The sequence below is a fragment of the Salmo salar genome, chromosome ssa16, assembly GCF_905237065.1.
Source record: "Salmo salar chromosome ssa16, Ssal_v3.1, whole genome shotgun sequence".
NCBI classification, from domain to species: domain Eukaryota; kingdom Metazoa; phylum Chordata; class Actinopteri; order Salmoniformes; family Salmonidae; genus Salmo; species Salmo salar.
The window spans coordinates 23,922,150-24,064,078 of NC_059457.1; the positions used below are offsets into that span (position 1 = coordinate 23,922,150).

At 42.5% G+C, this 141,929-nt stretch overlaps 6 protein-coding genes and 2 long non-coding RNA genes across 14 annotated transcripts; 3 read left to right on the plus strand and 5 right to left on the minus strand.

Annotated features, from left to right (window-relative positions):
- Positions 1 to 15,321: 15,321 nt before the first annotated feature.
- On the plus strand, positions 15,322 to 19,958 carry LOC106573520 (zona pellucida sperm-binding protein 4). The gene is made up of 8 exons (XM_014148639.2): positions 15,322 to 16,027; positions 16,292 to 16,479; positions 16,717 to 16,814; positions 17,801 to 17,958; positions 18,035 to 18,227; positions 18,562 to 18,709; positions 19,563 to 19,638; positions 19,766 to 19,958. The coding sequence occupies exons 1-8, from the start codon at positions 15,397 to 15,399 to the stop codon at positions 19,867 to 19,869; spliced, it is 1,596 nt and encodes a 531-aa protein (XP_014004114.2). The 5' UTR covers positions 15,322 to 15,396; the 3' UTR covers positions 19,870 to 19,958.
- A 9,740-nt stretch (positions 19,959 to 29,698) lies between these two features.
- Positions 29,699 to 31,655, minus strand: LOC123727760 (uncharacterized). Its single transcript, XR_006759640.1, has 3 exons — positions 31,518 to 31,655; positions 31,047 to 31,223; positions 29,699 to 29,951 (listed from the first exon to the last, which is right to left on the minus strand). It is a non-coding gene; the product is annotated as an uncharacterized lncRNA (long non-coding RNA).
- Positions 31,656 to 45,323: 13,668 nt separating this feature from the next.
- On the plus strand, positions 45,324 to 47,992 carry LOC106573414 (kelch repeat and BTB domain-containing protein 13). The gene is made up of 8 exons (XM_014148439.2): positions 45,324 to 45,494; positions 45,680 to 45,868; positions 46,023 to 46,207; positions 46,363 to 46,714; positions 46,812 to 46,957; positions 47,243 to 47,397; positions 47,559 to 47,716; positions 47,810 to 47,992. Exons 1-8 carry the CDS (start codon positions 45,324 to 45,326, stop codon positions 47,990 to 47,992), a joined length of 1,539 nt encoding a protein of 512 aa, XP_014003914.2.
- cpt1b (carnitine palmitoyltransferase 1B (muscle)) lies at positions 47,562 to 62,795 on the plus strand. Of its 2 annotated transcripts, XM_045697060.1 has the most exons (20): positions 47,562 to 47,716; positions 47,810 to 47,879; positions 55,588 to 55,747; positions 56,008 to 56,147; positions 56,467 to 56,638; positions 56,785 to 56,886; positions 57,042 to 57,179; positions 57,357 to 57,434; positions 57,547 to 57,654; positions 57,943 to 58,027; positions 58,238 to 58,433; positions 58,554 to 58,739; positions 58,921 to 59,026; positions 59,914 to 60,030; positions 60,226 to 60,390; positions 60,586 to 60,720; positions 61,280 to 61,432; positions 61,547 to 61,660; positions 61,910 to 62,002; positions 62,127 to 62,795. In XM_045697060.1, the coding sequence occupies exons 3-20, from the start codon at positions 55,607 to 55,609 to the stop codon at positions 62,223 to 62,225; spliced, it is 2,328 nt and encodes a 775-aa protein (XP_045553016.1). In that variant the 5' UTR covers positions 47,562 to 47,716; positions 47,810 to 47,879; positions 55,588 to 55,606; the 3' UTR covers positions 62,226 to 62,795. The 2 variants fall into 2 exon arrangements, with proteins under 2 accessions (XP_045553016.1, XP_014003915.2); XM_014148440.2 differs by lacking the exons at positions 47,562 to 47,716; positions 47,810 to 47,879 and adding an exon at positions 49,582 to 49,882.
- A 401-nt stretch (positions 62,796 to 63,196) lies between these two features.
- On the minus strand, positions 63,197 to 75,090 carry LOC106573416 (selenide, water dikinase 1). 2 transcript variants are annotated; one of them, XM_014148441.2, is made up of 10 exons: positions 74,990 to 75,090; positions 72,024 to 72,152; positions 71,614 to 71,710; positions 71,425 to 71,528; positions 69,503 to 69,610; positions 69,247 to 69,401; positions 68,945 to 69,035; positions 65,478 to 65,577; positions 64,993 to 65,205; positions 63,197 to 64,890 (listed from the first exon to the last, which is right to left on the minus strand). In XM_014148441.2, exons 2-10 carry the CDS (start codon positions 72,117 to 72,119, stop codon positions 64,676 to 64,678), a joined length of 1,179 nt encoding a protein of 392 aa, XP_014003916.1. In that variant the 5' UTR covers positions 72,120 to 72,152; positions 74,990 to 75,090; the 3' UTR covers positions 63,197 to 64,675. The 2 variants fall into 2 exon arrangements, with proteins under 2 accessions (XP_014003916.1, XP_014003917.1); XM_014148442.2 differs by having other exon boundaries at positions 74,976 to 75,033.
- Positions 75,091 to 76,856: 1,766 nt separating this feature from the next.
- bend7 (BEN domain containing 7) lies at positions 76,857 to 84,682 on the minus strand. Of its 3 annotated transcripts, none has more exons than XM_014148445.2 (10): positions 84,290 to 84,681; positions 82,987 to 83,064; positions 82,489 to 82,833; positions 81,741 to 82,222; positions 81,513 to 81,620; positions 81,322 to 81,439; positions 81,090 to 81,203; positions 80,959 to 81,000; positions 79,332 to 79,382; positions 76,857 to 79,182 (listed from the first exon to the last, which is right to left on the minus strand). In XM_014148445.2, the coding sequence occupies exons 1-10, from the start codon at positions 84,357 to 84,359 to the stop codon at positions 79,124 to 79,126; spliced, it is 1,467 nt and encodes a 488-aa protein (XP_014003920.1). In that variant the 5' UTR covers positions 84,360 to 84,681; the 3' UTR covers positions 76,857 to 79,123. The 3 variants fall into 3 exon arrangements, with proteins under 3 accessions (XP_014003920.1, XP_014003918.1, XP_014003921.1); XM_014148443.2 differs by having other exon boundaries at positions 80,959 to 81,003; XM_014148446.2 differs by lacking the exons at positions 76,857 to 79,182; positions 79,332 to 79,382 and having other exon boundaries at positions 80,120 to 81,000; positions 84,290 to 84,682.
- A 2,480-nt stretch (positions 84,683 to 87,162) lies between these two features.
- LOC106573419 (uncharacterized) lies at positions 87,163 to 92,850 on the minus strand. 2 transcript variants are annotated; one of them, XR_001321343.2, is made up of 4 exons: positions 92,615 to 92,850; positions 92,284 to 92,319; positions 91,034 to 91,345; positions 87,163 to 87,447 (listed from the first exon to the last, which is right to left on the minus strand). It is a non-coding gene; the product is annotated as an uncharacterized lncRNA (long non-coding RNA). The 2 variants fall into 2 exon arrangements; XR_001321342.2 differs by lacking the exon at positions 92,615 to 92,850 and having other exon boundaries at positions 92,284 to 92,548.
- A 30,656-nt stretch (positions 92,851 to 123,506) lies between these two features.
- On the minus strand, positions 123,507 to 135,079 carry zgc:77752 (protein tyrosine phosphatase domain-containing protein 1). Of its 2 annotated transcripts, XM_014148643.2 has the most exons (13): positions 135,016 to 135,079; positions 133,295 to 133,942; positions 133,076 to 133,156; positions 132,858 to 132,976; positions 132,441 to 132,578; positions 132,019 to 132,290; positions 127,811 to 128,113; positions 125,054 to 125,317; positions 124,840 to 124,956; positions 124,482 to 124,583; positions 124,295 to 124,375; positions 124,068 to 124,178; positions 123,507 to 123,984 (listed from the first exon to the last, which is right to left on the minus strand). In XM_014148643.2, exons 2-13 carry the CDS (start codon positions 133,468 to 133,470, stop codon positions 123,844 to 123,846), a joined length of 1,905 nt encoding a protein of 634 aa, XP_014004118.1. In that variant the 5' UTR covers positions 133,471 to 133,942; positions 135,016 to 135,079; the 3' UTR covers positions 123,507 to 123,843. The 2 variants fall into 2 exon arrangements, with proteins under 2 accessions (XP_014004118.1, XP_045552748.1); XM_045696792.1 differs by having other exon boundaries at positions 133,295 to 135,054.
- Positions 135,080 to 141,929: the final 6,850 nt, after the last annotated feature.

Here is a 141,929-nt window from a genome sequence, read left to right on the forward strand (position 1 = left end):
TAACGCTTTGCATTCTGGACAAAAAGTTACTTTCTTTGCCACATTTTTTGTAGTTTTTCTTTAGTGCCTTATTTTAAACAGGATGCATGTTTTGGAATATGTTTTATTCTGTACAAGCTTCCTTCTTTTCACTCTGTCATTTAGGTTAATATTGTGGCGTAACTACAATGTTGTTGATCCATCCTCAGTTTTATCCTATCACAGCCATTTAACTCTGCAACTGGTTCAAAAGGATTATGATTATTATTTGACCCTGCTGGTCATCTATAAACGTTTGAATACCTTGAAGAACAATCTGGCCTTAATGGCCATGTACTTTTATCATTTCCACACGGCACAGCCATAAGAGAACTGGCCTCTCTAGGTTTCTTCCTAGATTCCTTCCTTTCTAGGGAGTTTTTCCTATCCACCGTGCTTCTACATCTGCATTGCTTGCTGTTTGGGGTATTAGTTTGGGTTTCTGTATAAGCACTTTGTGACATCTGCTGATTTAAAAAGGGCTTTATAAATACATTTGATTGATTCATTTAAAATCACCATTGGCCTCACGCGGCAGGTAGCCTAGTGGTTAGAGCATTGGACTAGTAACCGAAAGGTTGCAAGATCAAATCCCCGAGCTGACAAGGTAATAATCTGTCATTCTGCCACTGAACAAGGCAGTTAACCCACTGTTCCTCATTGAAAACAAGAATTTGTTCTTAACTGACTTGCCTAGTTAAATAAAGTATAAAATGGTGAAATCCCTGAGTGGTTTCCTTCCTCTCTGTCAACCGAGTTAGGAAGGACTCCTGTATCTTTGTAGTGACTGGGTGCATTGATACTCCATCCAAAGTATAATTATTAACTTCACCATGCTCAAAGGGATATTCAATTTCTGCTTTTTTACCCATCTATCAATAGGTGCCCTTCTTCACGAGGCATAAGACAACTTCCCTTGTCGTTGAATCTGTGCTTGAAATCCACTGCTCGACTGCGCAGATTGAATACGCAGATCATTGCATGTGCGGAGTACAGAGATGGGGTAGTCATAAAACAATTATGTTAAACACCATTAAACGCACAAAGAGTTAGTCCAAGACACTTATTATCTGACTTGTTAAGCAAATTTTTACTCGTGAAGTTATTTGGGCTTGCATTACAAAAAGGTTGTATACTTATTGACTCAAGACGTTTCAGCTTTAAATGTTTTGTTAATTTGAAAAAATGTCTAAAAACATACAGCAATTCCCTTTTGACATTCAAATCAAAGTTTATTTGTCACGTGCCGAATACAACAGGTGTGGACCTTACAGTGAAATGCTTACTTACAGGCTTTAACCAATAGTGCAAATAATTTATTAGGTGAACAATAGGTAAGTAAAGAAATAAATCAACAGTAAAAAGACAGGCTATATACAGTAGCAAGGCTATATACAGTAGCGAGGCTACATACAGACACCGGTTAGTCAGGCTGATTGAGGTAGTATGTACATGAATGTATAGTTAAAGTGACTATGCATATATGATAAACAGAGAGTAGCAGCAGCGTAAAAAGAGGGGTTGGGGGGAACACACAATGCAAATATGTCACGTCCTGACCAGAAAAGGGGTCATTTTGTTATTGTAGTTGGTAAGGACGTGGCAGGGGTGTGTTTGTTTTTGTGTGTTTCGTTTTTTGGGGGTTATGATCTATGTTAATATATTTCTATGTTTGTTCTATTTCTTATATTTCTATGTTCCATTTATTGGGCTGACCTTCAATTGGAGGCAGCTGTTACTCGTTGCCTCTAATTGAAGGTCCTATTTAGTAGGGGTATTTTTCCATGGGTTTTGTGGGTAGTTGTTCCGTGTATAGCTGTGAGCCTTACAGGACTGTTTTTCGTCGTTGTTTTTGTAATAGTGTTTTGTTTTGGTTTCCATCTAATAAAAGAAGATGAGTATTCATATCCCCGCTGCGTTTTGGTCCACTTCTTACGACGAACCTAACAGAACTACCCACCAAACCAGGACCAAGCAGCGGAGAAAGGAGCAGCAAAGGAGCTATAGGGAGTCATGGACCTGGGAGGAGATACTAGCTGGAGAAGGACCATGGAGGAAGGCTGGAGAGGACCGGGAGTGTTATGCGGGAACACGGCTGGCAAGGAAGCCCGAGAGGCAGCACCAAAAAAATGTTTGGGGGGGCACACGGGTAGTATGGCTAAGTCAGGTCGTAGACCTGAGCCAACTCCCTGTGCTTATTATGGGGAGCAACGGATCATGAAGTCACCGAGCTATGTGGAAATACGCACAGCAGCCATCATGCTTCAGCACAGCCCAGTTCGCCCTGTGCCAGCACTCCGCCTGTGCCGAGCTATGGTAACAATCCAGCCAGAACGGGTTGTGCAGGTTGTGCGCTCTAGACCTCCAGTGCGTAGTCAAGGCCCCGTGTATCCAGTTCCTGCTCCTCGCACTAGCCTGGAGGTGCGTGTCACCAGTCTGGCGCCTCCAAAGTCAGCCCCACGCACCAGGCCTCCAGTGCGTCAGCCCAGTCCAGTACGTCCTGTTCCTGCTCCTCGCACTAGCCCTGTGGTGTGCGTCCCTAGTCTGGTGTCTCCAAAGCCAGCCCCATGCACCAGGCCTTTAGTTCGCAGTCCCCGTCTAGAGTTTCGGCGACAGTGCCCCGTCTATTGCTTCCGGCGACAGTGCCCCGTCTAGAGTCTCCGGCAACAGTGCCCTGTCTAGAGCTTCCGGCGACACTGCCCCGTCCAGTGCTTCCGGCGACGGCCCACAGTCCGGAACCGACAGAGACGGCCCACAGTCCGGAACCGACAGAGACGGCCCCCAGTCCCGAACCGGCAGCGGCCAAGTCCGCGAGGGCCCACAGTCCGGAACCGACAGAGACGGCCCCCAGTCCTGAACCGGCGCAGCCAGAGTCGCCCTCCAGTCCGGAACCGGCGCAGCCAGGGTCGCCCTCCAGTCCGGAACCGGCGCAGCCAGAGTCGCCCTCCAGTCCGGAACCGGCGCAGCCAGAGTCGCCCTCCAGTCCGGAACCGGCGCAGCCAGAGTCGCCCTCCAGTCCGAGGTCTCCAGAGACGCGGCTCAGCCCGAGGTCTCCAGCGACGTGCCTTAGCCCTGAGCCTTCAGCAGGGGTGGACAGGTTAGGTTGGGGACTAGGGCCAGAACCAGAGCCACCTCCGTAGGGGGGAGTATTGGGGAAGGGGGGGTGTTTGCACAGGAACCGTCGGTGATGGTGGCCACCCTCCCTTCCCTCCCTGTAGTTTTGGGTTTTTGTTGTGGGGTTTTTGTTTGTCTTATGGTTAAGGTGCATTCGGTGTCTGCACCTTTTGGGGGGGGGGTACTGTCACGTCCTGACCAGAAAAGGGGTAATTTTGTTATTGTAGTTGGTCAGGACGTGGCAGGGGTGTGTTTGTTTTGTGTGTTTTTTTTTTGGGGGTTATGATCTATGTTAATATATTCCTATGTTTGTTCTAGTTCTTATATTTCTATGTTTAGTTTATTGGGCTGACCTTCAATTGGAGGCAGCTGTTCCTCGTTGCCTCTAATTGAAGGTCCTATTTAGTAGGGGTATTTTTCCATGGGTTTTGTGGGTAGTTGTTCCGTGTATAGCTGTGAGCCTTACAGGACTGTTTTTCGTCGTTGTTTTTGTAATAGTGTTTTGTTTTGGTTTCCATCTAATAAAAGAAGATGAGTATTCATATCCCCGCTGCGTTTTGGTCCACTTCTTACGACGAACCTGACAAAATAGTCCGGGTAGCCATTTGATTACCTGTTCAGGAGTCTTATGGCTTGGGGTAAAAACTGTTGAGAAGCCTTTTTGTCCTAGACTTGGCACTCCGGTACCACTTGCCATGCGGTAGTAGAGAGAACAGTCTATGACTGGGGTGGCTGGGGTCTTTGACAATTTTTAGGGCCTTCCTCTGACACCACCTGGTGTAGAGGTCCTGGATGGCAGGCAGCTTAGCCCCAGTGATGTACTGGGCCATACACACTACCCTCTGTAATGCCTTGCGGTCAGAGGCCGAGCAATTGCCGTACCAGGCAGTGATGCAACCAGTCAGGATGTTCTTGATGTTGCAGCTGTAGATCCTTTTGAGGATCTCAGGACCCATGCAAAATCGTTTTAGTTTCCTGAGGGGGAATAGGCTTTGTCGTGCCCTCTTCACGACTGTCTTGGTGTGTTTGGACCATTCTAGTTTGTTGTTGATGTGGACACCAAGGAACTTGAAGCTCTCAACCTGCTCCACTATACCCCGTCAATGAGAATGGGGGCATTCTCGGTCCTCCTTTTCCTGTCGTCCACAATCATCTCCTTAGTCTTGGTTACGTTGAGGAATAGGTTGTTATTCTGGCACCACCCGGCCAGGTCTCTGACCTCCTCCCTATAGGCTGTCTCGTCGTTGTCGGTGATCAGGCCTACCACTGTTGTGTCTGGGTATTGTGTGTAGATTAGTGACACAAAATCTACATTTTATCAATTTTAAATTTAGGCTGTAACACAGCACAATGTGGAAAAAGTCAAGGGCTGTGAATACTTTCGGAAGGCACTGTAGTTCTAAAATGACAACAGTGCATGGTGTAGTAGGTAAAATGTAACTTCTTGACAGCATTGCAGGGATTTGGGCACTCGCAGATGCCGAGTAGGGGTGGGGGCCCTCACAGAGGCCAGAAAAGGGATGAGGCCCTCACAGAGGCCGGTGGAAGAGTGGGGACACTCACAAAGGCTGTAGACAACTTGGCCGGGCTACGGACATGTTGTGTCTGTAACAAATATGTAGTTGCATTAAGATTATTTAAAGTTATACTGTTGTGGAAACAGATTATCAATACAAACCAATCTTTTGACAGATTAGCCTGTATTGTATTTGGCTGAGCAAGCTTCCTTGCCAAGTTAAGGTTTGGTCTTGCTGCAGACATATGAGCCCCCAAAACATTTGCTTATTAAACCTGCAAAAGAGAGAGTAAAACCTAAGTCCCGATGAACCGAGGAGGAAACCAATTCACCTGTCAAAAGGATAATCTGAGTCAGTGTTCTATCATGGCAGCAGAGCCATAGTAGTTTAGGAAAAATAATGTGACAACAAATGTAATATTTACCATTGACAAATTCAATGCAGTCCTCAATGAAGGAGCCTGAACAGCAGACACAGGCGCTGGTGGAGCTGTAGGTACTTGTCCAGTAGATCCACTGGTAGAGACCTGCTTAAAATATAGGGGGAAAATACAGCGACAACACTACAACACGGTATCTCATTTCAGTCAATCAGAAAAGAGAATACATGTTGTTTTAGCCTGTTAACTTTATTCATTTTAACTCCTAACTTCTGGGGGTGAAATCCACAAACGCATCATCTCTGAAGCCCCCCGAGGAGAGTTGTCCACAGACCTGCATTTGACAATTCTCTATCTGTAACAATAAATAAGGAAGCCTGTGTTAGGAAGTCCCCTGCTGGTGAGTTCATCATCTCACAGCTCTTTCAACCAGCTAACCCCACTATCCATCCCCCACAGTGTCAAAGGGTGATGAAATCTAGCTCTCTCTGGAACTTCCCTTAACCTGTTGTGATTGGTGGACAAGATCACAGCTTGGGACTTTGACACTGTGAATAGTCTCTTTGTTGCAATGACAATTTGATGGCCAATTATTATAATAAAGTTGCTGTTCATTAGTAGTAAAGGCCTACATTTAATGACAGGTAGTTCTAGTAGTACAGTATGTTTTCTAGAGGAACACAAAGTTCAAATATCATAGGCCTATGCATGTTTTGCCATCATCTCTTGTCATAATAGATACCTATGAAAGGTCATACCACCTGTTGCCCGCATCGGCAGGCCAAACCCCTGTGGTGGCAATTGTACGCACTCCCTTATGGGGCTTATGGGGCTTATGGGGCTTTTTAGACATCTGAAACAAACAGGATGAATGTATCACACTACCACAATAACAATTAGAAATACATAGCAAACCTAATGTAAAATTGGATAATAGAGTCAGCCTACAAGAATACATGATGTTATTGGGAAATTTGTCAGAGTTCAAGCAAGTATGCTAATCAAGCATCATGGCAAATGTGTCAATTTAGGCTCTATCAGCTATATAGGCTATATCATGGACTGACTGATTTTAATTAATAAACAAATAAATAGATATATAGGTAATGTTCGCTATGGCTAGATGTTTATAACACATTTGTAACTCACCACCTGGATTCTGTCTTAAGTAGCAACATTTGAATTTCTGTTTTTTACATTGCATAAATGTAGAGACTGAGAGCTACAAAACAGTATATCATACACTGCATTTGAGGACACAATGGGAAAGTAATTCTGCTTTGAAAGTTGATCAATTTGTAAACTCACTTTTGAGAAAACCGTCTTTCAATGTTTTGGTACTACTATTGGAGATCCCTTCTTTGTCTACACCTATTCAGCATTGTTCACAGAGGTTAAGCCTTATCGCCACCCATCTCTTTAAGGGTTGATCCGAGCGTTCTGTACTAACTTGCCAGCTACTTCCAGACAATTAAGAGAGAGAGAACAGCTCACTAAACATTACTCGCCCTAGCAGAGCTGGTTAGGCTGTTATGTTATCTTGGTGTGCTGTCAGATAGTCCATTCGTAAACGCAGAGCGTTTCGCGTTCAGAGCGCACAATGGACGCTCTGGCCAATAAGTAGGGTTGATCCGAAAGCTCTGACCTCACAACTACAGTCAAGCACCCAAGCTAACTGGCTAACATTGGCTAGCTACTTCCAGACACAATGACAGAACACACCACTCTGACCATTTTACTCACCCTAGCAGAGCTGGTTTGGCCGTTTTCATGTTATCCAGAGCGTTGGTGACTGTAACTGTGCTGCTGGCCACAATTGAATTACACTTTGTTGCCTACGTTTACTGACACTGGACATATTCAACTGGTGTTTAGGATTAAAAATTAATCACTTATTCTGCGCTCTGGCACACTTTTGCTAAGAAATATATCTAGATAGCTAACTAGGTGAACAATTAATCCCAACGCATGAATTAATGTTGGTTAGCGAGCCAGCCAGCTAACGTTACTTAGCTAGCTAACAGTACACTAACTTGAAATGAAAATACCTTGTCAAAATTAGAAACGCGTAATATCTGAAAATGTAGCTAGCTAGACTATCTTACCTGTGGTCTGAAATCGGAGTAGATAGCCAGAGCGAATTTACCAGATTCTGCGTCTATCAACAGTTGCATTGAAATGGATACTTGCTTCAGTGGAGTCTTTTGTTAAGACATGGAGCTAGCTAACTAGCGAAACAATGGACCATAATCCCAACTCATGACGTTACTACCCTGCATGAATCTGCAGGTAGCTAACCATCCAGGTTCTATGGCTACAACTAGTCAAGCAAATGTGTCTGAGATACGAAGAATAAGATCATACACATAACATTAGCTAGCGACCCAGCCAGCTAATGTTAACTAACAGTACACTTGAAATGAAACCACTTTCTGTCAAAATTAGAAACGTTTAATATCTGAAAATGTAGCTAGCTAGACTATCTTACCCATATACATCATGGTTGGACGTGTCTCCTGTCTGATGCCATGCATGGTTGCCCTTAGTTTGAAGATGTAATCCAGACTGATGTCTTCTCCATCTCCTTAAGGTAAACTCACCCCATTCCCTACAAATGTGCGCAACCGCGAAATTCAAACAAGGCGCAAAGAAAACTAATGAGACTGTAGCAACTGTGTTGACTTCAAAATCTGGGGTGTGAGCTATGTTTTTATTGAAGCGTTGATCGACATGGTAATGGATCTATAGTATTGGAGAAAAGTTGAAAAAACTGACCCACCGTTACATCGTGACGTGTCATGCCGTAACTTACAGCACGTGTAAAGCAACTATTTCTGTCTTACAATCTCTCTCCACCAGGTGTAGCACTTCTCTCATCGTTTAAAAACAAGAAATGGACAGTGATGGGGGTAAGGGGGATACCTAGTCATTTTTTGCGTCGTCACTGCAAGCAATCATGACTCTCAAAAGACAATGTTTACTTCTGAAGATCGCTTTAGCACCGTCCTAAAAACCCGATTCAAATTCGACACAAACCTTCGAACAGGTATGTAATGACACATTATATAAACTCTTTATAGTGTTTTATTTACATTTTAGAGGCGATAAGGTGATAAGTTGGACAGATCGAGTGAAAAAAAGCAGTTTTCCCACATGACATCTCTCCTTCTCACTATCACGCATTAGTTTCGCTTCCCCACCCGCCATTTTTAAAAAGACCCGACGGAGCTCATTGCCTTCTTGAATCATGCAGAAATGGGCATCGTGGAGCTCATGTCATTGATTCTGTTGGAAAGGGGAGAAATTGCGCTTTACAATGGTATTGACATTACAGTAGACCTGGAAGTATTACATTTTTGTGGCGCTAAAATAAAGTCAATTGTACGGACCAAGGCGATGTACAAAAGTGAGTGAGTTTACGTTAGCTATCATACTCGAATTCTGCTGATTTCAAAACTCAGTCCTCCAGAAAGTGGAGAACATACACATAACGTTAGCTAGCAAACAGTACACTTTAACTTGACATTAGGTTTATGCAATTTTACGACGCGATACATTTCTATAAATTTTTTACATTCAAACGGCTCTACTGTGAAGTTGTAACTTACGACATACGCCTAGTTTCCTGAATCAGGTCACATTTTATCCCATGGATATCAAGGCATTATCTAAATTAGCTGGCATAATAATATAGCTACCTAGCAAAAAAAAGTCAAAAGAAAATCAGGTTACACAAACTCTGACAGCTCCCCCCATTGAAAGTGAATGCTACATTCACTTTACCAAATGATATGTGTGACCGTACTGTAAGCTGTTTAGATAGCAAATGTTAGCTAGATAACTAACAAACTTAGCTAGCTGAAATAGCTAAACTGTGTTTACTAAAATGGGCAATAACTTAATCTTGGTAACGTTAGCAGATTGCATTCTATTTCAGATCTCATCAACTTTGACAGTTCTCTTACCTATGAAAATGAATGCTAGAGCTACAGTAAGTTTACTGTACCATTACCATGCTAGCTAGATAGCTTGCCAGGCAGATAAGCTAAGCAGCAACTTTTGATAGCCACAAGTTAGCCGTTACTATTTAAATTATACTTTTGGAAAACAACTTGGCTCTGGTTAATATCACCATTGAAGTATAATTCATGTTGTTTTTAATCTTACCTTGTGGTATGAAAGCGGATGATCCTGGAGAAAGTTAAAGGTTGAAGGTTAAAGGTGCAACACTATTGGTTGACTCAGCCAATAGTAAACTGAAAAAAAAACTGAAAAAGGTATACCTTCTGGTATTTGAGCACACTCATAACAACATATCTTTTACTGCAGCCCTTGATAAGCACTTAACATGCAGGTGAATGCAATGACAAACTCTCTGTCACTAATAAACACAGTCATGGGTGGTAATTCCAACATTCACTCAAAAGGCATACTGGGATATAGGCAAATGTAAGCAAATATATGCATATATCTCAGAGTGCCTGTTATAAACGTAGGAATTTACCCTTCATAGCCGTGTTTCCTAGTGGCAGAGACATGGTTGTTGCATTCAATATATATTAATCCTTCACCAAGTGAGTGCATAAGTTACTATATCATCCTTAAAGCTATACCTCAACAGCCTAGTATTACCATAAGACTGTGGTCTGAAACTCCTGGTTTGCAGGCCACATCAGGCAAGTCACATTATGTTGGCTTGAAAAGTGATATTTAATTCCTGTTGGAATCCAGCCAAAGTAAAGATATCCAGCAATTGGAACTTTTAATCACCCGCAAAATGCATTTACAATGACTGCCATAGTAGGAAGAATTGGTCCCAGGAGACAACCTAAACCATTTAAATGGGAACAACCATCTCGTTAATGGGTACAATTAATCCTACTACAAACAGATTTGATGATCTGTCTTTATGATCCACTCATTCCTATACACTTAAGCAACTGACAAAATGATGTGTAACTTAGATAAAGGGCATGTTACATACAAGGTTTTGTTTGAATATTAAAAAAGAGTAGCAAATGTGTTTTAGGTGCTTCCAAATCTCATAAAAAGGTTGTTTTGGTGATTGTTTTTAGAGCATGGAGCTTTGATCCCCACAATGTTCCAAACCAATTGGGGGAAAAACTGTATAACACAATAATGAATGATACAGTAGCCATTACCGAGTGGAATAGAGTATTTCACATTTTCAGCCTTATTTCATGCTGTTCAGATAGACACAATTTTACTTTTCTATGATTTTCACTAATTGAATGCATTATTTTTACGTCTTTATGATGGTATGTTTTAATTTGTAAAGCATCTTCTTGTATTATTTTATATATCTTACATGTTAAAGCTAATTCCCCAAATTCCTGAAAGTTTTCAGAATTCAGTGGACATTAAGATTTACCGCTCTTAGTTTGTTGGGAGGTTTTAAGTTTGTCTTTGGAATCTGCCATGAGTTGAGGTAGTTGGGTTGAGTTTGGCTTGAGTTGAAAGAAGATAAGGAATTTAAATTCAGGGTAATTGGTCTAGAGAGGGATTATAACAACATCCCACCGACAGACACGGTCGCCCTGTAACCAGCTCCTAGACAACTTTGTCAGCAGGACAATAACCTAAAATACAAAGCCAAATCGACACTGGAGTTGCTTACCAAGAAGACGGTGAATGTTCCTGAGTGGCTGAGTTACAGTTTTGACCTGAATCTGCTTGGAAATCTATGGCAAGACCTGAAAATGGTTGTCTAGCAATGATCAACAACCAATTTGATGAAGCTTGAATAATTTTGAAAACAATAATGGGCAAATATTGCACAGTCCAGGTGTGGAAAGCTCTTCGAGACTTACCCAGAAAACAAAATCACAGCTGTAACCGCTGCCAAAGGTGATTCTAACATGTATTGACTCAAGGGGTTGAATACTTATCAAATCAGTTTCTTACACTTTTTTTTTTTCATGTTTTTATTTACAAATTAAACATTTTCTTACACTTTCAGAGGGTAATTTGAGTAGATTGTTAACAAAAAAAAGACAATTAAATACATTTGAATCCCACTTTGTAACATAACAAAATGTGGAAAAAGTCAAGTGGTGTGAATACTGTCCTAATTTATTCTGCAAGTGCTGGATTTGCTACTTAACGTATATAGTTTGATAACTAGTAAACACTGTAAATGTCTATCTTTTACCTCATAATGCATCAATTTGACATCAATTTATGTTGCAGCCAAATAATATATGGATGTGGCTATAAATACTGCATCATCATTCTCCAATTGAAAGAGTCACTCTGTGCTATATTTTGGAAATATAGTTTAGTGTACAATGCACTACTTACCTGGGTTGTATATAACAATATAATCCACTCATTATTTGAATTACAGTAATATATACTGCTCAAAAAAATAAAGGGAACACTTAAACAACACATCCTAGATCTGAATGAAATAAATAATCTTATTAAATACTTTTTTCTGTACATAGTTGAATGTGCTGACAACAAAATCACACAAGAATAATCAATGGAAATCCAATTTATCAACCCATGGAGGTCTGGATTTGGAGTCACACTCAAAATTAAAGTGGAAAACCACACTACAGGCTGATCCAACTTTGATGTAATGTCCTTAAAACAAGTCAAAATGAGGCTCAGTAGTGTGTGTGGCCTCCACGTGCCTGTATGACCTCCCTACAATGCCTGGGCATGCTCCTGATGAGGTGGTGGATGGTCTCCTGAGGGATCTCCTCCCAGACCTGGACTAAAGCATCCGCCAACTCCTGGACAGTCTGTGGTGCAACGTGGCGTTGGTGGATGGAGCGAGACATGATGTCCCAGATGTGCTCAATTGGATTCAGGTCTGGGGAACGGGCGGGCCAGTCCATAGCATCAATGCCTTCCTCTTGCAGGAACTGCTGACACACTCCAGCCACATGAGGTCTAGCATTGGTCTTGCATTAGGAGGAACCCAGGGCCAACCGCACCAGCATATGGTCTCACAAGGGGTCTGAGGATCTCATCTCGGTACCTAATGGCAGTCAGGCTACCTCTGGCGAGCACATGGAGGGCTGTGCGGCCCCCCAAAGAAATGCCACCCCACACCATGACTGACCCACCGCCAAACCGGTCATGCTGGAGGATGTTGCAGGCAGCAGAACGTTCCCCACGGCGTCTCCAGACTGTCACGTCTGTCACGTGCTCAGTGTGAACCTGCTTTCATCTGTGAAGAGCACAGGGCGCCAGTGGCGAATTTGCCAATCTTGGTGTTCTCTGGCAAATGCCAAACGTCCTGCACGGTGTTGGGCTGTAAGCACAACCCCCACCTGTGGACGTCGGGCCCTCATACCACCCTCATGGAGTCTGTTTCTGGCTCTGGCAGGGCTCCTGCTCCTCCTTGCACAAAGGCGGAGGTAGCGGTCCTGCTGCTGGGTTGTTGCCCTCCTACGGCCTCCTCCACGTCTCCTGATGTACTGGCCTGTCTCCTGGTAGCGCCTCCATGCTCTGGACACTACGCTGACAGACACAGCAAACTTTCTTGCCACAGCTCGCATTGATGTGCCATCCTGGATGAGCTGCGCTACCTGAGCCACTTGTGTGGGTTGTAGACTCCGTCTCATGCTACCACTAGAGTGAAAGCACCGCCAGCATTCAAAAGTGACCAAAACATCAGCCAGGAAGCATAGGAACTGAGAAGTGGTCTGTGGTCCCCACCTGCAGAACCACTCCTTTATTGGGGGTGTCTTGCTAATTGCCTATAATTCCACCTGTTGTCTATTCCATTTGCACAACAGCATGTGAAATGTATTGTCAATCAGTGTTGCTTCCTAAGTGGACAGTTTGATTTCACAGAAGTGTGATTGACTTGGAGTTACATTGTGTTGTTTAAGTGTTCCCTTTATTTTTTTGAGCAGTGTATATCATTTCAATTAGAGAGGCAGTTGACAAGTCACATAGAAAAGGTGATCTTGTACAATGTTGCATGGGGCAGAAATGGCAAACAACAACATGCTATGTTTTCACAGTAGTGCTGTGAAACTGCTTTACAATACACCTATTTCTGGTTCTGTCTTATATATGTAGTGTATAAGGCAGGGGTTCCCAAACAGTTTTTTTGGCCCGCAACCCCATTTTGATTTTAAAATGTTTTTGCAACCCCACCATGTGAAAAATGTTATGTTATAAACGGCAAATATTTACTTTTTTATTTGGGCTATGACAGTTTATTACAAATCAGTTTTACAGTACTTTTTAAAGTATTTCAATCTGAAGGAAGTATGGTTTGAAGTGACTGAAATGCATCAGAAAGGTATTGGAATGTTCAGAAGATCATCAGGCAATCATTTTGTGTGCTCTTGATGATGATCTTTTCCCCCAGTCTGATTTAGTACCTGGTCTTGTCCACAAGTCCTGTGCGGCTTGTAGAGGGAAACAGAAGACACATACGTGTTCCTGAGAATATTATCTTTCAGCGATTGGGTCATAATATTTTGTTGCTTAAACAGTTTAAAAGATAGAGCCACATTTGTAGGAAGAAAACAGAAACCGCTCTGTTTATTTCAAACACATCTAGCGGCAACCAGAGGTTACTGACCTAATGCCGGTTCTGTCAGCCAAGCTCAATTTTATACATTTTATTTCAGTTTCGCTCGTGACCCCACATCAGGTCACGACCCCTAGTTTGGGACACGATGGTATAAGGATAATGAAACTGTAAGACTGACATATTTGTCAACATACTCACAACCTGCCATTTGACACAAGTTATTTTAAAAAGTGTGCATGTCAAGTTATAATCAAATAATGTATAAAAATGATATCTACTATTCCTTCTATTCAGCACTTCAAAAATAAGTTTTGAAATGTGTATCCTGTAATTTATTCTATTGGATTAAATGGTAGTTAAAATGACTAAATGGTGAGCCTATCATTATCTGCTGTTTCGGTAACTAATCAAAAGGTGCACATGGTATTTCAAGGAAAACTTTGATTTTGCATAAACGACTAAATGTGAAGGTGTGTGAAACCCCAACGAATGTACAATCGAAGCTTCTGAATATAAGATAGGGGGCATTAGAAGTGTTATCAGTTTAGAGTTTTTTACTTAGAGTTTTGAAAATATACCACTTCTGAAAAATGTGCCAAAATGGTTGAAAAAACAGTATATACAACCCAGGAATTTCAGAAATGCATTGTACACTACACTATACACTGAGTATACAAAACATTAAGAACACCTTGCTACTATTGAGTTGCACCCTCTTTTGCCCTCAGAACAGCCTCAATTCGTTTTGGGATAAATTCTAGAAGCGGTCCACAGGGATGCTGGCCCATATTGACTCCAATGATTCCCACAGTTGTGTCAAATTGGCTGGATGTTCTTCAGGTGGTGGACCATTCTTGAAACATATGTGAAACTGTTGAGTGTGAAAAACCCAGCCTTGCCTTGCTCAAGGGGACATCGACATGTTTTTCACCTGATTAGCTCAGAGATTCGAAACCAGCGACCTTTCGGTTACTGGCCCAATGCTCTTAACCGCTAGGCTACCTGCCGCCCTGTCAATTGTCAATTGATACATTAATGATGTAAGAATTTAGAACTTCACAGTGTTCAGCAGTTATCAAACTATATGTGAACTATGCACTAAATCATTTTGGTTCAGTATTTATCAGTTTTGAGCAGTTTGATTAAGTGTTTAGTTAAATGAATTGTTAACAAATAACAAGAAAAAAACATCAAATGTAATGTGAATATTGCATTTTGAAAAGCAGATTTTAAGAGTGATTTGGTGCAGTGTAAAAGTCATTTTATGAATTAGTTTGTTGTACTGTGCTTAAAGCTTTGACCACAAGCCATTTTGATGATCTGTTTAGATTTTTGTACTTAGAGTTGTGAAAATGCACTATATACTTGTGAAAATGGCACAAAAGTGATTGAAAAAAAACTGTAATATATACAAAATTGTCTAATTATCTATTTATAATGCGTAAATCATTTTGAATTGTTTCTGACTATCAAAATAAATATATATATATATATTGTCACATACAACAACTAGGAGCAAATTAGATACTGACAGAACTGGCAAAGCCTCCAATGTCATGACGTGTCGGTCACAAAGACCTTTCTCAAGGCCATGACCGAAATGTTGGATGTTCGCAAATGTTACACAACTGTTTTGAATAGTGTGCTACTAAAGGAACATTAGCCAGGGAATTTGATTGGCTAAAACCTTGACCCCTCAGAAAAGGAACGGTCAGATAAAGAGGGGGCGGATTTCCAATAAGTAAACAACACTCCATCTATTATAAAGGTGGCCGCAATTCCTTCATCCTCATCACAGCATCCAGTGAACATTGCGGATTAGTTCTTGTAGCGAAGCCATTGCGATGAAGTGGAGTGCAGTTTGTCTAGTGGCAGTGGCCACGCTTGGCTGGCTGTGTGATGCTCAGAATTTCTTGGAAAAACCAGGGTGGCCACCCATCCAGACACCACCGTCATGGCCTCCCCAAACCCCTCAGAGGCCTGCCCAACCCCCTCAGAGGCCTGCCCAACCCCAGCAGTGGCCTGCCCAACCCCCTCAGAGGCCTGCCCAACCCCAGCAGTGGCCTGCCCAACCCCAGCAGTGGCCTGCCCAACCCCCTCAGAGGCCTGCCCAACCCCCTCAGAGGCCTGCCCAACCCCAGCAGTGGCCTGCCCAACCCCAGCAGTGGCCTGCCCAACCCCCTCAGAGGCCTGCCCAACCCCCTCAGAGGCCTGCCCAACCCCAGCAGTGGCCTGCCAACCCCCTTCAGAGGCCTGCCCAACCCCCTCAGTGGCCTGCTCAACCCCCTCAGTGGCCTGCCCAACCCCAAAAGCCGTCTCAGAAGCCTAAATATCCCTCTGACCCAGGCTCAAAGCAGAGCTGTGATGTTGATGGCCAACACAAGGTGCAGTGTGGACTTCCTGACATCAATGCCGCCTATTGTGAGGCCATTAACTGCTGTTTTGATGGACGGATGTGCTTCTACGGAAAAGCAGGTAGGTGTTTGACCATGCTCATTTTACTCTAGAACTCTATGTTGTAACAGTACGGTTTTACTTTATGTATTTCCCCCTCAGAGAAACTTGTTTATCGCACTTCACCAGAAAACAAATCATTGTATTATGAACTCTCACTGATTCCACTTCCACTTATATATGGACAATCTTTATCCAAAGCAGTTTAAAATCAACATGTTCCAACATGCTCCAATTTACTCAAGGACACTAACTTCATGTTTTTGTTATGCTCTTTGTCACCAGTGACTGTTCAGTGTACCAAAGATGGCCAGTTTGTGGTGGTGGTGGCCAGGGATGCCACTCTGCCCAACCTGGAACTGGACTCCATCAGCCTGCTGGGGGCAAACGGACCCCACTGCAACGCTATTGGCACAACTTCTGTCTTCGCCATCTACCAGTTTAAAGTCACTGAATGTGGAACTGTCATGACGGTACGTATCACCTGTGCCTGGCTTCAGTCTCAGTACAGGGAAGTAGCTCCTCTCTCCTTCAAATAATTGGATCACATCTTGTGTATTGGTTGCAACAATGATCATATCATGATCATGTCATTGATTGTTTATTCAGGTTTAAAGATGCTGCCACATTGTGACAAAAGCTCTTTGTCAAAGCTATAGTGATTTTGCCTCTTAAAGATGAGCTGTACAACATAGTTGTGTTTATTGCAGGAGGAAACTGATACTATTATCTATGAGAATAGGATGTCCTCTTCATATCAAGTGGGGGTTGGCCCCTTTGGCTCCATCACCAGGGACAGCCAATATGAGTAGGTGATATAAAAAAACAAAATGATTATAATAACACCACAAAAACAACAACATCCTAAGGAACCATCACTTTAAATTGTTGTGTACTATGTATGGGGCCAGGGGCCTCATTTATCAACCGTGCATACATTTCTTACAAAATTCTGTGGTACGTGGAGATTCTAGGATTAGCTTGAGCAACAAATTATCAGGATCATTCAAACTGTCAAACACAGCACATACTCATGTTTTCATTGATAAATTAGAGCCATACTATATTTTTGCACTTGTGAAAATACGAATTGTTGTTAAATATTTGGCTTATCCTGCTTTGGTATAGGCTCTGAATTTAAATAGGCTTTGATGTTGCATTCGTAACAATACTGTAGCCTACCCAATTTAAATAGGCTACCGGTCTTCACTTCCGAGCATGTTTGGCTATTAAATGAGCGATGGATAAATGGTAGGCTAATATTTGTTGTGTAGTGGGAATAAACCAGACGTGAGAAAAGGAGAGACCTAATTTAGGCCTATATAATAAAAGTTAAAGAAACACATTGGGCAACATACATTACTAATGGAAAATGTATACATGTTATGATTAGGCCTACGTTCTGTTCTTATTAGCCTACCATTATTATAATTCCAGTACACATTCATTTCCTTCAAAATAACAATATTTGCTTGCAATACAATTGATCACCCGCTCTAAGTACTGTGTACGCACAGTCAGAGATTTGCATGGAGATACCCACACTTTCCTGTCAACAAGGATAAATGCCAACCTTTATGGGAAAACTGGCGAACACAAGGTTTAGAGTCTCTTTTGTGTGCATTCACCTTCGATAAGTGAGGCCCCTGGTTGGAAATTTTAACAAAACACTGGAGTTAACACAATTTTTATTGTTAAATAAGCAATGGGATCTTTAGTCATCACCTTATATGTCCGGCTTTAAAGTCTCTCAGACACCTTCAAGATGTCTGACCACACGCCATTTCTTCCCAGTCTAACATTCCAGTGCAGATATAAGGGCAGCACCATTGTGGCTGTGGTTATTGACGTGAAGCCGGTTCCTCCTCCAAATCCTGCGATAGATCCTGGACCCCTCACAGTTGAGCTCAGACTGGGCAGCGGAGGATGCCTTACCAAGGGATGTAATGAAGGTATGTGGCACTATATTCATTGATTGGTTGGATTAATAAATGGGTGAATTAATGAATCTTTCCGCTTTTGAAACAGAGGACGTGGCCTACACCTCTTACTACACAGAGGCAGACTACCCTGTCACCAAGGTCCTCAGGGATCCTGTGTACACTGAGGTTCGCATCCTGGCGAGGACAGATCCCAACATTGTGCTGACCCTGGGTCGCTGCTGGGCTACCACAACCCCAAACCCTCAAAGCCTGCCCCAGTGGGACCTTCTCATTGATGGGTAAATATCTGAATAGGTAGAAGTAGTAAACATTTTAGTAACTGTTTCGTCCAGTTACTGTTCTGCCGTTCCTTGTGAAGATGAGGAAAATGTTCAGCAGCTCTTGGAGTTATTCACTTAAAAAATACCTCTTTATTATCAAAACCAATGTGTCATCTCATTGCCTTGATCAATGTATTTGCTGGTGTAAAGGGGGTAACGGCAAATTGAGAGTCGTAACATGGCATGCGGCATGCCAACCCTGACGCAGACAGAAAGATACTTGACCATGACTCTGTCTGTCTGTCTGTCTACGTCTCACTCTCTCTCTCTCTCTCTCTGTTCATATCATTAGATGTTCTTACCAGGATGACCGTTACCTGACCACTCTCATCCCTGTGGGACCCTCTTCAGGTCTGTCCTTCCCAACCCACTACAGGCGCTTCGTCCTTAAGATGTTCACCTTTGTGGATCCAATGTCTATGACCCCCCTGCGGGAGACGGTATGACCATAGAGATACATTTATGTTACAGATATTGTTCTATTTAATTCTGAGGGTATGACTGTGTTCTAATTCTACTGGAACCATAGAGTTCAAATTAATCATAATAAGAGGGTTGAAACAACTACATTGATGTTGTTGATTATCATGCTAACACTGTTTATTCAATTAATTCATGTGTCACGTCTGTCGAAAGGAGCAGACCAAAGTGCAGCGTGGTTGTAGTTCCACATTTTATTAAATCCGTGAAACTTTTGCAATACATAAATAACTGAAATTGACAAAACAAACCGTGACGCAGAGAGAAACAAACACTACTCAAAATATAATCACCCACAAAACCCAGGAAGAAAAACCCATTCTTAAATATGATCTCCAATCAGAGGTAACGAGGACCAGCTGCCTCCAATTGGCAATCAACCCCCCAAAAACATAGAAATAGAAAAACTAGAACATAAACATAGAAATAGAAAACATAGAAAAACACAAAACACACCCTGACCTACTCTACCATAGAAAATCACATCTTACTATGGTCAGGACGTGACAGCATGAAATAGAAGTGCTGTACTTACATTAGATTTTTGATAACACTTTTCACTGTCCTATTACAATTGGTATTTGTGAAATTATTGCCACTAATTACTGGTAATTAATGATTTAACAAAATTGTATCGGCTTGCTTGGTCACAATTGGTACTTTCTGGTAGGCCTATTTCTTACAATTACATAAGTAATATAAAAGCATATAGTTTACATAAATATTAAACTACTCTAATTTATTCTTGGGTAGTAATTATCTCGCTAGATAATTATTGCATTTAAAAAAAACTATCTGTACTGTCTCTTGCAGGTGTTCATCCATTGTAATACAGATGTGTGCCAGTCATCCCTTGGAGACACCTGTGAACCAAGATGCTTCAGAAAGAGTTAGTTACTTTTCTCTGATAGGCTGCATTCCATTCCAGCAAATAGTTTAAATCCCCTCTACCCTTCCCTACAGTTTGAGTCTTGTCCCTCTTTCTGCAACTGACCTCATAAAATGTTTTTTTCCAGGGAGAGACATTCCTGCTGCAGTTCAGAAGACATCCAGAATCAAGTCTAATTTGGTTTCCAGTGGCGAACTGATCCTGATTGACCCAAAGGAGCTTACCAACTAGAAAATCTTTTGACTTAACACCGTGGTGCTGTCGGCTGTTATGATGACTTCACAGTGAGGCATGTGCAAATAAATCTGACTGTCCTCGAACTTGTTGTTTGTACATTTTTGGGTTATAGTTCCATTCAGTCCATTCGGCCATTACAGTGAGCCTTCCTCTATTTTAAAGTGATACCAGCCTCCACTGGTGTGTGTGTGTGTGTGTGTGTGTGTGTGTGTGTGTGTGTGTGTGTGTGTGTGTGTGTGTGTGTGTGTGTGTGTGTGTGTGTGTGTGTGTGTGTGTGTGTGTGTGTGTGTGTGTGTGTGTGTGTGAGAGGTGAAGCACATAGTTTGAGCCCCAGTCCGTCACATTGGTGTCAGAAGTGACAGGCTTGGTCTAAGTGATGAGTAACCTTGTCATGGAGATGAATTGTGTTAGCCCCTTCCTTGAGCTAGTGTATAGGCTTTAGATCAGTGGGCTAACACATTATTTTGACTCGGGATATATTCAAGCTATTGTTTTTAAATCAGAAGGGAATTACACAGCCCAAGCTTTTCATTCAAAATATTTCGGGAGTATGGCGTTGTATTTTTAAATTTGAAAGCGTATTGTGTCACGACCGTCGTTTAAATAACTGGACCAAGGCGCAGCGTGAGTAGAGTTCCACATTTTTATTGCTCGTGAAACTTCAAATAACAACAAAGATATAACGATCGTGCAAAAATGTAGCGCACAAAGGCACTCACACAAAACAATATCCCACATCCCAGGTGGGAACAAGAACACACTAAGTATGATGCCCAATTAGAGGTAACGATTATCAGCTGCCTCTAATTGGGAACCATACACATACACCAACATAGAAATAAACACACTAGAAATCCCCCTAGTCACGCCCTGACAGTCCCATACACCCCCCCGAAGGTTCGTACTCCGACCGCAAAACCTGGGAGGGTTAGGGTGGGCAAATAGCATTGGTGGCGGCTCCGGTGCGGGACGTAGCACCCGCTCAGACCGCGGATCTGGCCATGGAGCTGGGCTGAATGCCATGCCTGGACTGAGCACCGGTGCAGAGGAAGGCTCCGGCCATGGAGCGGGACTGGACGCCGTGCCTGGACTGAGCACCGGCGCAGAGAAAGGCTCCGGCCATGGAGCGGGACTGGACGCCGTGCCTGGACTGAGCACCGGTGCAGAGGAAGGCTCCGGCCATGGAGCGGGACTGGACACCATGCCTGGACTAGGCACCGGCGCAGAGAAAGGCTCTGGCCATGGAGCGGGACTGAACGCCGTGCCTGGACTGAGCACCGGCGCAGAGGAAGGCTCCGGCCATGGAGCGGTACTGGACACTGTGCCTGGACTGGGCATCGGCGCAGTGGAAGGCTCCGGCCATGGCACCGGCGCAGGAAGCTCCGGGCCGTGGACCGTCACTGGAAGCTCCGGGCCGTGGACCGTCACTGGAGGCTCCGGACCGTGGACCGTCACTGAAGGCTCTGATTTTGTTTTGTCATCAAAACAAAAGGCATACATCACACATCTTAATTTGCTATATCATTGTTGTACAGTTTTCACCAGAAGACGCTGTAGGTCAGCAGAAGGTGTAGGACCAGAACAGCCTGTTTGCATTATGGACCATCCTGCAGAATGCCATGATTATCTACAGCACAGGTGTTAAACTCATTCCAAGGAGGGCCGAGTATCTGCGGGTTTTCACTCCTCCCTTGATCTTGATTGATTAATTAAGGTCACTAATTAGTAAGGAACTCCCCACACCTGGTTGTCTAGGGCTTAATTGAAAGGAAAAATAAAAAACCTGCAGACACTAGGCCTCCATGTATAAAGGGCATACGATAGGCCTCGGCATATCAAAAGACAAACACAGTAAATCAGGGTTTTCCAAACTCGCCCGCCCCCGCCACTCAAATAACTCATCATCAAGCTTTGATTAATTTTAAATCAGCTGTGTAGTGCTAGGGGAAGAAAAAAAAGTGCACCCAGGGAGAGCCCCAGGATCGAGTTTTGGAAACCCTGCAGTAAGTAATACTTGCTATGTTAGGCCTTAGACGCACATAGGCCCATGGTGTAATCTTCAGTTTCATCACAAAGTCTATTTCATAATTTTGCGAAATAGACTGTGATGATACTGGAGATTGATACGGGAGATTATAACTTGTAAAAAAAATTCAAATGAGTAAACACTCTTGAATTACACATTTTGGAATGTTTCAGTTTTTTTTATAAATAAAGAAACCAGACTGCAATGAAGGTTTGTTGTCATTCTTAAATTCTCGTTTCAGTTATTTACATTACATAATAAACAGATCGTAATCAAGGTTATAACGAAGGACAAAATCATGGCATCTAAGTACCTTTTCAAGTTAAAATAACACCTGTTTTAGTGACTGATGGTACTTTTCTCAAATTCAATGGAATTATCCATGATCAGACATTTTATCTGGATGGTAAATTAAACACAAATTACAGAAAGCCTTGAGTGTTATAAGGAAAGACATGCACAAGTAATATACTATTAAAAAAAAATAACTTTATTGAAATGAAAAGGTTAGGGGAATATATCATTGAAACTTGAAAACAAAGTGCAAGTTACATCACTATCATAACCATAAAATCATACACAACCGCTTGCCCTCGCATTTACTTCATAAACTTCCATTTTATCTAACTTTGCTTTGGTCCAGACGGATTTGGCGTGTTGGGACAACAACCTTTCCTTGGACGCTTTCATAGCACTGGCCATCCGTCTGGATAACCTTCTTTGAGAGCGCCAGCACCCTCCTCGTCTCTCGCCTTCCTCCTTTGGCCGTCCTGAAACAGAGCCTGAACCCATGGAGGTAGGGGCAACACACCTCCCTGCGGCAGAGCGGCATAGCCGGAAACAGCTAGGGCTCTGTTCCTATTGTGGACAGGAACTTCAGCGGTGTACGGTGCGTTCCAACCGGGAGTCCATGAGGGCAGAGGGGCGGCCACGTGATCAACCGTCTCCCGGGGTAGGCGTGAGTATTACATCATCACTTTCCACTAAAACCCTTTCTGGTTTCCATTTCACTGGCTGGCTATCCCTCATGTGTTGTCTCTACAGCTCTAGTAGATTCCAGGGTCGGTGGAAATTTCATCGACCAGGCCCTCGCCTCCTCCCTAAACATCACCTTATACCTGCTCTCTTCTCCTTTTCCGGTCCAAGCACTGGATAGTCAACCATTGGGATCCAGCACCATAACCCAAATCACAGCACCACTCACCCTCACATTGGAACCCATGCATCAAGAAAGCCTTCCTCATCATGAATGCACCAGTACACAAAATCATCCTCGGCTTCCCCTGGCTCCAACATCATGACCCCACAATCTCATGGTCGAGCATAAGAATCACCGACTGGGCACCTGAATGCCGGAGGACATGCTTTCCCTTCCCCTGTGGTTCCACGTCGGTTGAGAGTCTTGTGGTGCCCTCCAGCCTAACATCTCGGAGGTATACCAGGATCTCAGGGAGGTTTTCTCCAAGACCCACGCCACCTGTCTCCCTCTTCATCGCCCTTGGGACTGTGCCATGGACCTGCATGCAGGCTCTGCGCCTCTGCATCTACCCTCTTTCTGAGGCTGAAACCAAGGCTATGGAGGAGTACATCCATCCTCTCCAACAGGGTTTCATCCGCACATCAATCTCCCCGGCGTCAGCAGGCTTCTTCTTCATAGCCTAGAAGGACGGAGGTCTACGCCCGTGCATCGATTACAGAGGCCTCAATTTCATCATCACCAACTGCCACTACCCTCTCCCGTTGGTGCTGGCCGCAATCGAACAGCTCCGCGGGGCCTGGTCTTTTACCAAATTAGAGCTGCGGAGTGCCTACAATCTCATCTGCATCCGGGGGGGTGTATGGAAAGCGGCATTCAGCACGATGTCTGGCCACTACGAGTACTAGGTGATGCCTTATGGATTAGCCAATGCTCTGTCTGTGTTCCAGGCATTCGTTAACGAGCTGTTCCGGGGCATGGTTTGCCACCAGGTGGTCGTGTATATCGACAACATCCTGGTCTACTCGGTCACCTTGGAGGATTACGTTGCCCACGTCAGAGTAGTCCTGGAATGCCTCCTGGAGAATCAACTGGATGTGAAAGTGGAGTAGTGCCAGTTCCATCAGGTCGCTGTCTCCTTAGTATACCAGATCAGTCCACAGGGATTGAATATGGAGGAGAGGTAGGTTGATGCACTCAGGTCATGGCCAGTCTAAACTACCGTAAAGGGGCTATAACGTTTTTTGGGGTTTGCCAACTTCTACCGCCGCTTCATTAGGAACTTCAGCTCCATCGCCTCTCCTCAAGGGCGGTCCCCATAAGTTGCTGTGGAGTCCTGCAGCCGAGGAGGCCTTCCATATATTGGAGTGGAGTTTCACCTACGCCCCGTTGCTGAAACACCCAGCCCTTCGTGGTGGAGGTGGAGACTTAAGAAGTGGGCATGGAGGCCATCCTGTCCCAACATCAAGGTAACCCACAGAAATTGTATCCATGTGCATACTACACAAAAAAACGACAGAGAGGAACTATGACGTTGGCGACTGGGAGATCTAGGCAGTGAAGTTGGCATTAACTTTTCTAGAGTATGTGGGATGGTAGCGTCCCACCTCGCCAACAGCTAGTGAAATAGCAGAGCACCAAATTCAAAACAACAAAAATCTCATAATTCAAATTTCTCACACATACAAGTATTATACACCATGTTAAAGATAATCTTCTCGTTAATCCAACCACACTGTCCGATTTCAAAAAGGCTTTACGGCGAAAGCATAGCATTAGATTATGTTAGGACAGCACCTAGACAAGAAAAACCACACACCCATTTTCCAAGCAAGGAGAGGTGTAACAGTGTAGGTTCCGTCCCTCTCTTCGCCCCAACCTGGGCTCGAACCAGGGACCCTTGCACACATCAACAACTGACACCCCACGAAGCATCGTTACCCATCGCGCCACAAAAGCCGCGGCCCTTGCAACGCAAGGGGCAACCCTACTTCAAGTCTCAGAGCGAGTGACGTCACCGATTGAAACGCTATTAGCGCGCACCACCGCTAACTAACTAGCCATTTCACATCGGTTACAGAGGCGTCACATAAACCAGAAATACTGCTAAAATGAATCACTAACCTTTGATGAACTTCATCAGATGGCACTCATAGGACTTCATGTTACACAATACATGTATGTTTTGCTTGATAAAGTTCATATTTATATAAAAAAAAAAAACATTTTACATTGGCGTGTAATGTTCAAAAATGTTTTGCCTCCCAAAACTTCCGGTGAATGAGCACATCAATTTACAGAAATACTCATCATAAACGTTGATAAAATATACAACTGTTATTCAAAGAATTATAGATACACTTCTCCTTAATGCAACCGCTGTGTCATGTTTCAAAAAAGCTTTACAGCGAAAGCACACTTTGCAATAATCTGAGTACAGCGCTCAGTCACAAAACCAAACCCGCCATTTTGTGGAGTCAACAAAACTCAGAAATAGCATTATAAATATTCACTTACCTTTGATCTTCATCGGAATGCACGCCCAGGGATCCCAGTTCCACAATAAATGTTAATTTGTTTCGATAAAGCCCATCCTTTATGTCCAAATACCTCCTTTTTGTTTGCGCGTTCAGTCGAGTAACCCAAATGCACTGTGCTCGCGCAGTAAGTTCAGACGAAAAGTCAAAAAAGTTATATTACAGTTCGTAGAAACATGTCAAACGATGTATAGAATAAATCTTAAGGATGTGGAGACACTGGCTGGAGGCGGCCAAGGACCCATTTCTCATCCTCACCGACCATCAGAACCTGGAGTACATACGGACAGCGAGGCGGCTGAAACCGAGCCAAGCAAGGTGGGCACTTTTCGTCACTAGATTCAACTTAACCTGCATGGAGAAGCTGGGGGTCACGGTCAGCCTCACTTCCGGGTACCAGCCTCAGTCCAACGGGCAGCTGGAGAGTATGAACCAGGATCTGGGGAGGTTCCTTAGGAGTCACTGCCAGGACCGACAGGGGGAGTGGGCCTGGTTCCTTCCCTGGGCGGAGTACACCCAGAATTGTGTCCCTGTGTCACTCCTCCACCGGGCTGAACACCTTCCAGTGTATCCTGGGATATCAGCCAGCCCTTGCTCCGTGAACCCCAAGCCAGACCGAAGCTCCTGCGGTGGACGAGTGGTTCAGGTGTGCAGAGGAGGTTAAGGAACAATGCCCACGTGAGCCTCCAACCCGCTGTTTACTGCCAGAAGGAGCAGGCGGACCGCCACTGCAGTGAGGCTCCCGTGTTCCATCCTGGTACTCGTGTCTGGCTCTCCCCCAGGAACCTCCCACTCCACCTGCAGGAAGCTGAGCCCCCAGTTTGTGGGGCCCTTTAAGGACCTCTGGAGGGTTAACGAGGTAACGTATATATTACAACTCGCCACTAACTACCGAATCTCACCCTATTTTCATGTTTCCCTCCTCAGGCCGGTGGTTCCTGGTCCTCTGGCTGGTGCTGTTCCCCGTTACAACCCTCCACCTCCCCTGGACATTGATGGGAGCCCCGCCTATGCCGTCAGGTCTCTCCTGTACTCCCAACATTGTGGGGGTCGGCTCCAGTACCTGGAGGACTAGGAGGGGTGCAGTCCAGAGGAGCGCTTTTGGGTCCTGGTGGAAGACATCCTGGATCCTGACATCGTCCGGGATTTCCACCTCCACGGTCCGGCCCGGCCCGCTCCTCGCAATCTGGGTCATCCCCTTGGCCGGCGTCGTCCTGCGGCTGGAGCCGCACAACAGGAGGCGGGGGGTACTCTCATGCCTACTACTGCTCTACTAACCACCGGTCCAGGCAACCCAGATTAAGCACACCTGGCAACCATCATTGCACACACCTGAGCTTCATCACCCTGAATACTCTCCCTTTATTTAGCCCTCATTAGCCTCCCTCTTCAGGCAGTATTGGTTTTGTTTATGTTCAGTATGTTACTCCTATTTTGTTTATCTTCATGTTTCTTATTAGTAAACTAACCTTCTGCACCTGCTTCCTGACTCCCTGCCTTTACATTACACCACCGAGCTAGGTAAATGTGCTTTTAGTTTTAATGCACCGTGTTGCTGGAACAACATTTTAAAAATACATTTAATCTTGATGTTCTGGTGCTGTTCGAGCAACTTAAATTATTGATTTATTGATTTATTGATTTATTTGTGGAGGAAAGTAACTGTTTTTCTGGGTGATTTGGGATGTTTTATTTGTTCTCAGAATGATTTTTTAAATATTTTTTTCATTTAACCTTTGTGTAACTAGGCAAGTCAGTAAAGAACAAATTATTATTTACAATGTCGACCTACATCAGCCAAACCTGGACGGCGCTGGGCCAATCGCCCTAGGGGACTCGGTTGTCATACAGCCTGTATTTTAATGTGTGCATACAGTGCATTTGGAAAGTATTCAGGCCTCTTGACTTTTTCCACATGTTACATTACAGCCTTATTCTAAAATGGATTAAATAAAACATTTTCCTTATCAATCTACACACAATACCCCATAATGACAAAGTGAAAATAGGTTTTTAGACATTTGTGCAAATTTATAAAAAACAGAAATACCTTATATACATAAGTATTCAGACCCTTTGCTTATGAGACTCGAAATTGAGTTCAGGAGCATCCTGTTTCCATGTATCATCCTTGAGCTGTTTCTACAACTTGGAGTCCACCTATGGTAAATTCAATTGATTGGACATGATTTGGAAAGGCCCACATCTGTCTATATAAAGGTCCCACAGTTGACAGTGCATGTCAGAGCAAAAACCAAGCCATGAGGTTGAAGGAATTGTCCGTAGAGTTCAGAGACAAGATTGTGTCGAGGCACAGATCTGGGGAAGTTAACAAAGCATTTCTGCAGCATTGAAGATCCCCAAGAACACAGTGGCCTCCATCATTCTTAAATGGACAACATTTGCTTAGTAGACCTGGCTGCCAAGCCAAACTGAGCAATTGGGGGAGAAGGGCCTTGGTCAGGGAGATGACCAAGAACCTGATGGTCACTCTGACAGAGTTCCAGAGTTCTTCTGTGGAGATGGGAGAACCTTCCAGATGAACAACCATCTCTGCAGCACTCCACCAATCAGGCCTTTATTTTAGAGTGGCAAGATGGAAGCCACTCCTCCTCATTAAAAGGCACATGACAGCCCACTTGGAGTTTGCCACCTAAATGACTATCATACCATGAGAAACAAGATTATCTGGTCTGATGAAACTAAGATTTAACTCCTGAATTCCAATCGTCACGTATGGAGGAAACCTGGCACCAACCCTATGGTGAAGCGTGGTGGCAGTATCATCCGGTGGGGATGTTTTTCAGCGGCAGGGACTGGGAGACTAATCAGGATCGAGGGAAAGATGAACGGAGCAAAGTACAGAAAGATCCTTCATGAAAACCTGCTCCATAGCGCTCAGGACCTCATACTGGGACAAAGATTCACCTCCCAACAGGAGAACGACCCTAAGCACACAGCCAAGACGACGCAGGAGTGGCTTCAGGACAAGTCTCTGAATGTCCTTGAGTGACGCAGCCAGAGCCCGGACTATAACCCGATCGAACATCTCTGGAGAGACCTGAAAATAGCTTTGCAGTGATGCTCCCCATCCAACCTGACAGAGCTTGAGAGGATCTGCAGAGAAGAATCTGAGAAACTCCCCATGAACAGGTGTGCTAAGCTTGTAGCATCATACCCAAGACGACACAAGGCTGTAACTACTGCCAAAGGTGCTTCAACAAAGTACTGACTAAAGGGTCTGAATACTTATGTACATTGTTTATACATTTGCAAAAAATTCTAAAAACCTGTTTTTGCTTTGTCATTATGTGGTATTATGTGTAGATTTATGAGGGGGAAAAAACTATTGAATACATTTTAGAATAAGCCTGTAATGTAACAAAATATTTTTTTAAATCAAGGGGTCTGAAGAATGCACTGTATGTATATACGTTTTTTTTTGGTTTGTTTACTGTGTATTTTAAATTGTATTATACAGGGCGCATTTGGAAAAGATACCTAGGTCTCAATTTGTCTTCCCTGTCAAAATAAAGGTTATATAAAAAGTTGCCACACAACCAAACCACATCATATTCTCCTTTCTATCTTTCCTGTAATAAAGCCAAGAATTTCTAGAGCAGTCACCAAGTAAATTGAAGTTTCACTCTTTCTGTTCTGAAAATCAGGCAAACGTTAGCTTAGTCTTCGATCTGTTTGTGCTGTATAGCCAACTGCTATGGTAACATGGCATGAGAACTATCATACATTAGGAGTTAGCAAGACAGCATGAACAGATCTGGGACCAGGCTAGACCATTTCTATGACCTGCACCACCAGCTTGGTATGTACAGCAGCCACCTTCACCAGCATCGACTTAGGAGGGTTAGGGGGGAACCAGTTCAGCTACTTCTCTACCAGTCAATATCACCTGTCAATACCCCGCTCCTCCGCACACTCCACTGGCTTCCAGTTGAAGCTCGCATCTGCTACAAGACGATGGTGCTTGCCTACGGAGTTGTGAGGGGAACGGCACCTCCGTACCTTCAGGCTCTGATCAGGCCCTACACCCAAACAAGGGCACTGCGTTCATCCACCTCTGGCCTGCTGGCCCCCGTACCTCTGCGGAAGCACAGTTCCCGCTCAGCCCAGTCAAAACTGTTCGCTGCTCTGGCACCCCAATGGTGGGACAAGCTCCCTCACGACGCCAGGACAGCGGAGTCAATCACCACCTTCCGTAGACACCTGAAACCCCACCTCTTTAAGGAATACCTGGGAAAGTATAAAGTAATCCTTCTAACCCCCCCCCCAAAAAAATATATAGATGTACTATTATAAAGTGGTTGTTCCACTGGATATCATAAGGTGAATGCACCAATTTGTAAGTCGCTCTGGATAAGAGCGTCTGCTAAATGACGTTAATGTAAACGTAAATGTGTGTGTCTCAAAATCTTCATCCTCTTTTTCATCAAGTAGCTCCTCATCAAAAGTATCTTCCTCCAAGAAGTCCATGACCTCATGGTCCTCCTCATCCTGCAGGCCTTCCTCAGCAATGACCCTTTAGCACATAAGAAAGGGGGTCATGAATGGAAGGGAATTGTGTAGCTAAAAGTTATCAACCTGTTTGCAAAGTTATATTGTATAATCCTAACATTTGAGAAAACATGTAACATAATGTAATATCTGTTTTATCTCAGCACGTTTCATCAATGACTTACAATGACAGAACACACAACAATGACCAAAACATGATAAAAAGAAGGGAAAAAACACATTAAGACAAAGGCACATGCACCAACCATAGTATCCCTAAAATAATAGTCTGATTAAAGTGTTGTTTTTTATCCTACTCTGGGGAAAACAGGCAACAACATTTTCCAATAGAAAGACCCCATAAAACAGTTAATCAATTACACCCATTAAAAAGCCTCATGGCTGTGGGTAAAAATGACTGTATAAACCTCTCTGTAGAACATCTGGGCAGGATTAACCTGCTACTAAAGCTGCTCCTGTGTTGCATTAGAGTGCTGTGGAGTGGGTGTGTGACATTGTACATGACCATATGTGTTTTTACTTGCAGCCTTTTTTATGAACATGTCATGCATTGATTCCAGGCTGCTGCCAATTGTAGCACTGGCTTTGATAATGATATTGTCAAGCTTGTTAGAGTCTTCCTTAGCTAAATTCCCTTTCCAGCACACAATGGCATAGGTCATTACACTCGCCACGACACTGCTATAGAACATACGAAGAATTTTGTCACATACATTAAAAGATCTAAGCTTCCTTAAAAAGTACAGTGTGGATTGGGATTTTTTGTAGACACTGAGAATTCTCCTTCCAGTTCAGTTTGTTGTCCATTATTACACCCAAGTACTTATAAGAGTCAACAGTGCCAATTTCTTAATAGAAATGGGATTTAAAGCATCTTTCTTTTTCCTAAAATGTACCACTAGCTCCTTGATACTTCAGTACATTCAGGTCCAATTAATTGGCCTCACACCATTCCACAAAGGACTTATATCCCTGTGATGAGCATTGTCTCCTCTCCTGACACAGCTTACTATAGCAATCAGAGAATCTCTCTAAGTAGCTCAGTTCATTAGTGTGTGAAGTAATTTGTGTAAAGGGTAAACAGAATAGGTGACAGTACCGTCCCCTGTGGTGCCCCCATGTTTGTACATATCCGATCTGATAGTGCCTGGTTCAGTCTTACGAACTGTAGTCTATTGGGCCAGCAGTTGGGGTTGTGTGGTATTGAAAACACTGGAGAAGTCAAAAGAAAATTGTTCTCACCACACAGCCGGGTTTCTCCAGGTGCTCATATACTCTGTAGAAGAGATCGAGCAGAGCATCTTCAACACCAGTTTTTGGGTGGTAGGCAAATTGCAAAGGATACAGATAGGCTGCCACCTCAACTCTTAAATAAGTGTATTAAAACCCACTCATAGGTTTTCATTACTTGTAATGTCAAAGCCACTGGTCTAAAGTCTTTCAGTGCTGTACATCCTGCTTTATTTCAGATGGGCACTATATAGGATGTTTTCCATTTAGTAGGAATATCTCATAGTATTAGGGTTGAAATATACTGTATACTGCAGTATGAAAGTTGATTAGCACATACCTTGAGTACTCTGGCATTAACCACATCAGGCCCTGCTGACTTACTGGGATTGATCCTCTTCAGCTGCTTCACCGCTTGTTTCTCCGAGATTCTCATGGGCTCAGTGCTTCCCAGATCAGAGTCCAGCACCTCCCCTATCTGCGGTTGCTCTGTTGAGAAATCGTACTTTTGAATCTGGTAAAAAAAAACTGGTTATGGCCTCCTGAGTGGCGCAATGATCTAAGGCACTGCCTCGTAGTGCTAGCTGTGCCACTAGAGATCCTGGTTTGAGTCCAGGCTGGGATGTGTTTCAGAGGACGCATGGCTCTCGACCTTCTACTCTCCCAAGTCCGTACGGAAGTTGCAGCGATGGGACAAGACTGTAACTACCAATTGGATACCACGAAATTGGGGAGAAAAAAGGCTCTGTCGCATCACTCTGTAGTCAGTTATCTTCTTCATACCATCCCAGACATCCTTCATGTTATTTGCTTGCAGCTTACGTTCTAGCTTTAGTTCGTATTCGTGTTTGCCTTTCCTGATCAGCTCTTTAATTTCCATCTGTACTACTTTCAACTCATTCCTATTTCCAGTTTCAAAAGCCTTATTTTTCCTGTTCAGTGCCTCATTGATTTCTTTTGTGACCCATGGTTTATTATTTGCATAGCATTTCACTGTTTTGCTTGGCACCACATTGTCAGTACAGAAGTTAACATAGTCTCAAATCAAATCACATTTTATTTGTTACATGTGCCGAATACAACGTGTAGACCTTACAGTGAAATGCTTACCTACAAGCCCTTAACCAACAATGCAGTTAAGAAATAATAAGTGTTCAGTAAAAAATAGATAAGTAAAAAAAAAAAATTATGATAATAATTAACTAAGTCATCGGCATGCCCCCAGAGACACAGACAGGACCTGGCATCATGTGACAGCCTTTTCAACGTTCAGTATATAAACCCCCACCCAGGGTTTCTTTTTCCAGACCAGGCCTCCACTCCATTACGAGTTGGCTAATAGGTTTGACCATGCATCCCTCTACTGAACTTTAACCATACCACGTGGTTAAACTATTAGACTATCGATACAGAATAAGAACAAGTCTTTGATATTAATAATTACTAGTCTGCAGCTAGGAATTAGGTATCATTGAACGTGTAGACCGACGAAACATCCATTCTATAACGACATTAACCTCTATGGGCTAGGTGGGACGCTAGCGTGCCACCCGTGGTGCACTCCATCAACAGCAGGTGCATTTCAAGAGCGGCAAATTTGAATCCAAATAAATGTCAAAATTCAAATTTTTCAAACATACAACTATTTTACACCCTTTGAAAGATAAACATCTCCTTAATCTAACCACGTTTTACGATTTCAAAAAGGTTTTACGGCGAAAGCATAAATTTAGAGTATGTTAGGACAGTACATTTACAAGAGTTGTGTGTAATGTTTTGTCAAGTCAAAGACAGGGTCACCAAAACCATAAAACCAGCTAAAATGATGCACTAACCTTTTACAATCTCCATCAGATGACACTCCTAGGACATTATGTTAGACAATGCATGCATTTTTAGTTCTATCAAGTTCATATTTATATCCAAAAACAGCGTTTTACTATGGCATTGATGTTGAGGAAATCGTTTCCCTCCAATAACCGGCAGTCAAGTCAGCGTCACAAATTAAATAATTAAAATTAGAAAACATTGGTAAAATATTATATTGTCATTTAAAGAATTATAGATTTACATCTCTTGAACGCAATCAACTTGCCAGATTTAAAAATAACCTTACTGGGAAATCACACTTTGCAATAATCTGAGCACTGCGCCCAGAAAAATACGCGTTGCGATACAGACTAGACGTCATGTTGGGGAGATCTAAAATCGAAAATACTATGTAAATAATCCATTACCTTTGATTCTCTTCATCAGATGTCACTTCCAGGTATCACAGGTCCATAACGAATGTAGTTTTGTTCAAAAAAGCTCATCATTTATGTCCAAAAATCTCCGTCTTGTTAGCACATGATCTAAGCCAGCCGGACTTCTCGTCATGAACGAGGGGAAAAAATATATTTACGTTCGTTCAAACATGTCAAACGTTGTATAGCATAAATCATTAGGGCCTTTTTTAACCAGAACATGAATAATATTCAAGGTGGACGAATGCATACTCTTTTATAACGTATTGGAACGAGGGTACCCAACATGAACTCGCGTGCCAGGTGTCTAATGGGACATCATCGTTCCATGGCTCTTGTTCGGTCAGATCTCCCTCCAGAAGACTCAAAACACTTTGTAAAGGCTGGTGACATCTAGTGGAAGCAATAGGAAGTGCCAAAATATTCCTCAGCCCCTGTGTTTTTCAATGGGATAGGTTTAAAGGTAATACAACACATCAGGTATCCACTTCCTGTCAGAAAATGTCTCAGGGTTTTGCCTGCCAAATGAGTTCTGTTATACTCACAGACACCATTCAAACAGTTTTAGAAACTTTAGAGTGTTTTCTATCCATATATAATAAGTATATGCATATTCTAGTTACTGGGTAGGATTAGTAACCAGATTAAATCGGGTACATTTTTTTTATCCAGACGTGCAAATGCTGCCCCCTAGCCCTAACAGGTTAATGAATGTTGCTTTGAAAGATCCATTCTAACCGAGGGAGTGAGAGTGAATGCGAGGACAAAACTCTCCAACAGAACAGAACTTTTCAACAGAGATCCCGACGCCACACTGAGCGTGAATATATATATTGATTGCAATTGTTCCTGAATGAGTGAACAATTGTGCAAAGGATTAGCATTTCAATTGTTAATATTTATCAACTCTGTAGTGTCTTCTCCGCTGCCCCCACCCCCCTTTTGTCTAACAAGCCGCCATGCCGGTTTAGCCCACTATGGCACATTCCTTTATCATTTCTTTGTAACCATATCTGTTTGATTATGCATTTCTGTGAATTATATAGTTTAGTAAATAAATGATTTTAAGACAATTGATGTATGGATGACTCCATAGTGAAGACTGGGTTCGTGCAGATAACCAACAATTTACGACGTTTCGAATGAGACTGACCAAGGTAAAGAATACGTCATTAAATCCGAAGACTCAGAGATCAGATATTATGATATCTGAAAGCTATATTACGAAAATTATAACTTTGTAATCTGAATATTTTCCTTGGTGCCCCGACCTCCTAGTTAATTACAGTTACACGATTAATCATTTTAATCGCGTAATAATAATTACAGAGAGTTATTTGATAAACATGTCTTCAGTTTAACGATGCCAAAGACACAACAGTGTTGTGGACACCAAGGAACTTGATGCTCTCACCCTGCTCCACTACAGCCCCGTCGATGAGAATGGGGGCGTGCTCCGCCCTCCTTTTCCTGTAGTCCATGATCACCTCCTTTGTCTTGATCATATTGAGGGAAAGGTTGTTGTCCTGGCACCACCCTGCCAGGTCTTTGACCTCGTACCTCTAGGCTGTCTCATCATTGTCGGTGTTCAGGCCTACCACCGTTGTGTCGTTGGCAAACTTAATGATGGTGTTGGAGTTGTGTTTGGCCACGCAGGGACTACAACAGGGAGTACAGGAGGGGACTAAGCACACACCCCTGAGGGGCCCCCGTATTGAGGATCAGCGTGTCAGATGTGTTGTTGCCTACCCTTACCCCAGTTGCAGACGGAGGTGTTTAGTCCCAGGGTTTTTAGCTTAAAATCTGTTAGGGACAGACGTTCCGCTAGCGGAACGCCTCACCAATATCCAATGGTATAGAGTGGCGCGAATTACAAATACCTAAAAAATGCAAAAACTTCAATTTTTCAAACATATGACTATTTTACACCATTTTAAAGACAAGACTCTCCTTTATCTAACCACATTGTCCGATTTCAAAAAGGCTTTACAATGAAAGCAAAACATTAGATTATGTCAGGAGAGTACCCAGCCAGAAATAATCACACACCCATTTTTCAAGCTAGCATATGTGTCACAAAAACCAAAACCACAGCTAAATGCAGCACTAACCTTTGATGATCTTCATCAGATGACACTCCTAGGACATTATGTTATACAATACATGCATGTTTTGTTCAATCAAGTTCATATTTATATCAAAAACTAGCTTTTTACATTAGCATGTTTTGTTCAGAACTAGCATACCCACCGAAAACTTCCGGTGAATTTACTAAATTACTCACGATAAACGTTGACAAAAAACAATTATTTTAAGAATTATAGATACAGAACTCCTTTAGGCAATCGCGGTGTCAGATTCTCTGGGCTAGGCGGGACGTAATCGTCCCACCTATGCAACAGCCAGTGTAATCCAGTGGCGCGATTTTCAAATACCTTAAAAATCCTATTACTTCAATTTCTCAAACATATGACTATTTTACAGCTATTTAAAGACAAGACTCTCGTTAATCTAACCACACTGTCCGATTTCAAAAAGGCTTTACAACGAAAGCAAAACATTAGATTATGTCAGCAGAGTACCCAGCCAGAAATAATCAGACACCCATTTTTCAAGCTAGCATATAATGTCACAAAAACCCAGAACACAGCTAAATGCAGCACTAACCTTTGATGATCTTCATCAGATGACAACCCTAGGACATTATGTTATACAATACATGCATGTTTTGTTCAATCAAGTTCATATTTATATCAAAAAACAGCTTTTTACATTAGCATGTGACGTTCAGAACTAGCATACCCCCCACAAACTTCCGGGGAATTTACTAACAATTTACTAAATTACTCACGATAAACGTTCACAAAAAGCATAACAATTATTTTAAGAATTATAGATACAGAACTCCTCTATGCACTCGATATGTCCGATTTTAAAATAGCTTTTTCGTGAAAGCACATTTTGCAATATTCTAAGTACATAGCCCAGCCATCACGGGCTAGCTATTTAGACACCCGGCAAGTTTAGCCTTCACCAAAATCAGATTTACTATTACAAATGTTTGATTACCTTTTGTTGTCTTCGTCAGAATGCACTCCCAGGACTGCTACTTCAATAATAAATGTTGGTTTGGTCCAAAATAATCCATCGTTATATCCGAATAGCGGCGTTTTGTTCGTGCGTTCCAGAAACTATGCGAAATGGTAAATCAGGGTCGTGCGCATGGCGCATTTCGTGACCAAAAAATTCTAAATATTCCATTACTGTACTTCGAAGCATGTCAACCGCTGTTTAAAATCAATTTTTATGCAATTTATCTCGTAAAAAAGCGATAATATTCTGACCGGGAATCTCCTTTTCGGTAAACAGAGGAAAAAACACAAAGACGGGGGCGGCCAGTGCACGCGCCTAAGCCCACTGTCCCTTGATCGGCCACTTGAGAAAGGCGATAATGTGTTTCAGCCTGGGGCTGGAATGACGACATTCAGGTGTTTCCCGGGCTCTGAGAGCCTATTGGAGCCGTGGGAAGTGTCACGTTACCGCAGAGATCCTAAGTTTTGGAAAGAGATGTCAAAAAAAGACAATAAATGGTCAGACAGGCCACTTCCTGTAAAGGAATCTCTCAGGTTTTGACCTGCCATTTCAGTTCTGTTATACTCACAGACACCATTCAAACAGTTTTAGAAACTTTGGAGTGTTTTCTATCCAAAGCCAATAATTATATGCATATTCTAGTTACTGGGCAGGAGTAGTAACCAGATTAAATCGGGTACGTTTTTTATCCAGCCGTGTCAATACTGCCCCCTAGCCCTAACAGGTTATAGCTTTTCGGTGAAAGCACATTTTGCAATATTCTGAGTAGATAGCCCGGCCATCATGGCTAGCTATTTTGACACCCACCAAGTTTGGCACTCACCAAACTCAGATTTACTAAAAGAAAAATTGGATTACCTTTGCTGTTCTTCGTCAGAATGCACTCCCAGGACTTCTACTTCAACAACAAATGTTGTTTTGGTTCCAAATAATCCATAGTTATATCCAAATAGCTCCGTTTTGTTCGTGCGTTCAAGACACTATCCGAAGGGTGACGCGCCGGCGCGTTTCGTGACAAAAAAGTCAAAATATTCCATTACCGTACTTCGAAGCATGTCAAACGCTGTTTAAAATCAATTTTTATGCGATTTTTCTCGTAAAATAGCGATAATATTCCAACCGGGAGACGTTGTATCCGTTCAAACACTGAAAGAAGAAAATGGAGTCATCACATGCACGCGTGCACCAGTGCCATTGTTCTCAGAAGTACCACTCACCAAAACCCCTACTGTTTTTCGCCCAGAGACTGCAGAGTTATCATTCCATGTTCTGGCGCCTTCCTAGAGCCAATGAAAGCCTTAGAAAATGTCACGTTACAGCAGAGATCCTGTATTTTCGATGAAGAGGCTACAGAAGGCCAAGAAATGGTCAGACAGGGCACTTCCCATATAGAATCTTCTCAGGTTTTGGCCTGCCATATGAGTTCTGTTATACTCACAGACAGTTTTAGAAATGTTGGGGTGTTTTCTATCCAAATCTACTAATTATATGCATATTCTAGTTTCTGGGCAGGAGTAATAACCAGATTATATCGGGTACGTTTTTTATCCGGCTGTGAAAATACTGCCCCCTATCCCAAACAGGTTAATTATGAGCTCTGAGGGTACTATGGTGTTGAACGCTGAGTTGTAGTCAATGAACAACATTCTCATATTGGTGTTCCTTTTGTCCAGGTGGATAAGGTCAGTGTGAAGTACAATAGAGAGTGCGTCATCTGTGGATCTGTTGGGGCGGTATGCAAATTGGAGTGGGTCTAGGGTTTCTGGGATGATGCAGTTGATGTGAGCCATGACCAGCCTTTCAAAGCACTTCATGGCTACAGACGTGAGTGCTACAGATTGGTTGTCATTTAGGCAGGTTACCTTGGTGTTCATGGCCCAGGGACTATGGTGGTCTGCTTGAACCATGTAGGTATTAGAGACTCGGCCAGGCACAGATTGAAAATGTCAGTGAAGACAATAATTTGTCTGGCCCTGCGGCCTTGTGAATGTTGACCTGTTTAAAGGTCTTATTCACATCGGCTAAGCTGAGCGTGATCACACAGTCATCAGAAACAGCTGGTGCTGTCATGCATGCGTCAGTGTTGCTTGTAACACATCAGTCACTGGCTTCATCAACAAGTGCATCTATGACGTCGTCCCCACAGTGACTGTACGTACATACCCCAACCAGAAGCTATGGATTAAAGGCAACAACCACACTGAGCTAAAGGGTAGAGCTGCCGCTTTCAAGGAGCTGGACTCTAACCCGGACGCTTATAAGAAATCCTGCTATGCCCTCTGACGAACCATCAGTTCACTAATAATAGGAACTTCACCAACTAAACTATTTACAACAGGAGTTACATTTTGGTCACTGTGTCAATTCAGCCTTTTCTCAATACTGCACCTTTCAGTTGGAGAATGAGCTTGTGGCGGCTGGCATAGCAGCAGTTTTGCTTTGTGGAGGAACTATCTGCAAATCCGATCGAGAAGGGCCGATGGACCGATATTGGTCTTTTCTGGTCTGATATATTGGCTCAGGTTCTCTACTCACAATGGGTTTTTCTCAGTACAGTGTCTGACTTTCAGCTGACGCAGATGCACCTCCCAACTTCACTTGGCAACTTTTGTCTACAGTCGGATACTACTGCCTGAGGGAGTCAACCTGGTAACAGAGTGTTGCATTATGGGGATCAAAATTGTCAGACTTGCGCCTACATGTAGACTGCGTACACTTTACATAAATCATGTGATTAAGGGTCATTAAGTTTTGACTGCAGTCCACTGCAAGTTTCTGCAGTTGCTCTTCACCAACTTCACCCTGCAGCCATTGTCTGCATTGAGGGAGGCTTTATTATCAACCAATCCCTAGGGTGTTTATGTTTGACCCACGCGAATGTGACCAAAGACTGACTGAAAAAAGGAAAAAAACTTTGCCGCGATTCATGTATACGGTGGATTATACAAATGAATGTGATATGAGTCTCTCTCTCTCACTTTCTCAATTGATTTACAAAGTACACACACATGATTCCAGTATGTGAGTGTGTGATATGTGGGTTGGAGACATGTTTATTTCGACATTATAAAGAAAAACTTTCGTAAATCTTCTTAGGGCTAGGAGTCCCGCTAGCGGGACAACTTCCGGTGAAACTGGAGGGCGCGCAATTCAAATAAATAATCATAAAAATTATGGACATTAAACATGTAGGTACATACAAGTGTCTTACATCGGTTGAAAGCTTAAATTCTTGTTAATCTAACTGAACTGTCCACTTTACAGTAGCCATTACAGTGAAAGCATGCCATGCGATTGTTTGAGGACGGCGCCCCACATCAAAATATTTTTCCACCGGCACAGGTTTCATAAATTCACAAATAGCGATTAAATATTCACTTACTTTTTCAAAATCTTCCTCTGATTTGTCATACAAAGGGTCCCAGCTATAATATGTAGTGTCGTTTTGTTAGATAAAATGCTTATTTATATCCCAAAAAGTAAGTTTAGTTGGCGCCATCGATTTGAGTAATCCACTCGTTCAACATGCAGAGAAAGGAATCCAAAAATCTACCGCTAAACTTTTTTAAAACAAGTCAAAATACATTTCTATTGACTCCTCAAATACCCTAAAATGTAATCAAACTATAATATTTCATAAAAAGAAGTATGTTCAATACGAAACCGATATTAGCAGGTGCACCTTGTCTTCCTCGTGCACCCAAACACGAATTTCCAATAGTGTGTCCCAATACTAAAACTCAAATTTCTTACTCGTTTTGGAAGAAACAAGCCTGAAACCTTGAACGTAGAGTGCTGACACCCTGTGGACGCCATAGGAATTGCATACTGGGAGCTAGATTTAATTATTTCCCTATACTTTCCATCGTAAGAGCATGGGCTCTCAAATTTGTTTTATTCTGGTTGGTTTTTCTTTGAGTTTTCTCCTACCATATGTATTATGTTATAGTCTCCTACGTTATTTTAACATTTCTACAAACTACAAACTGTTTTCTTTCCAATGGTACCAATTATATGCATATCCTGGCTTCAGGGCCTGAGCAACGGGCAGTTTACTTTGGGCATGTCAGTCAGGCAGAAATTGAGAGAGAAAAGACCCTAGCCCTAAATGGCAACACTCCCATGTTGATCTGAGCCTTGCTGTTGGAAAACCCCTTTAGTGTCTGACTTTCGGCTGTTGCAGATGTATCTCCCCCTACTTCACTCCTCGACTTCTGTCTTCGGTCAGTTTCTTTAGCCTTACCACACAAACGAGCCCAATGACTTCTCAAACCCCAGCCGGGTCTGCTTGGTCTGTTTTACAAACGTTCCCGGAAGTCTCGCAATGTTGCGCCTATGGGTTTAGAAACTCTGTGGGTTCACTGCCAGTGTATATCTTTTATTTCCTAATTGTGTGATGTACATTATGTCTGTCCAGTCTGTCCAGTTGTATGGAACTGTTTTTCTGACCACATCACCATCTAGTGGAAACAAACTATGTATGCACATTTCCAGAACTCATGAAGTCAAACGTCTAATACAATGACACAATTGCAAATGCATTATTTTCAGGTTATTGATACAAGCCAGGGAAATCCATGTATAGATTAAATCTATTTGGTGTCCCTCATCTCTGAGCGAGTGTGTTTTTCTCTTCAGCTGCATTTCATTCTTAACTACCTGATGGAGATGGGAGGTTATTCGGAGAGCACTATGCACGAGGATCAAGCTCGTAAAGAGCTGGAGATGTTCGTCGAAGCAAATCGGTAAGACAAAAATATCTACCACAAATTAGCCCAAAAGAGATAGTTAACTCCTAAATCGAAGATTGATTTTCTAAATTCAAAAGTAATCTACACTACTTTTCATTATATGATTGTCATAATAATTATAATGATAATTGATTGGATTTATACTGCGCTTTTCAACCTAGGTGCTCAAAGCGCTTTACATAATAAGGTGGAAAACTCACCTTTACCACCACCAATGTGGTGCTTACTTTTGAAAGTAGTGCTTCAGTGTATTGTAACATCAATTAATGTAATTCGCATGACATTGCAGGTTTAGGTGTTTTATGGTCTCTCCACTTCTCTTTCTGTTGCTAAGTGAGTTGTTCTATGACCTGGATAAACAGTGGCATGTGCTTCCAAAACACATCAATATTTACATTGTCATTTCAGGACTATGCCCAGTCTCGATTTGATGCTTACTTCGGCAGAAAAAGCTACTTTTTAGTTTGGTTCATTTATTATTCAAAGTATGTATAAAGGGAGTTGGGTGAAATGATAACATAGCAGAAACATGGTCAGCTAGGCAGATTTATTAAGTGGTGAAACCAAGCCAAATAAGGGGAAAAATACCCACTAAAGAGTCTGAGGTGGATTTTTACAAGATAATCCATCCTTTGAACTTTTATATTTATAATATACCACTATACCATCCATATAGTATCTTTGCTTAGTAGCATCCAATACTTTGCACTGCCTGTGACAAGTAACGGTGAAGCAGGGACTTATCTGCAATCCAACAAAATGCACTCATCAACCCCTGCTATGAAATATGAAATTCAGTGAAAAAGCACAGCAAAAATGTATGCTGTTTGTTTACATTAGTTATCTACTGGTTCCATACATTTATTTTCAAAACCTGTAGTTAGATTGTTCTCTATTCATGTGCTTTCTTTTACAGTCATTCAATTTACCTTCTTTTGTTTACCCCACCTCGTAATTTAAATGGTACATTTTGTACTTCAGTACACATTTTACTTCAGGGTCAAAATATGCACATTTTGTGTTGTCTGTTTTGTTCTTGACTTGTTTGTTAAATGTGTGTTCTTGTTTGTTATATGTGTGTTCTGTGCATGGTTTTGGGTGCTGGCATGGACATAATACAGAATGACAGAGAATCAAGCTGCAGCTCAGAACTCCATTCATACTGTAGTTATCCGTTGCTTTGTAGTACAGTATGGAACACAGACTGATGGTCCTATTCATTTAGAAATAGTAACTAAGTGGCCGGAGGAACACAACAACTTTGTTGCCGGGCAAGATTGTATGTTAACATTTATGATCATCTTCATCTATCAGTGAGTCTTAACGCTGTGGAAAAAAGCAGACGCTCAATTGCATGGTAAGTCAAATATGTTCTTTAACAGGATGTTGTTTTTGACCTTTCTCTATGATGGGTTCTGATTGAATGGGGCCTAAACTCAATGTTTGGCCTACCTGTTTCAGCATTCTCTCTAGTCAAACTATATAGCCAATCTGTTTTAAGAGTCTCTTGAGTCATTCTACTTCTTCACAACAATCAGGATGATTTTACACATTTTATGTTTGAATGACAAATGAGCAAATGTATAAAAGAGTGAAACTAAGGGTGTCACGTCCTGACCAGTATAAGGGTTATTTGTTATTGTAGTTGGGGTCAGGACGTGGCAGAGGGTATTTTGTTTATGTGGTTCGGGGTGGTGATTTATGTAGTAGGGTGTTTGATTTATTATTTCCGGGTTTTGGTCTATGTTCTATGTTTTGTATTTCTATGTTCTTTCTGGTTTGTTGTATTTCTATGTTTAGTATGATGGGGGGTTGGACTCCCAATTGGAGGCAGGTGCTTTCTCGTTGCCTCTGATTGAGAGTCCTATATGTGGGTAATTGTTTGGTTTGGTGTTGTGGGAGATTGTTTCTTGTTTTGCCTGTGTGAGCATGACAAGACTGTTTTGTTGTTTGTGAGTTCTTTGTTTTGTTATTTTGGTGATCTCTTTATTTAAAATAAATTACAAGATGAGCATCCACATTCCTGCTGCGTTTTGGTCCTCTATTCCCGACGACAACCGTTACAAAGGGATTCAAAAAGTAACATGTTTTTGGTTATAGACAATGAAAGCTAATTGCACAACATATCTCAGAGAGCAGCTTTTGAAAATAATAATCTCAGTTATATACTGTACAGCTTTCAGTATCAGAATGTGCTAAATATCGTCATCCTTTTTGTTGTTGTTGCTGAAAGCCGTCTGGCTTTTATGAAGTCATTGAAATCTGACTAGGTTTACCTTGCATTCTAATGCTGTTCCATTACTAGTAAAATGGTATAGAACTGTCTGTCACGATTTGACTATGCCCAAGGTTTCGATGTTTGTCCTTTTCCATTTCAGACCAAGAACCACAATAGCTAAACAAAACTGTCCATGACTTTGAACAACAGATTTTGTGTCTGATTTAAATGTGTATTTGGCTACTGTTTGCGTATGCCTAAAATATTATTTAAACCAAGTGTAATATCATCTGCATGATTTTTTAATTCAGGTCCAAAGATGATGGAAATGGGATCAGGTTGAAAGAAAAGTAATTTTTTTCCTTGGAATGGCAATCATTTGAACACGTCAAAATGTTGTTCAATATAATTTCTAATGTTATAAATGATTTAGTATATTTGTTTGCTAAGTGCAGTACCCTCAGTTTTGGTATGTCAGTTATAATAAAGGTTTCCCTATCAATTGACCCTATAATATCAGAATTAGAATGTATGTTGTGGATGTAGGCCAATGTTAGATTTTAGAGAATATGAAACTGCCTACTTTAGAAGCCAGTGCGTCATCATCTAGCAAAATGTTTTTGTATTTTTCTTTCATTACATCTCAATCCTGTCCAAAATCCTCCTTGCACTGCAACTGCGGTGTAAATATGATAATTTAACAGCTAATAAACATGCTTGATACCTGATTGATTACGAATATTCATTTATTGATATGGCAACAGTTCTTTTCACCTTGTACGTGTACTGTAGTAAAACAATACATGTTCAGGAACCAGAGCTCCCCCTAATGGTACAATTCTTAGCAGATTTAGGGGAGTCGTATTTCACACTAGCATACTTAATGCTAATCTGTAAGGATTGGGTAGATAGTCAATATGGAAATAGCTGCGCCTCTTAACTAGGTGGGAGTTTCACTATATCACTAACATCTATATTTTTTCCTTTCAGTGCGTAGAAGTAAGGGGAATGGGGAGTACCTAGGGGTAGGGGCTAGGGGTTGATTTGGAATTAGGCACAAGTCCCCCATGATGCCTAAAATAGATCAGTCCTGTAGAGCTGTTTTTCTGCACCCAGTTCCATGTAAGCCCTGCTTGGACTGTCGATGTAGGAGAGGCTTTATAACTGACCTTGTCTACTCGCACACGGGGATCAAAGCTGGATTTTGGATTTATGCACATTTGGGATGTCATTGTTAGGGGTCCAAGCAACATAGTTGCTGTTGGCCTATTGCATTTCTTTCTTCTTTTGTGTGGCCACTGGTGTGTGGCATTCAGCTAGTATTATAGCTGCTTCTGCTGCTGGACTGTTATCTTATCAGACATGTGACTCTGAGCTGCGATGGATCAGGGAGATAAATGTGTGTTAGGACCCTCGAGTGTCTGTTCAGTGTTCAGTGTGTTTCCTTCATGCTCAGTATTGTTTTTGTGTAATGCAAGCCCTTCTCCTTGAGTTCTCTATAGCAGGAGGTTGTTCAATGTTTCTAGGATCTAAGTTTAAATCTGGGTTTCTCACAGTTAGTGCCTACCATAGGCCTGTTTTTCTTCCAATGACAAATAATTGGTCAAATGTATTACATAAATCTTTAAAAAATGACACAGATATATTTTGGCTAGTCCCAACACAGTTTTGAGAGACAGAAAATAAGATTGATTTGTGAGATAGATGAGGTAACTCCCTTTAATATTAGTAAATCATCTTTTCTCCTCAGTATGATAAGTCTTCTCAGACCGTATGTGAAAGTTGTGGTGCTGTGGATCAGCGGGTGGTTGAAGTATGCTTTACAGAGGGTGTGGAGAATGCCGTTCTCAGTGCCACACACCTGGGTGACATCACCAGGCAACTCAGGTGAAGGACTGTATGACAGGGTGTCAAAGGAGTGGCTAACCAATGAGATGTATCGTACCTATCACCATGGAGATGGAAGTGGAACAATGGTTACAGTCCAGACCAGCACACATGCCTTCCACGTAAGTTAACAGCTGCTGTATGTCATCACATCATCCCTGCATTGCCTTTAGAAATGGTACACCGCTCTTCTCCATTATGGAGATTGTCTCATCAGACATACTGCAGAATTTTTCCATAACTTGACATAATGACAAAGATAAACCTTCCATCTATGTTTTTTTGTTCTTTCATCTGGGTGTATAAGGTGAACCTTGGTCGTCTGACTGACTGTAGTGAGTACTTCAGAGCCCTGTCCCAGTCCAGTATGAGAGAGACCACAGAGAGCCTGATTGTCCTGGACCACATTCCCTCCTCAGTCTTCCATTCCCTCCTAGAATTCTGCTTCCGGAATGACTTCAGCGTTCCCCAGGAGGAGTTGGGAGAACACATCCAAGTGGGTGGACGTCTTATTCCCCATATATCATACTTATTTTCCACTCATATGGAAATGAATCTGTCCCAGGCTGGCACATCACACAGAGAACCAGCAATTTATTGTTTTAAATCTCATATGTATGATAACTCTCTTTCTCTGTCTGACTCTGGAGGTGGGCAGCTACCTGCTGGCTGAGGCCTTTGTGTCGCAGTGCCTGTTGGCCCTGTCTGGTGTTCTAACCCCAGACTCCTGTCTGTCCTACCTGGCTCTGGCCCGGGACATCTGCTGTACTGAGCTGGAGACGACTGTGTTCTCCTACCTCAGCAGACACCTGCTGGAGCTGCCTCACCTCACCAGGTACAGCATGACATTCCCCAATACCTGACCTCATTTAATCGGCCTACTTCATGGGTTTCAATTTCCACACCAAGCAAATAATCTTCAGTTGCAAGGGGTGAACTCTCCTTTCAATTGAAAACAGATTATTCTTCATATTGTGAATGCATGGCCAGGTGTTTGCCGGCTGAAGACAGGGCTGAACTGGCCCGTCTGAGGTGGCAGGGTGATCTCCGGCTCTGCTGCGTGAGGAAGGAGAACCTGACCTCCTGGAATGACCTAGAAACAGAAGCCTCCCGCCACCTCTTCACCCTGGATGGATCAGAGGTCACTGGTGACTGGCGTCCAATAACAGAGCTCCCTTTCATGGCTGATAAGTGGTGCTTCACCACGGTGGTTCTACTCAACTACCTCTACCTCATCGGTGGCTACAGGCAGCGGGCCAAAAGGGGCTGGGAGTTCAAAATGGCCTCCTTTAGGTACAACCCCTTCACCAACACCTGGGTCTCCACTGCACCTCTCATCAAGGTACAGGAAAGACATCCACCTTATGAAAATCAATCATTGTTAATCATTGTTATATAAAACGTATATTAAGTGTCTGTATCTGTTGTCTTCCCGACAGCACAGGAGGCATTTCAGTGCGGTGTCATGTGATGGCTGTATCTATGCTGTGGGAGGCTGGTACTTGGACTCTCTGGTGACTCCTGACTCCAGCACAGCCCTGTACACTGCTGTGGAGCGATACCACCCCTGGGACAACACATGGACGTAGGATACGGCTCCTACCTGGATGTGTATTATTATGTTGCTACTATGGCTGTCAAACGATAAAAACATTTAATCGACTTAATCACAGTATTTGCTGTTATTATTCGCGATTAATCACAAATTCAGAATTTGAAGATTTTTTTATATATACAAAAAGCATTACAAGAATATTGATGTCTTGATTTTGTCCAAAGTAACTCGAGTTGACTGATTAACTCTGACAGCCCTAGCTGCTACTGTACCTCTTAGTCTAACCTATAGGTTTGTGTGTGTTCTCTGCTGCAGGTTTGTCTCCTCTCTGCCTCTGACTGACTTACAGTTCACCATGTCCCTGTCCCATGACCTCCCTCTGGCCACCAGCCTGGGCTCCTGTCTCTATGTCCTGGGGAACATCCAGAGGACTGGAGAAAAGCTGCTTCTACAGTATGACACCAGGCAAGGTAAAGCAGTATCAATCTTGAGTGGAGTTGTTCCTTGCAACCTTACATGTTGGTCAATTGCAGGCTGTAGTCTAATCAATAACAGCCTTTGAGCCCGAAAAACACACATACAAACACATACAGACAAACATGCACACTCCTGTTATCTCTGTCTTTCCCAGACTTATGGTCTGAGCTGCTCCCTACCCTAACCAAAGCCAACGCTGACCTCCCCAGCCTCTACTTCCTGGGTGCCACGGACCGGCTGTTTGTGATTGGAGGAAACAACTCAGAGAATGTGGTGACATCATTCTGTGTGGAGTCTGGGAAGTGGGGGCAGGTGAGACCACCACCTAAGCGTTCTCTTCAATGAGATTAAGTTGCTTTTAATGCCATAGGCCTATCTATCTAATCCTCTCATTTCTGGTCCTAGGTGAAAGGGGCTGAGAAGGTAGCGTTAGCTGGACAGGGAACAGTGCTGGGTGACCAGGTGTACATGCCAGGTATAGAACACAACGCTGCTGTAAGGCTGGATCTCCACTCCTTGTCTCTCACTGTCCTCCCTCCTCTACCCATCTGCATTCGCTATGAAGCCCTCCTTCACCTTTCCTTCTAAAACAACTTTCATCAATTAGTCTGATTTGCCTTGCCTTGCTGTTTCTGGGGTTCAGGTCAGGGTTTTTGCTACATGTGAACTTCACCATTCTGTGTCAGCAACAATATGCCTTGTCCTGCTTTCACTCTGCCTTACATGACAACTTTTTTAACTTAAGTAGGCCTACTCTAAAGGAGATAACTCACCGGACCGATTGTCGGTCTGTACAGTAGGGGGCCGTGCACGGTGTCCTCCGGTTTGTGTTCAGTTTGCAATTTACAGCCAACACTCTGTTCAGAGGTACTAAGCACTCTCGCCAGCAGATGCTAGACAATCCTACTGGTCTGGCCGTCTCTTAAATCTTTACCCGGAGGAGGATTGGCTCCTAATCTCGTTTTCTTCTTAGTCAGATTCGTTTTAAAGGTTTCCTAGGGAGTTTTTCCCAGTAACCACGTTTCCTTCCAGTTTTTATGTGAGTGAAGTTATACCATACAAAAAATAAATCACTGTGGTTGAAACAGGAAGTTCTGGTACAATTGTATAAATGCCGACAGATAATTTGTGCATTCGACATGGTGGGATCTTTTTGTGTTTGTAAAATTCATTATGCGAGAAATGGTGGTGCAGTGGAAACAACTTAATGCGCAAATATTGATATATTATAACAATATCGAAGGTAACTTGGAGTCACGTGTGATGATATGGTGTGACTAAGACTCGGGAAATCATGCAGTTTATTAGGATACAGATGAAATAAGTTATGATGAATTTTACATAAGTGCACGGTGATGAGTTTGATGCTCCTTTCCAGTAAATGTTGAGTGTGACATGATGATTGATGCTTGACTGCCATTTGACAAATAAAAATATTCTGTCTCTTATCCATAATAATCTCATCATGTAGACTCACTAGCCTACACATACATTGTGCACAGCCTACCCGCACTGTACAGTATCTGCCAGCTCTTGGCTAGAGCCCACATGCTAAGTACAGAGTAGGCACATTTGCTATTTAATGCAACAGTTTTTATGACAAAATTATTGGTAGAGTCTGATAGGCATAGAAACACAATGAACTCTAGATATTTATTCAGTACATGAAAGCTTGTGTGCACTACATCATTAGTATGCACTACATCATCACATACTGATTTTTAACAGAAAAATGTCAGTTTGGTGGAAACACTGGTGGGAAAATGCACACATTTTCTATATGCAGAATTTTTAGTATTCGTGTTTGAAAATCAGTTGCCAATTGGATTGAAATATAGCTACTATTACCCTTGTTTACTCTTTTGGGAGGTTTACTTACTTATAAGCACTTTGTGACAAATGTATTTGTGATATAGAGGTTAAAGGAGAGTTAACTGCTTGGTTGACTGCCTAAAGCTTAAAGCCTGTCAAACCATTAAAAAAAACAGTGTGTCCACAGATGTAGTGATAGAAAAATGGAACATGGTGGGTTATTACGTAACACAGCCACGATAGACACACTGTTCACAGAGAGATGAAACTCGCCTCAAAAGTTGCCTCATAACTATGAATTATTAACCATTTGTCACAGGATACCATGGTAAAAACGTAGTATATACGTAAATAGATGGATGAATAAACATTAGGTATTTCTAGTGGTACTCTGTAGGTGTTTGAATGCTATGTGGTCAGCAGGCACATGAGGATACAGTCTAGCTCTAGATGGTGTCCAGCTACAGAAAGAAAAGGGGGTAGCGTTTTGCTCCCAGTACCTGAGGAAAGCTGCTTCAAGGGCATAGGAGTCACACACAGAGCACAGAGGCAGCACACACACAGAGAGAGCTCAGCTCTGGTCCAGAGGAATTCCACTGGGAGAAACCAAAGTCACTGTCTTCTTCTGTTTCACTTCAGCAAGCTTGAATTGAATCGATTTTCAAGGTATTGAATTACTGAATGTTTGGTTTTTGGATTGCTATTATGTATCAATTCTTTGGCTACTGTAGCTGTCTATATCTCTGAGAAACACTTAAGTATGTAATACTGTACTAGTGTAGTTAGTTACCATATGGATTTGTTGCTGGTGTTGGGTTGGGTGTCACCGTCTATGCACCTGATAGCTATGGGAAACATTTCAGAAGTTTGACTAACAAAAGCAAGCCAAAAGTGATTTATTCTCTACCCCCCTTGTGCCACACAATAAGTGTGTGTAATAGGCTAACGGAAAGTTAATTCATAGGAAGTCTGCATCCTCACAATTGATTTGAAAAAGTAAATGTTAACTGAAGGAAATTAATTGTCTCATTCTTCAGTTGATATTGTTAAAATCTAAACTTTTAGCTGACCGGACACATATTATAAAGCTATACTGGAGAAATATCCATTTGGCACTGATGGAACTGTATTATGTATTTGGCACTGTATTATGGCCCTGATGATCAAACCTAATTATTAGAATATTCTTTATGAATACACCATGCAATATGTTTCGTTATGTTGTCAGTGGTGTAGTAGACTGCTCTTCCTAGTCTGCAGTGTTTATATTTATAAACCGGTCCTCCTACTGAGCGCATTCCAGTAACCCAGGCTACACCGGCCTCTATATCTGCCATTTCAACTTTGCCCTACTTGGCTGCCGGCCCGGCATATGACATGGAAAAAGGAATTCAAGCCCAACTTGTCAGTCAACCGGGCCACAACATAAACAGATTTATGACCTCCACATACAAATATTTAACTAATCCTTGAAATTACAAAAGGGCTGCTTAGGGCTATTTCTTAGTAATTGTTTCCATGAGTCTAGGAAAATGAACGTTTCTCTCACCTGAAATTGATGAAGGTTCGACTTCATTCCTGCATGCATCCATTCCCACTCGTTAGCCTAAAGTTGGTTTGGTTTTAACCGTTAGGCTAAAGCAATAGTAATGGCGTCTTTTAGTAGGCACTAACTCCGCCATGGCTCGTTGGCCAATGCCTATGGAAAAATTATACATTTTTTGGTGTGTTTTTGGACAAACGCCGAAAATGAGGTATGTGGTAAACACAGACTGATCTTATACGTTTTGTTAACAAGAAGATAAGAAGATAATCTTCATCGGCTAACGTAACTTTTTGTGAATTTTGAAGCATATATGTAATCAAAACAAGCACATAAAGGCTTCATATTCATACAGCTCATGTTAACTGACTGATATTATCTCATAGAACAAAGTATAAGATCTCCTAAAGGCGCATACATAGGTTCTGTTTGGTCCTATCAGAACTCGGCTAGGAGAAGTGAACGTCTGTGCTCGCATACTCCTTAAAGACCTTCGTTTGAAAAACTAGAAAAAGAGGCAATATAACTGTTGTTTGTCCCTAGAGCCACCATGGCAACAACATTTCCATGCACTTCCTCAAAATAGTCAGAATGAATCATAGAAAAATCAAGAAATCTGTAATACGTTTTTACGTTTTACATCTACCTAAGATGTTTGGTGCAGTACTTCTCAAGTGAAAAAATGTGCATGAAAACTAGTAGTGCACATACAGTAGGGCCTAGCTGCTGCTGCGCTCTCTTGTCTCTCGTTGGATGACAGCAAACACTTCATTGAACAATCCCGTCCATAGGTCCTACCCCTACTGTTGACTGATCACCAATGAAGGGGCATAGATATCGGCTACCAGACTTCAACTTGCCTCAAGAAACATGTGTGTGGCGAAGAGCTGGAAAAAAACCTGCCGAACACCGAAATTAACAAAAACGGCACAAAATGGCGTCATAATATATTTGTGCGACAGGCGTAAGCTTGTGTTAACGTTAGACCTTATTCTCGGCATGTATCCCAAAACCCCATTCTTTCCCCATTCATTCCCCCCATAGGAATGGCTGAACAAACCAGAAATAACTAATTTCCTGGTTTTTAGGAATATAAGCTGACATGCTCTATTTGATAATTGGGCGAAGAAAATAAGGATTTCATATTTTAAATATATTTCCACACTATGAAGTTGGAATAATACTGTGAAATTGTGAAAATGATGATAATGTCCTTTTAGTGTATGAGCTGTTTGAAAAGCCCGCCTGACATTTTTGCTTGTTTTGCATGGGTGGGGTTTTGAACCACCGGCAACAACACTAATATTGAATCCTACTACACCGGCTTTGATGCTCGTCAGATGTGGCAGGGCTTGAAAAATATTATGGACTACAAAGGGAAACCAGCTGCCCAGGGACATGATTGTACCAGACGAGCTAAATGCTTTTTATGCTCGCTTCGAGGCATGAGAGCACCAGCTGTTCCGGACGACTGTGTGTTCACGCTCTCCATAGCCGATCTGAGCAAGACCTTTAAACAGGTCAACATTCGCTGACCAACTGGCAAGTGTCTTCACTGACATTTTCTACCTCTTCCTGGCCAAGACTGTAATACCTACATGTTTCAAACAGACCCCCACAGTCCATGTGGCAAAGAAAGTGAAGGTAACCTGCCTAAATGATTACTGCCCCATAGCACTCGCGTCGGTAGCCATAAAGTGCTTTGAAAGCCTGGTAATGGCACATGTCAACACAATCATAACAGAAACCCTAGACCCACTCCAATTCACATACCGCCCCAACAGATCCACAGATGACGCAATCTCAATCGCACTCCACACTGCCTTTTCCCACCTGGACAAAAGCAACACCAATGTGAGAATGCTGTTCATTGACGACAGCTCAACGTTCAACACCATAGTGCCCTCAAAGCTCATCACTAAGCAAAGGACCCTGGGACTATACACCTTCCTCTGCAACTAGATCCTGGACTTCCTGATGGGTCACCACCAGGTGGTAAGGGTAGGCAACAACACATCTGCCACGCTGATCCTCAACACTGGGGCCCCTCAGGGGTGCGTGCTTAGTCCCCTCCTGTACTCCCTGTTCACTCGTGGCCAAGCACGACTCCAACACCATCATTAAGTTTGCTGACGACACAACAGTGGTAGGCCTGATCACTGACAACGATGAGACAGCCTATAGGGAGAAAGTCAGAGACCTGGCAGTGTGTTGCCAGGACAACAACCTCTCTCTCAATGTGAGCAAGACAAAGGAGCTGATCGTGGACTATAGGAAAAGGAGGGCCGAACAGGCCGCTATTAACATTGACAGGACTGAAGTGGAGCGAGTCGAGAGTTTCAAGTTCCTTGGTGTCCACATCACGGACAAACTATCATGGTCCAAACACACCAAGACAGCTGTGAAGAGGACACGAAAAAAACATTTTCCTCCTCAGGAGACTTAAAAGATTTGGCATGGGTCCTCATATCCTCAAAAACTTCTACAGCTGCACCATCGAGAGCATCCTGACCAGTTGCATCACCGCCTGGTATGGCAACTGCTCGGCATCTCACCATAAGGCGCTACAGACGGTAGTGCGTACGGCCCAGTACATCACTGGGGCCAAGCTTCCTGACATCCCGGACCTACACTAACGTTAACAAGTTTGGGGGTCACTTAGAAATGTCCTTGTTTTTGAAAGAAAAGCACATTTTTTGTCCATTAAAATAACATCAATTTGATCAGAAATACAGTGTAGACATTGAAAATATTGTAAATGACTATTGTAGCTGGAAATGTCAGATTTTTTTATGGAATATCTACATAGGCGTATAGAGGCCCATTATCAGCAACCATCGCTCCTGTGTTCCAATGGCACGTTGTGTTAGCTAATCCAAGTTTATCCTTTGAAAAGGCTAATTGATCATTAGAAAATCCCTTTTGCAATTATGTTTGCTCAGCTGAAAACTGTTGTTCTGATTAAAGAAGCAATAAAACTGGCCTTCTTTAGACTAGTTGAGTGTCTGGAGCATCAGCATTTGTGGGTTCGATTACAGGCTCAAAATGGCCAGAAACAAAGAACTTTCTTCTGAAACTCATCAGTCTACTATTGTTCTGAGAAATGAAGGCTATTCCATGCGAGAAATTGCCAAACTCCTGAAGATCTCGTACAACGCTGTGTGCTACTCCATTCACAGAATCAATCAATCAATCAAATGTATTTATAAAGCCCTTCTTACATCAGCTGATGTCACAAAGTGCTGTACAGAAACCCAGCCTAAAACCCCAAGCAGCAAGCAATGCAGGTGTAGAAGCACAGTGGCTAGGAAAAACTCCCTAGAAAGGCCAAAACCTAGGAAGAAACCTAGAGAGGAACCAGGCTATGAGGGATGGCTAGTCCTCTTCTGGCTGTGCCGGGTGGAGATTATAACAGAACCAGCAGGGTCAAATAATAATAAGCACAGTGGTTGCCGAGGGTGTAATAGGTCAGCACCTCAGGAGTAAATGTCAGTTGGCTTTTCATAGCCGATCATTCAGAGTATCTCTACCACTCCTGCTGTCTCTAGAGAGTTGAAAACAGCAGGTCTGGGACAGGTAGCACGTCCAGTGAACAGGTCAGGGTTCCATATCCGCAGGCAGAACAGTTGAAACTGGAACAGCAGCACGGCCAGGTGGACTGGAGACAGCAAGGAGTCATCAGGCCAGGTAGCCCTGAGGCATGGTCCTAGGGCTCAGGTCCTCCGAGAGAGAGAAAGAAAGAAAGAAATAAAGAAAGACAGAATTAGAGAGAGCATACTTAAATTCCCACAGGACACCGGATAAGACAGGAGAAGTACTCCAATATAACAGACTGACCCTAGCCCTGTCCGACGATACCCCCGGACAGGGCCAAACAGGCAGGATATAACCCCACCCACTTTGCCAAAGCACAGCCCCCACACCACTAGAGAGATATCTTCAACCACCAACTTACCAGTCTTACTTACTTGTCTTCAGGAAGGCAGTGAGCTGCTACGCAACAGCTTTTTCTAACATTTTTGAGAGGAATGGGAGATTCGATATAGGCCGATTAGTTTTTTATATTTCGTGGGTCAAGATTTGGCTTTTTCAAGAGAGGCTTTATTACTGCCACTATTAGTGAGTTTGGTACACATCCGGTGGATAAAGAGCCGTTTATTATGTTCAACAAAGGAGGGCCAAGCACAGGAAGCAGCTCTTTCAGTAGTTTAGTTTGAATAGGGTCCAGTATGCAGCTTGAAGGTTTAGAGGCCATGATTATTTTCATCAATGTGTCAAGAGATATAGTACTAAAAAAACTTGAGTGTCTCCCTTGATCCTAGGTCCTGGCAGAGTTGTGCAGACTGAGGACAACTGAGCTTTGGAGGAATACGCAGATTTAAAGAGGAATCTGTAATTTGCTTTCTAATGATCATGATCTTTTCCTCAAAGAAGTTCATGAATTTATCACTGCTGAAGTGAAAGCCATCCTCTCTTGGGGAATGCTGCTTTTTACTTAACTTTGCGACCGTATCAAAACATTTTTTGGGATTGTTCTTATTTTCCTCAATTAAGTTGGAAAAATAGGATGATCGAGCAGCAGTGAGGGCTCTTCGATACTGCACGGTACTGTCTTTCCAAGCTTTTTGGGAATTAAAACCAATAACGTGTTACAAAAAGTTAATGAAAGAAAGTGTTACTACTTCACAGACAGTATCTTTTCACAGTCATTACCAATTTGGGGTAAAAATGTACCCCTGTTCGCACTTTTAAGATAAAAATGTGTTGGCTCAATTAGGGTTAAAAAAGTTGAACGCCTCTCTGTCTATATCTCTCTTTTTTTTAACAGGGTCTTCGACGTCACCGGGATGGCAGAGGCACATCAGGCAGTTGGCTTCCAGTTCACCGTCACCCCAGACGGCATCGACCTCCACCTGAGCCGCGAGGTACTCAAACACATCTATCTGTCGGGAGTGACGTCATGGAGAAAGCGTGCCATAAGATTTAAGGTTTGTTTTCCAATTATTAAGTAGCCCTACAGTTATTACCAATCCTGGACCTGATAGCTAGCTTGGTGTTTGTTGCAGTCCAGCAATAAAACAAATTATTAAAGTTATTATTAAAGTTATTATTATTGCCTTGATTGATTCAGGTGTGTGTAGCCTACTGCTGAGCTGGGACAAATGCTTGCACATCTAGGAATAGCCTAGTTGGTCTGTTTGTAGGCTAACTACCTAAATGAACATTGAATTATATTATTTTATTTCAGAATGGGATATTGACAGGGGTCTACCCTGCCAGCCCATCCAGTTTGCTGATCGTGGTGATAGCCACCATGAGCACCATATATGCCAGGATAGACCCATCACTGGGAATGATAGACACCATCAAGAGGACCATGTCTGTCAGGTCAGTGAGCAAATAACACAATGATGAACAGGAATTGTGGAACAGCGATACGTCTTCTTTTCAGCCTGTGGTTATCTGTCAAAATAATTTCCTCGTGAAGGACAATAAACATAATTTTGATTGTTTGATGGTTCGATTTTTTTGCCTAATGCTATTTTGTTGTGATAAAATGAGGTAAAGTTGTGTTCTCTCCTGTGTCCAGTGGCTACATGACAGTGATGAGTGCCATTCCGTTTGAAAAACAATTTTAAATAGTTTGCTTGCTGCAGTACCTGACTGGATTTTCTCCTTTCCACTCTTTCGTCTCCCCTCACTCCAGTGGCTACATGACAGTGCAGACCCAGACAGTGTTTAGTGCCATCCTGTTTTCCACAGGGCTGTGGCTCTCTCTCATCCTCACGCTGAGGTACACTCTCAAGGCCCTTCTCTCCTACCACGCCTGGATCTTTGAGTCCCACGGCAAAATTAGCTTCTGCACCAAACTCTGGCTGGTATGTCTGTTAAATGTCTCTATTTCAAAATCAACATGACCAAAAGAGCAGCTCACTCATAGCTCAGAATCAAGACAACATATTGTCTGAGCTCAGTATTTGATCATTCTGGCAATTAACCCAGTCATTGTGTTGTTTCTCCTCAGAGTCTGGTGAAGATGTTCTCTGGGCGCAGACCTCTCCTCTATAGCTTCCAGACCTCCCTACCCAGACTACCTGTGCCTCGCGTTGATGACACCATAACCAGAGTGAGAGAAAGAGAGATGATTATGTGTCTCATATGCTTGGTTGAATTACAATATCAAACTGATAATTTGTTCAGGAGAGACCATGACCAGTATATAACCATATATGTACACTACATATCGGTATTATATCATATAATCTCTCTATGACCTTGCAGTACCTGGAGTCAGTTCGCCCCCTGCTGGATGATGAGCAGTACAACCAGATGGAGGTGGTGGCCAATAACTTCAAGAAGGACCAGGCACCCAAACTCCAGAAATACCTCATCCTCAAATCCTGGTGGGCTACTAACTATGTACGTATTCCGATTGTTTCAAAGTGGCATGTTAGGATACATTAAACAATAATGTTGGTAGCTTTATTTATCAAAAATAAATGACTGTATTACTGTTTTGGTGAGTGTTGAAATTGCTCTTTAAAACAAAATAGGTGTCAAACAAATGATTGTAATAGATTGCTTTACCTGTTGCAGGTGAGTGATTGGTGGGAGGAGTACATCTACCTTAGAGGCAGGAGTCCCATCATGGTCAACAGTAACTTCTACGCCATGGTAAGACATGTCTGTACTGTACGTGTACTGTAGACATTATACAGGGAACATGGCATTAATTAAGATGCATCCAGTAACGCTTCCCTAATGCTGTACTGATGATCTGATTTAGGATCTGCTGTACGTGACTCCCACACACAGACAGGCAGCTCGGGCAGGGAATGTTGTTCACGCTATGCTGCAGTACCGCCGCAAACTAGAGAGAGGAGAACATGCACCGGTAACGAAAACCCCTCTCTCTGTCTCTCTTACCCCTCTTCTCTCCCTATCTCCCTTCCCCTGAGAGTATTTAGGTCCCTCCCCCATTTCCCCTTGGACCCTTGGCCCACTCTCTACCCCTTAAATAACCCAGGTCATCTCCCTCCTCCTTCTCTGTTAACCTAAATCATCCTCCCACTGCCTTTGACTTATTTCTGCTCTACTAAAGTAACCCCACTCTCTCTCTTTTCTCTCTCTCTCTCTTTTCTCTCTCTCCTCTCTCTCTCTCCCTCTGTCGTTCTCTCACTAGTTGAGGGCTCTGGGGGTGGTGCCCATGTGTTCTTATCAGATGGAGAGGATGTTCAACACCACACGTATCCCTGGTATAGAGACAGGTGAGCACACTGCTGCCTGCTGGGGGCATAACACTATCAGACTATCGCTGGGTAGTTGCATGACTAAATATGAACATGCATTTGTGTTAGACACATCTTCCGAAATCGTAGACAAAAGCTATAATTCAAGAGAAGCGTTATGTGCCTCCCCCCACCCCCAAATAATGTTCTATGTTCTCTCCTCTCCCCCTCTCCTTCTCCGTGATCCAGACTTTGTTCAGCACCTGAGTGACCGGAAGCACCTGGTGGTGTACCATAAGGGCCGCTTCTTTAAGGTGTGGCTGTACTACGGGGGACGTCACCTCTGGCCCTCCGAGCTGGAGATTCAGTTCCAGAGGATCCTCGACGACACCACCGAGCCACAGCCTGGGGAACTCAAACTGGCTGCCCTCACAGCCGGCAACAGGTATATACACATATAGGCATGAAAGTGCAGACACACCTGCACACACACACACAGAGGGGTACATATACACCCCCCTTCCTTACACACACATCAGAAATAAAACAGCCACCTCTCCTCCAGAGTTCCGTGGGCGCGAGCTCGTCTGAAGCACTTCAGCCAGGGTGTTAACAAAGCCTCTCTGGAAGCCATCGAGACGTCAGCTTTCTTCCTCACCCTTGATGACGAGGTGCATGGTTATGACCCTGAAAAGCTGAGGTCATTGGACCTGTATGCCAAGTCCCTGCTGCACGGGAAGTGCTATGACAGGTGAGACAAGCAGGAAGTGCTATGACAGGTAGGACAGGACAGGAAATAAGGAAGAAAACATCCATTGTAAAGCAGGCCTATTTTTCAGTAAACTGTAGTTTAGTGGTAAATTGTTGTTCTGTGCACTGCCTTGTGATGAGTGTGTTACAGTGTTTAACCCGATATGCATTCTTTCTCTCAGGTGGTTTGACAAATCTTTCACTCTGATCGCTTATAAGAACGGTAAACTGGGGGTTAATGCAGAACACTCATGGGCAGACGCTCCCATTATAGGACACATGTGGGAGGTAATAACCATATTATTGGTGGTGTATTAATGATGCATTGCATTAATGAACAAACAAGTTTTTCTAAAACACATTATAAACTGGGTGGTTCAAGCCCTGAATGCTGATTGGTTGAAAGCCATGGTATATCAAACCATATACCACCTGTATGACGTTGGTAACCAGTTTATAATAGCAATAATGCACCTCGGGGGTTTGTGATATATGGCCAATATACCACTGCTTAGGGCTGTATCCAGGCACTCCACGTTGCATCGTGCTAAGAACAGCCCTTAGCCGTTGTAAATTGGTCATATACCACACCCCGTGCCTTATTGCCTAAATATAGACTGAGTGTACAAAACATTAAGTACACCTGCTCTTTCCATGACATAGACTCACTTGTTAAATCCACTTCAATCAGTGTAGATGAAGGGGAGGAGACAGGTTAAAGAATGATTTTTAAGCCTTGAGACAATTGAGACTTGAATTGTGTATGTCTGCCATTCAGAGTGTAAATGGGCAAGACAAAAGATTTAAGTGCCTTTGAACAGGGTATGGTAGTAGGTGCCAGGCGTACCGGTTTGTGTCAAGAACTACAACACTGCTGGGTTTTTCACTCAACAGTTTCCCGTGTGTATCAAGAATGGTCCACCACCTAAAGGACATCCAGTCAACTTGACACAACTGTGGGAAGCATTGGAGTCAACTTGGGCCAGTGGAATGCTTTCGACACCTTTGTAGAGTCCATGCCCTGACGAATTGAGGCTGTTCTGAGGGCAAAGGGGGGGGTGCAACTCAATATTAGGCAGGTGTCCTTAATATTTTGTACACTCAGTGTATGACATTGTGATTAATTGGGATGTGTGTTGTGTGAGTCTAATGATTGTTGTGCTGTCTCTGTGTAGTATGTCCTAGCAACGGACTGCTTCCATCTGGGCTACACAGAGGAGGGGCACTGCAAAGGAGACATCAGCAACGGCCTGCCTCCCCCCATCAAACTACAATGGGACATTCCACTGGAAGTATGACTTCTAATGTGTTAGGGATAAAAGTTGTAGCTTTAGTAAAGAGGAAAGGGGATGAATGCAAATTCTCTCTGTAGAGTCAGTAACACTAGTTTAGACTGTGTTGTGTTCAGTAGACCATTCAGTAGCTTCTACAGGCTGCCCTGTGTCTTGCTGACCCTGTATGTCCTCTGGTCTCTCCTCGTCCCTCAGTGCCAGGAGGTCATTGAGGATTCCTACATGGTTGCCAAGGTGATAGCTGATGACGTGGACTTTCATGGCTGTCTGTTTGATGAGTTTGGGAAAGGCCTGATCAAGAAGAGTAGGACCAGTCCTGATGCCTTCATACAGCTAGCACTGCAGCTGGCCCAATTCAGGGTATGACTGCGTGAGCGTGCGTGCGTGCGTGCGTGTGTGTGCTTTCGTCATGAATAGTCATGACACCTGACCTGATGTCAACGGATGATACCAGACAAACAATACAACACAATGATTAGGTTAACATTAACAACACAAGACACTATCAAGTCCATAGCAATGCATCTGAATGTATTTGTTGTCTATGTGTTGTAGGATAAGGGGGAGTTCTGTCTGACGTATGAGGCCTCGATGACCCGGATGTTCCGTGAGGGTAGGACAGAGACGGTTCGCTCCTGCACCTCAGAGTCCACAGCCTTTGTCAGAGCCATGGAGGACAAGAGCACTACGGTGAGGACACGCCTCAGTTAATCATGTCAGAGAAAATATAGAATTAACTAATGACAACACAAGAGCAGTAACACTCACCTTCCACTTACATGCTAGAACCTTCTAGACCATCAGACGGTTGACAGTATCTGATGTTAAACACAGTGTGGGTTCAGCACTGCAGATCAGTAGTTCCACAGTCAGTAGCCTTGTCTGTGGGAGTTACTGATAGAGAGTGACATGATGTAACTTCCAGTAAGGCTCAGGTCACTCTGACTGAAAACTAGGTCACCAGGACCCAAATGTCTGTTTCTGGACTCTGATCTCTGAACTTGGCCAGCTACTGGCTATGTACTTTTTATTTTTGCTCCAGCCCTGTGCTAACATACCTGATTTACCTAATCAAAGTGCTGATAAACAGCTGATAGGTAGAATCAGGTGTGTCTGAGTAGGGCTGCACCAAATACCTGCACACTCAGTAGCTTTCCAGGTGGAGGGTTGGCCACCACTGCTCTATCTGCTGTGTTTTTGAGCTGGATCGAGGTTTTGATTGAATATCCTCCGTTTTCTCTGTGGAAAGAGTGCCCAAAGGTTGGACCTCTTCCGGAAGGCCGCAGACAAGCACCAGAACATGTACCGTTTGGCCATGACAGGCTCTGGCATCGACAGACACCTCTTCTGTCTCTACATCATGTCTAAGTACCTCAGCATCGACTCACCATTCCTCAAACAGGTGTGTGGGTGTGATGTTAACACCATTATACATGTTAAATGATACTTTGGTGGCCAAGTGAAATGATATCAGAGATTTACGCTTACTCCCTCACCCTTCTCCCTCTCGGTTTAGGTGTTGTCAGAACCCTGGAGGTTGTCCACTAGTCAGACTCCTCAACAGCAACTCAACATGGTCGACATAAAGAGGTTCCCCAGATACGTGAGCGCAGGAGGGGGGTTCGGCCCTGTGAGTCAAACACACACACACACACACACACACACACACACACACACACACACACACACACACACACACACACACACACACACACACACACACACACACACACACGGTAAGAAATTAGCTGGTACCAGAATCTCAAGTCCTACTGCCATTGTGTCCTTCTCTGTTACTTCTTCTATGTCTGCTTTTACTTCTATGTAGTGGTCAGAGTTAGGGGTGAGTAGTAGTGATGTGTCTCTCCTGCGCCCCCAGGTGGCTGATGACGGCTATGGCGTCTCTTACATCATTATAGGAGAGAACCTCATCACATTCCACATCTCCAGCAAGTTTTCCAGCCCTGAGACAGTGAGACCACTGTCTAACACTACACAAACCTACTGAACCATACAGTATATAGCCCTCACATATTACCTTAATGGCAATCTAGGTGAATATTTATCAGGTTAAACAACTGTCTTGTTCTCTGTAGGACTCGTACCGCTTTGGACAGAACATTCGACAGGCCATGTTGGACATTCGTGCGCTATTCGACCAAAAAGACAAGAAGGAGAAGGAGAAAGAGATGTGATGTGATGAGTAGACAGACTGGAAGGTCTTTATAGCCTTCATACCACATTTTTGTGCTCTGTGACTTTACAACATTGTTTCCCAAACGGCTGGTCACGACTAGTCTCTTCTGGGTAACGACTTTAGACTGGGTCAAGTTATAAAACTTCTGGATATCTACTCAGATAGCAGGAGGAATAGCTTTGCAGAAAGAATACATATTTAATATAGCATTTTTACTTTTCAGACACTATCCTTTCTATAAAAGAGCAGTGAATTTTGAGTATAGTTTTGAACCGATTCTGGCAAGAGCAATGGAGCACATAATGCCTTGGTGGCCATATAGAACAATTGTTAATCTGATTTTGATTGTAGTAGAATGATATATGAATGTAGCCTTGTAAGGATAGGCCACTCATCTGTTTAGACAGAGGTCATAGTATTTGCTTCTGATTGTAATATGTGTACACTTGTAAATACCACTGTTTTGAGTATTTTAAGTGTTGTAATATATAAGGTTGTATATCTGAATCTGTTATGCTTATGTATTTGTGTTTATTAGTATATTATAATAAAGGATATGTTGATTGTTTGACTTCTTCTTTGGACTCCAGGACAGTTAGAAATGAATACTCTCATACCTCAACTGTGTGGCCAACTGCTGCCGTTGCCATGTATAATAGAGGAATTATATTCTGGTGTACAAAGTGGTTAGTTACTATATGGCATAATGACAATTTAGGGCTCTATTCAATCTGGATCGCTGAAGAGTTAGATTGCGCACTGGAAATGTTAAGGTCGTTTCCAATTGAGCCGACATATGCAGCGTTTACCGTGAATGTAGTCTCCGCTAATGCTGGAACGTTGCCTTTAAATTTCATTCACGCTGTAATGCTGAACTTCCATGGGACAGATTGAATAGAGCCCTTGATGTTGCTGTGTGTAGATGGCTACTTCCTGCTTTAAGAAAGAAGATGAGAGAACACACAGTCCTTCAGTGTAAGAGGATCCAGTTTTATTTCAGTTTGGAAGCAGTGCCATACAACCCTTTATGGTACCCGATATTAGAAAAGTCCTTATATCAGATGACTGGAGAGTATTAAGACTACACTGATCCCAACCAGGATGATTAGAAACAGATTGTAGATTTGAGATACTGTGAACAAAGTATACTACCGGTATACAAATGATGGAACCTCTAGGTACTGGAAGATTATATGGAACATCAGAGTAAGCTCTGCTACAGATGGATGCACTGGTATTATTTTCATGGAGAAAAGTGTCAACCAAGACTTGAGTGCTTTCAATTTCACCTGCCTCATATCATGACCCCTGCTTCCTGAAAAGGTAGTCGTACAATGCAACAGAGTTGAGACAGAATGCACCGACTTCTTCAAAATCCTATTGTGTGACCACATCTCTATAGGTGAGTATATCAAATTATCCCAGGCCGTTGTGTTCATTTCCTGTAAAATGATTTAATGTCCTTGTTATGAATGATCATATCACTGACTTAAAGTTCAGGGCAGCAATGTGAACAGACGGAGTCCACCTGAGATTCCATCAGTTTGATAGTGCTCTCGTAAAACAACGCAAGAAAATAAAACATCTATTTTATTTATTTTGGGGAAAAAATACAAAAAGTGAAAGTAAAAAAGCAACCCTTACGTTCACACTCTTTAAAGGCATTTTTCAATCTTTCAAGGCATCGCTTATAGCTTTCAACTTGAACTAGGCTTTTGAACTGTACACATAGTGAACGGACAAACAAAAACGCTATCTCGCTACCCATCACTTACACACGCTTAGCACCCTTTAAAAAGAGCCCAAAAGGCAACGGACACCCAGAGTCTCCAAAAGATTCAAAATGAATCAACAGTATCGGATAATCTTCATCATCATCAATTCTCAAACCCAGAAGCTGCCTGCCTCTACATTTAAACGTAACAGATTACAACAGACACAAAAGGCAAATGGATTTTTACTTTCGTTCTATTCTTTTGAGAGAATTTTTAGTTGTGTGATGACCTGCCCCTAAGGCTTCTGTCTGAGGCAGGTGTGCATACACAGCAACCCAGTTAATTGTGTGTATGTGTATGTATGTATGTATGTATGTATGTATGTATGTATGTATGTATGTATGTATACATACATACACACACGCTCTAGTTTAAGAATATGCGAAAAAGAAAAAAACTTGTCCGAGCTTGTGGTTCTGGTCTGCGTTGCAGGGGGTGGGGGGGTTATTATGAGGTTGTCCGAGCTTGTGGTTCTGGTCTGCGTTGCAGGGGGTGGGGGGTTATTATGAGGTTGTCCGAGCTTGTGGTTCTGGTCTGCGTTGCAGGGGGTGGGGGGTTATTATGAGGTTGTCCGAGCTTGTGGTTCTGGTCTGCGTTGCAGGGGGTGGGGGGTTATTATGAGGTTGTCCAAGCTTGTGGTTCTGGTCTGCGTTGCAGGGGGTTGGGGGGGTTATTATGAGGTTGCGCCGGGGGTGGGGTTGACATTCTGTGTGGAGAGCTGAGGAGCGACCTCGATGATTCGTGGTTTGTCGATGATGCGGGCGGTGCGGTTGCCCTTCTCCACGATGCCGATGATCCAGGCCTGGTGGCCCTCGCCGTATTTAGGAGATTTGATCTCAGCGCAGAAACGAGCTGCCTGCTCCCTGGGAAGACAGATCAACAGACCCCCTACAGGTAGAGAGAGGTGGGTGATGATTATGTGTGTGAAAGACAAGCAAGACAGACAACAGACCGACAAAAACGCCCAGACACACACACACACACACACACCTGATGTCTCAGGGCAGGTTCCGTGCATGAGTCCAAACATATTCCCGCAGGCCTTGGACACAGCTGCCATCTTGGCGAGCACGGGGAGGTTGTGGATGACGAACGACACCTCGCTACGCTGTTGCCGTGCCAATGTCTGGGCGTGGCCCAGGATCCCGAAGCCAGTGATGTCAGTGGCAGCGTGAGCATTGAAGGTGTGCATCAGACCAGCGGCTGTAGAGAGAAAAACAACGACATCAATATTTAAAATCACATTGGTCCAAACAATGGTAGAAGACAAGAGAGGAGCAGTAAGAGAAAGAAGGGAGGGAGAACAACTTGAGGACATGTACTTGGTCTGTCGAGTCAGGCTGTGTGTGTGTGTGTTTAAGACAAATTAAAGCTAACTAATCGTATCAAATCGACAGCTTCATATAAATCACGCTTCATTGTCCTTCATGAGGAAAAGTCCAGCCTCAGTATTTTACACACGTGTGCATGTGTACCTGTCCTGTTGAGCCGGGCCATGTTCATCATGGCTTCCTGATAGGCCAGCTCTACATCCTCCTGAGTCACCACTAGCTTGATCTTATTCCACTTGTCAGGCTGAAGGACAGACAGACAGACAGACACACACACACACACAATATATACAGTACCAGTCAAAAGTTGACACACCTACTCAATCAAGGGTTTTCCTTTATTTTTACTATTTTCTACATTATAGAATAATAGTGAAGACATCAACACTATAAAATAACACATATTGAATCATGTAGTAACCAAAAGTGTTAATCAAAATATATTTGAGATTCTTCAAAGTAGCCACCCTTTGCCTTGATGACAGCTTTGCACACTCTTGGCATTCTCTAAACCAGCTTCATGAGGAATGTTTTTCCAACAATCTTGAAGGAGTTCCCACATATGCTGAGCACTTGTAGGCTGCATTTCCTTCACTCTGCAGTCCAACTCATCCAAACCCATCTCAATTGGGTTGAGGTCGGGTGATTGTGGAGGCCAGGTCATCTGATGCAGCACTCCATCACTCTCCTTCTTGGTCAAATAGCCCTTACACATCCTGGAGGTGTGCTGGGGTCATTGTCCTGTTGAAAAACAAATGAGAGTGGGACTAAGCACAAACCAGATGGGATGGCGTATTGCTGCCGAATGCTGTGGTAGCCATGCTGGTTAAGTGTGCCTTGAAATCTAAATAAATCACTGACAGTGTCACCAGCAAAGCACCCCCTCACCATCACACCTCCTCCTCCATGCTTCACGGTGGGAACCACATGCAGAGATCATCCGTTCACCTACTGTGCGTTTCACAAAGACACAGCGGTTGGAACAAAAAATCTCAATTTTGGACTGATCAGACCAAAGGACAGATTTCCACTGGTCTAATGTCCATTGCTTGTGTTTCTTGGCCCAAGCAAGTCTCTTCTTCTATTTGGTGTCCTTTAGTAGTGGTTTCTTTACAGAAATTCGACCATGAAGGCCTGATTCACGCAGTCTCCTCTGAACAGTTGATGTTGAGATGTGTCTGTTACTTGAACTCGGAAAATAATTTATTTGGGCTGCAATCTGAGGTGCAGTTAAGTCTAATGAACTTATCATCTGCAGCAGAGGTAACTCTTGGTCTTCCTTTCCTGTGGCGGTCCTCGTGAGAGCCAGTTTCGTCATAATCGACAGCTTCATGGGTTTTGCAACTGCACCTGAAGAAACTTTCAAGTTCTTGAAATATTCCGGATTCACTGACCTTCATGTCTTAAAGTAATGATGGAATGTCGTTTCTCTTCATTATTTTAGCTGTTCTTGTCATAATATGGACTTGGTCTTTTACCAAATAGGGCTATCTTCGGTATACCACCCCTACCTTGTCACAACACAACTGATTGAAGGAAAGAAGTTCCACAAATTAACAAGGCACACTTGTTAACTGAAATTGATTCCAGGTGACTTCCTCATGAAGCTTGTTGAGAGAATGCCAAGAGTGTGTAAATCTGTCATCTAGGCAAAGTGTGGATACTTTGAAGAAACTATTTTTATTTGTTTAAGAGTTTTTTGGTTACTACATGATTCCATATGTGTTATTTCATCATTTTGATGTCTTCACTATTATTCTACAATGTAGAAAATTGTACAAATAAATAAAATGGAATGAAAATGGAATGAGTAAGTGTCCAAACTTATGACTGGTACTGTACATACATACACAGTTCATTCGGAAAGTATTCAGACCCCTTGACTTTATCCACATTTTGTTACGTTACAGCTTTTTCTAAAATGTATTTTTTTTATATATAAAAAATAAATCCTCATCAATCTACACACAATACCCATTAATCACAAAGCAAAAATAGGTTTGTATCATTTTTAAATGTATTAAAATAAAAAAACTGAAATAATACATTTACATAAGTATTCAGACCATTTACTCTGTACTTTGTTGAAGCACCTTTGGCAGCAATTACAGCCTTGACTCTTCTTGCGTAGAATGCTACAAAGTTGGCACACCTGTTCATGGGGAGTTTCTCCCATTCCTCTCTGCAGACACTCTCAAGCTGTCAGGTTGGATGGGGAGCGTTACTGCACATCTATTTTCAGGTCTCTCCAGAGATGTTCGATTGGGTTCAAGTCCGGGCTCTGGCTGGATCACTCAAGGACATTCAGAAACATGTCCCGAAGCCACTCTTGCATTGTCTTGGCTGTGTGCTTAGGGTCGTTGTCCTGTTGGAAGGTGAACCTCCGCCCCAGTCTGAGGTCCTGAGCACTCTGGAGCAGGTTTTCATCAAGTATCTCTCTGTACTTTGCTCCATTCATCTTTGCCTCGATCCTGACTAGTCTCCCAGTCCCGACAGCTGAAAACATCCACACAGGATGAGGCTTCCACAACCATGCTTCACCGTAGGGATGGTGGAAGGTTTTCTCCAGACGGAACGTTTGGCATTCAGGCCAAAGAGTTCAATCTTGGTTTCATCAGACCAGAGAATCTTGTTTCTCATGGTCTGAGAGTCTTTCGGTGCCTTTTGGCAAACTCCAAGCAGGCTGTCATGTGCCTTTTACTGAGGAGTGACTTCTGTCTGGCCATTCTACCTTAAAAGGCCTGATTGGTGGAGTGCTGCAGAGATGGTTGTCCTTCTGGAAGGTTCTCCCATCTCCACAGAGGAACTCTGGAGCTCTGTCAGAGTGACCATTGGGTTCTTGGTCACCTCCCTGACCAAGGCCCTTCTGCCCCGATTGCTCAGTTTGACCAGGCGGCCAGCTCTAGGTTCCAATCTTCTTCCATTTAAGAATGGAGGCCACTGTGTACTTGGGGACCTTCAATGCTGCAGAAATATTTTGGTACACTTCCCCAGATCTGTGCCTCGACACAATTCTGTCTCTGAGCTCTACGGACAATTTCTTTCGACCTCATTCCTTGGTTTTTGCTCTGACATGCACTGTCAACTGTGGGACCTTATATAGACAGATGTGTGCCTTTACAAATCATGTCCAATCAATTGAATTTACCACAGGTGGACTCTAATCATGTTGTAGAAACATCTCAAGGATGATAAATGGAAACAGGATCCATCTGAGCTCAATTCCGAGTCTCATAGTAAAGGGTCTGAATACTCATGTAAATAAGGCATAATAATACATTTGCAAATTATTATTTTTTTAAATACAGTTTTAGCTTTGTTGTTATGGGGTATTGTGGGTAGATTTTTCAATTCAATTTTAGAATATGGCTGTAACGTAACAAAATGTGGAAAAAGTAAAGGGGTCTGAATACTTTCCGAAGGCACTGTATACATACACATGACATTAGACCACTTTGAATGAATGAAAACCACCGATAAAGCTTTAACTGTACTGTAGAGGTTGATATTTTGGGACAAATACAGACACCTTGTTTGTTGACATTTTAGTGTTGAAGTTACAATATAGGCTATTAAATCAAATGAAAGGTGGTTTGTGTGTTGACACTTACGATGTCCAGCCACTGGTGTACAGCCACAGCCACCTGAGTCCCCAGAGGTTTGGTGAGCACCAACACATCTCCTGGCACTGCGTTATCTGGCCTGAGGGACAGCAGAGAACACATCAACATGATCAATTCTGATATCATGATCAATTCTGATATCATGACTATCACAACACAAAATACAGCTCACATGAACAAACTAGCAATAGTTCAGAGGCTTAAACAGAGAACAAGAACGAGACAGAGAGAGCGACCGAGAGGGGGCAAGAGATGGACAAGAGGGTAGCTGTCTATGAGAGCGTTCTTACATGATGAACTCATTAGGTTGACAGACGGTGGTGGCCACACCCCCCATGACCACCCAGGGGTTAAGCACCGTCTGTCCCCCCGTCACAGACGTGCCTGCTTCCTCTGACGCGTCTTTGAAACCCTGGATGATCAGAGGCATCACCTTGTCCCGCTCCTGACAGGGGCATAGAGAAAAGAGAGGGACCATTTAGTGGCTGGGTGCTACCCATTGGTGGTGGTGGTGTGTGTGAGTGTGTGTGTGTCAATGCAATTTACCTTTTCTGACAGTTTGTTACTGATCCCCAGTAGCATCAGCATGTTGTCACATTCCGTCACTCCCATGGCATACAGGTCACTTAGAACGTTGGCACACGCAATTCGCCCCTGCAGACAGTAAGGCATTATTGACATGATTTAGAAACACTACATGACCAAATGTAGGTGGAGACCTGCTCGTCGAACGTCTCATTCCAAAATCATGGGCATTTATATGGAGTTGGTTCCCCCCTTTGCTGCTATAACAGCATCTACTCTTCTGGGAAGGCTTTCCACTAGATGTTGGAACATTGCTGCGAGGACTTGCTTCCCATTCAGCCACAAGAGCATTAGTGAGGTCGGGCGATATGGCGTGGCTCACAGTCTGCGTTCCAATTCATCCCAAAGGTGTTCAATGGGGTTTAGGTCTGAGGTCAGGGCTCTGTGCAAGCCATTCAAGTTCTTCCACACTGATCTCGACAAACCATTTCTGTATGGACCTCGCTTTGTGCATCGGGGCATTGTCATGCTGAAACAGGAAAGGGCCTTCCCCAAACTGTTGCCACAAAGTTGGAAGCACAGAATCATCTAGAATGTCATTGTATGCTGTAGCGTTAAGATTTCCCTTTACTGAAACAAAGGGGCCTAGCCCGAACCAGGAAAAACAGCCCCAGACCATTATTCCTCCTCCACCAAACTTTACAGTTGGCACTATGCATTGGAGCGGGTAGCGTTCTCCTGGCATCCACCAAACCCAGATTTGTCTGTCAGACTGCCAGATGGTGATACATCACTCCAGAGAACATGTTTCCACTGCTCCAGAGTCCAATATCGGCGAGCTTTACACCACTCCAGCCGACGGTCTTGGAAACCCGATCTCATGAAGCTCCATAGGGAGGTGACCAAGAACCCAATGATCACTGACAGAGCTCCAGAGTTCCTCTGTGTAGATGGAAGAACCTTCCAGAAGGACAACCATCTCTACAGCACTCCACCAATCAGGCCTTTACGGTAGAGTTGCCAGACAGAAGCCACTCCTCAGTAAAAGGCACATGACAGCCCGCTTGGAGTTTGCCAAAAGGCACCTAAAGGACTCTCAGACCATGAGTAACAAGATTCTCTGGTCTGATGAAACCAAGATTGAACTCTTTGGCCTGAATGCCAAGCGTCACCTCTGGATGAAACCTGGCACCATCGCTACGGTGAAGCATCGTGGTGGCAGCATCATGCTGTGGGAATGTTTTCAGCGGCAGGGAACTGGGAGACTAGTCAGGATCGAGGGCAAGATGAATGAAGCAAAGTACAGAGAGATCCTTGATGAAAACCTGCTCCAGAGTGCTCAGGACCTCAGACTGGGGTGACGGTTCATCTACCAACAGGACAACAACCTTAAGCACACAGCCACGACAACGCAGAAGTGACTGAATGTCTGAGTGGCCCAGCCAGAGCCCGGACTTGAACCGGATCGAACCTCTCGGAGAGACCTGAAAATAGCTGTGCAGCGACGCTCCCCATCCAACCTGACAGAGCTTGAGAGGCTCTGCAGAGAAGAATGGGAGAAACTCCCCAAATACAGGTGTGCCAACCTTGTAGCGTCGTACCCAAGAAGACCCGAGGCTGTAATCACTGCCAAAGGTGCTTCAACAAAGTACTGAGTAAAGGCTCTGCATACTTATATAAATGTGATATTTCCCGTTTTTCATTTTTAATACATTTGTCTAAAAACCTGTTTTTGCTTCGTCATTATGGGGTATTTTATGTAGATTGAGGGGGGAAAACGATTTAATCCATTTTAGAAAAAGGCTATAACGTAACACAATGTGAAAAAAGTCAAGAGGTCTGAATAACTTTCAGAATTCACTGTATATGATATTCACAGGACCTAAAGCATGTGGTATAGCTGAAAACATTAACACAAAGAGTGGTACAGAATGAAAACATACCATCATATAGGGGTCGTCCACTATGGGGTAGATGTAGTCTGTTGTCTGGACGAGAGAAAGGCCTCCGTGTCGGAGGGGGATGACACAGGTGTCCATACCAATGCCTGCATAGAACAGAGTTATTATTAAACTGTAAAAGTTATCTTAAGAATGGATGTGATTAAAGTGCATATGTGTATGTGTTCATACCAAGTCTGGGCATGACAGCCCCAAGGAACTGTTCATCCTCCTGATAGTGGTTCTCCTGCAGGGCTTCTAGAAGCTTCTGTAGCACATCCTGGGGCACCTAGGGAATAACAAGCAGATTACCTTAGAAGTACAAGTCAAGCATAATCGTAATCATCCTAATGTTAACATTTGTAGTGCTTCTCACACTCATCACAGTTTACATTTTATAGTTATGAACATAAAGTAAATGTCTGCTCATTGCTCCCAAACATTATTTAATATTGAAGCTAGGGATTCAGCAAGTAATATTCGTAAGCAGCAAAGACTGAGTGGACATTATCATTCTATTTAATGCCATTATACCAGTAGGCAGTCTTAGATGTTGCCTAATAACTCTCTCTTTACAGCGCCAGGGGCGTAGAAAAACCCACCTTGCAGCCCGTTCCTTTGAGCTCAGTGAAGCGTGTGAGTCTGAAGCTCTTGTCTAGCTCGTAGCTCTCTGGGTTAAACGACTCTCTGACAGACATGGCTGGAAACACTTTGGGATCTCAGTCAATAACCTGAGGTGGACAGAAGAGCGGGAAAAGAGGAGAGAGGGTTGAGAAACATGTCTCAAGTAACACTGGACATTCACCACTGACTACACCTCTACTCTGTTCAACCAATCAGCATCTAGGATCATGAAACAGTGACTAAGGATAACGGAACAGAGAAGGACTGAGGAATGAGTGAAGGAGAGGGTGTAAAACATGAAATATCCAGTTGTTGTGTAACTACGACTAAACTGAAAAGGTACAGGTATAGTGGATGTTGACATTTGGTTAAAATGTATCCTCGGGTATCAATAGTGTTGAAGAATGTTGAAGAATGATTGACAACGTTATAGTGCTATTAATTGAGATTAGGTTATAACTCCAACATGTCCAAAGTGAGAACTTGCAAATACCTAATACAACTAAAACTGCCTTTTAATTTATGTATCTTTTAGTGGCTGAATCAGTTGATTCATGTTTTTAATTTGTTGAAAAATCCGATCTAAAATCAATCATAAATGAATTAATCGAAATACATTTGAGGGAAAAAAATTAACTTCTTAGAACTGTCAGAGATCTTTAAAGTAGGATAAATCCATCTAGACAGATTGTTTCAAAGCCAGCATTGCTAAATCTTTTTTGATTGTTCTAGTGAGCTGCCTACCAGGGATGTAGTGCACAGGCAGAGCCGCAATTTGAGAATACAAAGCTGGTGAAAATATTTCAGGAAATGTATTCTGATAAATGTTACTTAATTACGACTCAAATTCCATGAAAATTATAGTAAATGAATATGTAGGCTATATTAGCCTATAGGTAGGTAAATGGTGGTTTCTTCCCTTCCTTCCCTCTCTCTGGCGTGTGTGCAGAAGCCAGTCGGTCAGAGGCTTGACCATTTTGTGCGGGCCAAATCCAACGTAACAAGAACAGCCAGACAGAAAACTCCACCAGGGGTTGCTAAAACAGCTGTCCTCAAAACAGGTCGTTATGGACTTCGGGATCACGTACGATGCACTTGAACTCGCCCTACTGTCCGAGCGCTTAGCTTACAGCAACGAACCACCCCTATTCCATATGCAAACAAACAGATCCACCCCATGAATCATCAAACTAACAAGATCTAGGAACCAAATTCACTGTGCCTGCCTTGATGTTCATAAAACTCCACGGACCCCTCTTGCGTAGTGGAACCCAGAACAATGTGTGACCACTTGGTTAAGGTGCAGTCCTTTCACCACAATTCAAAGGGCCCTCAAATCGCTTACAATAACCCTGAACAAGATATGTTGCCCATGCTAATAGTCCTAGTCATCACTTATTATTATTATTACAAATAGAAGATCATCAGTTCTCACAATGGTGATTGTTTAGTAATCAAAGCTGAATCAATGCCTTGCAAGCTCACAATTATTAATTAGTATGTTACATAACAGAACTGAAAACAATAGTAGGGCCTATATACTGTAGCTTACTAGGCCTATTATATGTTACACCAAAAACACCTCCTCAGTTATTTCTTAGCTGAAGCTGAATAGTCTTTTTTTCCCCCTCGTGGCCAAAACTAGGCAGGATATAAGCCTATGTTTTGATTTAAACAATATAGGCCTACAATAAAGGCTAATAGTTTGTTAACACCATCTGCTTTAATTTGCGTAAGAAACAGTAATTCAAGAAGATCAAAAAACATATTCCCATGAAACTTATTGAGATCAAATGATTGGCATGCAGTTTGGAGTGTCCACTGGTAAAACGTGAAGATTTAACATTCACAATTGACAGTGATGGCCTATATTGAAATGAGGTATGCCAAACTTGGTGTTTATGGGTATTAAAAATATTAAATGTTCTGACAATATGTGTGGGCATAGGAAGACGTTATATTTGGAGGATGCATTTTATGCATAGGCCTGTTCTACAATGATATTAAATAGGCTACATCTGTTGGTACAAACTTTAATTGAGAAATGATGACATCTTTTTTTTTTCGCTCCCTCCCCTAAAGAAAATAGCACTACATCACTGTTTACAAACACCTTTATAGACATAGAATCAGACCTAACTCATGTAATTTCTTTAATAAATAAAACAGAAATAGAATACATTCTATAAAACAAAATCCCAGCAGCAGGCTAGGACTAGGAGCAAACTTTCCCTGTGTGATCGAGCCTGTGTTTCATCATGGGTCTGGCTAAATTGTTGCGCTCAGGGCCTAGTTTGAAACGGTTTAACAGGGGCGTTTTGGAGGCTCCTGAAACAGTGCGAGGAGGATGTGAAGTTGGGCTAGTGTGCGCCAGCTCCAGTTAAATCATGCACCAGTCATTTGCAGCCAACTTTCAACTTCAGCAGTCAAAAGTTAGAAATATGAACTATCTACAGACAGCAAAACATTATGTTAACAATAATTCGGTGGGCTAGCTGCAAGACTGGAAAAGCCCACCGATTTGAACAAACCTGCCTGAGAGCTAACGTTTGCTAATCAAAGAGTTAGCTATCAATCAAGTGTGACTGACTGGGCCTCATACAGGATTTAAAAAGCGTATAAAATAGTACTGTATTCATCATTTCAGTTATCGAAACCAGAACAATAAGGAGCATTTTATGGTTCGAAGTAAGCGGGAGGCGCAGTGTATAAAAATGTCGGCGGTGGAAAAAATTAACCCCTTCGTGTCCAGCGCCATGCGAGACGTGCAACAACAGACTTTGTAACAATAAAATAGCGCCATTACATGCAACTTGCACACAGTTTCTCATCATATGCTGCCTACGATATATTTAAAGTACCCCCCCTTGCATTTACAGGGCTGAAGCGGAGGTATATTCCTATAACATTTCCCCTTTAATTGCTCTCACCAGTTTATCCTTACCGGTTTTGCTTTAGCTTCGGGTCTCCCGATACAAGAGAAGGGACAGTACCAGAATGCATTTGGAGTAAATCGGGTGCCTCTGAAGATAGCCTGACGAAAAATACATTCCTTTTTATTTCTTGTTTTTTAACAGAATATTACATTTATTCGGCGTTGGGAGGTGCATAAAATAAATAGATGTACATGCGTCAGATTATATCGCAACGTGAGGAAAGTAATCACAACTGGGGCATTTTTTTGATTAAGCACGAGCAAATATACTATTTTGTCTGTGGCACGAGATCACAAAGGGTCCTTCACAAGGAGACTGGCGTTTTTACCTCCCCTTTAAAGAACCGCAGAGTCTGGCAATAAAAAGTCAACAATGGATTGTACCTTTAATTTAGTATTTTCCCTCCAATGTGATCCCTCACATCAGTAGTATTACATATGTTGTAATCTAGTTCATAGTATTCACAGTAGAAACAGTGCATGCATAATGTTATATGATTGCACATTCAATGTTAAATTACCTCTGAATTCCAGTATATGTTCAGTAGGCTATCGGTTTTTATAAAACGTGTCATTTGTGTGTGGTTTTAACCATGTGGGAAAAGACACTGATAACTTTGCAAATGATTGACTGAATGAATGATTTGCATTAATCGACTTGCTAAATGTAATTTTAATTAGGTCTTACAATTATACTCCTAATATGTACACACAAAGGCATTGATGCATCTGGAACTACTGAATGGTGCTGATATGAGGGTTAAGCAATGGGAACATAAACTATCATTTATAGTAGACAATTCATAATGTTTAGGGGCACGTTCGAGTGGATCATTTTTGTAAAGTCGGTGACCATCTTTCAAAGTGTATTGCATTATGGGTTAAAAATGTCCGACTAGCGCCTACATGTCGACTGTATGAACTTTACAAAAATCATGTGATCAAAGGTCATTTAAGGTTTTGGTCGTGTTCCCCGGCTCAGACGTTGCATACCACGTCAACCGACTGTGCAGTTGGGCACAATATTGCTATAACATATGATGTGGTTAGCTAATACGTAACATATTGAGGTGTTTTAAGATCTGGCAGGTATCAGCAATGTCTGAGCAGCGTCTGATCCGAGGAACGGAACTTTGTGACCAAAGACATGACTGAAACAGGAAACAACTTTGCCGTGATTCCTGTATACAGTGGATACGTACAAATGAATGTGATATTTGATGCTCTCTCACTGATTGATTGTACAATGTAAACACATATGATTTCAGTTTGTGATGTAAGGGTTGGAGCCATGTTTATTTCAACATTATAAAGAAAAATGTTTATAAACAAATGCAACACTGCAATGTGAGCCTTGCTGTTGGAAAACTACATTAGTGTCCGACTTTCGGATGTCGCATACACCTTCCCCGACTTCATTCCGCAACTTTTGTCTACAGTCAGTTGCTTTCGCCTTACCACTCAAACGCACCCAAGATGTTTCCACCTGTCTGTGGTAAGGAGAGGAGGCTTTTGATATGTTCCAACAGAACCAGAATGGTGTTGGGCTCCTGGCAAACACTAGATGTAGAAAATCACTGTTTTAAAAATGTTTAAACTTTTGATGTCATTGGGTAGAACTTTTTAACTTTGTATTTTCACATATACACTGGTATTGTGCTGGAGATAATGAAAATTAGGTTGGAAAGTGGTGGAATTGCCCTTTAACTCGAACCCTAATTTCACCCCAACACTGTGTACTTGCTCATTATCAGTTCTGACAATCTCACTTGAACTCTTGTTCATAATTCTAGCACAACACTGATAATCAAAGGAGCTATCAATTACAGTGTTTGCTCTCAATGCAGCACTCATCATCAACTAAAACACTGTACCATCAGATCATATTTAGTTTAATATGTATTATACACAGTCAACTGTACATGTACACAAAGGAGCCTTACATGAAGGTGTTGGCAGGTGGCACAGTGAACACAAATAAAAACTGTACTGTCCTATTGGTCACATTAATAACATAAATGGCACTGAGGTGCATAGTGAGTGGCAGGTTAGAATGCCATTAAGACAACACATTACAGTCTACATGGTATACAAAACCAGAACTATTTTAAAAGGCGCAATCCGTACATTTGAGGTTCATAAGTTCAAAGATGTCACCTGGAAGAGATGTTGTTTTTATTTTGTAGGACTGAGGGACTTTACAAGTGCAAAACAAAGAGTTACTAGGAAGTTTTCCACCTTTGTTTTCAGATAAACAGTCATAAAGAGACAACAACCCTGCTGAAAAAAACCCAGCATAGACCAGCACAGACTGGTGACCAGCCTTCATTGTGTTTTCGCTGGTGACCAGCAGGGTTGGGGTCAATTCCAATTCTATTTCAAATTCAATTCTCGAATTCAAGCAGGAAGTGGAGAATGTACTTGGAATTTGCAACCTGCATTTAGAATGACTGCCAAGGTAGGGAGAATTGGACAAAGGAGACTACCGAAACCAGGGATGGGCAACTTTGATTGGGTTGGGGGCCACAAAAAAATCTGAACTCATCATGAGGGGCCCACAGTGGCTCAAGGGTCTGCGTAACCACATCCATACCCACATATGCAGTCAGAGCCGGCCCTAACATTTTAGTGTCCCTGCTGGACAGAAGAAAAAAAACGGAAGTTAATTTCCTGAAATAATTTTTTGCCACTCTACATATTTTTCCATTGGGAGTATAGAAGATTTCACAATTTTACAGCTAATTTCCTGCAAATCTTCACATTTTTCCATAGGGTGGAGAGAAATGTTTGCAGTTTTGAATATGATATCTGAGGGAGAGTGCGGGCTTACAAAAAGGGAGCCACCTAAACCATTTAAACTGGAACAACCATCTCAGTAAAGGGTGCAATAAGTCCAACTGCTAATGGATTGGATTAGTTTAGGAAAAGGTATGTTATTTAGCTTTGTACAGCATAAGATTACTCAATCAATCCATTTATCAGTCAACGTGCATGCAAAAACACAGATATTGAAACCAACAATTCAAAAAAATATACCTGCAATAAAGCATGCTGGGAAATATGATAGTCGTGATTTTGAGTGTCAATGTTTTACTACAGAGTAGAAAGGATACAATCACGCTCAACTCTGGTTATTAACACCAAGGGGTTATTTTACAACACTGTGTTAATTTAAGTCCTGCACTAAAAAACCTCTCATTAATTTTATGGAGAGTGGAATTCCACTCTACATTTAGTATTTTTTGTATTACTTAGACAGACACATAGCATTAAGGGTGGAGTCGGATTTTAACCCTGGTCTATGGTGGGGAAGCACACATTTGCTTGTTGCTGGGAGTGTTTCCCACATGACCTCGACTCTGGACGATCCTCTCATTTCTAACATGAATCTTGTTTCGAACAATTCAGTTAAAGAGATACGTGAGAATTTTGGCAATGAGGCCCTTCATCTACTTCCCCAGAGTCAGATGAACTTGTGGATACCATTTCTATGTCTCTGGGTATCTGCTAGCATGTTTTTCAATGATCACCAGTGTCCAAAACCCAGCAAAGGCTGGTCACCAGCGAAAAACACAACGAAGGCTTGTCACCAGCGAAAACACAACGAAGGCTGGTCACCAGCATAAACACAACAGAGGCCGGTCTGCCAGCGAAAACACAGCGAAGGCTGATCACCAGCAAAAACACAATGAAGGTAGGTCATCAGTGAAAACACAACGAAGGCTGGTCTGCCAGCATAACCAGCTAGACCATGCTGGTCAGACCAGCTAGACCATGCTGGTCTTCCAGCATAACTAGCTAGACTTTGCTGGTCAGCCAGCAGAACTAGCTAGACTATACTGGTCAGACTGGTGTGTGTGTGTGTATTTCTGTGTGTGTCTGTGTGTGTGCATGTGCTGTGCATATGTAAAACAAAGCAGTCCATGGAAACTAACTACATTTCACTAACCAACTTATTTTGGTCACTGTCATGTTTTTTTCTCTACAACCACAATACAATTTTGACATAGCTGTAAAAGACCAATACATCTTCCAAAATTGACTTTCTAAAGTGGCACAACGCATCAAGTTAGTGGAGCAACAAAGACATAAAGTACAGTGCGTTGTATCTTCATTGCAAGTTGTTGGTTCACAGCACCGGCATCAATCAGTCACATTCTTCCCCACCTTAACCAAACATGCTGGCTTGTTGTAGTCACAGCCTACAGGACACATTTTCAATTAAAACATTGTTATATCAAATGTAATTAAATCATCAAATTATAACCTGAGTGTGTGTGTGTGTGTGTGTGTGTGTGTGTGTGTGTGTGTGTGTGTGTGTGTGTGTGTGTGTGTGTGTGTGTGGTGTTACCTGTTGTTAGAAACTCCCTCTCCTCCCTCTCTCCAGACAGCTGAAGAGATTCTATTGCAAGAATATGATATCACCATAGTTATCAATCCACATTAAAACATGTATTTATTTATTTATTTAACCTTTATTTAACTAGGCTCCCTAGTGGCTCAGCGGTCTAAGGAACTGCATCTCAGTCCTAGAGGCATCACTACAGACCCTGGTTTGATTCCAGGCTGTATCACAACCGGCCATGATTGGGAGTCCCGTAGGGCGGCGCACAATTGGCCCAGCGTCGTCCGGGTTAGGGTTTGGCCGGGGTAGGCCGTCATTATAAATAAGGATTTGTTCTTAACTGACTTGCCTAATTAAATTAAAATTAAAACACACCCAAGGACGAGAAAGAAAATAAAAGGTGTGTGGCCATTACAAAATGGGGAAAATAAAATGATAATGTGGAAAGTGTCACCTCACAATATGTTCACAGTTTACTGTGAAGCAAACATACAGATGTTCAGCATTTACTACGATACTACTGTCAGTGGTGGAAAAAGTACCCTATTGTCATACTTGAGTAAAAGTAAAGATACCTTAATAGAAAATGACTCAAGTAAAAGTGAAAGTCACCCAGTCAAATTCTACTTCAGTAAAAGTCTAAAAGTATTAGTTTTAAAATATACTTAAGTATCAAAAGGATAGCCAAAGGCCCACTCCAACACTCAGACATAATTTACAAATGCAGCATTTGTGTTCAGTGAGTCCGCCAAATCAGAGGCAGTAGGGATGAGCAAGGATGTTTTCTTGATAAGTGTGTGAACTGGACCATTTTCCTGTGCTGTTAAGCATTCAAAATGTAAAGAGTACTTTTGGGTGTCAGGGAAAATGTCTGCAGTAAAAACTACATTATTTTCTTTAGGAATGTAGTGAAGGAAAAGTAAAGTACAGATACCCCCAAAAAACTACTTAAGTAGTACTTTCAAGTATTTTTACTTAAGTACTTTACACCACTGACTACTGTTAATGTAGAGAGTTTGCTAGTCTCCAGTGTACTGATGTTCTCATATGAGAGCTGCTGTTAAAGGGGGTGAGCTCAGTCCAGTCTAACACAGTTCAGTACATCCTCTGGACAGTGTCCACATCCCCCACCCTAATGTTACAGAACTTCTGGACTGATACATGATGAGGTAATAGAGAACTACAGACAGACAGAGGGAGAAAGGAGCAGGGTAGACAGAGAGGGAGAGAAGTCAGAAACAGATGTGGAGGGCAAAAGAGAGGGAACGAGGGAAATAATAAGAAAGAAAGAGTGCGAGAGATAAAGATGGGAGACATGAGAAAGAGAGTAGAGGGATTGGTGAAAGAGCGTGAGAGACAGAGGAGAGAGAAGGGGAGTGTCTGTGAAAGAGTAAGTTGAAATAGAGAGGAGCAGGAGAGAGAGTAGCACCGTGTGAAACTAATTAGCTGACATTTTGGGAGTCTGAGAAGAGAATGTCAGATGTCAGGGGGATCGCCTCACTTAAACATACCGGACAAAGACAGAGCCATTACACCCAAGGTGCATAAACCAGGGACGGATGGGTGAGCGAGGGAGGGGCAGGGGGAATGTCAGGTGCAGCGACTGTTGTCATGCGTGTGCATATGTGTGTACCTGTGCAAGGTCTGTTGAAGATATCCTGAGGGTCTGTAGCCTCTGCTGAGTCCACAAAACAACAGAGTTTCAGTAAGATACATTCTGAACCAACACACACACACACACACACACACACACCACACCCCTACCTCTCTTTAGTCGTCTGCGGGCAAGTTTGATCTGGTCCTGTAGTATCTGGACCCAATCTCGAGGGCCTGGCAGCTTCTCTATTCTGTGAGCTGTGCAGTACTTCTCTGTAAACACTAGACACAGCATGGGAGATTTACAGAAGACCCAACAAAACAAATAGATATTACATCTCTCTCTCGCTCCACGCCCGATCTCTCTCCACTCCACTCTCACGGTGTGTTTTTTTCCTACCTTTAATGGCTCCCACAATGTTCTGGTCCAGTCCTTTCCTTTGGTCGTTCAGACCTCTCTTCCTCTTGCCGTTGGGCAGTGAGTTAGCTAGCGTGGTGTCGTCAAAGAAGGCGCACACCTGTGACCAAGATGGTGTGTCAATCAACATAAATAAAGTGAATAAAGCCAGTGATAAGGTTAATAAGACCCACCAACTTCCTGAAGAGCAGGCTTCCAGAGCGTGTGTAGTTGACCAGGATTGAGTCCAGCTGGGCCTTGGGAATAAACACCTCATAGTCCTCCGCTAGACGCACCTCACTCTGGGGGAGAGAGAGAGAGAGAGAGAGAGAGAGGCATATTCGTCCCACAACAGAGACAGACAGACTGATAGTACCCCCCCCCTCCCACACACACACACACACACCCACAGTGCACCATACCTCTGAGGTTTGAAGACCTTTGGGTTGTCTATAGTTAGGATTGTGTGTGTCGTCACCAGGGATGGGCTTGTTCTGCATGGACAGGGTTTGTACTGAGAGCTCGGGTGAGGTGGAGATAGAGGGTGAGGCAGGGGTGTGCACAGGTCTCTCCAGCTCTCTGCTCCCCCTCTCCCTCCTTCCCCCGGACTCCAGGGGTACACAGGTGGGGGATGAGGGGGGGAGAGGGGGAACAGCTGCCCTCATGCTGGGTGCGCTCAGTGGAGCAACCTTGTGGACAGGACGTCTCTTGCGGGGTCTGCGACGCGAAGCTGTAGGAACAGGGCAAGGGGGGCAGGGAGGGGCCCTGTGCTCCTGCTTCTCCTGGGAACCTTTCTGTGTCTGCATTAGCCTCCTCATGGTGCGTAGCTCCTGTAGAATGGCCTGTAAGGTGCTCTTACAGTTACACATACAGCAGGGAGCCTCGACCACTGCAGGAGCCTCATCTGCACGGGAACACACAGACACACATTCACATACACACGTGTCATTACATGGGACAAACGTTTTGCCCAGGCAGCTCTGACACCCCATGCCTCTGTCTGACTGTTTAAATGACACAAGCTTCTCCACTGTCTGTCTGCCTTACCAGACAGGGACTGATAGAGGCCTCTTTATGATGTCACTGCTCTGTATAATGATGTGGTTGTCTGGTTCTGCAGACATTGTCTGGATGGATGATAGGCCTTCCCCCCCCCCCCCCCCCCATTACCATTAGTTTTGACTGTGCCTTTGGTGGTTGTGTTGAGCATCCTCTGGGTCTTGGAGCGTGTGCCGTATTGGCCAGACCCCTGGCCGTTGGGGACTGGATTGGGTATAGACATGGGACTGGGCTCTGTTTCCCCTGCTGAGCTCCAGACACTGATCTGGGGGTCCTCCAGGTCTGGGGGCAAAGCAGCAGGCTGCGCCCAGCTCAGGTGCTCCTCCTGGGGCTCCTGTTTGAGGCTGTTTCCCTCTGCTCCCACACGCTGGTACATCCGGCCGGCCTTGTCACTCAGCAAACGCATCATGCCTGTGATCTGTCTCTTAATCTCCACACCCTCATCACCCAACCAGGCTGGTGAGGAAAGAGAGGAGTTAGAAAGAGAGGATGTGTGTGTGTGTGTGTGTGTGTGTGTGTGTGTGTGTGTGTGTGTGTGTGTGTGTGTGTGTGTGTGTGTGTGTGTGTGTGTATTTTTCCTGACTAAAATAAAGAGCATGAATATCATACCTTCTGGCATTGCAGTATCTTTTGATGCTCCATTGACATGTATATTGATGGCATTGTCAAAACTCCTTGCGTCAAAATCTGTGAAAATAAAAATACCAGAGATCTGTAATATGTAGGGTACAATCAGGGTAGTTTGGTGTATATCCAAAATAATGACATTAAAATAAATACAATTATGTTTGTTTGACTGATGATAATATACATATGAGGGTTGACATACAATGAATGTACAAACATTTAGGAACACCTTTCTAATACTGAGTTGCACCACCTTTTTCCTTCAGAACAGCCTTAATTCGTTGGGGCATGGACTACAAGGTGTCGAAAGTGTTCCACAGGGATGCTGGCCCATGTTGACTCCAATGCTTCCCACAGTTGTCTCAAGTTGGCTGGCTGTCCTTTGGGTGGTGGACCATTCTTGATACACACAGGAAACTGTTGAGCGTGAAACACCCAGCTGCATTGCAATTCTTGACACACTCAAACCGGTGTCCCTGGCACCTATACCCTTTTCAAAGACACTTCAATCTTTTGTCTTGCCCATTCACCCTCTGAATGGCACACACACAAAATCCATGTCTTAAATGTCTCAAGGATTAAACATCATTCTTTAACCTGTCTCCTCCCCTTCATCTACACTGATTGAAGTGGATTTAACAAGTAACATCAATAAGGGATCATAGATTTCACCTGGATTCACCTGGTCAGTCTGTCATGGAAAGAGCAGGTGTTCCTAATGTTTTGTACACTCAGTGTATGTATGAAAACATTGCATTCCTCTGTCTAGGCCCACATCATGCACTATGCTATGGTAATTCTGTGGGCTGTGATGTAAACCAATGATTCTCCACCCTCCTCCCATTCAGCCCAGATTCCACCACCTGTGGATGGTATTGTATGATGAAATCTTTCTCACTAAAAACACTCTCTCAGTTGCAGCTCTCAGAAAGATTATTCTCACTAGTTCACAAAAAAAGTGCCCTAAAGGCTAGCCAAATACAAGAGTAAAACACATAAAATAATATTCTAATCATATTCTGTACAAAATCACTGATCCACTGCCTAAATGCTCTCTCGATTTGCTTAGTTCGTTGCGTTGGTTGAATTTCCTTTTTCTAATGCTCACTCACCTAGCTATTTTTTTGGAAACCATGACGAGTGAGTTATACATGCATAACAGGTACATACCTATGTACTGACGTAGCCATCTCTAGCCTATTGTTTACAGTGTAGCACTGACTTGCTCACAACGCCAGACGTTCACAGACACAGAGACAGACACGCAGTCTCCCGTATCCCCTACCTTGCTCTTGCTCATGGACCAGTTTGAAGCTCTGAGATTTCCTTCTTCTTTTCCTCTCGCTAAACTCCATCTTTACAGGATCTGTGTGTTGTAGAGCCGAGGATGCCTCATCAGAAAGCGAAGCGCGCAGTGCATCCGCACACAGAAGATCACTGACCGTCTGCCCTAATAATGCTCCGTTAAAATTCGCCTTCAAGATCTTTTATAGTTCCATCAAACCTTCCCTCTGTAAAAGCTCTTCAAATAATAACTGAGGAACTAATTGTTTTTCATCACAGTCATCTTTTAAATGGGTTGTCCTCAGAGGGCTGTCCGTTTTTTGGCTATGTAAATAAATAAATGACTTAATACTTACAAATTCGTCACATCTATGCCTTTGCGCCACCTGATGGTCGCAACAATCCAGTTCTCTGCTATATTATGGACTGGAGGGTCAACACTTAAGTGATAATGCCCGAGAAGCCGGCTTCGTCTCTGCCTAACACCTGTGCCAATATATTCTCCAAACACCGGCTTCTCGGGCATTATCACTTAAATAACAATTGAAAAGATTAATAGGATTTAGAAATTAGAATAGCTACATGAATATATTATATTCTATATTCTGTTGGCGATAGAGTGTTGTTCTGTCTTGTGATGTAAATTATTTTATAAGACTTGATTATTCAGTCTTAATAACACATTCTTAATTTCATATTATATTTTTTACATTTTAGTCATTTAGCAGACGCTCTTATCCAGAGCGACTTACAGTAGTGAATTCATACATTTCATACATTTTTTTTATTTGTGCTGGCCCCCCGTGGGAATCGAACCCACAACCCTGGCGTTGCAAACACCATGCTCTACCAACTGAGCTACTCTATTTTTCAACACAGAGTTTTGGTGAACGGTGTGTCTGCGGTTCCGGATTTTCTGGAACCCGATTTACAGTGGCTAATTATACATAGATTTCTGCACGTGTGTGATTCTTATGTAGCTGCTGCCCAGCTAGAAACAAGGACTTGGCCCAATCCTGGCGAGCCAGAACTGATTTAATCAGTAGAATCCGGGTGCCATATTTAATGACTGCCCAGAATCGGGTTGATTCTGTCTACCAGAACTTTTTGGTATTTTTTATTTAACTAGGCAAGTCAGTTAAGAACAAATTCGTATTTACAATGACGGCCAAACCCTAACCCTGAAGACGCTGGGCCAATTGTGCGCTGCAGTATGGGACTCCCAATCAAGGCCGTTATGATACAGCCTGGAACCAGGGTCTGTAGTGACGCCTCTAGCAATGAGATGCAGTGCCTTAGACCACTGCGCCACTCTGGAGTCGGTATCTTGCCAGAATCCCACCAGAAGTGTACCGATGCAAAGTCATATTAATAAATTCCTATTAATATTACCCATCCACCCCCCTCAAAGTCGGCATGGTGTTGGTCCAGTTGACGACACCCAACGCTAACTCTCAGCCGATCATGCCTTCACTCAACCGAGTGTGGCATGAGTCCTGGTGCTAGCTGGGTGCCCAAGTAGCTTCTGCTCAGTGCTCCGCTGCCTCTTCCCCCTTATTGACACGGAGGGGAAACTTCATGTTGTACACTAAAGATATGGTCAACATGTTCGATATATGCATTCCATGGCTCAAGTGTGATTTTTTTTTCATGTTGTAGCCTACACAAAAATACATGATAGACATGTTCGTACAAACTTTGTTGTAACAGTATATTTAGGCAAGAATATCAAACACAAGCAAGACGCATACAGGCAGTCAAAATAGATGTGATTTTCTATCCGATTTTATTTCGGTATTACTGGGCTATATTTAAGCAATAAGGCATACTTACCACAGCTAAGGGTTGTTCCTACTACGACGCAACGCGGAGTGCCTTGATACAGCCTTAGCCGTGGTATATAGGCCATATACCACTAACCCCCGAGGTGCCTTATTGCTTTTAGAAACCGGTTGCCAACACAGTAAGGCAAGGAACTACACATATAAATTGAAAATGTTGCTTTAATAAATCAATTCCGCCAGAAAATGTAGTCCAGACAAAAGTGTCATTACTATGCAACAACCACAGGCTAGCTAGCAAGCTTACATTAAATGTAGGCAAAAACCGAGCATTAGCGCCACTTCTAAAGTGACCAACACATTCAAATGATTTATTTATCAATGTTGATCTGAATGTTGCTATTTATTGTGTACAAATGAAAATAAATGTCCCATGTTATCGTTGGTTGTTGGCTCCACGCTGCTGGAAATAGAAGCCGTTATTTTAGCTGGGGGAGCTGCTGCTGTGCTGTCTGAGAATAATGCTTCCAGATTTGGCCTCCTGTAACTTTGAAGAGAGGTTGCGAATCTGTGTCCTCTTGACAGAGTATTCCTCGCGCCTCTAGTCAAGCAACCGCACCGGCGATTTTAGCATGTATATCTTGATGGGGCAAAAAAATATGTGGGATGCATGGCAGCAAAGCCACTACACAATACTAAACAATACATGATTTGCATTATAACGGTGACAAACTGGTAGGGCCTACATAAAGCTGTCCCAACAGCAGAGTCCCAACACCTTCCTACTGCTAAACCTGGCTTTCAGCTGAGCCTTGTCTGGCAGCGAAACAGTTCATTCAGCCTCATTTACTTCCTTTAAAAAAAAACACATAGCTGATATGGCAGACTTGCTGAAACAAATGTGGTTTCTACTAACAGTAGAGATGTACAAATGATGGTATAAGAGGACGACAAACCGATGAGAGGCAACCCGTAATTTCGATTAAGACATTCATGTATTTTCTACTGGCTAGTCCCACCACCACAGAAAGCACTGAGCTGGGCTGAAACGCCTGCATTTTGGAGCTGCATAACTCAAGAAAGCAAAAGTGACCATGTTTGTATGCGGCTTTATTTTTATTTATTTTTTTACATTGTTTGCAAACTGATATGACATGTATTAATGCCAAATTAACATGCAGAACAGGCAAGCCCTCCCCAAAATAAAACTTGAATTTGTTATTTAGTACCTAAAAGTGTGGCGCTCAAAACAGCTGGGGCTGCCCGACAGTTTCTGGATCAAGGTGGTTCGGAGGCAGTGGCTTGTTTAAATCTGCGACGGGACAGCTATTTTGCAGGGGTGAGGGTGGTCACTCCCATCGGCTCGTCTTTTGTGTACCTGAAAAATATAAGACAAAATAACGTGAACTAATAGTTAACTTAGGCCTACAAAACTACCGGTTACATTGTCAGGGTACGTTAGAATGATTTAACTAGCTAGCTAACGTTAACAGTTAACTTACATATGTATCAGTTCACTGGTGGGCAGCTTTGTCGCGCCCCTCTTTCCTCAACTTTTTAATTACGCCGATAGACACATTGTTGCTCGTTGTGAATTGGGTGTCCTTCTGTATACTCCATGCCAGACTAAAAGGGGTCGTTGATATGTCGGTTCAAACCAGCTCCGAGTCCAGCGTAACGTTAGCTGCTAATCCTATATTCTTCGTCATACATGTTTCTCATTGAACCATGAAAGTATCATAGAATGACGTTCGGTTCCGTTTTTGTTGTATTCCCAAACTCACAATGTACCCCATGTTCTGCACACCAGTCAGTGAAGCAGGCAAGTGCCCATTTAGTATGTTTCGGTTTCTATCAAGTTGATCTAATGGCTTATTTTCTACATCGGCATGTCGAACTATTGATGATGTTGCCATTTTATCGAGGTGAAAAGGCACACGAATATCAAGGTGACAAGCCTAAACAGTCAGTCATGGTATACCGTCTCACACACAGCTAAATGCTGTTTTAGCCAATCAGTATCCAAATATGGGTGATCAATATTTATTTCTAGGCAATGTAGTAAACTATAGCCTAATCATATTTAGGAAGTAAATGTCCTAGGAAAGCTAACTGCCCCGTGCTTCTCCGCCCATGCTTAGGCTGCCTACTCTATTTCATTGAGACCACACATATACTAGGACACTTGATCTCGCACGCCCAACGAGGAGAGGTAGGCTACTTACAGTAACTTGAAGCAGCGAATTCTGATTGTGTGAATAATTTGACAACGATGTGCTTTTAATAATACAACAGGTAGGCTAACGCATACAAAGCAGAAAGACGAACATTTTCAAATAATCTATGAGACAACAATATATTTTAATCGCAAAATTGCCCGCTCCCAACTGCAGCATGAAAAATGCCAACCATGCCGCAATGATCTCTGTCGGGAACAGCAGGTACTACAGCCCTCTACTACCGTAGAGATCATTTTTTTGACGATTTTCTCACGGGCATTCTGCACTGTCTTTTGTCTTTTATCAGGCAAATATACTTGTGTATGAGAGTCCAGACGGCAGCATTAACATTTGCCTTGCATTTGTATCTATTCTATATAGTCATTAAAAGAGAGACAACCGGCAGAATTGTGTCCAGAGCTTTCCCTTCTCTTCCACCTACACCTCACCAGAACACAACGCAGAAAGGTACCGGTACAGGTTACAGCAGCACCCAACAGAGCTTGAACTACCTAGCTCTCCCTGCAGATTCCACAGAAATCAAACATGAGCTAGGCTGAAACACTTGCATTTTGGAGCTACCTTACTCAAGAAAGCAAGAGCTCATGTTTGTATGCAGCTTTATTCACTCAATACATTTGTTTTTACATTGTTTGCAAACTGATATGTGACACGAATTAATGCCAAAATAACATGCAAAACAGGCAACTAACTCCCCACCTGTTTTTGCTCTGCCCCAACTGCCCTGTATGACGGGTCGCCACTGCTATTTATCAATGTCTTGTCAACAGAAAGCAGCGACAGCATCATTTTGAATTTAGAAATATAAACTTTCAAAATTAATTTCCAATGGGATTGTAGTTAATCAGGTAAAAACTGCAGAATGAGTCTAAACGTGCTGTGATTTATTTATTTTGATGATATTCCAGAAATCCACAGATTGGTGGCACCTGAATTGGGGAGGACGGGCTCGTGGTAATGGCTGGAGCGGAATCACTGGAATGGTATCAAATACATCAAACAAATAGTTTCCATGTGTTTGATACCATTCCATTCGCGCCGTTCCAGCCATTATTATGAGCCGTCCTCCCCTCTGTAGCCGCCTCTGCCGAAATCACCAAAACGGGTTTGCCCTGCACACTATGTGTCTGAGGTTAGCGGCAAGCTCATGCCAGCTAGCTACTTTAGTTTACAGTAGTTTCAGAGCTCAGCTGGTTTAGCTAGCTATAATTTGTCAGATTAAAATGTTGTAATCATTGCATCTTCTTGTTGAGATGTGGTGTTAGTTTATGTTTCTATTTACAGGATTCAAAGAAATACTTGAAACAAGCCGAGCTTGTACGAAAAGAAGAGGAGTATTTCAAAAGTTGTAGCTACAAGGTAACAATTGTGTCTAGCTAGCCAGTTAAATGTGAAGTCATTAATCATAGTGATGCACAGTGAATTCGGAAAGTATTCAGACCCCTTGACTTTTTCCACATTTTCTTATGTTACAGCTGTATTCTAAAATGTATTAAATTGTTTTTTCCCCGTCGTCAATCGACACACAATACCCCATAATGACAAAAATAAAAAATAAACGTTTATTTTTTATTTTCGGAAAAAATAAAATAATAGAGAACTGAAATATTACATTTACATAAGCATTCAGACCCTTTACTCGGTACTTTGTGGTGTATGTGTGGGGGGTATTCAGTCAATTCACTGGTCAGTTACCTGGAAGGAGAGGGGGCAAGGAATGGAGAGTTGGGATATGGCCATGTTGTGGAGTTGAGAATGATTTTAGGCTCTGTTATCAGTTTATCCCTTCACACATTTAAAGTTTTGCACCCAGGTAGTCTAGTGGTTAGAGCATTGGGCCAGTAACTGAAAGGATGCTGGATCAAATCCCCGAGCTGACAAGGTAAAAATCTGTTGTTCTGCCCCTGAGCAAGGCAGTTAACCCACTGTTCCCTGGGTGCCGTAGATGTCGATTAAGGCCATTTCTCTTATGTGTAGGCTGGTGATTTACTCAAACTCTGAGGTTAAAATGGAATGTTTTGTGAGAAAGAAATTGCCTTCGAAATGGCCTCTCTGCACCGGTCTTCACTCAGGGTAGCCAAAGTGGATGGACTGGACTCCCTCTCAGCAGTTGGCCCTCCAGAGTATAGTTGAGTGGGCCGTTTCTCAGATGAAGCCAAATTCCTCTGAACGGTTTTCATTCCATACGAGAGGTACCCTTCTCCACTATTAGGGTCATAATAATGTTCCTTAAGAAAATGACTAATCTTACTAATCTTGAAAGAAAAAACAAATAACCAAGTCCCATTTACTCAGATACCATACCAGACGAATTAAACGCAGATGCCCTTTATCAGTTGAAATGTATTGTTATATATCCATTTGCGGTGTAGGGATCCTTCGGGTATGGGAACAAGGATATGATGCCTTGTGCAAACGTTTTTCCTCACACTGCGAGGTGGTGATGTCCTGACAATATAATGTTGTGTTTAGCCAGCAATCAGAGTCTCCACAAGCAGAATTGGTCCCCAGTAAGCTAAATATCAGGAGTGATTTTTGAATCAGTATCATGCCCATTGAGTTTGATACAAGAGAAATCTTCTACCAATAGCAGTGGATGGTCAGCAGTAGCCTAACCAATTATGTGACTGAGATACTGATACAGAAGTCATTTTTAACATTCAGCAGATATGGGAGCAAGTAATGCTCAACAATTTTCATTATGAATCTTTCCTTTAAACTTACCCATGAGAGTCTGTCATCGCTGAAACAAGAATGTTGATCATCTTTCATCTGGTGCAGTCAGTCAGGCTTTTAGTTTTGAAGTATTCCTTGATGACAACCTCTCCACCAGGCTTTTTCTTCAGTATGCTCTCTATTAGCTTTGATGGCAAGTGAATTGAAGAATGAATTACAAACGTACATTTTTTGCTTCGTCATCAGATCTTTGATGCTGTCGTGAGGAGCTTCCATCACTCAAAATTATTGTATCATCCGACTCATGGTCTGAACCACCGATCACAGAACTGGCAGAGACAGGACTCATCAGGGAAGATTCTGAAATACACGATGACAATACAGGCATGTCAAATGTATGGTTATATTGAAAGTGATGCCACAAGTAGTCAAGACTTGAAAACCAGCACATACCTTTAGCATCATTGTTCAGTGTGAGCTTGAAAACACAAAGATCTAGCCGTTTCACCACCTCCTAAAACACCCCCCCCCTTCAACTTTAGTTCCAGACCCATCATACAGCTTTGCCTCTGATAAACTAGTGGGATCTCACATTTCAGGAAAGCTGTGACAAACATTAAAACAACAACCTCCAATTAGAATTGCAATCGTAATGGTAAGAGTACTCAGACTGACTTGTAAATGTATGAACACAAAACATTTATTTCCATTCACAAATTAAAAGTTTACCTCCAATCAAAAGGTTTTCAAGTGTCAGGTCAAAATGATCTTGACATATTTTTGTTCACCATTGAATTTCACCCTGATCAGCATGATTAGGTCTGAAAGCAGTTAATGGTACTAGATAAGGCCAAAATGGATGAAAAGCATTACATTTGTATTTTAATCATGACACATTATATCAGGCTGACTGCAAACGTTTTCACCAATACTCCTTTACTTAGCAATGCTAATTTAAAAGTATATTCTGAAAATATTGGATCATGACCAGAACTTGTCTGATATTACTTGAAGCAGGTCCCAACTACAGCAAAAAGACTATTCAACTCACATTCACTGTCCCGGAATGTGGACACGGCCTAATTAGTCCAGTAAAATACACTTTTATCTCCAGCTAGTCACTATATTATGTTGTCATGTTCTAGGAGCAGTCTTACAAGACCGCCAAAATGAACTGGTGATTAAGTGAGTCAAAAACGCAGTTAGCTAGCTGCCGATGCAATGGCCGCAATATTTATCTATAAGCATCACCCACAAGTCGAAAATGCAGTTATAATTTGGCTAAATAAACAACTCACCTTAAATCAGATTAGTCTTCAATATATAGTAAGCAGCTGAAATAAAGAGAACAAACTAGCATGAGGCTAATAAAGCTTGGTGCTGAAATGAGACACGTGCCCATGGAACCGCCACGTGGAGCAGACTAACTGCACAGGACAGGGGCGAGCTAGTTAGCTAGCATGCTAGCTAGCTATCTAGCAAAGACGTGCAAAAAGTGAAACGCAAGTAACTCTAACATTAGCTGCACACACACAATCAAAACTGCTACTTTTTATGTTACACGGCAGTATCAAGTATTTAAATTAAAATAGCTAAATAATATCAGTGAAATAATTGTTTAAAACTCACTTGTCGTGGAACAAATTAGGATTTTGTTGATCCAACAATGGTGTCGCGAAAAGGAAATTTGAACGCAGAAACTGAACTTATGTGCGGGGTTGTGATGCTGTTTACACTTACTGAGTAAATGTCTATACTAATAGAGTGAAATTGTATACCTTAGTAATTAACACCAGTTATCAGCACTGACGCTAGGGGTCATTTGGCACTGCCAGTTGCGAAAACAACTCTATGGGAGTCGATCACTTTTGTCACAGTGAATATAACACTGGTGATTTTACTGTGTATAGTAAGAACTCTACTGTACTTTTCTTTACTTTAGTGTTCTGTACTGTACTATACTTTTCTTTACTCTACTGTTCTGTACTGTACAGTATAGCGCTGGGAATTGCCAGGGACCTCACGATACGATATTATCATGATACTTACAATGCCTTCAGAAAATATTCATACCCCTTGACTTATTCCATATTTTGTTGTGTTACAGCCTAAATTCAAAATGGATTAAACTGATGTTTTTCTCACCCATCTACACACAATAACCCCATAATAACAATGTGAAACTATGTTTTTAGAAATTGTAGCAAATTTATTGAAAATGAAATACAGAAATATCTCATTTACATCATTATTAACACCCCTGAGTGAATACATGTTAGAATCACATTTGGCAGCGATTACAGCTGTGAGTCTTTCTGGGTAAGCCTCTAAGGGCTTTACACACCTGGATTGTACAATATTAGCACATTATTCTTGTAAAAATTATTCAAGATCTGTCACTGAAGCAGGTTTTCCTCTAGGATTTTGCCTGTGCTTAGCCCTATTCTGTTTCTTTTTACTCCCTAGATTGTTTTCTGATGATAAGCATATCCATAACATGATGCAGCCACCACCATGATTGTGATGTGTTGGATTTGCCCCAAACATAACTCTTTGTATACATTTTTTTGCCACATTTATTTCCAGTTTTATTTTAGTGCCTTATTGCAAACAGGATGCATGTTTTGGAATATTTGTATTCTCTACAGGCTTCCTTAGGTGCCTTTTGGCAAACTCCAAGTGGGCTGACATGTGCCTTTTACTGAGGAGAGGCTTCTGTCTGGCCACTCTACCATAAAGGCCTGATTGGTGGAGTGCTGCAGAGATGGTTGTCCTTCTGGAAGTTTATTCCATCTCCACAGAGGAACTCTGGAGCTCTGTCAGAGTGACCATTGGGTTCTTGGTCACCTCCCTGACCAAGGCCCTTCTCCCCCATTTGCTCAGTTTCCCCGTGCGGCCAGCTCTAGGAAGAGTCTTGGTGGTTCCAAACTTCTTCCATTTACAATGATGGAGGCCACTGTGGTCTTGGGGACCTTCAATGCTGCAGAAAGTTTTTGGTAGCCTTCCCGAGATCTGTACCTCGACACAATCCTGTCTCGGAGCTCTACGGACAATTCCTTCATCCTCATTGCTTGGTTTTTGCTCTGACATGCACTGTCAACTGTGGGACCATATATAGACAGGTGGGTGCCTTTCCAAATCATGTACAATCAATTGAATTTACCACAGGTGGACTCCAATCAAGTTGTAGAAACATCTCTAGGATGATCAATGGAAACAGGATGCACCTGAGCTCAATTTTGAGTCTCATAGCAAAGGGTCTGAATACTTATGTAAATAAGGTATTTCTGTTTTTCACATTTTTAATACATTTGCTAACTGATGAGGAAGAAATGTATTTAGTCAATTTTAGAATAAGGCTTTAACGTAACAAAATGTGGAAAAAGTCAAGGGGGCTGAATAATTTCCGAAAGCGCTGTATATGCAGATGATATGGTTTTATACTCTGCTGCCCCTCCCCGTATTTTGTGTTAAGCAACAAAGCTCTACAACAAAGCTTTCTTGGTGTCCAGTAAGCTTTCTCTGCCCTTAACCTTGTTCTGAACACCTAAAAACAAAGGTCATGTGGTTCAGTAAGTTGAATGGCCCCCTCCCCCACCAGTGTGATTACTACCACTGAGGGTTTAGAGAGGGATGGGCAACTGTGATGGGGGTGGGGACCACAAAAAAGTGAACTCATCATGAGGGGCTGCAGTGGCTCGTGGGTCTGTGTACCCACATCCACCCCCATCTCAGTTCATTTCCTGCAATTGTACACATTTTTCCATGAGGTGGAGAGAAGATTTAGCAATTTTATAACAAATTTCATGCAATTCTACTCATTTTGCTATGGGGTGGAGAGAAACATTAGCAGTTTTGCAGCTAATTTCCTGCCATTCTACATATTTTGCTATAGGAGGCAAATGTTTGCAGTTTTAATATGATAACTCATGATCAATGAGCCCCACCCCAGTCATTAATTTGACCATGCTTAATACAAGTTTAAGCAAGCTTCCCCCAAAAACGGACCAAGTAAAAATGAAAAAAAACATACAAAATATATTTTGTCTCTCTGTGTTTCCAAAATGTATTTAAATTCGCAAAAGGCTGAATTTATCTCACCGAAGAAACCATCCGAGCACACGAAACAGCGTATCTATCTGATGCTGTCTGTTCAGAAAGATTATGACATTGTAGCATTGAATGCAAGGGAAGCCAGCGAGCATTTGGCCTTCCTTGGTAAAATAAAACAATTATTAAAATTATAGTCAATCACTGTTGAGCTAAACTGAGCGAGTTCAGATGTGAATGGTTCTGGCGTGCCAGTTTGGATTTGGCTTCAGACCAGTCACATCACAGGCCAAACATCATTATTGACACAAACAAACTTGAATTGTTGCATCTTGTTGTGTTGCTGTCCTCTGTTGACTAGCTAGTTAAAATCGTCCCTTTCCTAAATTACCAATGTATGGACATAGATATTTGGACTTGTTGTTTTACTTCATTCGTCGTACAGGCCAATTATTATAATGGCGATTCTGATCGAACCATAAATTCATACATTGTGCTCCAGCTGGCCTGAGAGGATGGAAGTTCAACATGTAACTACAGTTGAAGTCGGAAGTTTACATACACCTTAGCGAAATACATTTAGACTCAGTTTTTCACAATTCCTGACATTTAATCCTAGGAAAAAATTCCCTGGTTTAGGTCAGTTAGGATCACCACTTTATTTTAAGAATGTGAAATGTCAGAATAATAGTAGAGAGAATGATTTATTTCAGCTTTTATTTATTTCATCACATTCCCAGTGGGTCAGAAGTTTACATACAGTCAATTAGTATTTGGTAGCATTGCCTTTAAATTGTTTAACTTGGGTCAAACGTTTCAGGTAGCATTCCACAAGCTTCCCACAATAAGTTGGGTGAATTTTGGCCCATTCCTCCTGACAGAGCTGGTGTAACTGAGTCAGGTTTGTAGGCATCCTTGCTTGCACACACTTTTTCAGTTCCGTCCACAAATTATCTACAGGATTGAGGTCAGGGCTTTGTGATGGCCACTCCAATACCTTGACATTGTTGTCCTTTGGAAGTATAAATTGATTTGCATTTTAATGAGAGAAATAAGTATTTGACCCCCTCTCAATCAGAAAGATTTCTGGTTCCCAGGTGTCTTTTATACAGGTAACGAGCTGAGATTAGGAGCACACTCTTAAAGGGAGTGCGCCTAATCTCAGTTTGTTACCTGTATAAAAGACACCTGTCACGATCCTCGTCTTCTGACGATATCGCGAAATCACTGTCGGAGAAAGTGGACCAATACGCAGCAGGTTGTGTGCTCAACATCATGTTTATTAAACACGTTGATCACGAAAAACAATAAATGCAGACAACACGACAGGACACAGTTTCGCAGGCTATAACTAGCAGTGCAAAAAACAACTACCCACAAAACACAAAGACAAACACACCCCACTATATAGGACTCCCAATCAAAGGCAACTCAACACACCTGCCTTCAATTGAGAGTCCAACCCCAATTAACTAGACATAGAAACACAGACATAGACCAGTGACAAACCCCATAAACATACATCAACTCCCCTCTGCCACGTCCTGACCAAACTACAATAACCAAATATACTCTATACTGTTCAGGACGTGACAACACCTGTCCACAGAAGCAATCAATCAATCAGATTCCAAACTCTCCACCATGGCCAAGACCAAAGAGCTCTCCAAGGATGTCAGGGACAAGATTGTAGACCTACACAAGGCTGGAATGGGCTACAAGACCATCGCCAAGCAGCTTGGTGAGAAGGTGACAACAGTTGGTGTGATTATTCGCAAATGGAAGAAACACAAAAGAACTGTCAATCTCCCTCGGCCTGGGCTCCATGCAAGATCTCACCTCGTGGAGTTGCAATGATCATGACAACTGTGAGGAATCAGCCCAGAACTACACGGGAGGATCTTGTCAATGATCTCAAGGCAGCTGGGACCATAGTCACCAAGAAAACAATTGGTAACACACTACGCCGTGAAGGACTGAAATCCTGCAGCGCCCGCAAGGTCCCCCTGCTCAAGAAAGCACATATACATGCCCGTCTGAAGTTTGCCAATAACCATCTGAATGATTCAGAGGACAACTGGGTGAAAGTGTTGTGGTCAGATGAGACCAAAATGGAGCTTTTTGGCATCAACTCAACTCGCCGTGTTTGGAGGAGGCGGCATGCTGCCTATGTACCGTCAAATCTTGGGTGAGAACCTCCTTCCCTCAGCCAGGGCATTGAAAATGGGTCGTAGATGGGTATTCCAGCATGACTTTGACCCAAAACACATGGCCAAGGCAACAAAGGAGTGGCTCCATAAGAAGCACATTAAGGTCCTGGAGTGGCCTAGCCAGTCTCCAGACCTTAATCCCATAGAAAATCTGTGGAGGGAGCTGAAGGTTCGAGTTGCCAAACGTCAGCCTCGAAACCTTAATGACTTGGAGAAGATCTGCAAAGAGGAGTGGGACAAAATCCCTCCTGAGATGTGTGCAAACCAGGTGGCCAACTACAAGAAACGTCTGACCTCTGTGATTGCCAACAAGGGTTTTGCCACCAAGTACTAAGTCATGTTTTGCAGAGGGGTCAAATACTTATTTCCCTCATTAAAATCCAAATCATTTTCTAACATTTTTGACATGCGTTTTTCTGGATTTCTTTGTTGTTATTCTGTCTCTCACTGTTCAAATAAACCTACCATTAAATTTATAGACTGATCATTTCTTTGTCAGTGGGCAAACGTACAAAATCAGCAGGGGATCAAATACTTTTTTCCCTCACTGTAGCTTAGTTTATTGCCATAAATCATTTTTAATTATGGTCTGTTTGTCAAGAGCTAGTCAATGCAGCTCAAGCCTGAAAGATAACCTGAATTAAAATAATGATTGTGCCGTTGTAGAATACATAGCCTACGCATATTAAATTAAGCACAGCAGAAAAACATTTAAAAAACAGATGTAATATTTTTGGTACATAATTGGTAGCCTAAATTAAACTTAAATTCAGAGTTAGCCTACAATTATAGTGAATTTGTATTTGATTTTGAATAGTCTAGTAATAGAGCATTTTATATATTTTCATAATTAATAGGCTATCTTTAGCTTCAGAATATATCACCACTGTGCGTTTCCATCTCCTGCCCTCTCTCCTTCATTCCTTTCTCAAGGGCACAGAGGAAGGGGCTGTCAACAGTTTAATTAAATATGTTTCCTTGTGAAAACATGTTACTATCGATGAACAGATTTCACTTGGTTTCCCAAATTAAGCACTGGGTAGCTACAGGAACTGGGTTGGAGAGCCCATGCCATACAGAGTTTGGGCGGAATATCACTTATCACGGAAAGAGGCCGCATGCTCCTCAAACAGTAGTTGATGCATAGAGTGAAATAACCGGAAAAGAACCGGTGGGAAAGAGGCTTCCATTCACTATTGGAACAAATTTTACAAATTACTAAAGACAAAATTAAATTGAGAATAGTCTGATGGGTGAAAATATGATCACTTGAAGAGAGAACAGCGTGTACAGCCCGAGGCAAGGAACAGAGCGCAAGCTTATTTGCAACTTTCTCAAATCATCAATAGCCTATAGTTGCATCATACAGCCCATATATCTTTTGATTTCTAAGGTATTCTAAGGTTTGTATCATTCACAACTAAAGTTGCCAAATAATTCTAAAGGTAGCTTATATGACCTGTTTCAAATGATCACTTTTATGCTCAACATAGCCATTTCATATGCGCACTCCTGAATGGGAAAAATATCCTTTCTAAGTTCAATTATACTTCATCTTACTATACAGTCATATAATGTAAAATAATGGCACGGGACTTACTGTAAAAGCATACTGCATTGTATGCTATTGTAAGCTAAATGCACAAGTCTACAGCCTATGGCATGGTACATATGCCAGATTAGATGCCGTAGGCCAACTCATATTCTGTTTTCTGAAATGCATTTTCTTCATATCATAATGTTTGTTTAGACCTGCCTAAAATAAATAATGGATTTCTTGTGATGGTGTATATTCACTTGATTTATTACACTTTTTAAAATGTAGATGTTCCAAAGCAGCGCATCATCAGCTTGTATGCATGGAGGCCTAGAGACACTAAACATGTTAATTAATGGACAATTACCGTGAGACAAGCAGGCTTTTGCATAACAATAACGGGCTGACACAAATATTATTTTTTCCCCCATCTGTCTGTTGACTGAGACTGTTTACAGGCAAACTGTGTAGTCTGCTAGTTCACTGACATTTACATTTCTGACTGGCCTTAATCCAGGTACCCTTCCCTTGCACAATAATATTCCAGGAGTTAGATAATAACTGACGATCAGCCTGCTGACTGTCGCAGACACCGACGTCTTGCCGGAAAAGCTAAACACCATCTTCACCCACTTTGAGGATAACACAGTGCCACCTCCGTGGCCTGCTACCAAGGACTGTGGGCTCTCCTTCTCTGTGGCCGAAGTGAGTAAGACATTTAAGCATATTAACACTTGCAAGGCTGCCAGCCCAGATGGCATCCCTAGCCCCGTCCTCAAAGCATGCGCGGACCAGCTGGCTGGAGTGATTACAGACATATTCAATCTCTCCCTATCCCAGTGTGCTGTCCCCACATGCTTCAAGCTGTCCACCATTGTTCCTGTACCCAAGAAAGCAAAGTTAACTGAACTAAATGACTATTGTCCCGTAGCACACTCACTTCTGTCATCATGAAGTGCAATGAGAGACTAGTCAAGGATCATATCACCTCTACGTTACCTGACACTCTAGACCCACTTCAATTTGCTTACCGCCCCAATAGATCCACAGACGATGCACTCACCATCGCACTGCACACTGCCCTATCCCGTCTGGACAAGAGGAATACCTATGTAAGAATGCGTGCCCAGCCCCCTCCTGTACTCCCTGTTCACCCATTACTGTGTGGCCACGCATGCCTGCAACTCAATCATCAAGTTTGCAGATGACACAACAGTAGTAGGCCTGATTAACAACAATGACGAGACAGCCTACAGGGAGGAGGTGAGGACCCTGGGAGAGTGGTGCCAGGAAAATACCCTCTCACCCAACGTCAACAAAACCAAGGCGCTGATCGTGGACTTCAGGAAACATCAGAGGGAGCACCCCCCTATCCACTTCGACGGGACCGCAGTGGAGAATGTGTAAAGCTTCAAGTTCCTCGGCATACACATCACTGACAAACTAAGATGGTTCACCCACACAGACAGTGCGGTGAAGAAGGCGCATGGCACCTAAACTTGTAGAGATGCACAATTGAGAGCATCCTGTCGGGATGTATCACCGCCCGGGACGGCAACTGCACCACCTGCAACCGCAGGGCACTCCAAAGGGTGGTGCGGTCTGCCCAACGCATCACTGGGGGCAAACTACCTGCCCTCCAGGACACCTACAGCACCCGATGTCACAGGAAGGCCAAAAAGATAATCAAGGACAACAACCACACAGGCCACTGCCTGTTCACCCCTCTATCATCCAGATGGTGAGGTCAGGACAGGTGCATCAAAGCTGGGACCGAGAGACTGAAAAACAGCTTCTATCTCAAGGCCATCAGACTGTTAAATAGCCATCACTAGCACATTAGAGGCTGCTGCCCGATATAGACTTGAAATCATCTCTGGCCACTTTAATAATGGAACACTAGTCACTTTAATAATGTTTACATATTATCAATTACGCATCTCCTATGTATATACTGTATTGTATCCTATTCTACTGTATCTTAGTCTATGCTGCTCTGACATTGCTTGCCCAAATATTTATGTATTCTTTATTATTCATTTTCTTTACTTTAGATCTGTGTGTATTGTGTGTATTGTTGTGAAATTGTTAGATATTACTTGTTAGATATTACTGCACGTTGGAGAAACACAAGCATTTCGCTACACCTGCAATGACATCTGCTAAACACGTGTATGTGACAAATACAATTTGATTTGATTTGATGTATGAGGAACTAGGTTTGTTATGGTACTTGACATCTGTGAATAGACCAGAAGAGGGCAGCAGTTACTCGCATTTTCAGGTGAGGTTATCTATGATATTATCTGTTTACTGTTGTGCGCATTCAGTTTGCCTACAAAATAGCTTTACACACATACCTCAATGGAATATTAAACTTTGCTGATCTTCATCAGAATGCACTCCCAGGACTGCTACTTCCACAAGAAAATTTTGTTTTTGTTCAAAATAATCCATATTTATGTCCAAACACCTCCGTTTTGTTTGTGCGTACAGAGCACTATCCAAAGGCATAACGCGCGAGCGCAGTACCAGAGACGAAAAGTCTAAATGTTCCATTACCGTTCTTAGAAGCATTTTCAGGTGAGGTTATCTATGATATTATCTGTTTACTGTTGTGCGCATTCAGTTTGCCTACAAAATAGCTTTACACACATACCTCAATGGAATATTAAACTTTGTGTAACACTGACTGTACAAAACCTTTCAGTAGAGAATCGATTAATCTGGTTTAGTTGTCTCTATGGGCCAAGCCTGTTGAAGGAAATAAAATGCCACAAACCCAATATTTGTTGTTCAAAGTCACTCACACACAGATACCATATACTGTATGATCCTGTGTCTGGTTCAGTTCATTCCAGTAGATCTGGGGTGTATTCAGAGTTTCTAACGTTCTACAACCGTTCCAAAGATTTGCCGGCCCTGGACTTAATTGACAAGCGGTCACTTCTGGCCCCCAACCTCTAGGGTGCCCTAAAGCAAAAGAAAGTATAAAAAAATACATTCCTACATTTGGTAGTGCAGCAGTTTTTCTCTTGTAATGTTAGTTACTGACCGTCACTCAATGTGCCTATGTCAGCTAATGTTTAATCTAGCCAGTTACAGTATCTACACCTTGTAGTAATCATAGCCCAATTACTGACCAGACATACAGGGCATGTGCCCAGGTGTCCTGACCTCCAGAGGGCCCCCAATGATTTTGTTAGTCACTCTCACTCAGATATCATATGACCATAAGAAAATGTGTAAAATTGTAGGAAATGTGATTTAAAACTGCAAATTGTTCTGTCCGCCTCATAGCACAATGAGTAGAATTACATGAAATTAGCTTTAAAACCACAACATTTTCTTTACACCCCATGGCACAATGCGTAGAATTGCAGGTTACCAACTTTAATTTGTATACTTTAAACCTTAATATTTTCTCACCGCCGTCAAGAGGAGACTACTAAAATGTTATACCCATGAGGTGTGGGGCCCCAAAACCAAATCTCGCTTAGGGCCCCCAAAAAGCTAGGGCCGGCCCTGAGTAGGCCAGTGATGGTGTCTCACATTCAATAGTATCTAAAATAGGAGTGAGGTAGTCCAGTTGACCTTTTCAGTTGTATTTAAAATACACCAGTGATATGCCTGATTTGTGTTACTCTATAAATAATCCTCACTGGTTATTAATCCTTCAAATTATATGACAAGCCTGTCTTGATGTGGTCTGAGCAGGAAGATGTGTAATATGGAACAGAAGCTGAACAGCAGAAAGTGTCTATTATTAGCTCCTCAGTTCATTTTACATTTACATTTTAGTCATTTAGCAGACGCTCTTATCCAGAGCGACTTACAAATTGGTGCATTCACCTATAATATCCAGTGGAACAACCACTTTACAATAGTGCATCTAAATCTTTTAAGGGGGGGGTTAGAAGGATTACTTTATCCACCGTACTCAGTTCTCAGATCTCCTTTAGATCTGGTTGATAGTGTTTTCCTACAGTATGCTAAAAGAGTTTAGCAGACTATAGCACCGTCTAATCATAATTTGATACAAGTAGCTTTTTGTTTCAGGTAGTTGAGTCAACCAGTTGTTGGATTTGTTTTATTTAACAACATAAAGTAGTCCTGTTGTAACACAGTGTCGTAAGTATCATACATTCTGATATGTGTCTATATTAAGTGTGGAATTGGTTTCTGTTACTACACAATTGCAGGACAATAGGCCAACAATACTTTGCAATGATTTGTGAAAAATGTACACTTGCTATATACTGTATGTGTAACCATACAGCATTCATATGATACAACAATCTAATTACATGTATATGGAATTACCATGGTGTCTTCCTCTGTTCTTTACTTTCTTAGTCTGTTCTCCGGCTGTCAGATTATACATCACTGTTATATTGTATGCAGGGACACAACTTTGGTTTTAGAAGTGGGGGGGACATAACTTGGTGGGGGGTCTGGGGACCTCCCATTTTTGGCGGCATCTAAAGCAAATTTCCTGCATTTCTAAACAATCTAATATGACTCATGGTCCTTCTAGCCGTCTCTTTTCAGAACAACATAAAGTAACAAAAAATGCCCAGTCATGAAGCTAGATAAGAGATCATTATTAAATATGTTTAACCTCTCTGGGCAAGGTGGGACGTGACTGTCCCACACTATTCAACAGCCAGTGAAATAACATGGAGCGAAATACAAAACAGCAAAAATATCATAATTAAAATTTCTCAAACATACAACTATTTTACACCGTTTTAAAGATACACTTCTCCTTAATGTAACCACATTGTCCGATTTCAAAAACGCTTTACGGCAAAAGCAAAACATTAGATTATGTTAGGAGAGTACATAGACAAAAATAACCACACAGGCATTTTCCAAGCAAGAACATGTGTCACAAAAACCCAAAACACAGCTAAATGAAGCACTAACCTTTGACGATCTTCATCAGATGACACTCCTAGGACATTATGTTACACAATACATGTATGTTTTGTTCGATAAAGTTCATATTTATATCCAAAAACAGCATTTTACATTGGCGCGTGATGTTCAGAAAATGTATTCCCACCAAAACATCCGGTGAATGTGCACATCAATTTACAAAAATACTCATCATAAACGTTGACAAAATATATAACAATTATTTAAAGAATTATAGATAGACTACTCCTGGATGCAACCGCTGTGTCAGATTTTAAAATAGCTTTACGGAGAAAGCACATTTTTCAATATTCTGAGTACATAGCTCGCCATCACAGCAAGCTATACAGACACCCACCAAGTTTGGGGTCACCTAAACTCAGAATTAGTATTATAAATATTCTCTTACCTTTGCTGATCTTCATCAGAATGCACTCCCAGGACTGCTACTTCCACAATAAATGTTGTTTTTGTTCAAAATAATCCATATTTATGTCCAAACACCTCCGTTTTGTTCGTGCCTACAGAGCACTATCCAAAGGCATAACGCGCGAGCGCAGTACCAGAGACGAAAAGTCTAAATGTTCCATTACCGCTCTTAGAAGCATGTCAAACGTTGTTTAAAATCAATCTTCATGGTATTTTTAACGTAAAAATACGATAATATTCCAACCGGACAATAGCATATTCATTCAAGAAGAAAAAGAAGGTACGGCGCGCTCGCGGGATTGCGCATATCCAATCCCTTTGTCCCCAGGCAGTCCACTGATTGACTGAGCTACTAATCTCTGCTCAGTAACAGGAGAATGCTGAAAGAACTTACTGAAGGCTGTTGACAGCCAATGGAAGCCTTAGGAAGTGCAACGTGACCCCACAGACACTGTAGTTTCGATAGAGGTTCAAAAGAAGAACTACAATTCTCAGACTTTCCACTTCCTGGTTGGATTTTTCTCAGGTCTTTGCCTGCCATATGAGTTCTGTTATACTCACAGACACCATTCAAACAGTTTTCGAAACTTCAGAGTGTTTTCTATCCAAATCTACTACTAATATGCATATTCTAGTTTCTGGGCCAGAGTAGTAACCCCCCCCCAGCAAATCCTGACTGTACCAATAACATGGTTCCCCGTCCCCACAGACAATCATGTATGTCTTCATTCCCCTCTCAGTGGGAGTGACGGCCACATTCAGTTTAGTCATTACATCTCGACCTAACAAGTTGACAGGGCATAGTTTGGATATTAGAACTGGGACAGTGGCTTCTACCCCAGATGACTCATGTTTCAGTGTTACAGGAGCGAATAGCCGTTCCATGAATTGATGTTGTGATGCTGACTGTACTATTATCTGTTCCCCATTACACTTTACCCCATTGGGAGCATCGTCTGCACAGATTGCTGTACGACAAGCCCCAGTATCACACAGAAATTTAATTTTCTTTCCCATTACTGTTGGTGTCAAATAGGGTTTCTGTTCCTGTTGTAATGCCAAATCAATCGTAGCCATTTCAAAAACTTCACAATCACCGTTTATAACCAAATCCTGAAAATCCTCCCTCATCTCACTGGAGTCTACTCCCCTGCTCCCCCTACTTAGTCATGCCTCATTTTCCTCATCCTCCACTGAGTCTGGCTGTGGGCACCTGACCTTCTTCTCTCTGCTTTTGGCACCTGACACCCACTCTCTTGCCTCTCCTGTCTTTGTTATTTTTACAGTCTCGGTGATTATGGCCTACTTTATTGCAGTGTTTACATGGCTCCTCACATTCTCTAGCAAAATGTCCTGTCTCGCCACAATTGTAACATCTATTTCCCCCTTTCTCTCCTGCCTTGCTATTCTTTCCTCCCCTGTCACCTCTACCCTTCCCTGCAATCTCTCTTAGAGTGGCCATCAAATACTCCGCTCCCTTCCGTTCCTTCTTTTCTCTCTCACTTTTCCCGTGCTGCTCATAGTGGACTGCATATCACTTTACTTCCCTCAGATCTGCTAGCCCCCACCCTACGAGGTTCTGTTTGATGGCACGGCTTATCTCGGGACGCATTCCACTGAGGAAAACAATTTTTAATTGCTAATAATACGGAGCATCAAATCCATCCACTACCGGGGGTTCTATTAACCCACTATTTGCGTTGAACATGTCTTTTAATCTCTCTAAGTATTGATTTATAGTCTCACTGTCTTCTTGTTTACACTTGTGGACCTTGGAGAAATTTGCATGTCGGTGATAGTGTTCCCTCAGATTATTACACAGCTGTGTGATTTTCTCAACATACTGTCCATCTATCGCCCAGGGCACTACTACCAAATCACCATGTCCTGGTACCCAATTGCCCCGAACTGCTGCCCAATCTTTTCCCACCAGCTGTCAAACTGCTCTCTCTACTTCACCCGTGTTAAGTTTAAAAATGGCTGCCAGAGCCTCCAAATCTCTCTTGAACTCATCCATTCCTGTCTTGGGATGTCCTACCCCTTCTACTGCCCTGGCTACATCCCTCTGAGTCCATGCTCTATATACCTCCAGTGTTGGCCCCTGTCCGTCGTCCCCAGCTCAGGGGTTAGGTAAGGCTATCAGAGGGTACTGACTGACTGTCCTATCCTTCTCCTCTATCCATTCAGAATCATCCCCACTTTCCTCTTGTCTATACCTATCCGGACTATGGTTATGGGAAACGAGTCTACTGAGGGCTCTGGGTCGTGCAGCACCACGAACACGCTCTCTTCCCTTAGTTCCCATCTTTCTCCCTTCCTCTGTGTCTATCCACTTTCTCAATAAAGTTGCTAAATCCTGTCCTCTTTTCTGTGTCTCTTCCTCTCTACCTCCCTCGGCTCCCTGAGGACCAGCATATGGGGGAGGGGATAACGGGACGGGCAGCACCTGGTGTGATTGCCTCTGTCTCACTACCACCACCTTGTTATCTGGGTTTTCCCGCCACCCCTGGTCTGCCAGGGAGGGGTACAATTTGGGCTTAGGTGGTGTCTCTGTGGGAGCCGTGGGAGTCCTCTCTGTCTGCTCCTGGCTACCTAATTCTTCCTCCTTAGTAGCTCCCTTTCTCTTGGCCCCCTCCGCTCTTTTTCTAGCTTCAGCCAGCCACACACGAGCGGTATCGAGGCCTTCTGTTCGTTGCTTCTCACAGATCCTCTTTATTTGTTTAATCATTGATTCCAGTTTTTCTATATTTAAACATCCATCAAATTTGTACTTCTTCCTCCATTTCGGGCCAAAATGGATGTTTCTTTTATCTTTTCCCAGCATAAAACGCTCATCTCCGGTTAATACCGGGATTCCCTTAGAGGATTTACTACCCATGTTCGTTTAATTACTATCGCAGTTATTATGCTTCTCACAAAATATATATACTTGCTATTAACCTCAATGTGTAAATGTACTTGCTATTAACTTCAATGTGTGTGCTTTCTACCGTTATTATCCTTAACCTCTTTTGAAAAATACCTACAGTTAATCTTTCCTAGAATTTCAGAATAATTATTTGTATGAATCCTGATACATTATTTAGATCTCACACGTATACGACCATAAATAATTTTCCTTTTTATGACGTTCCTTGCGACTCTTGACTGGTCAATATATCTATTTCACACACAAATAATTATCTTCTTATTCTATGTACTTTTTAAAACTCTGATTCAATTACTTCTATGTGTATCTCTTACCTACTGGTAATTTCCACTAGGACCTCAGAATAATTACTTTTATGACTTTTGATAGATTATTGGGTCTCACATGTATCCAACAATAAGATATTACCCAGAGGTTTTAAGGCCCTGGTCAACAGCCCATTTTTGCATTGTTACTTATGGCTTTTGACTGGTCAATATATCTATCTCACACGCAATTATCCTCCTACCCCTGTGGAAATTTCCCAATGTGTCTATGTGTCTTCTTCTACCTACTGTTAATTTCCTCTAGGATCTTAGAATAATTACTTTTATGACTTTTGATAGATTTATTAGGCCTCACATGTATGGCTTTTGACCACTATATCTGTCTCACACGCAATCATCCTCTTACCCCTGTGGAAATTTCCCAATGTGTCTATGTGTCGCTATGTGTATCTCTTTCTTGAAACATTATCTATAGAGGTGACTTTTGATCGGACATTAGGTCGCATACGTCTACGACTATAAGCTATTTTCCAGGGGTCGTAAAGCCCTAGTTAACAGCCTATTTTTCTGTCGTTCCTTGCGATTATTGACTCATTAAAATCACGTATCTTACTCCGCTATATTAGGTTTCCCTCCTTCAATGGATAATCAGACCGTGATTTGCACCTCCGGAAGATCTGACCATCCCCTCCTAGGCGTATTTAGACAGGCGACCTATATTAATGTAATCATGTCTCTAACCTCCTCCCTCATAATTATATTACTATATTTCGCCTTCCAATTTACGTTTGTGCCAATGTCTTTCAACCAATTTTACGTTTAAGGTCTCAACATTTAGCTAGTTTATATTGGTAGTGGCCACAGATACCGTGGAGTCATTCCGGACCCCTCCTCCTCCTATTTGGATTGATACCCGATTCCTATCTTCCATTTGCACAGAATACTTGTTTCCCTTTAAAACATTTTTCTCCACACAAAATCCTAAAGACAGGTCACCAGATATAAACTCCTTCGGATATACCAGCGTCTAACACCCAGAGTACATTAAAATCCTTTATAAACACTCCCGCCTTTCACTCTCACATCACTAATTCAACATTTAATGCAATCATACAGGTCCTATCCCCCAAATCTGTGAATAAAGAGCACTGACATTATTTTTTTGCAGCTGAGGTTTCAATGTTGGTAGGATCTCGTCACCGCTTCTGTCGTATACCAATTCGCCACCGGCCTGTAAAGAACCCTCAGCAAGGGGCCAGGTCTTTAATCTACGAATATTTCATCCGCCCGTGCACGGTTTCGTTGTCTCCATGGAACGACAGGAGCAGGTATTGAGATCCGGCTCGAAGGACCAAGCTGTCATGGGTATTTTCGAATCCCAATGATAATAATTAACAATCAATAAGCCTTGACTAATCCCCAAGGTTTGTAAGACACTGGGTTAATAATAATTAGGCAAGGACTCAGCTTTCTGCAAAAGGTCTGTACAGTTTATTCAGAGAACGTTCTGAGGTACATTACACAAAGATGTTCATTTTATGCTCACTCCCCGCTTATGCACATACCTACACACAAACAGTAGATATCCTACGCACATACATACACACGAACAGTAGGTGAGTTGTATCCCTCCCTGGAGTTCCCATCACTGTTAATCCCTATCCAGTGCTGTCTGTTCCTTTCCCCCTAGATTAGGGGGACCTTGAAGGTTACTCCCTGTTTTCTCCTAAGTCTCTCCAGGTCAGGTCAAACACATGTCTACAGTTCCTTTAGTCTAACTAACACACACACACACACATTTCCCTTCCTCCCGGGTCTTCTACTAGACCTTATGGGACTTATGTTCAGTACTTTAATTATTCATTACACATGCTACATAACTATTAATTACTAATCAGTATGGATTCTTTATTCAATTACCTTTATTATATAATTCCCTTATCACATCTCTCATGACCAAAAAGAGCTTCTGGACATCAGAACAGCAATTACTCACCTAGAAATGGACAAAGATTTTTTTATTTAATTAGTCCGAAGTGAAGGATATACTGCTTTGTCAAGACAAGGCCCAAATCCCTGTCATCAGTGTGAAGAAAAGATGGAGGAAAAGGGGAGGAGTGCGGGCTGCCTTGTAAGAATTTGACGACGAGTAGGTAAAACACCACTTCCCTCCATATTATTGGCCAATGTGCTATCTTTGGAAAACAAACTGGACAATCTATGATTATGACTATCCTACCAACGGGACATTCAAAACTGTCATTTCTTATGTTTCACCGAGATGTGGCTGAACGACGATACAGATAATATAGAGCTGGCTGGCTTCTCCGTGCATCAGCAGGACAGAGCAGCTACGTCTGGTAAGATGAGGGGCGGGGGCGTGTGTCTATTTGTCAATAGCTGCTGGTGTGCAATGTGAAATATAAAAGAAGTCTCGGCCTATTGCTTGCCTGAGGTAGAATACCTCATAATAAGCTGCAGACCGCACTATCTACCAAGAGAGTTCTCATCTATATTATTCGTAGCCATCTATTTACCACCACAGACCAATGCTAGCACTAAGACCACACTCAATGAGCTGTATAAGGCCATAAGCAAAGAAGAAAATGCTTATCCAGAAGCGGCACGCCTAGTGGCCGGGAACTTTAATGCAGAGAAAGTTAAATCCGTTTTAACCTGTTAGGGCTAGGGGGCAGTATTGACACGGCCGGATAAAAAACGTACCCGATTTAATCTGGTTACTACTCCTGTCCAGTAACTAGAATATGCATATAATTATTGGCTTTGGATAGAAAACACTGTAAAGTTTCTAAAACTGTTTGAATGTTGTCTGTGAGTATAACAGAACTCATATGGCAGGCCAAAACCTGAGAAGATTCCATGCAGGAAGTGGCCTGTCTGACAAGTTGTGTTTCATCTTGGCTCTTTTTATTGAAGACTGAGGATCTTTGCTATAACGTGACACTTCCTACGGCTCCCATAGGCTCTCAGAGCCCGGGAAAAAGCTGAACGATATCGAGGCAGCCTCTGGCTGAAACACTTTATCGCGTTTGGCAAGTGGCCGATCAGAGTACTATGGGCTTAGGCGCGTGCCCGAGTCGACCCCATGCTTTATTTTCTTTCGTCTGTTTACCTAAACGCAGATTCCCGGTCGGAATATTATCGCTTTTTTATGAGAAAAATTGCATAAAAATTGATTTTAGACAGCGGTTGACATGCTTCGAAGTACGGTAATGGAATTTTTAGAATTTTTTTGGCACGAAATGCGCCATGCTCGTCACCCTTATTTACCCTTTCGGATAGTGTCTTGAACGCACGAACAAAATGCCGCTATTTGGATATAACAATGGATTATTTTGAACCAAACCAACATTTGTTATTGAAGTAGAAGTCCTGGGAGTGCATTCTGACGAAGACAGCAAAGGTAATAACATTTTTCTTATAGTAAATCTGACTTTGGTGAGTGCTAAACTTGCTGGGTGTCTAAATAGCTAGCCCTGTGATGCCGGGCTATCTACTGAGAATATTGCAAAATGTGCTTTCACCGAAAAGCTATTTTAAAATCGGACATATCGAGTGCATAGAGGAGTTCTGTATCTATAATTCTTAAAATAATTGTTATGCTTTTTGTGAACGTTTATCGTGAGTAATTTAGTAAATTCACCGGCAGTGTTCGGTGGGAATGCTGGTCACATGCTAATGTAAAAAGCTGGTTTTTGATATAAATATGAAGTTGATTGAACAAAACATGCATGTATTGTATAACATAATGTCCTAGGGCTGTCATCTGATGAAGATCATCAAAGGTTAGTGCTACATTTAGCTGTGGTTTGGGTTTATGTGACATTATATGCTAGCTTGAAAAATGGGTGTCTGATTATTTCTGGCTGGGTACTCTGCTGACATAATCTAATGTTTTGCTTTCATGTGGAAAGCCTTTTTGAAATTGGACAGTGTGGTTAGATTAACGAGAGTCTTGTCTTTAAAATGGTGTAAAATAGTCATATGTTTGAAAAATTGAAGTTTTTGCATTTTTGAGGAATTTGAATAACGCGCCACGGGATTACACTGGCAAGCGTCCCACCTAGCCCATAAAGGTTAACTGATTTCAACCAGCATATCACATGTGCAACCAGAGGGGAAAAAAACTCTACACCACTTTATCTCCGCACACAGAGACGCATACAAAGCACTCCCTTGCCCTCCATTTGGCAAAAATGACTGTAATTTTATCCTCCTGATTCCTGCTTATAAGCAAAAATTAAAGCAGGAAGTACCAGTGACTTGCTCAACACGGAAGTGGTCAGATGATGTGGATGCTACACACCAGGACTGTTTTGCTAGCACAGACTGGAATATGTTCCGGGATTCATAAAAATATATATATATTTAACCTTTATTTAACTAGGCAAGTCAGGGATTCATCCAATGGTATTGAGGAGTATACCACCTCAGTCACCGGCTTCATCAATAAGTGCATCGATGGCGACGTCCCCACAGTGACTGTACGTACATTTCCCAACCAGAAGCCATGGATAACAGGCAACATCCGCACCGAGGTAAAGGCTAGAGCTGCCTCATTCAAGGAGCGGGACACTAAGCTGGACGCTTATAAGAAATCCCGCTATGCCCTCAGACAAACCATGAAACAGGCAAAAAGTAAATACAGGACAAAGATTGAATCCTACAACTGCTCTGACGCTCGTCGGATGTGGCAGGGCTTGAAAAATATTATGGACTACAAAGGGAAACCCTGCCACGAGCTGCACAGTGACGCGAGCCTACCAGATGAGCTGAATGCCTTTTATGCTCACTTCGAGGTAAGCAACACTGAAGCATGCATGAGAGCACCGGCTGTTCAGGACGACTGTGTGATCACGCTCTCCGTAGCCGATGTGAGCAAGACCTTTAAACAGGTCAACAATCACAAGGCCGCGGGATCAGACGGATTGCCAGGATGTGTACTCAAAGCATGCGCTGACCAACTGGAAAGTGTCTTCACTGACATTTTCAACCTCTCCCAGACAGAGTCTGTAATACCTACATGTTTCAAGCAGACCACCATAGTCCCTGTGCCCAGGAAAGCGAAGGTAACCTGCCTAAATGATTACTGTCCCGTAGCACTCACGTCGGTATTCATGAAGCGCTTCGAAAGGCTGGTCATGGCTCACATCAACACCATCATGCCGGAAACCATAGACCCACTCCAATGCGCATACCGCCCCAACAGATCCATAGATGAGGCAATCTCATCCGCACTCCACACTTCCCTTTCCCACCTGGACAAAAGGAACACATATGTGAGAATGTTATTCATTGACTACAGCTTAGCGTTCAACACCATATTGCCCACAAAGCTCATCACTAAGCTAAGGACCCTGGGACTAAACACCTACCTCTGCAACTGGATAGGCAACAACATGTCTGCCACTCTGATCCTCAACACTGGGACTCCTCGGGGTGCCCATTTAGATCCCTCCTGTTCTCCCTGTTCACCCACGACTGAGTGGCCAAGAATGACTACACCATCATTAAGTTTGCTGACGACACAACAGTGGTAGGCCTGATCACCGACAACGATGAGACAGCCTATAGGGACGTCAGAGACCTGGCATTGTGGTGCCAGGACAACAACCTCTCCCTCAATGTGAGCAAGATAACGGAGCTGATCATGGACTATAGGAAAAGGAAGGCTGCACAGGCCCTCCATTACCATAGACGGGGCTGAAGTGTAGTGGGTCAAGAGTTTTAAGTTCCTTGGTGTCCACATCACCAACGAACTACCATGGTCCAAACACACCAAGACAGTTGTGAAGAGGGCACGACAACACCTTTTCCCCCTCAGGAGAATGAAACGATTTGGCATGGGTCCCCAGATCTTCAAAAAGTTCTACAGCTCCACCATCGAGAGCATCCTGACCGGTTGCATCACCGCCTGGTACGGCAACTGCTCGGCATCTGACCATAAGGCGCTACAGAGGGTACTGCATACGGCCCAGTACATCACTGGGCCAAGCTTCCTGAAATCCAGGACATATATACTAAATTGTCAAAGACTCCAGTCACCCTAGTCATAGACTTTTCTCTCTGCTACTCCACGGCAAGCGGTACCGGAGCACCAAGTCTAAGACGAAAAGGCTCCTTAACAGCTTCTACCCCAAAAGCCATAAGACTGCTGAATAATTAATCAAATGGCCACCCGGACTATTTACATTGATCCCCACCCCCTTTTGTTTTTACACTGCCGCTTCTCGCTGTTTATTATCGATGCATAGTCACTTTACAAATTACCTCGACCAACCTGTACCCCTGCACATTGACTTTGTAACGGTACCCCCTGTATATAGCCTCGTTATTGTTATATAATTGTCTTGTGTTACTTGTTTTATAATTTTAGTTAGTTAATTTAGTAAATATATTCTATTTATTCTATTTAATATATATATTCTACTCTATTTCTTGAACTGCATTGCTGGTTAAGAGCTTGTAAGTACGCATTTCACGGTAAGGTCTACACCTGTTGTGTTTGGCGCACGTGACAAATAACATTTGATTTGATAAGAGTACAATATAACGTACTGTATCTCTCCCAAGACCTAATTATTTCAGATTCTTCTTCTTACTATGTACACTACCGGTCAAAAGTTTTAGAACACCTACTCATTAAAGGGTTTTTCTTTATTTTAACTTTTTTTCTACGTTGTAGAATAATAGTGAAGACATCAAAATTAGGAAATAACACAAATGGAATCATCAATAGTAGTAGGTGGTTAATAGTAGGTGGCTATTTGAAGAATCTCAAATATAAAATATATTTGGATTTGTTTAACACTTTTTTTGTTTACTACATGATTCCATATGTGTTATTTCATGGTTTTGATGTAATCACTATTATTCTACAATGTAGAAAATAGTAAAAAATTAAGAAAAACCCTTGAATGAGTAGGTGTTTTAAACTTTTGACCGGTAGTGTGTGTTTGATAGATACTGAACTCATAGCAAGGATAAAACATGTCTCTGTCTCTTTCCCTTATCCCCCCCACTCTCTCCTCCCTTCCTCTCCTTTTCCATCCCCCCTACTCCATCCAGGTTGTGGGGTGAACCTAGGGATGAGGGGTCTTGAATCCTTGGAGACTTTTGTATACCGCACGGCCACGGCTGTGGACCAGAACGGCGTGTTGGAGGCCCTGTCCGCCAAGATCCAGCACTCCAGACCGGTGGCTGAGACCTTCAGGCAGACTGGTCTGCCACACACAATGTTCGAGTGACAGCAGAGAGAACACACAGGGATGCATGGGGAAGCTGAAGGAGAGAAGTGTCTTTCACACTAAACGTAAAAAAGTTGCTTTGCAATTGTTGTCCCATGGATCAGGAGCACGAAGAGGGTTCTGTGCGAGTGAAGGGAGTACCTGACCAGGAAACTCTATGGATTTATGGGGGCTCATGTTTGAGTGACAGCTGGAGATGTGTGTGAAACTGTGCTGATGGAGACTTTGCCAATGCTAATGGCTATGGATTGGACTGACTCCCATCATAGGGCTTTCACCTGCCCTGCCGGGTCAAATCAGTGGGGAAGAAGACAAGGAAATGAGATGAGGAAAGGAAGGAGACTATGAAGATATCTGTAATGGGACCACTTGGGCTTAGCCCTGACCGGGAACAAGCTCTATAGCCTTTGTGTACGTTGTGCGGTGAGGACCAAAGTGCATGTGTCAGTGTATTATTTCAGGGACATCTTAGGGTAGGGGTTCTAGATTCAGACACAGGCAGATTTTTGTCAGCAATTTGTAGTGTACAAATAACAATTGTACACTACAAATTAACCATAACTAAGCCCCAAAAATAGGTTGTATTTGATTACATTGAGACACAATCACGTCTCTTTTTTTATTTGTGGGAATACTTGGGGAATCAATTTCCTAAATGAAACTCTTTGCTGAATTGTTGGTGGTTTTATTTATTTTTTTTAACAAACATTTTAATCACAACGTTTTTTGGCTAAAAACCTTGGTGGGACAAAATAAATCCCATGGGTCGCCTGTTGCTGACCTCTGTTTTAGGGTGTGTCTCAGTAATCTACAGTGGCTTACTTCTCTTACCTTCCGTCATCCAACCAATTCTGTAATTTCAGATAGATGGATGATGGAAAGGAACCTGTTAAAGAGTATCAAGATGCAGTTTTGCTCTAGATGTTCTGTGGGTTGAACTGAAACTTGAACCATATGATAGAGTTTCTTTGCTGCCTCGTGTATCTTTCTTAGATACAAGCATCATGAAACCTCTAACACAATAAATAATTTTTACTTGGTGAAAATCTGTGTTTTGGACCTAACTTGCTTACCACTTTTTCCATGTGGTTTCTTCCTTTACAGACTCCGTGAAATGATGACCTCTTCCGAAATATTTGGTAAAATGATTTATTTTGTGTATGGTTTCCTAGAAACAAGGGTGGCTCAACTTACCCATTTGGCTCAATTTACCCCACTCTCCATCACAGTGTGTTCTATTCTGTGTTTTTGATACATTTGGAAGATGTTATTTACGGTATGTGCCTGGTGCATCGTAGAACTCATAAACCTTGGGCATTAACCAGAAACAAATGGTTTCTGTTGTAACAACACCTTTACTGCAAAGAATCAATGAATTGCTTTGAAGATTCTAGAACTGAGAGACATAGAACTGCCTCTGAACAGGACTTGTAGTGTTGTTGAGTGGCAGGCAGCCGGATCTATCTCAAAAGTCTAATGTAGCTCCCTCTCCTTATCTTCACTCCTCCATCATTACTAGTTTCAAGTGTTAATGTCACATGCACAAGTACAGTGAAATGTAAAAAAACTGGATAGGTGAAAGCAATGTGTGTAGATGAAGGGAAGGAGACAAGAAGAGGAAGCCAGTTCAGACTATTGGGATGATGCACCCATAGTAACACAGGAAGATGTTGAGGGAGCTTATTGTGGCCTTGCAGTACGTCCCAATGGGGGTGAATCTCAATCTCACACAAATTATCAAGGAAACCACCAGGTACAACGCTAAATCCGTAAACATGGGCACCCTCATAGATATTTTCCTGACCAACTTGCCCTCCAAATACACCTCTGCTGTTTTCAATCAGGATCTCAGCGATCACTGCCTCATTGCCTGCATCCGCTATGGGTACGCGGTCAAACGACCACCCCGCATCACTGTCAAACGCTCCCTAAAACACTTCTGCGAGCAGGCCTTTCTAATCGACCTGGCCCAGGTATCCTGGAAGGATATTGACCTCATCACGTCAGTCGAGGATGCCTGGTCTTTCTTTAAAATAACTTTCCTCACCATCTTAAATAAGCATGCCCCTTTCAAAAAATGTAGAACTAAGAACAGATATAGCCCTTGGTTCACTCCTGACTGCCCTTGACCAGCACAAAAACATCCTGTGGCGGACTGCAATAGCATCGAATAGTGCCCGCGATTTGCAACTGTTCAGGGAAGTCAGGAACCAATACACACAGTCAGTCAGGAAAGCAAAGGCTAGCTTTTTCAAACAGAAATTTGCATCCTGTAGCTCTAACTCCAAAAAGTTTTGGGACACTGTAAAGTCCATGGAGAACAAGAGCAGCTCCTCCCAGCTGCCCACTGCACTGAGGCTAGGCGACACGGTCACCACCGATAAATCCAAGATAATCGAAAATGTCATTAAGCATTTCTCTACGGCTGGCCATGCTTTCCTCCTGGCTACCCCAACCCCGGCCAACAGCTCCGCACCCCTTGCAGCTAGTTGCCCGAGCCTCCCCAGCTTCTCCTTCACCCAAATCCAGATTGCAGATGTTCTGAAAGAGCTGCAAAACCTGGACCCGTACAAATCAGCTGGGCTAGACAATCTGGACCCTCTCTTTCTAAAATTATCCACCGCCATTGTTGCAACACCTATTACCAGTCTGTTCAACCTCTCTTTCATTTTGTCCGAGATCCCTAAAGATTGGAAAGCTGCCGCGGTCATCCCCCTCTTCAAAGGGGGTGACACTCTAGACCCAAACTGTTACAGACCTATATCCATCCTGCCCTGCCTTTCTAAAGTCTTTGAAGCCAAGTTAATAAACAGATCACTGACCATTTCGAATCCCACCGTACCTTCTCCGCTGTGCAATCCGGTTTCCGAGCTGGTCACGGGTGCACCTCAGCCACGCTCAAGGTACTAAACGACATCCTAACCGCCATCGATAAAAGTTAGTACTGTGCAGCCGTCTTCATCGACCTGGCCAATGCTTTCGACTCTGTCAATCACCGTATTCTTATTGGCAGACTCAATAGCCTTGGTTTCTCAAATGACTGCCTCGCCTGGTTCACCAACTACTTCGAAGATAGAGTTCAGTGTGTAAAATCGGAGGGCCTGTTGTCCGGACCTCTGGCAGTCTCTATGGGGTTACCACAGGGTTCAATTCTCGGGCCGACTCTTTTCTCTGTATACATCGACGATGTCACTCTTGCTGCGGTGATTCCCTGATCCACCTCTACGCAGATGACATCATTCTGTATACATCTGGCCCTTCTTTGGACACTGTGTTAACAAATCTCCAAACGAGCTTCAATGCCATACAACACTCCTTCCATGGCCTCCAACTGCTCTTAAACGCTAGCAAAACCAAATGCATGCTTTTCAACCGTTCGCTGCCAGCACCCCCACGCCTGACTAGCATCACTACTCTGGACGGTTCTGACCTAGAATACGTGGACAACTACAAATACCTAGGTGTCTGGCTAGACTGTAAACTCTCCTTCCAGACTCATATCAAACATCTCCAATTCAAAATCAAATCTAGAATCGGCTTTCTATTTTGCAACAAAGCCTCCTTCACTCACGCCGCCAAACTTACCCTAGTAAAACTGACTATCCTACCGATCCTCAACTTCGGCGATGTCATCTACAAAATAGCTTCCAATACTCTACTCAGCAAATTGGATGCAGTCTATCACAGTGCCATCCGTTTTGTTACCAACGCGCCTTATACCACCCACCACTGCGACCTGTATGCTCTAGTCGGTTGGCCCTCGCTACATATTCGTCGCCAGACCCACTGGCTACAGGTCATCTACAAGTCTATGCTAGGTAACGTTCCACTTTATCTCAGCTCACTGGTCACGATAACAACACCCACCCGTAGCACGCGCTCCAGCAGGTATATCTCACTGGTCATCCCCAAAGCCAACACCTCCTTTGGCCGCCTTTCCTTCCAGTTCTCTGCTGCCAGTGACTGGAACGAATTGCAAAAATCGCTGAAGCTGGAGACTTACATTTCCCTCACTAGCTTTAAACATCAGCTATCTGAGCAGCTAACCGATCACTGCAGCTGTACATAGTCCATCTGTAAATAGCCCACCCAATCTACCTACCTCATCCCCACATTGTTTTTATTTACTTTGCTGCTCCTTTGCACACCAATATCACTACTTACACACCATCATCTGCTCATCATCATCTGCTCATCTATCACTCCAGTGTTAATCTGCTAAATTGTAATTACTTTGCTACTATGGCCTATTTATTGCCATACCTCCTCATGCCATTTGCACACACTGTATATAGACTTTCTTATTTTTTTAAATATTATTTTCTATAGTACGCTTGTTTATTCCATGTAACTCTGTGTTGTTGTTTCTGTCGCACTGCTTTGCTTTATCTTGGCCAGGTCGCAGTTGTAAATGAGAACTTGTTCTCAACTAGCCTACCTGGCTAAATAAAAGTGAAATAAAAAAAATTAAAAAGAGGAGTGAGTAAGTTAGTAGTAGCACAGGTAGGAGAGGGTATCATGTTGAAGTGCCATAATAAGTGGCTTACTCAGCCATTACCACACTGGACTGATACAAATCACGGATCCCTTTGGAACTTTCATTGCACACATCTGGCACCTATTCCCACTGATTGTATTTGTATATATGTGCTCTTTGTTCACCATGGTGCTGTCGATTATTCTTACAATGTCCGTTGGTGCGTGTGAGTACCTGTGCTGTGTGCTTTGGGCTTTCGTGCCCTTGTGGATTGAGCAGATGATTACAGGTCTCGTCCCGTGTGATAATCATTGTGCGCTAGTGTTATTTATTCGAGGTACCGTAATTTCCGGACTATAAGCCGCAACTTTTTTCCCAGGCTTTGAACCTCGCGGCTTAAACAATGACGTGGCTAATATATGGATTTTTCCCGCTTTCAATTTTTTTCTCCAAAAAACACATTCTGTGACGTGCTCAGTTTTTTGGCGGCATGAAGCTTTCATTAGACCAATGAAATTGCCGAACGGGTTAAGGTCAAACAACTATTTTTGTTTACTGTTTAGATTAAATCGAGCACTCTCAAACTTCCCATCATTCTGATTACGGTAGTCATTTTGTCACCCTGATTCCTGGGGGCACAACAAAGTATTTGCAGCCACTCGACATCAGTGTAAATCGCGCATTTAAGGTGGCGCTCCATGTTCAGCGGGAGGCTTGGATGACAAGTGGGGAGAAATCCTTCACTAAAACGGGCCGCATGCGAAGAGCAACTTATGGTCAAGTCTGCCAGTGGGTCCAGACAGCGTGGAGCATTGTCAAAAAATCCACTATCATCAACGGGTTTCGATAGGCTGGACTGCTGCGTGTTGAAGAGGGCTCAGCGGGGGATTTGCCTCCGGATGAAAGTGACGAGAGCGACAATGAAAACTATCCAATATCGGATGAAGCAATTCTGAGGCTATTCAACTCCGACACCGAAGGAGATGGTTTCAGTGGTTTCAGTGCACAGGAGAAGGAAGATGGTGACCAATGACTTTATTGGTAGGCTACTGTTTACTGCAAATTTTGTATTTTTGTTACAAGCCGTGTTTCGTTAAAGCCTATATATTTTTGTTACAAGCCATGTTTCGTTAACTTCTCTAGGGCCAGTGGGACGATTTCGTCCCACCTATGTAACAGCCAGTGGAATCCCGTGGCGCGTTATTCAAATACCTTAGAAATGCTATTACTTCAATTTCTCAAACATATGACTATTTTACACCATTTTAAAGACAAGAATCTCGTTAATCTAACCACACTGTCCGATTTCAAAAAGGCTTTACAACGAAAGCAAAACATTAGATTATGTCAGCAGAGTACCCAGCCAGAAATAATCAGACACCCATTTTTCAAGCTAGCATATAATGTCACATAAACCCAAACCACAGCTAAATGCAGCACTAACCTTTGATGATCTTCATCAGATGACAATCTTAGGACATTATGTTATACAATACATGCATGTTTTGTTCAATCAAGTTCATATTTATATCAAAAACCAGCTTTTTACATTAGCATGTGACGTTCAGAACTAGCGTACCCCCCGCAAACTTCTGGTGAATTTACTAAATTACTCACGATAAACGTTCACAAAAAACATAACAATTATTTTAAGAATTATAGATACAGAACTCCTCTATGCACTCGCTATGTCTGATTTTAAAATAGCTTTTCGGTGAAAGCACATTTTGCAATATTCTAAGTAGATAGCCCGGCATCACAGGGCTAGCTATTTAGACACCCACCAAGTTTAGCCCTCACCAAAGTCAGATTTACTATAAGAAAAATGTTATTACCTTTGCTGTTCTTTGTCAGAATGCACTCCCAGGACTTCTACTTCAATAACAAATGTTGGTTTGGTTCAAAATAATCCATAGTTATATCCAAATAGCGGCGTTTTGTTCGTGCGTTCAAGACACTATCCGAAAGGGTGACGCGCCCGACGCGTTTCGTGACAAAAAAATTCTAAATATTCCATTACCGTACTTCGAAGCATGTCAACCGCTGTTTAAAATCTATTTTTATGCAATTTTTCTCGTAAAAAAGCGATAATATTCCGACCAGGAATCTCTGTTTTAGTACAAAGAGAGAGAAAATAAAAACATGGGGTCGCCTCATGCACGCGCCTCAGTCTCATTGTCCTCTGATAGACCACTTACCAAAGGCGCTAATGTTTTTCAGCCAGGGGCTGGAATTACATCATTCAGCTTTTTCCCGGGTTCTGAGAGCCTATGGGAGCCGTAGGAAGTGTCACGTTACAGCAAAGATCCTCAGTTTTCAATAAAGAGAGTCAAGAAGAACAAGAACTTGTCAGACAGGCCACTTCCTGTAAGGAATCTTCTCAGGTTTTTGCCTGCCATATGAGTTCTGTTATACTCACAGACACCATTCAAACAGTTTTAGAAACTTTAGGGTGTTTTCTACCCAAAGCCAATAATTATATGCATATTCTAGTTTCTGGGCAGTGGTAATAACCAGATTAAATCGGGTACGTTTTTTATCCGGCCGTGTAAATACTGCCCCCTAGCCCTAACAGGTTAAACCCTATTTATTTTTGTTACAAGCCGTGCTTCGTTAAAGCCTATTTATTTTTGTTACAAGCCGTGTTTCGTTAAAGCCTATTTATTTTTGCTACAAGCCGTGCTTCGTTAATAAAGCCTATTTATTTTTGTTACAAGCCGTGTTTCGTTAAAGCCTATTTATTTTTGTTACAAACCGTGTTTCGTTAAAGGCTGTGTAAAGTTCGTTTGTTTCAATGTACCGGTTGGCACCTGCGGCTTATAGACATGTGCGGCTTATTTATGTTCAAAATAATATTTTTTTTTAAATTCAGTGGGTGCGGCTTATATTCAGGTGCTCTTAATAGTCCGGAAATTACTGTACTCCTAACTCTTTTGTTTGGGTTTCAACCCTGTGTTTTTGTTACGTGTTTGTTTAGTCTTTGTCCCCGTGCCTTTACACGGCACGGCGTAATTTGGGGCTTAATAAAAAAAACGATTACGCATTCCTGCGCCTGTCTCCCGAATCTCTTCATACCAATGTGACATTACGTAACATGCAACAACTTCAAAGATTTTATTGAGTTATTGTTCATGTAAGGAAATCAATCAATTTAAATAAATGCATTAGGCCCTAATCGATGGATTTCACAGGAATACAGATATGTATCTGTTGGTCACAGATACCTTTAAAAAAAAGGTAGGGGCGTGGATCAGAAAACCAGCCACAGTATCTGGTGTGACCACCATTTGCCTCATGCAGTGCGATACATCTCCTTCGCATAGAGTTGATCAGGCTGTTGATTGTGGCTTGTGGGATGTTGTCCCACTCTACTCCAATGGCTGTGCGAAGTTGCTGGATATTGGCGGGAACTGGAATACGCTGTCATACACGTTGATCCAGAGCATCCTAAACATGCTCAATGGGTGACATGTCTGGTGAGTATGCAGGACATGGGAGAACTGGGACACTTTCTGCTTCCAGGAATTGTGTACAGATCCTTGCAACATGGGGCCGTGCATAATCATGCTAAAACATGAGAGGATGGCGGCAGATGAATGGAACGACAGTGGGCCTCAGGATCTCGTCAAAGTATCTCTGCATTCAAATTGCCATTGGGAAAATGCAATTGTTTTCATTTTCTGTAGCTTATGCATGCCCATACCATAACCCCTACGCCACAATGGCGCACTCTGTTCACAATGTTGACATCAGCAAACCGCTCGCCCACACGACGCCATACAAATTATTCCATGAAGAGCACACTTCTCCAGCGTGCCAGTGGCCATTGAAGCTGAGCATTTGCCCACTGAAGTTAATTATGATGCCGAACTGCAGTCAGGTCAAGACCCTGGACAACGAGCATACAGATGAGCTTCCCTGAGACCATTTCTGACAGTTTGTGCAGAAATTCTTCAGTTGTGCAAACCCACAGTTTCATCAGCTGTCCGGGTGGCTGGTCTCAGACGATCCTGCAGATGAAGAGGCCGGATGTGGAAGTCCTGGGCTTGCGTGGTAACACATGGTCTGCAGTTGTGAGGTCTGGTTGGACGTACTGCCACATTCTCTAAAACGACATTGGAGGCGGCTTATGGTAGAGAAATGAACATTCAACTCTCTGGAAACAGCTCTGGTGGACATCCTTGTAGTCAGCATGCCAATTGCACGCTCCCTCAAAACCCTTCGACATCTGTGGTATTGTGTTGTGTAACAAAACTGCACATTTTAGGGTGGCCTTTTGTTGTCCCCAGCACAAGGTGCACCTGTGTAACTATCATGATGTTTAATCAGCTTCTTGGCAAAGGAGAAATGCTCACTAACAGGGATGTAAACAAATTTGTGCACAACATTTGAGAGAAACAAGCATTTATGCATATGGAACATTTCTGGGGTCTTTTATTTCAGCTCATGAAATATGAGACCAACACTTTACATGTTGCATTTATATTTTTGTTCAGTGTGTACATAAGATTTTAACAATAATACACGCTGGGATGAGGTCAATGGTACAAATATTTGTATTGTGTAATGTGCAGAGAGAATATACTCCAATATCAGGATCATGGCCATGCTTCATAAAATCTACACCCATCCAAGCACCACTAAAACAGTAAAGAGCTTACTGCACCTAGTCATAGAAAAGAAAACACTAGAAATTGAACAAATCTTTGACCCTTCATACAAAGGGTTATAAAGTTAAGTTTGTACAACCAACTAACCCATCAACCAATCAATCAATTGTTTCCTCTTCTTGAGCAAGTGTTTGTGTAGTCTGAGGTCTGTGTGAGAGAGTTATGGTTATGGAGTGTTTGTCTGATGCTGGACTTGAGGATTCTCATCAGGACTTTATAGCTCTCCATCTCCTCCTGAGGGTGCTATTGAAAACACAGAACAATAGTTAGACATCAATTTGAACTATGACTGCCCCACACACTCACGCACACACCCACAGACTCACCCTGGTGAGTGCTTGTATCAGGCGTCGTAGCACGGCCTCCTCTCTCTGAGGACACAGACTGGTCACCTGACCCACACAACCCAGCAAACAGGACATGGTGTGGCGCTGGGGCTGCTGGGACAACATGCACACACACACATACACAATAGTTGCTGAGGAGGTTGAAGACCCCGAAGTAAGCCATGACATGGTTAAACGTGTATCAATGGTCTGACTGGGTCTCTCACCTTCGTTAGCACACTGAGATGGTTCACGTGTTGAGATACTGAGGTCAACCTCTCTACGTCATCTGCACTCAGAACAGGCTCCTGGAGAGAGAGATAAAAAGAGAGTATAAAAAGCAGGAGAGTGTAAGAGAGTGAGAGTATAAAGGGAGAGAGAGAGGGAGAGAGATCTTTATCTGAGCCCTCTGACCTTGAGTTTCTCCAGCCAGGTCCACAATAGACAGCTGAGTACGTGCGGATCAGACTCTGTGACCAGTAGGGCCCAGGCACACTCACTGCTGTTCAGCTCCTCCTGTCAGTCAACACAGACAGAACAGAGTGCAGTCAGGATTTCGGTTACTGGTAGGCAGCCCATGACAGATTAAGGTATCCCATTCCAATATGTTGTAATCATAGTTATGGTAAATTCCATTTCATTTAAGTCAATTCAGGAGGGCTCAAATCTTGAGATCCGCAGAATAAGCTTCAATGGCTTTAGTAGCTTAGTAACTTCCAGACAGTCTACACTACACCTCAACTTGTGATAACCTGCTGTAACAGTTTATTACCTGTAGCAGTGCTGTCCTCTGTAGAACAGTCTCACCAGGGGGATTTAGATCTGCCATCTCCTTGGCAACTGCCCGAGCCACTGAGGCCTGTCCGGACTTACGCTGGTTTTTACGTACCTTCAGAGCACAGGAAATAGTTTATTAAGAAATGTGCTTTATATAAAAAAGTGACACTTTTACTAGTATGCCCCCAGTAACACAGTCTGATACTCACCTCAATGTAAGAGTTGAATTTGTGAAACGCTGGCGCCCTCTTGGCAGTGCACTTTAAACTCTTCGAAGAACAGTTACTGTTGGTTGCCCCACTGCCTGCTGGGAGGTTGAGTCTTTGTGAGTCCTCAGGACTGGAACAGAGGCCAACTGTAGGCGTGGGCAGGACTGGACTCATAGGTCTCACGTCAGGTCTAATCTGCTCTAACCCAGACCAGTCTCTCTTACTCCTATCTAGTACAGTACAGTATGAGCCCAACTCAAGATCCTGGAAAAAAATAAAGCAATGTGGTTAATATCAAGGCTCTGAATGTTGCCAGTACCAACGCAGATTTTTCTAAACTAATGTTCAAGAATGTACCACCTGTAACCAGTAATGCCGGGGATACACTCCTCAATTTCGCCAGGAATTCGCTGTTGCCGTCCAAAACAAATACTACTGAAATCCTTTGAACTTGGGCTATTATCAGTACGTCAGGACCGGTGACGGCTATTCCATTCTCCAGACCCCAGTCGGATGTCTGGATAATTTTCGGACATTTGGTGGTGCATCTTAAAGTATGAGCAGGGCTACGATGCGATTGGGCGAGGACTACTGCCAATAGCCAATGCAGCACTCAGCATGTGAGACCAAAACATTGATGGTGAAGAGGAAAGCAACAACAACACGCAACGTGTGGACATCCCGCTATGCCATCCGACGAACCCTAAAACAGGCAAAGCATCAAAACAGGACTAAGATTGAATTGTGCTACACCAGCTCCGACGCTCGTTGGATGTGGCAGGTTGCAAATTAATACAGACTACAAAGGGAAGCACAGCCGCGAGCTGCCCAGTGACACGAGCCTACCAGACAAGCTAAATTACTTCTATGCTCGCTTCGAGGTAAGCAACACTGAACCATGCATGAGAGCATCAGCTGTTCCAGACAACTATGTGATCACGCTCTCAATAGCTGATGTGAATAAGATCTTTAAACAGGTCAACATTCACAAGGCCACAGGGCCAGACGGATTACCAGGATGTGTACTTCGAACATGCGCTGACCAACTGGTAAGTGTCTTCACTGACATTTTCAAACTGTCCCTGACTGAGTCTGTAATACCAACATGTTTCAAGCAGACCACCATATTCCGCGTGCCTAAGAACACTAAGGTAACCTGCCTCTATGACTACCGGCCCATAGCACTCTCTGTAGCCATTCAGTGCTTTGAAAGGCTGGTCATGGCTCACATCAACACCATTATCCCAGAAACCCTAGACCCACTCCAATTTGTATACCGCCCCAACATATTGCCCCTGTTCACTCATGACTGCATAGCCAGGCACAATTCCAACACCATCATTAAGTTTTCCAATGACACAACAGTGGTAGGCCCGACAATGAGAGAGCCTATAGGGAGGAGACCTGGCCATGTGGTGCCAGGACAACAACCTCTCCTTCAATGTGATCAAGACAAAGGAGATGATTGTGGACTACAGGGAAAGGAGAACCGAGCACGCCCCAATTCTAATCGACGGGTCTGTAGTGGAGCACGTTGAGAGCTTAAAGTTCCTTAGTGTCCACATCACCAACAAACTATCATGGTCCAAACACACCAAGCCAGTCGTGAAGAGGGCACGACAAAGCCTATTCCCCCACAGGAGACTGAAAAGATTTGGCATGGGTCCTCCGATCCTAAAAAAGTTCTACAGCTGCACCATCGAGAACATCCTGACTGGTTGCATCACTGCCTGGTATGGCAACTGCTCAGCCTCTGACCGCAAGGCACTACAGAGGGTAGTGCGTACAGCCCAGTGCACACTGGGGCCAGCTTCCTGCCATCCAGGACCTCTATAACAGGCGATATCAGAAGAAGGCCCTAAAAATTGCAGAAGACTCCAGTCATCCTAGTCATAGACTGTGCTCTCTTCTACCTCATGGCAAGCGGTACCGGAGCGCCTAGTCTAGGTCCAAAAGGCTTTTAAACAGCTTCTAACCCCAAGCCATAAGACTCCTGAACATCTAATCAAAAGGCTACCCAGACTATTTGCATTGTCCACCCCCCTTTTATTCTGCTGCTACTCTCTGTTTATTATCTATGCATAGTCACTTTAACTCTACATATATGTACATATTACCTCAATTAACTCGACTAACCTGTGCCTCCGCACATTGACTCTGTACCGGTACCCCCTATATATAGCCTCGCTACTGTTATTTACTGCTGCTGTTTAATTATTATTATTTTTTTTTACTTAACACTTATTTTTCTCAAAACAGCATTGTTGGTTAAGGGCTTGGAAAAAAGCATGTATGGTCTACACCCGTTGTGTTCGGCGTGTGTGACAAATACAATTTAATTTGATTTGACTGAGATGATGGACAGGTTTGTGGAGCTGTGGAGAGAACACAGCTGCCTTTTCAATATTAAAGGGTTTATATTACCTCAAATTCCCTCTGTAGAATAGAAAGTGCCCACAGATGCCCAACCATTTGCGGGTCTATATTCTGCACATCCATCTCTTTATTTTTGTTTCTTCACAAAATAATGTGCACATTTAATAAAGTAGCTTGCTGTTTGCATGTCTATATTTTTTTCCTATGACAACCGAGAAACGTGGGGCAGGGTGAACTAGGAAATCATCCTGTAATGTGAGCACCCACGTCCTAGGGTTGAGGATGGACGGAATGAAAGGAAATCGGATAATGTGAACACATCCAAGTTATTCAGATTTTAGAAGACGTGTATGCTCAGTCTAACCCTGATGTTAACCTTACCTGTTTTACAGTGATCTTGCTGAGGTCTGAGTCACTGTAGCTGCGTTTATCCAGCAGTACCTGTCTCTTCCTCTCCAGAAACCCCTCTGGTTCATCCCAGGAGGACACAGACCCTGACCCTCCCCAGGAACCCCAATGGACCTCACGGTGCAGGGGCAGGTACTGCTTGGCCACCAGGGTCTCCCTCACAGCCCTGCCCAGGGCCCGCAGTTCTGCCCTTCTCTCCAGCTCAGCATGCACCTCCGGAGAGGCAGGCAGGCCCAAGGCCAGGGCAGTAAGACGGCCACACAGCAGGTACATCACCTAGATGATGATCATCATGAAAACAGATAGCTTTTAGAAACAGATACAGGAACCCATGGGATACTGGGGAGAGTGGAAGATGGAGAGAGAGCACAGTGAATGGGGAGTGATCTGTCTGTTGGACCAAAAGCCAGACCCTCCAGACAACCACAAAGGAGGTAGGGGAGAGTGGGGTAAGTTGAGCCATTTTTTAAATTCAGTATCACTCCGTCAAGGTACATATAGTATTCTTTCTAACAATGATGTCTACTAATATTTCAGGATGTTGTGAATCCCTGGGGGAAAAAAAATCAGAATTCATGTAAACATTACAGGTTTTGAAAATATAGCCTCCCCCAAGGTAAACATTTTGACTATATTAAACCCACACAGCTACAATGATGTACTTTCATGCTAGGTTTAGGACCTCATATCTGACTCTACATGGAACCCAGACCCTAGCAGTGGAGCAGGTCACCACATGTCAAACCTCACTAGTATGGATGACTGTGGGAGTGCTCCTAACAGTAATGTCCCACCCACAACCAGCCAGTGCCTAATGACAGTGACCATCGAAAGTGAAAAAGAGAAGGAAATGCATGTGGATGAGAAGGGCACTGAAAGTGTCTATAAGAATCAAGGAGAGAAAGGTGATGTCATAGCAGAGAATCAACCATGTCCCACTTTAAATGTGAGTGCAGGGATATTTGATATCAAAACACCTGCTGTGGAAGAGAGAATTGAAACATGCAATTTTTAAACACAAGAGCAGCAGACTTACTTTGGATGATAAAGTTGTACAGAACAATCTTAAAATGATTTACTTTGGTTTAGAAACAAGCATCGTGTCCATTACATTTATTTGGGATCAATTAAGGAAGACATCCTCTTCTGCACACCACTGGAAACCAGGACAACAGGAGAGGATATTTTTAAAGTACTGGACAGCTTTGTGACATCAAATGGACTTTGGTGGTCAAGATGTATTGGTATCTGGACCATTTTAAAGACAAGACTCTCCTTTAACCTGTTAGGGCTAGGGGGAAGTATTTACACGGCCGGATAAAAAACGTACCCGATTTAATCTGGTTATTACTACTGCCCAGAAACTAGAATATGCATATAATTATTGGCTTTGGATAGAAAACACCCTAAAGTTTCTAAAACTGTTTGAATGGTGTCTGTGAGTATAACAGAACTCATATGGCAGGCAAAAACCTGAGAAGATTCTGTACAGGAAGTACCCTCTCTGACCATTCCTTGGGCTTCTTGGCTCTGTTTATTGAAAATGTAGGATCTTTGCTGTAACGTGACACTTTCTAAGGCTCCCATATGCTCTCAGAACCCGGGAAAAAGCTGAATGATGTAATTCCAGCCCCAGGCTGAAACACATTAGCGCCTTTGGTAAGTGCTCTATCAGAGGACCATCAGACTGAGGCTCGTGCACGAGGGGATCCCATGTTTTTATTTTCTCTCTCTTTGAACGTAAACACGCTTTCCTGGTTGGAATATTATCGCTTTTTTACGAGAAAAATGGCATAAAAATTGATTTTAAACAGCGGTTGACATGCTTCGAAGTACGGTAATGGAATATTTAGAAATGTTTTGTCACGAAATGCGTCGTGCGCGTCACCCTTCTTTACACTTCGGATAGTGTCTTGAACGCACAAACAAAACAGAGGATATTTGAACTTAACTATGGATTATTTGGGACCAAACCAACATTTGTTATTGAAGTAGAAGTCCTGGGAGTGCATTCTGACGAAGAACAACAAAGGTAATAACATTTTTATTATAGTAAATCTGAGTTTGGTGAGGGCTAAACTTGGTGGGTGTCTAAATAGCTAGCCCTGTGATGCCGGGCTATCTACTTAGAATATTGCAAAATGTGCTTTCACCGAAGAGCTATTTTAAAATCGGACATAGCGATTGCATAGAGGAGTTCTGTATCTATAATTCTTAAAATAATTGTTATGTTTTTTGTGAACGTTTATCGTGAGTAATTTAGTAAATTCACCGGAAGTATGCTAGTTCTGAACGTCACATGCTAATGTAAAAAGCTGGTTTTTGATATAAATATGAACTTGATTGAACAAAACATGCATGTATTGTATAACATAATGTCCTAGGTGTGTCATCTGATGAAGATCATCAAAGGTTAGTGCTGCATTTAGCTGTGGTTTGGGTTTATGTGACATTATATGCTAGCTTGAAAAATGGGTGTCTGATTATTTCTGGCTGGGTACTCTGCTGACATAATCTAATGTTTTGCTTTCGTTGTAAAGCCTTTTTGAAATCGGACAGTGTGGTTAGATTAACGAGAGTCTTGTCTTTAAAATGGTGTAAAATAGTCATATGTTTGAGAAATTGAAGTAATAGCATTTCTAAGGTATTTGAATAACGCGCCACAGGATTCCACTGGCTGTTACGTAGGTGGGACGATTTCGTCCCACTGGCCCTAGAGAAGTTATCTAACCACACTGTCCGATTTCAAAAAGGCTTTACAACGAAAGCAAAACATTAGATTATGTCAGGAGAGTAGCCAGCCAGAAATAATCAGCCACCCATTTTTCAAGTTTTCTTTACTGACCATAACTTTCACTTGTCTGACCGCTTGCATAAGTTTCTCACATGACTGGCTTATCTGGGTGATGTTTTTTTCTCTCCTGAATGATCTGAATCTAGCATTACAGGGACTCTCCGCAACTATATTCAATGTGCGGGACAAAATTGAGGCTATGATTAAGAAGTTGGAGCTCTTCTCTGTCTGCAATAACAAGGACAGGTCTTTCCATCATTGTATGATTTTTTGTGTGCAAATTAACTCAAGCTTATGGACAATGTCAAATGCGATATAGCGAAGCCCTGAGTGAGCTGGGTGCGCAATTACACAGGTCCTTTCTCGAAACGGATGACACAAACAACTGGATTCATTATCCCTTTCATGCCCTGTCTCCAGTCCACTTACCGATATCTGAACAAGAGAGCCTCATCAAAATTGCAACAAGCGGTTCTGTGAGAATAGAATTTAATCAGAATTTAATCTGGATAGGGCTGAGCTCAGAGTATCCTGCCTTAGCAAATCGTGCTGTTAAGACACTGATGTCCTTTGCAACCACGTACCTATGTGAGAGTGGATTCTCGGCCCTCACTAGCATGAAAGCTAAATACAGGCACAGACTGTGTGGAAAATGATTTAAGACTGAGACTCTCTCCAATACAACCCAACATTGCAGAGTTATGTGCATCCTTTCAAGCACACCCTTCTCATTAATCTGTGGTGAATTATTCACCATTTCTGATGAACAAATAAGGTTTTAAGATGGCTAAATAAAGAGCAAAATTATTGATTATTATCATATTATTATTTGTGCTCTTTGTCACTTCCCACGAGTCGGGTTGTGACAAAAACTCACACTCATCCTTATGTTTAATAAATGTTTCGTATAGTGTGTGTGTGTGGCATGCTTACAATGATGGTAAAAACAACATTTGAGAGTGTGCTGACCCTGGTGCTAGAGGTGGTACGCAGCTGGAGGTTGAATGTTTGAAGGGGTACGGGACAATAAAATGTTTGGGAACCACTGCTCTAACACAATGACTTCATTTGACTTCGTGAAAATCCTTCTTTTTTTTTACCCAACTTGCTTTCCACTTTTTCCATGTGGTTTCTTCCTTCACAGACTCCATGAAATTAGGACTTCTTGCTCAATTTTGTAAAATGATTCATTTTGTATATGGTTTCCTAGAAGCAAGGTTTGGCTCAACTTACCCCACTCTCCCCTACATGACAACTTACCCCACTCTCCCCTACTTGACAAGTTACCCCACTCTCCCCTGCATGTCAACTTACCCCACTCTACCCTACATTACTTATTACCTAAAAGAAAGATAGTGTTGCCAAAATAATTATACAAAACAGACACCTTGGGAGTGTGCCTGAGGGTGCGGGCCTCCTGGCCATGGAGGAGGAGGGCCTGACGGTGCAGGTACTGCAGCAGGGTGAACTGGGCCCCGTGGCGCAGGCTGAGGTCAGGGTACTGGGCCAGCTGAGGGCCCAGAAGACGAGCAAAGTCAAACACCAGGCTGATCTGGTCCCTGGTCTGGATGGAACAGGGGCGTTTGATACGCACGTAGTGGACAGCCTCACTGGGGCTCACACGCAGAGTGTAGACCAGGTAGCAGGCTATCAGGACACCTGTCAACAATGACAGGAGGTGTGCCCATTTTTGCAGGATCGTTTATGGACAATATATTTCTGATTGCAGTCAATGTATATTCTAAATGAAGTGAACAATAAAGACAATTGATGTACTGAGAACCATATTCTCCAAACATATACACACACCTGTCCTCCCCAAGCCTGCGTGACAGTGCACCGCCACCTTCCCTTCTTTCACAGCGAAGGCTAACACCTTTACTCCATCCATCATCCCCACGAGAGACGACACACCGAAGTCCGGCATGCCAAAGTTGAAGAAGAAGACTGCACCACACGTGCACGCACACACACACACACACACACACACACACACACACACACACACACACACACACACACACACACACACACACACACACACACACACACACACACACACACACACACACACACACACACACACACACACACACACACACACACACACACACACAGAAGGAAAGACAAGAACACATATTTAATTTACGAAAGGCCACAGAGACAATCCTAAAGTAAAGTGTGTGTTGTAGATATACTGTAGGTATAAATACAGTATAGTCTTACTATTATTCTCCATGAAGGTTTGTGGGGAATAAGTGAATCCAGTGTCTGGCTCCAGTGGAGGGCCACAGTGAGCATGCTCCCCAGGCAACTGCATGTTGATGATGGACTTGATGTTCAGCCTGGTCAGAGAGAACAGGATCAGTTAGAGGAGAAAGAGGGTGGACACGCAAACACACGTCGGTAGACATGCAAGCATGCACATATACATGACTATTTACCGTTGGAACTGCTCTATGATGTTGTATTTCTTGATGAGGTGAGAGGAGGGTCGTGCCATGGCCACAATGTCATCAGTCACCCTGCGAACAGAACAGAAGTGAATATAGAACTTCCAATCATCACTCCCTTCCCATCCCTTACCATGCAGATCTCTCCCTCCCCACCTCTTTCTCTTCTGAATCTCTTTCCCTCCTTCCCTCCCTCTCCCCCCTCCTCACCAGTGTGAGAAGAGTCCCTGTACAGCTTGTTGGCTGGGCCTCCAGCAGGCTGGTCCTTCATAGCGGCAGTCCCATCCTCCGCAGGCCAGTAGGCAAATGATCTTGGGTGGGATGGCCTTCACCAGATTCTCTCTGGCCTGGGAGTAGGCTGGACGAGGCACCGGCACCGTGGGCATAGTGGATAGTATGTACCGTAGTGGGGGTTGTTCACAGTGTCAGTTTAAACCTTAGAACTGAAGTAAATTGTTGAACCTATGGAGGACAAGCTAGCTCCTTAGCCCAGTGGACAATATTGTATGATGAAGTGCAGGGTTATAGTGTGTAGTATACTGTGGTGGCTGGCCTTATGCAGACACCTGAATTAATTTGTTGACTTCCAGAGAGACAAGATAGCCTCTTGGTCCAGTGGGAGGGGATAAACATGTGCAGTGCAAATACCAGGAGTAGTTCACAGACTTAGCACAGCCTCATGCAGAGATGTAAAGTCAATATGCCCTCAAGAACAACAAGTTGGTTAATTTGGAAGTATCCTAATGTACATACAGTATGCAGGCGGCTAGGTCTAAAGTTACTGACAGAGCTTCTGTAGGGTTACAGAACTGGCGAACTTCACCTACGGGACTGTGTGGTAAATGAAGAGTCCAGTAGCTGGTACAATTGGAAAAGTAAAGAAAATATAGTCAATAAATGTTGCAGATATGTCTCTCTATCACAGTATTATAAACATTCTAGTGACTAGATTGACCAGCATCGTAACAAGACAGTTGATTGCTTAAAACCCTTTAACTGTCTCTTGTTTAAAACATATTTAACCTTAAATTCCTATGACTAAAAACTCAAATAAGAACTTCCGATCGTTTTTTTTTTTTACACTATGATTCTTGAAAATCCAATATCTTGAAAACTTGACTGCTAACATGCAAAATATTTTGCGACTGTATCAACAAGTGGACATTTCTTTTTAAATCTAAAAGATAGTTTGAGTGGAGTACCCCTTTAAGTCTCAATATTGATTAATTGACCCAATGGGTCATAAAATGTGGTTTAACCTATTTATGTTGCCAATTCATTCATATTATTCATCAAAATAAATGTACCCTATTCTTATTCCACCATACGTTTCTACTGACATATCAATCGCCTGGTTGAGCACATTTAATTTTTAAAGTATTGCTTTTTATATTTTTTACATTTTAACTATTTATTTTCATATTCATACTCTTCAAGGTCTCTAATAACAGGAATATCGCAATATAAATCTCTCAACAAATTAAATCCTGCCGTTTATCCCATACCTTTGGTGACTGATTTTGAGTTTTCTTACAGCCATCTTAGTGGGCAAAGTTAGAGTGCCACAACACTGAACTGCAGCAACCAAAAAGGATACAAATTATGTAAATTGAGCAGGAGGGCTGGGGTAGTTGACCAATCAAGTTCAAGTGAAGATATTTTGTCCCCAGAAAATAAGTAATTGTCAAACATGCTCTACCAGCTGGTTGAGAATAGGGTTAAAGTAAAGTGCAGTTATTTAATACATCGAATTGGATGATAATAACAATATATTTTTGTCCGGCACCACACCATACAACTTTACTTGCATTAAAGTGCCACTAATTAATTGACTGATAATAATAATTAATTGACTGATAATAATAATCTCTTTCTGATTCATTTTACGTACATTAATTTAAAACAATACCCTTCTCTGTATCGTGTCTTACCTTTGTGGTGACATCTCAGAGAGAGGCGAGCTCCATTTCACACACACGCACTGCTGTGTGCCGCCCCAGGTTCTCTAAGCCTTATTAGCTGTCATAATAACATTAGAACAGACATTCACAAATCATAGTAATCTCTGTTATATAAGACCTATACTGTACTCCTGTCCACGCCTTGCCTACATGAACCTTATCCTTCTCAGCCATCTGGACACGTTTTGATTATGTCTTTAAGTGTTGCTGTGATTGTGATATTGCACATTTGGAAAGCTAAAGAAATTATTATTTCACTATTGTTGACTTGACCTTAGCACAATAAAAATGATTTACTGCATCTTTCAATTAAAATTGCATTACTATTCTGTTCCTAAATACAAGACAATTGAATAGGTCAATTATATCCCAATAGAGACACATAAAGATGAGTGTATACATTTTATTGAGACCACATGCAGCTATAGGCAGTGTCCATGAGAGGTCAGTATGTATCTGTTGTGAAAAGGGTTTTCAAAACAGCCTGAAATCCAGGGGCCAACTTTCACTGGGAAAGATGTTCTTAAGGACCATGTGGATGCCTCAGAGCGGTCAGGTAGGCTGTTTGACAGTTTCGGCCGGCTGAATTTAGGACCGTGTGGACACCACAGAGTGTGCAGACAGTCTGCGTGAATGCAAAGCTTCTGAAAAGGCACAGTGTTGCTGCTGTCTCTGTGTGTGTTGCGCAGAAACTGGCTAATCTTTATTTGACTTGTGTAGCTGGCAATGTAACTGCTGTTTGACTTAACAGAAAAAAGTATTTATTTCCAGCGCTGAGCTAGTTGTGTAACTGACATGTAACGTTAGCTACAGTAATGTTTCATCCCCTCTCGACTGAAGTTCTGTCTGAAGAGAATGAACTAGTGAGCTAGTAGCTACCACAGCCAGTTCAGCTCTAGTCTCTAGCTATCTGTCACGTAGCTGTTTCTAACAGCTGTTGTGTGTATGAAATGTTGTGTAGTCTTTTGACCCATTTCAATGGAAGTAAATTAACTTGGATAGTTTTCGTCAGCTTTTGTACAATTATAGCTAGCCAAAAGATGGCTAACTTTAGCTAGCTAGCTCACTGACTTTAGCTATTAGTTTTGCCTCCATCACACTAGACCTGAATCAAACGATGAAACCAGCAGTCAAACGATTTGAAGACCAATATTCAGTTTAATTTCATTTAAATGGTCCACCCACACAGACAGTGTGGAGAAGAAGGTGCAACAGTGCCTCTTCAACCTCAGGAGGCTGAAGAAATTTGGCTTGGCCCCTAAAACCCTCACAAACTTTTACAGATGCACAATTGAGAGCATCCTGTCAGGCTGTATCACCGCCTGGTATGGCAACTGCACCACCCGCAACTGCAGGGCTCTCCAGATGGTGGTGCGGTCTGCCCAACGCATCACCGGGGGCAAACTACCTGCCCTCCAGGTCACCTACAACACCCGATGTCACAGGAAGGCCAAAAATATCATCAAGGACATCAACCACCTGAGCCACAGCCTGTTCACCCCACTATTATCCAGAAGGTGAGGTCAGTACAGGTGCATCAAAGCTGGGACCGGGAGACTGAAAAACAACTTCTATCTCAAGGCCATCAGACTGTTAAATAGTCATCACTAGCCGGCCACCACCCGGTTATCTAACCCTGCACCTTAGAGGCTGCTGCTCTATATACATAGACCTGGAATCACTGGCCACTTTAATAATGGCACACTAGTCACTTTAATAATGTTTAAATCATTTTACATACTGCTTTACTCATCTCATACTGTATTATATTCTACTGTATTTTAGTCAATGCCACTCTGACATTGCTCAATCTAATTTTTATATATTTCTTAATTCCATTATTTTACTTTTAGATTTGTGTGTATTGTTATGAATTGTCAGATACTACTGCATTGTAGGAGATAGGAACACAAGCATTTCAGTAACATCTGCAAAATAATTGTATGTGACCATTAACATTTGATTTCTTATTTGATTTGAAAATCTGCTGAAATACTTTTTGTACATGTTTGCAAAAATTGAGAATTAGCTTGTGTTACAATATGGTTCCATAGACTCATCACTTTCAGAGTTGACTCAACTCTCTGAGGAGATCTTTTTTGTACACTAGAGAATTTGCTGTAAGTACAATGTATTACCACCTTAGGGTTAGGGTCAGTGTTAGAGTTACTGCTGTAAGTGCAATGTATTACCACTCTAGGGTTAGGGTTAGGACACGCACGATGTAATCAGGGTGAGGAGGCCTACGCCCAGCTGTCTACACTCCAATGGTTCACACTTACCACTTCCAGCCCTGACAACCATTACAGTACCAAGGCTGAGGTTCAGCCAACCACATGGACCTGAACTAAGCACTCATTAGAGTTAAACTCTAACTACATACACACACAATGTCATTGCAAGGTGTGTGTGTGAGGTGCAGGTTGTGACACTGCTTTATAGCTTTCCAAAAGAGGACTTAGATTTATAAGGCTTGTGTAAGCTGTGTGTGTGTGTGTGTGCGTGTGTTTGCGTGCGTGCGTGTAACTCATTAAGCATGAAACAGCACCGACAATCGACTGCCGATAGATTGCCAAAATGTATATAGTTAAGGCATCTATAAATGAAATCCCATCTTCTCAAAAGCCTTCTCAAAATCTTCAATAAACACCAAACCTGCTTTTTCTTACTTTTCATGATGTCTAATAGTTTCCAGAAAATAACAGACATTGTCAACAATGTAGCAACCCTCAATAAAACCAGATTGCTCACTTTGAGCCATTTTGCATATTACTTTCTACATTCTAAGTACTAAACATTTTGATAGAATATGGGTGTCACAATAAAGGGAGGGTTCTCTAGTTTTTGAGGTTTACAGGGCTTTTATCAAATCAAATGTATTTATATAGCCCTTCTTACATCAGCTGATATCTCAAAGTGCTGTACAGAAACCCAGCCTAAAACCCCAAACAGCAAGCAATGCAGGTGTAGAAGCACGGTGGCTAGGAAAAACTCCCTAGAAAGGCCAAAACCTAGAGAGGAACCAGGCTATGAGGGGTGGCCAGTTATCTTCTGGCTGTGCCGGGTGGAGATTATAACAGAACATGGCCAAGATGTTCAAATGTTCATAAATGACCAGCATGGTCAAATAATAATAATCATAGTAGTTGTCGAGGGTGCAACAAGTCAGCAACTCAAGAGTAGGTCAGTTGGCTTTTTCATAGCCGATCTTTGAGAGCATCTCTACCGCTCCTGCTGTCTCTAGAGAGTTGAAAACAGCAGGTTTGGGACAGGTAGCACGTCCGGTGAACAGGTCAAGGTTCCATAGTTCCATATATTGGCCATTTGCTCCCTGCTTCAATGGTAATGTAATCAGTCCCTCTCTTTGGGTTGTTGATAGTTCCCCCTGTTCAAAGGAAAAATGTAAGCAGGTGAGCAAAGGTTCTATGATTTTTGTAAAAAATACCCTGTACAGGTCAAAGCCAAGAGATTTACCAATTAGAAAATACTTAAATTCCATGAGTAGTTCATGCTTTTTTGTATTTATGTTACCTGGTTAAGAAGATGTTACAGTCAAGTTCTGATAATGGGGTTAGCTGCTCCTCAAAATAAAAAGTTATACTGAAATATTGTACTTGCTCCTGCAATATCTGGTGGAGTGATAATAAATTAAGCACTTCAGAGGAAAGCAGTTTTGTGACATTTTTATTATGTTGATTCCTTTTGTTCAACCTAAGAAACACTTTTCCACTTTTTCCATCCAAGCTACTCTTGATTTATAAATAATATACCATCTGCATTAAGACTCTCAAACTCATGTTGTCTACTCTTGATCAAAAGAAGCATTTCAATCGAAGAGTCCACTCACTTTGTTTATGCTTGTCATTTAGCTCTTCAGTTAATTCATTTTCCCTCCTAAGATATAGCTTTTCCCCCCATGATGACCACCTGATTGAATGGCATCTGAATACACATTTGAAAGTGTCCCAGACAACCTGAGCTAATCCCACATTCTTTTGGCAAAATCATGAACAAATTCTTCATATTTTAGCAGTGATTAATTGAGTTTCCAATAACCAGGTCCTCTAGGATATTCTACTGTAGTCAGAGACTAATAAATAAGTCCATGGTCTGACCATGAACGGTCAACAATAGTAGACTGTGATATCTTTGAGACCAGAGTGAAGGAGATAAGGAAGTAGGCGATGCCACTAGCTTACCTATTTCTATGCCACGTCTATCTAGTCAGAGCAGGGGTTCTTAATCTCCAAACATCTAGCAGATCTAAAGTAGACATTCATTCAGAGATTGCAGAAAGTGCTTTTGGATGATAATTATACAAATGAATCCCCAATCTATATGGATTTCTATTCTGCACACTATGAAAATCACCAACAACTATGAATTGATCATTGTTTGTTACATTATTCATTACAGAAATAAAATCTCGAAGCCACGTGAACACCTCTTCTTTTTGTATAATTTGCAAGAGCATTACAATTATAATTGGCATTACCTAGGTCATTTTATCTTACCATAGACGTTGCTTTGGGGCATCTTAGTTGAGAAAGCACTGTTTTTTTCTGTAGCTGGGATGTAACTTCATAGAAGAAAGCTTGACAAGATATTTGGATGTCTGGTCATCAGTAACATACAGTGTCCTCCATAATTATTGGGACAATTAAGCATTTTTTCTTCTTTTGGCGTAAATAATGATGAGTGAGAAAGTTACAGACGCACAAATATCATAACCCCAAGTCATGCTAACCTCTCACCATTACAATAACAGGGGAGGTTAGCATTTTTTGGGGGGGTATGATATTTGTGCGTCTGTACTTTTCTCAGTCGTCATTAGTCACAATTCATTCAAGATTATCCGTAATCATGGTAGCATCCACATTCCTTTTCAAAGTCTTAATATAGACCTTGTCAAAAACAATATAGGCACAAAGCCAGTTCATCTATTTTCCTTAAGCATTGGGTTATTTATTATTTATTTGGGAAACTGGTCATTAAGCCCAAAGTTTGTCCATTATAATTCTCTACCCTTGGATTTAACCGGCACTTTTTCTTTGTAATGACCAAATTTGGCCACGATGAAGCCAGGAGCACCAGGTCTTTTGACTCCCAAGCCTCCCATTCCGTGGACTCGGTGCCAAAAAATGTTTACGCCTCATCTGCTGGGATATGTAGTTTTGGTCATATAAAGTCTAACAATTTCCTTAGCATTTTCATCATTCTCAGAAAGACCTGTGAAAACCAGGTTCTCTCTCATCGAACGGGACTCTAGGACTAATGTCTCTTTGAGCATTTTATTGTCACTTGATGATGAATTAATGGTAGTTGTGAATATTTTGACATTACCTTTGAGCTGTTGGTTGTCTTTGATCAAGTCGTTTATTTGGACCTGGCTGAATTCCAGACTGGCTTTTAGGTCAAAGACCTTTATGCACAACTTCTAGCATCAATCATTTATTGTTGATGGACTGTAGTACATAAGTTTCAACTGGATGTAATTCCAAGTCTGTAGATGAGTTTCTGCATCTCGAGAAGCTTGTTCTATTGACATGTCCGTGGAGATATCGGTGCCGGTGATGCTGTCCATTCCCCCAATGATCCTGAAGAAGGCATTGTCAATGAAAAGCTTGAGTTCGTCTAATTCAGTCTTATTCTCCAGGATGAGAAGCTCAGGTTTCACTTACAATAAATATCAATACATGTACCTTTGCATTTTAACCGTGATCGTAGGCTACATCATAGTAAGTAGGCTATTGTGCATTTTCCTTTGCAAGGTGTGGAAAAACAATATTGGGTCATTCTACAAAAATGGTGGCTTTCCTGTCCCGGGCTTATTCACCAGGAGAAACACTTAAAAGTGGGAGATAATGACACAACATTTTTGGAGGGGGGTTTAATTTAAGTGTTTTATTATTAATAAAACATATGTAAGACAGCTATATTGCAAACAATGTTTTATATATTGTAGAGCACGGTCAGTACCATGAAATTAGCTTCGGGTCAGGAGTCATGGTTTAGTTACATATTTTGAGTTTAAAAATATATTTTTCTCCCTCTTTAAATGTCATAATTCAAAGGAAAGTACTATAGTTATTTAGTGGACTATTTAAAAAACTAAAATATCAAATAAATATTACTAATAATTTACAAGTAATAGCTGTCCCTCAATTTCATGTCACTGGTGTTAAAATGTGTAAAAACCACCACTTTGAAAAAATGCAACATCCTTGCCAAATTTTTCCTGGGTCAAAGGTTCATTGGAGATGGGACTGTTTTGAAAAGCACATGGTGAGTGTGCACTCTCTCTTCACATGTTAACAATTTGATGATTAACTTGGTAATTTCATGCGAGTACTTAAGATGTGTCACTGGTGTTACTCAGTAAGGGGAAAGGAAATTGGATTACATTTATTAATAAAATTACATGATTAAGTTATTAATTTACAATTTAAGAAGTGTGGTTTGAGCTACAGTGGCCACCATCTTAGATATGCCTTCTTGTCTACAGATTTGTCACTGGTGTTATCATCACTAGTGTTACTGTTCTTGCTGGTAACACCAGTGACATGACGATAACGCCAGTGACAATCAATAACACCAATCTTTTTTCTCAACGTAATATTTTATAAAACCCTTAACAATTATATTAAAAAAATACTTATTAGCATTTTATTACTGGTTCAATATTGTAATCACATCATATGGCTTTCCTTTTGATAGATATAGCGAAATTAGGTGCTGCTGAAAAGCAAAGACTACAGACAGCGCAGGGATGCTGAACCACACCGCAGAGCAGCCTACCTTAAAGAAAAACACCAGACTTACTTAAAAGATTTAGAGAGTCAAAAAAGAAAGAGCATGAAGGATCTCACAGAAAGGGAAAAAAG

Excerpts from the sequence above, each read along its gene's own strand:
- LOC106573416 (XM_014148441.2), bottom strand. The coding sequence starts at position 72,119 with ATGTCTGTCAGAGAGTCGTTTAACCCAGAGAGCTACGAGCTAGACAAG. Across the intron at positions 71,711-72,023 it reads TCAAAGGAACGGGCTGCAAG|GTGCCCCAGGATGTGCTACA; the intron begins GTGGGTTTTTCT and ends GTTATTCCCTAG. Across the intron at positions 69,611-71,424 it reads TGGACGACCCCTATATGATG|GGGCGAATTGCGTGTGCCAA; the intron begins GTATGTTTTCAT and ends TACTGTCTGCAG.
- cpt1b (XM_014148440.2), top strand. The coding sequence starts at position 49,644 with ATGAGGATACAGTCTAGCTCTAGATGGTGTCCAGCTACAGAAAGAAAA. Across the intron at positions 58,028-58,237 it reads TATCCCTGGTATAGAGACAG|ACTTTGTTCAGCACCTGAGT; the intron begins GTGAGCACACTG and ends TCCGTGATCCAG. Across the intron at positions 61,433-61,546 it reads ACTCACCATTCCTCAAACAG|GTGTTGTCAGAACCCTGGAG; the intron begins GTGTGTGGGTGT and ends CTCTCGGTTTAG.
- LOC106573520 (XM_014148639.2), top strand. The coding sequence starts at position 15,397 with ATGAAGTGGAGTGCAGTTTGTCTAGTGGCAGTGGCCACGCTTGGCTGG. Across the intron at positions 18,228-18,561 it reads TGGGACCTTCTCATTGATGG|ATGTTCTTACCAGGATGACC; the intron begins GTAAATATCTGA and ends TCATATCATTAG. Across the intron at positions 19,639-19,765 it reads ACCAAGATGCTTCAGAAAGA|GGAGAGACATTCCTGCTGCA; the intron begins GTTAGTTACTTT and ends GTTTTTTTCCAG.
- LOC106573414 (XM_014148439.2), top strand. The coding sequence starts at position 45,324 with ATGCCGTTCTCAGTGCCACACACCTGGGTGACATCACCAGGCAACTCA. Across the intron at positions 46,208-46,362 it reads GAGCTGCCTCACCTCACCAG|GTGTTTGCCGGCTGAAGACA; the intron begins GTACAGCATGAC and ends ATGCATGGCCAG. Across the intron at positions 47,398-47,558 it reads ACAGTATGACACCAGGCAAG|ACTTATGGTCTGAGCTGCTC; the intron begins GTAAAGCAGTAT and ends TGTCTTTCCCAG.
- zgc:77752 (XM_014148643.2), bottom strand. The coding sequence starts at position 133,470 with ATGCCCACGGTGCCGGTGCCTCGTCCAGCCTACTCCCAGGCCAGAGAG. Across the intron at positions 132,977-133,075 it reads ATCATAGAGCAGTTCCAACG|GCTGAACATCAAGTCCATCA; the intron begins GTAAATAGTCAT and ends CTCTCTGACCAG. Across the intron at positions 124,376-124,481 it reads CCTGGCTGGAGAAACTCAAG|GAGCCTGTTCTGAGTGCAGA; the intron begins GTCAGAGGGCTC and ends CTCTCTCTCCAG.
- bend7 (XM_014148443.2), bottom strand. The coding sequence starts at position 84,359 with ATGGAGTTTAGCGAGAGGAAAAGAAGAAGGAAATCTCAGAGCTTCAAA. Across the intron at positions 82,834-82,986 it reads AGATACTGCAATGCCAGAAG|CCTGGTTGGGTGATGAGGGT; the intron begins GTATGATATTCA and ends TTTCCTCACCAG. Across the intron at positions 82,223-82,488 it reads AGGCACAGTCAAAACTAATG|ATGAGGCTCCTGCAGTGGTC; the intron begins GTAATGGGGGGG and ends GTTCCCGTGCAG.